The following is a 144,179-nucleotide window of genomic DNA, read 5'->3' on the forward strand; positions in this document are numbered from 1 at the left end:
TTTAAAAGTTGACCTAATGATGATAAGGGTTTTTTTTTAAATTTCCTTTCAATAAATGATCAAAAGACTTAAAGGCTTTTTTTTTTTCCAAGTTTCGTAGCACAAACGATTAAAATGATTCATTGAAGTACATTACCATCAGTTTTTCAGTTTGTATCTTGGGCATGCAGGATGACTAACTTGCAGGTTAGTACATCAAGTTAACACATGAGTAACTAATTATTAAATATACTGTTCATTTAAAGTAAAAAACTGAAAACAGCAATTTAGTTCCTAATTGTATTTGAAAGTAGATTGAATAAAGAGGACTTACCTTCTGGAAAAGGATGAGAATAACCCACAGGTTTGAGTATAGAGAAGAGCACGTGTCCATCTGAGACAGAGAATACGAAATGTCCCGCTCCATCTTCTACAACAAAAAACACAAATATCAGTGAGTTGACACTTAATATAATTTTGCGTAATGTAGTTCTGGCCATATGGAAAACTGTGACTAAAACAGTCAAACCACATTTAAGATCCTTATTTCAATTGTACAGAGTAAGAATAGGCATACTCTACACGTATCATATATGGAAAGATACAAATTGTAGTACATGTGCATTTCAAAATACAATATATGCATTTTAAATTACTTTCAATGTTAAGGCTGGAGGATGAGTGATTAAAAAACGGGTGAACAACTAGTACTCACATTTCGTCCTCACATTATTCTGCAATCAAAATGTCAAAAGACTGTCAGGATATTCTACCTCGACAACAGCGCCAACAGACCGCGAACACCTGATGGGATCCGTGAAGTTCCAGGCAGTGAGAATCAGCATGTCCACCAGGATCAACAGCGCCACCATGCCCATCAGCTGGATGTCTCGAATGATCTGAGGCAGAAAGTGAAGTCACCAATCCAATCAAAAACAGACTTTTTCCCTCCCACACAAAATCTCCTTCCATATGTTAAAACTGGTTATACGTATGTGATTCTCCCAGACAAAACACCATGGAAGGATAATTAATATGAAAACAGTACGGAAAGCACCAAAATATAATGAAAAATTTTTCATTGTTTCATTGTGTAAAATGTGTTTTGAACGGCATTAAAATATAAATTAAACATATAGAGAAAAGGTGAATACGCTCTCATCTTTGCCATATCTTGTCGTGTGCTGAGTTTGATAAAGACATAACCACTTCTTTTTACCCCTATTAAATAATGTCTGCCTTTGCTTTAAAATATATAATTTTATTAGTTATAGTTTATAAGTTATATTACATTTAAGTGTAGGGCATTTTTGGTTATGTGTTACAGACTACATTGAAAACGGAAGTACGACCTTAGTGTGGCAATAGTTAACCTGCAATCACAGCAACTAAAGTAATTACTGATGGAATTTGCATTTACAGCTAACTGCGTGTCATTAAAAGAAAAACCTGGAGACACTGGAGCGTCCTGAATTTTTTGGCCTGAGTTATACTTAAATGGTACTGCCTGAACAAGTACGTAAGAAACCTCACTGTGATAGGATGAGAACCGTCAGCTGAAACAAAGTTTCAGAGGCGTCGAGATGTTTATATTTATAAAAATGGAGCTATGGATGCAAGATTGCATACCTGAATAGCTGAATGAGAACATCGCTCCCAATGATGATCATAAAGAAGAGTTTTTAAGGGGGGAAATAAGCATAAACTACAATGTGGTAACTTTGTTCTAGTAACTTTGCACAGGATTGTTCTTATTCTTTGCACAGTGTTAAATGCATCCTTCAAGATGCAGTGTATTAGGTTTTATGATATTAGTCATTTTGCCTTAATTTTTGTGCTTTCATGCTTCCAATTTCTAGATTGTTGCCATCGGGTATGTTGTAATGTTAAAATAATGCAGTGAAATACATCCATTGTCCCATTTGATTATTGAAATATTAGAAAAATGCAGAGCATGAATGCGGTGCATGGAATCATAACTTATCACAGTTCAGTTTGCCATATGTATATTGCAAATGTTGATACTGTGATGACCATATCTTTGTGAAAACACTGTGCAGCCCTAAGTAATACTACTTTCATGCATTGGGTGGCAGTAATGAGTCGCCTTTTCCAAACTTGAATTTTAATTGTTGCAAAGAGCTTCTTACTCAAGCCCGAATCTGTAAGTGCTGCTGCTTCTTTTTGTTTGGCTTCATGCAGTAAAACCAGCCGAGTGACTTAATCCACCAATCTGTGGTACAAAGTGTAATTACTGTTCCAGTTAGCTGGGCGACTTCAGTCGAGTTTTCTTCAGGAAAGCCATAATGTCTGTTTGTTTTAAACAAATAAAATCTGACATACTGTACCTTTAAGTGACCATCGAACTAAAACCAAAACGCTGCACAAGTTGCTGATCTCTGCATGTGAATCAAAGATTCAACTACAAGAAGAGTAAAGCCTCCATACCACTCTTTTATCAGGCACTCGCTGGGTGAATACTCTGTACAGTCGCCATGTCTTTCCCAAAATTGGCCCAAACACCAAGGTGCTGCCCACACAGAGCATCCAAATCTGAGCCTGCAGTGAAGAGTAAAGTCTTATTTGTTTGCGAGTTGAAATGCGGATGCTTTAATAAAGAGCTGAAGGTGCCACTGATGCTCACTTGTGTCACAGCTGTCGATGTTCCACCTTGAGAGCGAGTCCGTTCATCAACAGCAAAGAGGAAGCCGCTGCCGTACGTGAGGACACTTCCCATGAGAGTCAAGATATTTAGGTTGGGGCTGGACATCTTCACTATCCTGATTATAAGACACACACAAACACACACACAATCACACACTCAAACACACACACAGTGAATTCTGCCGTGTATTTGATTGAATGTGCTTCCGTCTGCTCTCTACCTGTTGTTCTTGAAGCGCAGGGTGAAGAGGAGGAAGCAGAACGCCAGCAGGATGCCAGAGGAGAGGAGCGCCCACACCACCGCCGTCAGCACTGGGGAGAGGGAGCGCCTTGGGAGCTCCTCTGCCATCTACACATGAAAGGTGTGTGAAAATGTCAAGTGAAACGTGTCAGATGCACCTCATACGTGTGCATAACACCGCCGATGTGATTTATGTTTAAATACAAAAAAGCACAACCCACAATTCACTTCAGCAAAACAAAATTTTATTCAGACAAAAGCAACAAAACATTCACACCTTTATGACTGTATTCTAAAGAAAACTAATTAAGACATGAGTAAGTTCCAACTATACGTGTAGGAGACAGTAATCAAATGTTTTAAATGTCTATATGATGGGCATGAGGACAAGAGGTTCTGAGTTGACCCCGCCATGATTGCGACGGGGGTTAAAGTAGGGGAAGAGTCTTCCATTGAAAGAGTATCCAGTGAAGGTGTAGATGTGAGAATGAGAGTCTGAGTTATAAAAGGAAACCTGTCCACACTCCAGATCCGCATACACCCCGACTCTCTGAGGCTTCTCGACCAGCGGCACACAGATCGGTGGACTGCCGAGTGCCCAGTAGCTTCCATCTCTCCTCATTCCCAGGGTCCAGAAGCCTTTTTCGGGGTTTAGCATGCTGCCTCCTTTTCTGTTGACAGATTCCAGTCCGACTCCGATGTCCCACTCAGTTTTCCCTTTCACCTGGACATCGAAGTAAAACTTTCCAGTGGAGAAGCCCTCCTTCCCCATAACACTGACGCCAGGGTAAAACCTTTCTGGGTTGTCAGGGAGGGTCAGGGCTACATCACCATGATGGACTTGTTTATTACTTTCTGACAGCACCAGTTTGGGATGAGCCGTATTGGGATCAAAAGTCACATCCACAGAGTACCGCTGAGCCCTCTCAAACTCCGCCTCGCAAAGCCTCTTCGCCTCGGCTGTCGCCGTCTCCTCCAGCTGGCAGGCGACTCTTCTGACTGCTCTCCTCATCGTGCCCACGTGTTCAACACTCTCTGCACAGATGTCAGACCAGTCTTTGACGGTTGGCATCACGGAGAGAGCCAGCAGACGCCGGAGAAGGTAAAGATCATCTCTAGTGTGAGACAGCTGCTTTAGCTCATCGATGGTGTGGCCGAGCTGATCGACCTCCTCTTCCAGCTCCGCTATGAGTCTGCTGGCCTTTTTTTCAAATTGCCTCTGCTTGGCACTGAGCACATCAGCCACTTCCGTTTGGCCTCTCTGGACAACTTGGAGCAAATTGTTGAAGACTTCCAAGTTCTCTTCTAACTCTCTTTCTGTGTTTCTTTTGCTGAGCTCAACAGTTTGATTGATTGCACAGACTTTCTGCAGCCGGCTGTGGATCCTGTCTTCCACTTCTGCACTGATGCTCCCAATCTCGGCCCTCTTTTCTCGACTCTCCGCCTCTATGTGAATAGTGTGATGAGCCTTGTGATCGCTCTTGATGCAGGTCTGGCACACAAACATCTGGTCAGTCTTACAGAACAGAGCCAGAAGCTTCTCGTGCTTCTTACATACTCTGTCTTGCATGTTCATCATGGGACTTATCAGGCGGTGCTTCTTGAAGGTGCCCAGAACAACATGGGGTTCTAAGTGGGTCTCACAAAACGAAGCCAAACAGTCCAAGCAAGATTTAAGAGCCTTGCTTTTCTTCCCCACACACACGTCACATGAAGCATCTCCTTGATGGGCTGCCGATCGGTCAGGAGTGTCAGGTTCATCTTTCTTTTCCATCAGCTCCTTAAACTGAGAAACCACCTCTGATATGAAGGCATTCACTTTGAGGTCAGGCTTCTTGTACAGTTTGTGCTTACATACTGGACACTGCAGCAGATAAGCGGTCTGCCAGTATTTGTGAATGCATTCCCGACAAAAGTTGTGCCCACAAGGGGTGGAGACTGGTTGGTTGAACAAATCCAGGCAGATGGGGCAAAGAAGCTGCTCCTTGGATAGCATAGCGCCAGCAGTCGCCATATCTGGGAAAAACATTCAGAGAGAAAAACAAGTGGGGTTTTGATTGAATCTCAGCTCCTTGCATTTTTGTCTTACTGCTATACTATAGCTCATAGAAATACTTGTGCCCAGCTAATAGTCAACATCCACAAATAGTAACACGGTGTTACATTTCATCAAAGGGTATTTGAGGTAATCTGTTTTCACGCCATCCAAGTTCAACAAACAATACTAAAGAGGTTCAGCGACGACAAAAACTGAAACAGCACATTAAAACATTTTCCGGCCATTTAAAAACAACAACATTATCATAACAAAGCAAAGAGAGCAGAGCTCACAAGTCTAAATCTCCTCGGGTGAAGTTTTCAATTTTAGGCATAAAATTAGAATAATAAAGCATGAGATAAATCAGGGAGATAACTTACCTCGTTCATGTGCCGGTTGCTTGTGTTCCTTGACACTGTGTCCCTTCTAGTCTGCTTTGTGTTTGGACTTTCTCGTGTCCTCCTCACTGGGTTGGTCGCTGCTCGCCCTTCTCTTAAAGGCACCGCAGACCGGACGCTACTAAACATAGCTGCAGTTGTCCATCCCCATTACTATTCTGGACTGTCAATATTTCCCTGCAGTTGCAAGTGCAAATCTACAAAATCTCTCCGAGATATTAGGCTGATATGAGTGTAGGCTGGCCCCTCCCCCCTGGCGGAAGCAAGATAGAATTTTTTTTTTCTTATATTAAATATGCTAATACTGAGCTCCAGAGTGGCCATAGAGAAACAAAATAACACTTGGGAACCACATAATAAGTCGTTACCTCAAGTTATTAACTTGAGGTAACTGCGTCATAATGCAATACAAGACCAGGAAGTGAAGAAAGTGTGGAAAAATGACAAAAAAAAAACTGCTTCTAAATGCTATATTTGATGCAGCTGACTTTGTGTAACAGCACAGGTGCACTGCAGCACTACAGTCTAATTAGAGCCACCAGCTCCTCGATCGTCACAGTGTAACGCGAGGGAACGACATCAATTGATTTGTGGCCACGAATTAAATGATGCTGTTCCCTCATTTGAGGGAGTGACTTATTATCTTGTTCCCTCACAATATTGTTTTTTTTTTTCCCTCTATGGCCACTCATGGGCATAGGTATTCATATTAATAAACTGTAATACTGATGAAACTTGTTTCTGTCAACAAACTAACAATGAACTGTCTTCATGAAAGAGGGGGATTTCTTGATCTCGCTCTCAAGTAGTGTGTTTGTGAGCAGCAGCTTGGGGCGACGTGAAAGCTGGGTTAGTAGCGATCCCACCAATGACTGATTAACACCAGAGTGACTGACAAAATATTGATAAAACTGATCAAATGAAACCAATCAGCATAATTTCATGTCTGAAACGTGGGGCGCCTTTATAACCGCCCTGAGCTCAGTGACTGGCTTAAAGTTAGTTCTGGTTTGTTCTTGCATGTTTCTACGAGACGTTGAGATGAAGACAACAAGCGGTGATTTTCTAATTATCAGTCTAATTTACCCTTTGAAAGGAGAAATTTGGCTGAAAAGCTGCAGGTCAGGTTCAACTTTCTCCAGAATAATTATTTCAAAATGCACACAAACAGAAACGTGTTCAGATTTTTGCAAATGTGTCCAGGTTTGTCATTGTTTATAAATGTTTAGATATGATCATATTTATCAATTAAATGACACAGTTTATTGTGCAATTCATTTTTGGAGGTCTCTTACAGCGTTCTAAAATGCTTTGAAAGATGGGTTGATGTGTTGTTTGAAAATATACTTAATTTACCTCTTGTTTTCCCTAAACTCAGACTAACTGTCATTTCCAGTAAACCAGCCCCAAAACACATTCATTTTCTAAAAGGGACTAATCAAGCATCTGCTTGTATTTGTTTACAAGTATGTTAATAAAATAGTCTTTATGAGTGCTCTCTATTCACAAGCTGTTTAAAAGAACTATAATGTTTTATCACTCTCTATCTAAAAAAGGCAAGATTGTAGTAATGTGGTTTATAAACGCACTGTATTTAAATTAGATTAACATGAGTTGAAATCGAATAATAACGAAGAGCCCCACATAAGAAATTTATCACCAGCCGCCACTGGCTGGTATGAAGTACTGTATGTGGTGAGATGAATTAGAAGTTAGGAAGTATACAAACTTACTCAAACAATTAAAACATATAAAAAATAAGTAACTTTGAAAGCATTTCATATGTCCAAATGATCTTGTTAAACAATGTAAGCAATGATTGATGGGATAACTTTCTTACCAGCAGAATAAAAAATAGTGACAATATTCATTGCAGCCATTTTCTAATTATGGATTTTGCAGGATTAGTTTTAACAATACTACGGGAAAGAATACTGTTGTAGACTGCAGTGATGGAAAAAAAAAAACATGTGCATGTCAGTACTGTGTACCACTGTCCTTTGTGTGTACATATACACTGAATAAATGTATACAGAGGTGCCCATGATATTTATATACCAGACGTAAAATGTGCATGGGATTTGAATACTTTCCCTTATATGTACACGTCTATTAGCAGACACACTCATGTAGCTGCCATACCTTTTAGACTGGTGACTGTTCACTGTCCTGTTCATTTGTTTTCATTATATTTACCTCATTATCAATTCTATAATACGTATATAATTTACGGATTTTTTTTTTTTTTTTCGAACTCCAATTGAAAACACTCACTGTCTGATTTCTCCACAAACTGTATCCTGTCTTTTCATTGCCACTGATGTGGGTGAGAGAGAGAGACAGCGCTTACCGTACTGAGACCACATAGTCTCTGCAGAATGTCGAGGCCTTCCTGCCTGTTGACTCCCGACTGGATGAAGCAAAGTGGGGAATCACACTGGGAGCTGCAGTTCAGCTCAGGCTTCATGATTGGCCCCCGTCTGTCCACCATCACACACACATCCTGTGCAGCAATGAAACAACAAGCAACATGACAATTTGAATATCAAATAAACTCTTCTCAGTAAACTGACTTGCATCCCTTAAGAAGAATGAACAGGTGCACTTCACATAGCTAAATAATATGTAGACATACTTTAATCCAAAACAGCTTGAAACCAAAAGTCAGCTTATGTGAGTGCCTACTCCTATCTGCAGTTGTAGGACTTTTGGCCACCACAGTGTGGTGCTCTGACAGAAAGCTCTGAGGACTACTGATGATCACATTGGAGGGATTTTGCACTGCACTCAGAACAGACCATCAGTGGAAGAACTTTCAGTCAGAAGCACAAATAAGCTGCACATACACTAGGGTAAAAAGAAAAATACAATAAAAATAAGATGAGAATGAAGGTATTTGAAACACAAGATATATTCTTTATCAAAAAACAATAAAATGAGTCCCTCGAGTAGTCATCCTCACTACTGGAGGGACAAATTGTGACTAAGCCCAGCTACCATAAGTACAGATGAGAGTCATACAGAACTTGCTGCATGACTCTAAATGTGACTTATCAAAGTAAATTGCATGCCAGGTAGGTTTTCCAACATAAAATGAATTTAAAAATATCTTATGGTGCAAAAGTGGTTTCCTCTTCAGAGTACATGTGGAACTAATATTATTACATATTAATTCATATTGATTTATGGATTTATGTGAATTTGACTCAAATAATTGTAAAGAATATGGCTGCATGGCTCCACGGCCCCCATGCTGCCCGGACTTGTATTAAAATCAGTTTCTTGGTACAGGCATGGGCAGCCAGGGTACTATTGCATATCTGCATCCCCCCATCATCACAAATGTGAAACATGTTAATCTGGATCATGCTCTATTGTAATGTACATCTCGATGCACACAGAGAGAGAGACAAACTAAAAGGAGATGGAAAGAAATGTTGCACTGAAACATTCCAAAGGTCTCATTTAATTTACAAAGTTCCACATCAATCCGCAATCAGCCCAGGTTATGAAAGGCATCTGAGACTGAAGAGGTAAACTTTATCACCAAACAACAGTTTGTCACTCTTGCCAGAGGCATTTTTATGAGGCTACCCTGTGTTGCACTGACATGTTTGAGGTTTAATTATGCAGCATGGGATCGCCTGATACTGTGAGCTGTATAGACTGAGACTCCGATCACTGTAATCGCTGCAGTGACTCAGCAACGTGTTGTTGAGGAAATGGAAGACCTCTTGTATTGATAGAATCTGGTAGACAGGTGACTGTTGACTGGAAGCGTTGTTCAGTATTTTGTCATCGTCTGAAGAATGACTAAAATGACCAGAGACACTGCAGAAAACGCGGAAATCCATCAACACAGTGAATGCATGAACCAATAAAGGTCTTAGAAGAAAACATGATGCAGAAATTCACCCAAAGCAGTATAAAAGGTTTAACATGTCGAACTATTAGGTGAAACTCACACTGACCCAATTCAGAGAAATTAATGGTGTTAACAGAACAATGAAGCCCTCTGGGCAACATATCTGGGAAATGTCTGCAGTTCCTGTTCGTGTTCTTTCGTCACTTTCCAAGTTTAGATCGCAGTCCTGCTTCTTCCCGCAGGAAAAGCCGACAGAGAGAGGCATTTCCGCCAGTTTTTCAAACTCCTGCCTCTGTATGTCTCTGTTCAGGAACACACCCGCCACCCTGCAGAGGTCGGCAAAGGTCGACCAACATTCAGCTGCAGGGGTCAGTTTGTAAGCAGCCAAAACAAGGCTCGACTCCAAGCTGAGTTAGGGTTTATGGACATGTTTTGACAGTTCAAAATAGTCACGAGGAGTGTCTTTTGAAGTCTTCAAGGCTGAACCGCAAGTAATACCTGAGCTACCTGTGGCCTTAGAAGTCAAGCTTATATCTGGGCCGGGCTTAACATGCCGGCAGCTTCGCTTTCACTTGTTCACTTCCCTTTATGCCTCCTTACTTCAATCTATTGGCCCCTTGGGAATATTTTACTATTTCTAACAGGCCAAAGGCAGAAATAGCCTGTCCCTTAAAGCTCCTAACAGAAACGGAATAAAGTCCATTCATTGTCCTGTCAGTCAGTGTATCTTAAAAAAAATCGGAGTTGCAAAATTGAAACATTCCTTTTCCGTTAGTAATCCATTTAGAAGTTTATTCCTTAAGCTGCCTTAGAATGCAATTACTGGCACTGCAATCCCACCTCAAGCTGGGCGCACACCATATGAGAGCACATGGTGCACTTTGCAGCCTGGTTCAGATTAATCAACAATATTTATTCAAATTCAATCTATTTTTTATTAAAAAAAAATTTCGTGAATGTACAGTGAATGTGGACCTTGCATCAATCCAAAACCATGACACAATTTCTCTGAAATTCACCACAGGTGCACATAACTATTTGTCATCAGATCATTTATTATAATGACTTTATTTGATAGCGTCTGCATTTTACCGTTTCTTCAATATTCGGTTTGTAGTTTTGACAGTCCAAAGTTAAATGTTGTTAAACACTCAGATTGGTGTTGTTTGAATGCCATTTGTAGAAGTACAAAAAAAAGTAATGAAATGCACTGCTGACTACTCTATTTTAAAACTTTTAATGACCCCTTTATTCCTTTTCCTTGGTCCTTTATGCATCTTTTACTTCCAGCCAACGCACAAGTGCAGCTGATTGTAAAAAAAAAATGGAGAGAGAAAAAAGGAAACTGTGATACCATGCTTGTACTTGTGCACATCACACATAAAACTACTGCAGCAGAAACTGTAAACTTTAAAAGATAAACTCAATGCATCGAATTATATTGGGTACTTTTGGTACACATTTTATTGCAGGATAGATAGTTAAAAGCATCTAAGATGTGGTAACAGGGTTGTAAAACATGCAACAAAAATAAAGGGAGAACTGTACTAAATTTAGAGGACTTTTTTTTTTAAAGGTACAAATAGTAAAAAAACAAAAGTGAAACCAAATTACTTAAGTTAAAATAGCATTTAATAAAGGGTTCAAACGTAAACTTGATGTTGTTGAGTTCAATGAGTGTTACTCAAATGGTTAAAGGTTATTTAAACAAATCATAGGAATATAGGAAACCAATGACAGCAGCTCTGACTAATACGGACTTGTTACTGGCTAAATACCATTTAAATACAATTATTACTGCAACATGACGTAGCCTTGCGTTCAAATCCAGATTGTTTGTTAACACATGCTCACTCCTACATGCATCAGAGAATCTGCCTTGTCGTTATAAATTACAATTACAACCCGCTTGGGAGTGGTAGGTAGAAGGTGGGAACTCGGGAGAATGAGAGGAAATTATTATAAAGAAGTTTAAGGAGGCAAACCTCGGTCTTCAAAGCGCCCGCAGGTTCCCATCGCCGCGTCCCGCGTTAGACTCCATCGCGCAACGCTCCGAAAAGTTGGATTAAACACTGAGAATAAGGTAAAAGGTGGCTCATGGCCTGACATCGCTACATGATTTCCATGGCTTCCTCCTTGTAATGGGTTTCCATGACTTAATCTCGCCGTCAAAGTGTCAGTCCGGCAGGATAGTGTCACTCAGGAAAAGTTCAGCCGACTACTGGAGCTCAATTTGTGCGTAAAGACGCACTGGGAGGAGACATCTGCACGCTCTCTCTCTCTCTCTCTCTCTCTCTCTCTCTCTCTCTCTCTCTCTCTCTCTCTCTCTCTCTCTCTCTCTCTCTCTCTCTCTCTCTCTCTCTCTCTCTCTCTCTCTCCTCATTATAGTGATGTAACAACCCCTTGCGGCGCCCAGTGAAAGATATTTTTACGAGCTGGGGGTACCAAGAGGTCACCATTGTCATCTCACTTTAATATTTAGTTCAGAATTTGTCTTTGTAATTTCCCACTTAATTTCCCACAATCAACATCAATACCAGGGCAGACGTTTCCTTTTCAACATCTGACACATCTCATACTCTTAGAAAGCTAATCAGCATAATCACAGGCAGCTTGAATGAAGCAAAACGGCAAACTTAGTATTTTACCATTGTCATATAAAAACAAACTGGGTAATGCACATACAAACATGTGAAACCAAGTCTATTAGCTGAATAACACACACTGTCCATGCAGTGGATTTGCCCTAATGAGTACTGACTATTGAGTGCTTGTACCATCATGCAAAAATACTGGGAAGTGTTATGGTGATGGTTAATATCCACTATGGTTTATATCATTTGAAATCGTTTGGGTTTTTATGACTGTATCTGCTTTTACCACATTCGAAAAGGAGGTGCAAATTGCTAACCCTAACCAACCCTCGGTAGAGATGCTGCTGTTAGTGTGGTGAGAGCTATTTCCTCAATTGGTTCTCGATGACTTAAATTTGCAGATTTTATGATAAAAATCTTTTCTGTGTTGTACCGCTTAAGTCTCTCTTTTCTGAATCTTTGTGGTTCTGCTTTTTCCCATGTTTCCCGTGTCAATCAAAAAATCATCTCCAATGTTGTGTTGGTCATCATTTTTGTTGTTTTTACAAATTCACAATTATTTGTTTACATCCTCCACCAATAGGTCCAACTCCATGGTGTCGTTCCATTTTATGCTTTTGGGGGCTCAGCTTTTAACATAAGTAATAATAATAATAATAATAATAATAATAATAATAATAATAATAATAATAATAATAATAATAATAATAATAATAATAATAATAAGCATAATTAAATAAGTAGGAAAAACACTGTTGGTCATTTATTTATGCTGCCTGTTAAACAAAGCAAGCTAATCAAGAATGTAAGAGGCATTATAGTACCAATATTATTCAGGGAAAAAGTTCGATATAGCCATAGTAATATTAATTCTTTATTAACGAGCATTGGTGTCTACGGGGATGTGGTGGTATTTGTGTGCTGCTGAATCAACGCATGAGTACCTGGTCCAGCGTTATGACACGGCAGATTGTTTTGATGCAGCATTAGTGTCACTTCTTTTTCTGCCATATTTCTGTGGATTGTTAGTAGTAGCAGCTTGTGGCCGCAGACTCATCGCAGTGACATGTTGGTTGTGACATTTCCAACACTGTCAGAAGATTTAGACCAGGCTGTCATGTGGTTGTATAACCGGAGCAAGTGCCATCTGCAAACCCCTCTGACTGGATGACCTAAGACCACAGATTTAAAGACGTAATCAATTAAATCACTACAAATGGCAAAATTCACACAGTTTGCTGCTGCCTTAATCTTTCGATAATTTAGTTTTCTTGCAGTGAATACACGGAAATGTCCCAAAGGTTAAATGTAGGACATAATAAGGTGTCATTATGAAATTATGTTCAGGTTGACATCACTGTGAACCAATGGGAATACGGGATGCCCCTCCCCCTGTGCCACCATGGATGCTCCGCCCCTGGGCCTCGGGGGATTGGGTGGCACATGGGACAGGGCGGCGCGCTCCCAGTCCACAGTGCAAATAAATACACTGTTGTGATGGAAAGACAAACATACATCACCTGTTTTGATCTTCATTAGGAGACATATAGGAGATAGTGTCAAGATATTTGGAGGGTGAAAAGTTCTGCAACACGATAAATCACAACAAAAGACCAAACAAAAAAAAAAGAAAGCTTTCTCTCTGAGCACATCGAGCCAGAAAAAAATGTTTTAGCATTAGTTCCGCCAGCTATAAGAGGCATAAAGCTGTTATTAAGACGTCACAGAGATTTACAGTGTGAGCCTGCACACAGGGTCATTCCTGATGAGGGAGTGCCACCACTACTGGCAGCTGTGGGACGGTGGGGAAATGGAGACACTGAGAGGTTATCACATAGGAAGAATATTTGGATATCCATGCACTCATCAACCCCAACAGGTAATGAGTCACATGCCTCTTCCGCCCCGTATTGTCTTACTTTTCGGTTACATAAAAAGAAAAAAAGGTGATCTGCTGCAGAGTCTGTGGACCTATAAATGAATAAATATAAATGTAAAGCATTATATTTCAAAAAAGAAAAATAACATTGAATAATCAACCAAAACTTTCTTAGTCATTGTGCCTCAGAAGGGAAGGAGGGCCAGGCAGAGTACTTGGAAGAAGTGCTACTTTTTCATCATTCGTCATTATTAATAATGCATGTGATAGGTTTCCGATTTATTCTGCAACAAAGCACAATAACTCCAGCCAATGGTATCAGGAACTAATCTAGAATAAATAGGAGTCTTGGAAAGAATACTTCGGCTGCCACAGAGTATTGATCTTAACAATAGTCTGCAGCAAGTGGATTTATGACTTTCTATCAGGTCATGTGTTTGTTGTTTTCTCCTTCCGTCCTCTAACTTCAACCACGTCAGCAGAAACACTCCTCTGAGTCGGTTTCTTCCTGTTTAAAGGAAGTTTTTCCATTCCACTGGTATCTTGCTCATTTTATATTCACTGTAAAAGTGCCTTGAAATGACTGCACTGATTTTGGCACAAGGTAAATATGACTGAACTGAACATGTTGTTTGCCTGTGATCACATGAGAAGTGCTTTGTTGTTCTGAAAGACGAATCAAGACAACCTTCCTACTGAGCTTCTTCAAAACCAGTCAATGGATTTACACGATGTATTTGATTGTATTGTGTTAAGTGATGGAAATGAACACCTGCATTTTTCAGTGTGATCTTACATTGTAGCATTAAAACATGTTTTATACAGTCCAGCATAGACTCTCAACACGTTATACATCAGGACACCAGGCTATTGCCAGGTGATAATAATATTTATTTTGAAGTTTAACAGCAGTTAAGAAGTAAATAATATTTTGGTATTCACCCAGAAAGCAAATATTCAATAAACACAGTTTATTAGCTTTCTTTTTTAGCTACAACTTAATGGATTACTTAGATCAAGGTCTGAGTCGCACAAATGGTTCGCTCTTGCAGAATATGTGACACAAGCCTTTAAAGGGACTATTTTCACTTGCATGTCAATAGGTTGGACTATGGCTGTGAATGGACATTAATTAGCTTATCGATGTTTTCAGAGCAACACTGTGAAGACACACGCAAAGTTTCAGGCAGATCGCAGCATGTAGAGCAGCGTTACACATCACTTCCTGTTTCATGGCGAATCATCAGTTATTCACTGGAGCGCCATGGCCACGCCTATTTAGATTATACTTACATTTTGATTAATTTTCATCAGAAAGGCCTGTTGTATACACTGGCCAGATTTCAGGCCTTTGGGACTGACCCTATAGGAGGTAAAAGACTTCAGACTTTTTAAATATTTGAAAAATTCTACAAGAGATCAAAAAGTTACAACAGAGCAAGAATGTCTTAAAAAAAATAAAAATAAAAGCCGCACATTTTCATACAGGACTGGGTCCAATTAGTTAGACTGCAGGAGCCAAAGCGAGTCAAAAAATGCAAATAACCCTCAGATTTTTTTGACATATTTATGTGTCCTGATGTGTTTCCTATCCTGACCAGTCTCAACACTGACATCACAAAGTTTGGGGCCATGCTATCTGATAATGTAATTCCTCAAACTTCCTCTTACCAGCAAGAACGAATGACACCTTGTTAGTGGCCCACTGAAGGACTGAAACTCTGTCACCAGCTCTGTTACACCCAAAGCGTGGCAATCACTCTCAGGTTTCCCTTTAAGATCAGGTTCAAATGGTCTGTAATAGCAGCAGGTGGACTGCCGTGATACTCAGATTACTTGGGGCTTGAATATTTCATCCCGAGACATGAGGCTGTTACTCAAAAAGCAGGAGTCAAAGAGGAGAAGAGACGATGAACTGTATGAAACAGGACACGCGTTGTTCTACTAAGGTTACCGGGGATCAATTGTAGCATTAAAATGTTATAATTACCAAATACAGGTGTCAGTAACAGGCCTTTTTCTTTTTTTCTTTTCCTGGACTGCCATGTTGTTTGTGACATGTAGCGGGTGGAAGTCCACCTAACAAAACACATAACAAGCAAAGCTTTCAAGCCGGTGACAGGCTGTTTCCTGTTGAGCCACTGACCAGCCTTGCTGCCGTTTCCTGACAGGGAAGCATCTGTAGTTGTGATCGAACATCTGACCATATCGCCGGCGAGTCCCAGCACTCCGCAGGCCTGTGCGGATGAAACAGCATTGCTCTGCCAGAGTGAGGCATCGCAGGGCCTTTGCCAGCCTGCGCCGTCCCTGTTAGAGCCCGGACGCTCCCCTGTGGCATGCCCGGGTTTGCCCAATAATATACCCAGAGACAAATCCCTCTCTGGAACGCTTCAGCTCCTCCTGCACGGTTTCTATGGACCTGGATTAGCAGCAGTGGAGTTAAGCTCCCAAGCAAGTTTTAGTCATGGTGTCTCTAATGGCACGCGGTAATTACAACGATAAGTGAAGGGGAAAAAAACACCGAAATACACTCAATCATTACAGTTTTAGTGTGTTTGTCTGCTAATAGAAAACCAGCAGCTTGGAAACTGACGACCCCCCCCCCCCTCCAGCGTCAGCCAATGCCAACCTGAGAGTGAGCTGCAACACAGGCAACACAGGCTGGCAAAGCAGAAAGAAGCATTAATTCTTTCGACAATCCTTATCTCGCTTTGATTTCTTTCCCAACTTAATCATTTCACCAGGTCGTGACCGCGAAGACATATTTCAAGAATATGGTGTAACAGTTTATTAAAAACTCTTAAGTACAACTTAAGGGCTGTAACGTTTAAAACACTTTTGTCTAAGCTCAAGGACCACTGCAGGGCTGCCGGGTGTAAGATACAAAACCAGACCAACACGGAATTCAAAATAAACCATTTACCAGTGAATTGTATTTACAAAATAACACAATAATTATTCAGTGTAACAGTTTTAAAAGCTTTGTATTTCACCTCCAGCAACACAAGTGTCCGTCTGTTTGATGTAACCTCTGCATTGCCAATACAAATTAATCAATAGAGCAGAAAACCTGTTCATTATGTGTTTATCTCATTGCTCATTCCCTTCCTCTGTATATCGTGTTACAGACTCAGCACGAGACACATCAAACGTTTTCCAATGTTACACTAATAACATAGGAAACATCAACACATCATCAGGTACGGAACAAGTAAATTGCATTACACATTACTATAATTAAGTAGGGCTCTGTGGTACTTGGATTTATTTCTGAGTATGTTATTTTACTAATTCTTAAGTAGAGGATCACAAGTTTCTGGTGAGCATGACCACAAATTTGTATCTTTTGATCCCGACTTCATAGGCTTCTAATTTTATTATTCCATGTATAATTTTTTTTATATGCTTTATTGTTTGTCTGTTTCAAATGTAGGCATGTTAAACACATACACCGAAGACCTGCCAGTTGGAATCCAAATAAATGTGGTTAGAAAGTAACTGATACTTTGAGTAGTTTATGCGAAAAATACCTCAGTGATATAATGGCTAAAACTACATTTGTTATCAGAAACAATTTTAGTGAATCTGAAAACATACAGTTAGATTAAAGGCATTAATCACAACAACTAGAGTGAAATGGGTCTTTTTTTTTTTTCATCAGTGGGTGATTGTTTCTTCTTTCTCCCTCCACCACCTCGCTCTGAAGCTTCAACCAAAATTTCTCCCTGAAGGATTAGAAGTGGAAAAGACTGGGCTTGATTGTTGTCATGGTGTCCACCGTGTGTGGATGTCGCATGTAAAGGATCAACACGGTGTGAATTTGAAACGAGTCATGTGCGAGGTCTGGCATGCATGTTAAGGCTCACTGCCTGTACTGTGAAGGCCGGTGTGCCACTGACTGAGGGCGATAAGAAGATTAAAGTACCCCAACTCGCCCGGATGTTAAAGTAGCTTGCTCTTTGATCACCTGGAGAGCTGTATGTACTCTTACTGTAAACATCAACACAACTCTGCTTCAGGAATACAGCAAACAAAACCATTGGGGATGATGATAATCACCAGATACACTGGAGATAAGCACAGCATGTGAGCAGTGGGGCCACACACACATTATTACCTCACAGAGTTGTGGATGACTGATACACCTCCTCTCTTTGTCCCACTTCAGCGGTGATCACATGTTCCGAAGCATAAAATGCGTCTTTTATTCCTGCATGAATCCGTTCAGCCTCAGTCCAAGTTGACCGAGCTCCAGGGTGTTGGTGACGGCTGCCGTCTTCATTTGCCCGTCACAACTCTTCAGAGTTAATCATGACTTGCATCTCAGGTTGCGTTTGTGACAGCATAGATAGACAGTACGTGTGTGTGTGTTTGTGTGTGTGCATGTGCACACAAACCCGTAACACAACTCCATGTAATATACTGAAGTGTGTCCCGGGTGCCTGCTGTTGGCATCGAGGTCTTGTGTGCAAGTGTTGGGTGTAAAAGTGAGGGAGAGACGGGATGCAAAACACAGGAGCCCAGTCAAAAAGGAGGGAAAACTTCTTCTTTTCTTTTCTTTGCCAGCGGGGCTAAAAGAAAGTGTGATGTTGAAAGAAGCTGAAAGGGAACTAAATTATATGGAGGGAAAGTGTCGAAAAGAAAGAGGAGAAAAGTATGTAGTCAGTCGCTCTTGGCAGGTGACGATGTGAAGGATTAGCAGGTTGTGGGAGGCAGAACGCACTCGGCACAGTTTAAAGACGAGGACTGAAGAATGAATACACCTTCATATGCAAATGAAATCTGGACACATTCCAGTTGGAAAACGGACCGATTGTGTAGACACAGACAAAATAAACACTTTAAACTCTTGAACAGATGCAAACATGCAAAAACATCTTGTGTACAAATGGGCTGATTTTGAGTTTCTGGTAAACATGCTTTATATATTTACGTATATATATAACGTATGCTCTCTTTCAAGTTGTTAGATAGAGATATCAGAATGATCAAAAACATGACAATACAAACACAATCTAAAGATATTATAAGCAGTCTTTATTAATATTATTATACACTGTTCCATCTACTTACATTATCTCAGTAGGGAGAAAATACATATAATTATTATACATCAATACAATTTTCTGTTTAAGTGCCAGCTATTCTGCAGGTAATTTGAAATGTAGTGTTTAACATTTCAAAAGCAAAATTTATTATAAAAGCCATACATTTTTGTTAAAAATGTTACTTTTCCCATTAACTGTGGTTTAGCTGACGAGCACTAAATCAGTCTTACGGTGTCATTTGTCTGGTAAACGTTTCACATTTTAGGGTGCATACATCACTTTTTTTTTTTTAACACTCCGACATTTCCCTTAGTTCGCTCCTCTGTTTTAAGTCACCATTAGTAAGGCACTTCGCATTTGCTACAGTATCACAAAGAGTAAAGTTCTTTTTTCTAAACATCCATCGTATCATCTTCGTTATCAGAACAGGAATGGGGGGAGGGGCGTTTATCCCAGCCGACAATGAGCGAAGGTAGAGTACACCCTGGAAACCATCCCAGGGCAAACAGAGAGGGAGACACAAACACAAACACCCTTAGAGGCAATTTAGATTCATCAATTAATCTCAAATGAATGTTGTTTTTTTCTTCTCAGTCTGTCGGTGGAAGAAACCTGGAGAAAACTCACGCACACACATTGAGAACTTGCATACTTCAAACATAACCCCCGCCCCCAAACTAAACCCAGACTCGAACCAGGGACGCCCCAACTATGAGGCTATTGTGCTAACCACTACACCACCATTAAGCCCTCCTTTCTAAATATTAGAGAGAAAACAACCGTGTCCGACTGTGAGCTTTAGTCACATACGTCTGTTTATGCTCTGAACATAAACATGAAGGCTCCCACTGTGTGTGGTACCGAGTACCTATTGTTCCTGTGCTAACACAGCAAATGGTTTTCCCTGGTCCACCCCACTTCCACTTCCTGTGAGTAAGCCTGGACGAGATTTTCTCCACAAACAGAACCTCCTTTTTCTGAACGCTTTCAAAATACTACAACGTCTTAGCGCCATTTATTTCGGGGCTGTGTGCAACGACTGTGGTGCTGACAGAAACACTGATGAAGGATTATCAATGCGCCTTGTAAATAAGACACTCTTACACTTTATGATCAGAGATGCAGAATATGAAACGACTTTTAGTGTTTCACATGACATCTCCAACAACTTCACCTTGGCCCTGATTTTCCATTGGTCAGTCAGAAATAAAGAATATTGTATTCCCTGCATCAGGAATAACCAGAACAAAGCTGATTGTTCAAAGTGAAAGTTCAGGATTATGTACCGCAGCCAATAAAAAGTAGAATGTGTCACAATAATGAAGCGTGTTGCCCTGAAAACACAAGAGGAGCTTGTCTTTAAGTCAGTCTTCACAGTCCAAAGAGTTTGACTGCCCTCCTGTGGTCAGCCAGGAGACCGGCGGGTCTTTTTAGGTCAACAGATTAAAAACTGTGCCTATATAAGAAGTATGACCTTTCCTTCAGTTGTGTCAGGTAGAAACATGTGTAATGAAACCAAACAGACAATGTTTCCCCAAAATGAAACTGAAGAAATTGATTTAACGTGTTCCGTTTGTCATCTCACATTCTGAGTTAAAGTAAAAAAGTGTATGTGTGAGAATGTGTATGTGGAATATGTGGTGAAGTCCAAGGCGGGCGCCTCTCCGCAGGATTGCGAGCGACTGACGAGGGCCAGCTTGGCCGGAGGTTCCTCCATGCCCTATCCCAGCAGCACTCTCTGCAGGCGGTCGGCGGGCACGCTGTTCTCCTCCTCGGACTCTGCGTCGCTCTGCGGGTTGGAGCTGCAGGGGGAGGTGCACTCGGGGGAGCACAGGTAGTGCATGAGGGGCAGTCGGTACTTCCCACAGAAGTCCACGAATTTGATCTGGCGCACACACGAATCAAAGTACACACCTGGAGAAAACCAACGAGGACAGGTCAGAGACTATCGTTCAGAGCAAGCATGTCTTTCTTTCTTTCGATTTTCAATAATGTTTTGCAACCAGTTATAAAGGCTCAATTTAAACTGTTAAACTTTCTGTTTCAGATGCATATGTGTGGTATCTCTGCTCGAAGCGATCAGCTTCCACGGTGAAAAGAAGGAATCTCACCAGCACACTTGGGGTTGGGACATTTACTGGCCAGGTTGAGGTAGAGCAGCAGGTTAGAGGGCAGGTCGCTGGGGGAGTAAGGAACATTCCTGCTCTTCACGGTGCGCCCCGCCAGCTCCAGCAACGAGGGCGGGTCGTAGATCATCTCCTTGACGAAGCGGACCACCAGCGGGTTTCCTCGAAGACTGAGCTCCTGCAGGTGAACCAGGCTGAGGATCTCCCTCGGGAGGTAAGTGAGCAAGTTGTTGTGGAGACTCAAAGACCGCAGCGAGTGGAGCCTGTGAAAGGCAGAGGAACTTTAAATATGTTCAATTTCACCAATGGCGCCAACAGAACTGAGCAACCATCAACGCTCTGAAGTGGATTCACATATTCTCCATGTGGTTTGATGGTCTGATGGTCTGATGCGGCAGGTTAACGTGGTGAAGTGGTGGATGGGTGCTGATGTTACCTGGTGAGCTGTGGTGGGACACTTTGGATGCGGTTGTCACAGAGAACCAGGTAGCTGAGGTAGGGCAGGTTCGCTACTTCAGGAGGAATGGCTGAGATGAGATTCCCCCCCAGGTACAACATCTCCAAACTGTCAGAAAACAAGAAAACGTTTTGAATTATTATACATGGAGATAAACAGTGACCCAGTTTCTTGAATTGTCCCTTTTCTAGACAACATCCATTTCGGGCAGTTTCCTAATATCTAATAGCAAAAACATATAAACTGATTATTTCTCTCCTAAATGGAAACACATGAGAAAGAACATGCGTTGGTGGGATGAGCAGCAGTCGGTTCAGGATGGTTGAGGCGGTTGTTATACCGACGCAGGTTTACTGTAAAGTGACGTACTGATTCAAAGTTTATTCAAAAGTCAAATGAAATCTGAAGAAAGCCATTACACACATTTGGGTTGGAACTCAGAGGCGCTCTCAAGAGCCAAAACATGTACCACAAGGGGGCGCTAAAGATACGTTGTGTTTTGCACCAAGTTCATGTAAAGGTTTCTGCCTGAATCTGACTGTGAGGCCGCTGTACTAAACCTACTTACAAAAAGAAAACAACTAATAATATGAAAACCTTTTCGTATTGATGGATTTGGCTTCTTATACTAAAGTGTGCAAACAGCCCGCAAAATAAAAAATAATGTGAACAATAAAATCCATTTATGCTGCCATGAGTTTAGACCGGAGTCCTGGTTTCCTTTCCCTCGGGATATTGGTGCCGATACCTCGAGCCGTGGAGCTGAAAGACTGTCATGTGCCAGGGGCCTCAAACATGTTCCCTGCGGGCCACAACAATCCCGCTAAATTGCCCATTGCAGGAAGTGAGATGACATTTTAAAAACCATAAAGAAAAACCTAAGAGAAGCATGCATGCCACAAACCAGAGGTCAGAGGTCAGCGGCGCAGTGAAAGTGAGCCGCCGTATTGCTCGTGAAATAACATTATCTTTTAAGCCATCGCGTGATTATGACTTTGTGAAAACAGGCGCATCATATGTCCTGAGAAGCAGAAGGCCAGAAACCTCAAGTTTAGAGAATATTTATTTCAATGTGGACATATTCACAATTTTGTTAAAGAACAGTTTGGGGTTGTTAAATGTGAAGCTGTGCTGTAATTTGTAAGGTTCAGTCTATGGAGCTGAGCTGAAAGGAGCTGGGCTCCCCTGTGGTATGGAGTTCCTCCCCTCATCATTCTGCAGGGGGCTGAAGCAGCCTCTTGTTCACTTGTTCAGTCCTTCTCCGGCCTATTCTCTCTCTTCTATCCACCAACTCCAACTAGACGATGGCAGCCTCCTCTTGAGTCTCGGGGTTGGTTCTGTTCTGGAGATTTCTACCTTTACGGAGGTCTTCCTCTTTGGCGCCGTTTCCTATGCTGGCTCATGTTTTTCAAATACATATTTATTAGGGTATAAAGTGTAGTGTTGACTATGTTTTAATGTGTGCCATATAAATAAAACTGAATAAAAAAAATAAAAAAAAGAAGAAGTGTGAAAACAGAAAAGCACTAAGTAACGTTTTAGTTGGGAATACAACTGATATGTACATGTCTGTGCTATTAAGAGCACAAATGAGTGGCATGTTAATGGAGGAATGGAGTACACAAAGGAATAATGGGGAGTCAGAGAGAGACGGGGAGAGAGAGCCACGGATGGCTGGTCAGCGAAAGTAAGCTGTCAGGCCATCTGCCTGCTGGAACTGATGACACAGCGACTGTGAGACATGATGCCATTATACTGTCCTTGGTGGCTGAGCACCGAGCAAGCCCCCTGTGATAGGGACTGAGACATCCAGGATCTGCTCTCTGCCCACACTGACACAGTAACACAAATCAACCGGCAGACATGAACACTGGTTAGTAATGGGGTTAAGTCAAGGACGAAGCAGGAAGATAAGATTTTCACAGCGAAGCAAAACTGTAGCCTGTTTTATGGGAAATTACAGCCAGGAAACAGCTGGTGGAGCATTCTCCGCTTTACACACTTACACTTGGGCTGCACTACTATCACGGTTATGATAACAGAGGAACAGCACGGTTTTTACTTTTTCACGGAATTCAAAAAGCAGATGTTTCGCTTTCCAACAAAGTTGAAGGAAAAGGGGGGGAAAAAAAAGACACAAGAAGACGACACCTTAGAAAACCTTAATGAGGGATGTAACATGAAAATCTCATCCTCAAAACCAGGGAAAATACTTCCTACTATTATGAGAATAGTGACTCGGTTCCAAATGTGATACTGTAACTCCACAGCTTTTAGAAATGGTGTCAGGTTTAAAGGGGATTAAAGTGACCATCTTCCTCCAAAAACCTGTGAAGCCAATATGTAACACATTTTTGAATATTGGCTCATGGGCTCTGCAGAAACAATGGGTCCAATGGTTGCATATATACATTTGGTTCACAGAAAAGAATTTAACATTTGGGGAAACGGGAACATTTGAGTGTATCTCTAATTTTGAAAGTGTTATTTAAACTGCGGAAGCCACACTTCATCACTCGTATTTTGTGACGAACACAAACACCATTTAGGAGAAAACTATTTAGGAATATGAGACTCACTTTAGAAAATGCATTTGAGACGAGCAAAGTGTACCTCTATTAATGTAAACAGCACACTTCAGTGAGGCGAGACAGGCTCATACAGCCCCATCCACAAGACTCAATATGGAAATGTATTCACACAATACTTGAACGCTTCAAACCATCCAAAGCCATTTCTACCACACTCAAAATCTTCCTTTACCTGCAATAGTGTGTAAGTAAATAGACACAATGATTGCACTGTTTGTTCACTGGCCTGACACGAGGTCACTGAGACGTTCCAGCGGCATATAAACTCTGCATGCAACACATTTTTTGTTCTGCTCCCACAAAAACACTGAAAAGAGTTGGACGATCAAATCTAATGTTGCGACATGTTAGTCGGAGATTTGTGGCCTTTGTTTGGGATCTAATTTACTCTGCCATGTGTTATTTACTCTATTTAATACAATCCTTGTAACGGGCAAGTCCTGCAACAATTATTGTCTCTGTTTGATTAGCTTTGTTACATTTTCCTACAATATTTAACCAAACTCAAAGTGGACTCAAATGAACTTCGAGTAATGAGTGTATTTGGTGCAGCTCCAAACCCACAGCAGGATATTGACAGGAACAGGAACAGTTCATGTCCACAATTATCCTGCCAGATGATGACGCAAGATGCTTGTAGAATAAACTGGTAAGACGCAGGAAAGATGTTTGAAACACTATAAAACAGAGAATTTTCCACAACCTTTAGCACAGTTTGTTCAAATGGTGCATTTTGCCTTAGAGTGACTGCAACTGTAAAAAAAGTGGGTCAACCTTCGATGACAGTGGGTTTATAATACTTTATATGACAAGTGATAAATTAATAAAATAAAGTTAATGATTTCAACAGATGAAGCGAGGGATTTTTATGTTTTTATCTTATATCTGGCTGAAATCAGTACCACTATCATTGTTTATTCATTTTCATAGTATTATTACAGTCTGGTCAAAACCTTTACAAGAAATTGCCTTTTTAATTGTCTGACAAAATGTTTATCGTATTCTCAACACTAGGAAGATACATTCACGCATATATTTTTGGAAATGTTTTTTTTTTTTTTTTAGCTTACCAATTTATTTATTTCCAGATGTCCACTTCATTTTCCATGGAAGACAAATGAAAACATTAATAATGTCAAATACCATTTGAACAGAAGGATCACGTGCCATTTACCTGCAGAACATTTCATTGATCAATTCTTATCCGATTAGATTTTCGGCTTATAATTATTGACTGTTGCATACATCTGCTCCTTTACACAAGCTACACTCCATTTTGCTCGATTTATTGGAAAACATTTACATTGGATTTTGACGGTTGTTTTTTTCAATTAATGTATGTATTTTGTATTCACCTTATCAGTTAAAAATGCAACTAAATGATAGAGGGAAAATGCTCATGTGAAATGGGACATTCTGGAAGCTTTTTGTGACAGTTCAATTCTTTTTAAAGGTTTACTAATTGTATTTATATTTTGCATTTGTCTTGTCATTTATTATTGACTAACGCATCTCTTTCCATCAACATTGCTGATACTCAAAATTAAGTTAATTAAAAATATAAACCATTTTGTGCCGTTTCATCTATGCCGACTTTCATTGACCTTTCCATTTATCCTAACAGTGAGATGAACACGGTTATAATGATAATATCCACACTGAAATCATAAGTGATAACGATGGCAATAACAACAGAAATGAATAAACCCTGCCACCTGATAGGACAGTGGTTAGCGTTCTGGCCTCACAGCGAGGTCATGTGTTTAAAAACCAGCCAGGCCTTTCTGTGTGGAGTTTGCATGTTCGCCCCGTGTCTGTGTGTGTGTGTGAGTGCGTGCGTGTTTCCTACAAAAACATTCACCTGGGGTTCATTGGGAACTGTAAATTGTCCCAAGGTGTGAATGTGAGTGTGTGGTTGTTTGTCTCTGTTTGCCCTGTGATGGACTATGTTTTCTTTTGTTTTCTTTGTTTAAGATATGTGTGTACTGTGATGGACTGGAGACATGTCCAGGGTGCATCCTGCAGTAAACTGGGATTGGCCCCAGTGCCCAGCGATTAAGTCGTATAGAAGATGGATGGATGGATGAATAAACCTAAACTCTATCTTAGGAAGAAGGTAAAAGAAAGATGACCAACCCACTCAACTCTTACATTTATGTCTAAAAAGGCTTCAAGCATTTAAGCATGTTTTATTTACATAATCAACATTCAGGGTTAAGAAAAATAAGATCTGATCGAATGAGATCAGAATATTTTCAGATACAAAATTTTGGGATTCCCACGATTTACAAGCTAAACCTATAAAGGCTCCAAATAATGATGTTTGTAAGTTATGTGTAATATACCTATAATATGTCATTTGTTGTATTATACTATGGGGAGAAGTAACTGTTAGAAATGCATTATATTATGAATCAAATTAAAACGTAAGTGATATTTCTTACGTTTTATTTGTGTGTTACCACTTAATCCAGAACAATAAACCTTGTGTCAGTATTTCTGAGATCCATGTCAACACGGGTAACCATGGTAACGGCTCCAGGGTTCAACAAGTAAACTCCAGCTACGCTAATCAAACAAGCCAATCAAACGCATTTCAGTCTGAACACGTTTAAAACAACAATCTTCACAATATAAGACCAGTAAATACGAAAGTGGGGGCTGATTTCTTCGTCTCCATATGCTTATTTAGGGTGACAAATCTCTAAAACAATTGGGCAATATTGCCGTATCGGTCAACTATAAGCAGGTCACTAAAGCTCCATTTAACGGGGAGCCACGCCTGAATTAAACCAACCAATCACAGGTCCGTGGATTTCACCCACCTGACGAGGTTTTCTATCTCCGCAGGTATACTTTTCAGTCTGTTTCCGCCGAGCGACAGCGACTGCAGACGAGGCAGTTTGGTGCACTGCAGCGGGATCTCCTCGAAGCGGTTCCCGCTAAAGTTCAACACCTCCAGCGGCATGGAGCCGAACTCTTTGGGCAGCGAGAACTCGTCCAGGCGGTTGTTCTTGGCTATGAGGGTTTTCAGCCTGGTCAGCTTGCTCAGGTCCTCGCAGATGGCCGACAGTCGGTTGTTGCTGATGTCCAGACACTCGAGGTTGCAGAAAACAGCCACCGACGCGGGCAGCGAGGTCAGTCGGTTGTAGCTCAGGTAGAGCTGCCGGGTGTCCCGTCTCCTCTCGTCGCGGACACTGTCAACGCTCAAAACGTCCAGGCTCAGGCGCGAGAAGTCGAGCACGCAGTCGCCCGCCGCCCCTTCGTGAATCTCCATTTTGGTAACTTTAGCGTAACTTTCTACCTCAACGCGAAGTCCTGCCAAAAGTCCCCGCTTGTGCGTCAAACCTTCCCCGTGCGAGGCGAGTTAGTTCCAGCACCCTTTGCCCTTTTCTAACATGGACAAAGGATGGGTTTCTATACACCTGCCAGCGACATTAAACAGCATCTCTAGTAAAATCTAGGTCACTAACTTAGACTGTGACATCGGGCTGCTGTGGGCACATTTAACAGCAGAGCGCCGTGCTGCTCCGCAAGGGGAAATTCAGCCTACGTCTTCACCGATTGGCTGATAAGCGACCTAAGCCCCGCCCACATCAGCTCCGATTGGCTTCTCTCCCTGTCTGTCACATTGCGGAGGCACGTAATTAACGCGTGTAACAGGTTTAGAGTAGAAAGATTTATTGTCGTTTTACAGCCATAAAGTTTGCACGTCGGCCGTGTGAGACGAACGCGACCGAATTTTTTTTTTTTTTTTTTTTTTTTTTAACGCTCGCAGGTACAGTAGAGTGGCACATCATGTCAGCTGCCTTCTTCTCCAACTCTTATGCAACATCCTCTCTTCTGTTACATTATGCAACCCTCTGCTGACTTGGTGTGCGTGGAATAAGAAACAGCTTCAGAATATTCGGACCAATCCCATTGAATATAGAAGCAGCCACATTGCAATCACAGTCATTTTTTGATAGATTATGGTCCAGACAGCTGGTAATCCTTATTAAATCTACTCTTTCAACTTAAGTGGATGACACAGACTGAGAACTTTTATGTGGTCAACTTTGTGTTGCTTTATGTAGTTTTTTAGAATTTGAGAAAATTATGAATAAGAAAATATACTTTCACACTTCTCAAAGCGTGCACACACACTGTTTGTACTTTATCAGATATACTGCAAACAAAATTTGTGCTAAAGACAAAGGAGATAATATATTTTGTAGTCCACAGTATAGAAGAATTAGAAGAAACTAATTGATTGACTGAAGGTCTTGGTGCAGTCTGAAAGAAAGCCCACCAGCATATACAGCTTTATCAGTTTTAATGTTAATCAGGTTTTAAGTAATGTTTTATCTGCACTTTATTGGATCAGTTCTTAATTTTTCTTTTGTGTGCAGGTGTCATAAAGCAGTTTAGTTTTTAAAGGGAGAAGGTTTCAACAAAAAACGTGTTTTACATCAGTTAGATTTTTTTTTTAATTACATGTTTATTTTGACTGTTTAGTAAGTCATAAAAGTAAAAAGAAAAAAGGTCTTGAAAAGGCCTTTAATAACACCTATCAGATATTCCAAAAATGTCATACAATAACTCTAAAATACTGTAATGAGTAAATAAAAAGGCCACCTCAACAGGCGTGTCAAACTTTAGCTGATGAATCACATACAGCTCAGTTTAGTCTTAGTTTGGGGCAAAATACCTTATAAACAATGAAATTACAAATGTTTCTTAATATTTTAGTGCAAATAGGTATTGTTAAAACATCTATATTTGATCAAATATCTTTTTACATGTCTGAACAAGATGAAGGGAAATAATGATGAATACGTTAGGAAGAGTTACTCAAACTGAAAAATAAGGGGAAAGATGTTTTGTAATTTTGCTCTTTGCAAGGTGATGTATCCCTTGGGCCATATACCGTATATGTTTTGGGTGGGGTTACTATAAAGGGATGAAAATGGCTCTCACTGACATCTCATTTAAGTGGCATTGAACATGTGCAGTTAGTACACTGGTCAAAGCGTAAAATGAGAATTTCTGGACGCAAAAAAATCCTGCAGGGAGAAGGCGTCCTTCTGACCTTTTGATCTCTTCCTGAAGGTCTCCTGGTGTCCTTCATAGGGGCCCGCCCCAACTTTAGTAAACAGATACTGTATTTATGACTTTTTTTTGTTAACTAATACATTTGATTCTCTTTGTAAAAAGGCTTCAGATAACTTCTTCATTTCCTACTGTGCACATTAATATTATCATGTTGGACTTGACTCATTTACAGTGTTAGATAGTTTCCTTCAACATTTGGCTCTTCAAGTCCAGTTGTACCTCATTAAACAGAATCCCAAACTGAAGATAAGAACATTATTTTAGGAGTATCAATGATCATTTACATTTAGTTTTTTTACTGTGACAAACATACAGAAAAGTCCTGTTAAGTGAAATCAGGGATGTATAATAGGTCTAGCCTTGCACTTGTTGGGGTACTTTCCATTTTAATCTCTTTTTTATAATACAATTATGTGTAGCAACTTTAAAATGTGAACGCCCCCTTGCCCGCATTGAAGCTCCACCCCAAACGTAGAAAAAGTTTTACTCTAGAGAATTATTTTCAGCAAAGTTACAATTACCATGAAATTAATCAGAGACAACTTGCAGGTAAAAGCTGTTTCTTAAACAATTCAGTTCATTGACAAATTCATTGGGTTCCTCAATACATGTTTTTAATCTTCATTCTAAAGTGCACAGGCAGTCAGTCCAAAACTGCTAACAGGGGCTTCCTGAACTTTGTATGGAGAGAAAATATTGGTTTCTAATGTTAGTAATTATTCATTTCTGTATAAAAACAATGCATTTCCACATTAATTCCTATTAATCATGACCGACACAAGCAAAATGACACATCATTATAGTGGTGTATGGGCTTTATTTTCATACGTACATAATCCTTACAGTCGCTGCACTTTTAAGTATTTAGGTGGAGTATAAAGATTCAGCATGAACCTAGTAATGCAACTTTCACACAGACATTTATCAGGGATGGAGTCACAAAACACTAGACTACTGCTAAACTTTAGCAAAGCACGCTACGTGGCATTAACAGCCCACGTGCAGGCAAAGGGAGAGAGACCCACAGCATGTCGTTTGCAGGTTTAAGGCACTGAGTTTTATCCCAATTTAGATCAAAGTTTTTGACAAAATGAACACATTTAACAAACCCAACTACTCTCAGCATTGTATTCTATTAGCACACTCACACACAGACACGCACATTTTACTTGCACCCTGGTTATTGATGCGTCTAAGCTACGTTAGTGGACAGCGAGGCTAGTCCTTCTGTTAAAGAGTGATTTTGAAAGAACAGGTATAGTGTTGTTGCTGGGTCCAGAGTAATGCTTTACCTGGAGGAGTTTCGTACATCATTCAAACACTTCATCAAGACTTTGGTTTTAATTTCCGCCACGTTACAGTCAGATCAGGTCTCGCTCTGGTGCAGTTGTGCTGCTCCACACTGAAAGCGGGACCACTTACGTCTTCACCAGCTGGAAAAATGTCAAAACCAAAAAGCACCAGAGAGACTCGCCGAAGCATAACATGGGAGCAAAATTCATTTCAACTCAAGCCAAAAACATACTGTACACAGACATAAAATAATTACTTAGCAGTACAATACAAATACATTTAAGCCTGGTGATTATCTAAAACCTAATCAAGCTAAAGAGAAAGAAAGAGAAGTGCAATGGTCAAGTAGTGGCCAACTGTGGCCGGGCTAAACGGCAGGAAAACTATGAGCACGCGTAACTTTCCTCTCTTATCCCAACTTTTATTTCAACCGTCTGAAACCGTGGATGGTTGAAGAAACACGCTGCACCAGGTGTCAAGCAGTCGACTCAAGCAGTACTGAGCGTACGCCGCTTCCTCACTTCATCAGGTGGATACTCGAAGCACCAAACCACACAACTCTCTCAAACAGTGACTTCCATGTTCCAAAACAGTGACAACTCAAAACGTTTCTTTTCATAATTGTAAAAATATAACAATTGTAGTAAAAATAGCCCCAGCGCTAGTGTGGCGGCAAAGTAATACAATCGAACATGACAGTACTGAAAACAGGGGAATCCAAAATATACGTGTCGATTGCCCCCGGATCTAACAAACATCAACACAAAAACACTGTAAAAATTTATAATAATTAACATATTGGAGAAACATGAAAAAGTCAGTTTGATGACACTTGGCCAAAAAGGGAACTCAAGTATAGAGCAAGAGTGATGGCACGCATCCTCTCCTTCTCTGCATCCTCATTTAGGCCTCCTTTGTGCTGCTCTTCATCTTCTCCACTGTTTCCTGAAAAACAGTTTAAGGAAACATGAGATTTAGCGAGTCACTTAACATACTGCATAAATATTTACAAGGGATATATCAGCATCTCCAGGCCATACATTTCCTTCTTACTCTATTATGATGATATTCATATCAATGGGATTTTTTCCCTCCCTTGTTGTTATGGAAATTGTATTATGAAGGTGAAGTTGGTACACCCGAAGCCACAAGGGGACCATTTATTTACATCCTGCTGTTCTCCAGGGGATAGATTACATGACCTCGCTCACTCAGCCAAAACCTTCAGCGAGATCCCCCGAGCTGCCTTGTGAGCATCGCGCTGTTTCTCACACATATAGGAAAACACAGCGAGCTGGGTTCTCACTTACAAGGTCATTGAGGAGAAGTAATGGCAGGTGAGCTTCGAGAAAATGTGTTTTTTTTACATACTTAGTGTTGTGAATAATTTAAGAATGTAAGACATTTACACATGTTGGTGTTGTTAAGAATGGGAAAAATAATTGCTTTATAATAACTAAAAGTTAGAACTATGTAATTTAAGTTAGAAGAAAAGTGATGAAGCGGTTTTTTTTTTTTGGTTTTGCGACCCAGAAGCAGGTCCAACTTTAGTTGTGTTGGTTAAGTCAGAAAACGTTATCACATTTTTGCTCATAATCATGGGAATATGAGCAATGTCACAGAAGACTTCACATTAGAAGCTATAAAACTTTGGAAGGCTTGTTAGATATGCCTAACAATCAAAAACAAAGTCCATGAATGCAGTGTGAAAATAAACAGTCTCATTTCACCCCTGTTGATTTATGCAATATCATCTTGTCTGTTTCTTTCCGATACTCTGACAGCAGCAGTACGTTTGACAGCGATGAAGGTGTCTTTGCTCCCTGTTTGTTACCATCACGTGAATGCTGTGAACCGGGAAAATGGAGCCTTCCCAACTGTTAACCTTCCCAGTTCCCATCTGCATGAATGCAGAATAATTTCAGAAACAACCGTATGCACCTTTTATTTGAAGAATGTCCTGCTCTCCCTCTACTTACTTTGTCTAGTTCACCAATAATCAGTCCTCGGCGATTAGCTTTTAGGAGAATTCCAATAGGAGGTGATGATTAAATCCCTTTCGAGGGCATCGTGCCCTTTTCAAAATCTATATGACAATGAAAATGCTGGCAATCATTTGGCTCTTCTAATCTGCCACCTGCCCTGTAATTCATAGTCATAACATTGTTTTATTGATCTAATAAAGAAAAAGATTTTTCATTTCAGAGCTTTTGATTTACCGTGTCAGGTTTTATGTCAGGAGTAATAAAGCTGCTGATACCACGGCTCACCGAGCTGCATTAGGTTGGTACACAGTCACTTAAAAATTTACACCTACCAAGTCTTCTGCGAATTTTGTTGCGCTCGCGGAGCCGTTTCAAATGCTCTTTGTTCAAAAGTACACTGTAGGTAGTAAAAGTTACACGCTGAAAGAATCCTAAAAGAGACAATGGACCTTATGTTGGGAATATGTTATAAATTTTACAACCAAGTGTAATCCTAAGACTTGTATACAACAATTACACTTTGAAATACACTTTGACACATTTTGATTGTATCTATCTAAGATTTTCAAGCTTGATAATCACACATGAAAAACCTGTGTTGTTCAAGATCGGCTGTCATTAATATGACGCAGTATGTTGATGTTCGACGGCGGTACAAACACAAACCTGGTGCTTGTTGAGCTCGGCCACGCGGAGGTTCCACTCTTCCTCGGTCATCTCAGCTCCGGCATCTGCTGACTCATCTGCAGTCGCCTGTTTGTCTGCACAGATTGTACGACGGTCAGTGGGTATGTTTTTTTTTTCAAAAGCACTTGTCCAAGCTGTAAAGATGATGAGTGGTGACACCAGGATGAAAATATCCACAAGGACTTTGCCTCACCAGTGCAGGTCATGGCGGTGCAGACCCAGTTGCCGCACGCACACACGCAGCGGTTACACTCGACCTGGGTCTCTGCTCCATCCTCGTAGGTTTCATCCTCCAAGGCACATTCTGCAGGGCGCACATGACAAGCGATTCAGATAACAGAATGCAGACGAATGATAACAGAAACAGCGCGACCCTGATTTCCATGACCAAGACTTGTCAGCATTCCAAATACCACATCATTCATCCAGTAGTTTATTGGCCACGCTTACATGCCTCTGGCTACTTTTAGCTAAATCATGAAAAGAGTCAGCAAGTCTTCCAACGCCCACGCAGAGCAGAGAGTTGGAAAAACTATCAGTAGAAAAAAGACTTGTAATGTGTGCGTCATTACATCTGCCCATCAAGACCTGAAAAATGTTTCTCTTTGAAGCTGAATGTGATACCATATATATGATTTTTTAATATCTGTGACCCAAAAAAAAAGGACACATTTGCCAAAGGGTTAAAATCGCCCAAAATACATATTTTCTTATTAAATCACAGTAGTTCAGTAGAGTCATTTTAGCTTATCTTAAATGGCGTTATGGACCCTGTATGTGTATTAAACACAAAGTTTATCTGAAACAACTCTTGTGCAATTCTCTCTTCAAAGCTGCATGTGACTCGATTATCATCATTTTAAATACTTGTGAAGGGTGAAATGCTTCATGATTGGAATAACACAAGATTGCAAATCACAGTGCATCCAGCTGTTTTGGAATAACGTTAGATTAAGTGAATGTTCCTCGGTAAACTTAACTTCATTGTCCTAACGTTGCACAGGTACTACATATATAGATTTGAATTTAAACAGCTCGTGTGCCATTTTCTCCTAGAAGCTCTATGTGACACGATTCACGTAATCTAAACAACTGTGGTGACATGCTGACTCTTACTTTAACAGTGGGAAGGTGAACTCACAACGTGTCCACCTCTAAATATAGAAGCACCCAAACATTGCATCAGAAGTGGCCATAGATCTTAAAGGGTTAAATTCTCTTAAGCTTAACTAAAGTGTCCGTATGGAGTCTTTATGTGTAGTAAACATAAAGTTTGAAAATGAAATCCTAATCAGCGAGCCAAATTTGATTGTGTGTCTTTGAGTGCGGTCAGGCGCCGAGGTTTCGAGCTCTGCTCTGTCTGATGCAGCTATGCTTCTGTTTCCTGTGAACTTTACCCCAGATAGCTCGGCAGCAGTCGGCTGGGTTGGCTGAAGTGATTCCAGGAAAGAGTTTTGGGCTATATCTTCGGGAAAGTAAACAACTCCAGCCACTGCTGCACTGCTGAGCTTCTGTTTGTGCATTAATATTAATAAACAGCCTACTGGTGTGTATGATACGCTTCCATTATATCAAAATACACAAAGTTGTGCTTTTCAGCTCACTCTTCTCTGGTGGATTGAAGCCGGGCTTCAGGCAGTTGAGGAACTCGTCAAAGCTCAGCTTCCAGTCGGCGTTCTCATCAGAGAGCTCAATCAGGGCATCGACGCACAAGCTCCTGGGATGCACAGACATACATGCAAATGTTGAATTGAAAGTCGTACAGTCACATACAGTGACAGCAGGTACAAAAAAAAAAAAAGCTATGCGAAAATCACAATTAGTTTAGAGGAACACGGCACCGAGCCCAGATGGTTACAACATCACTGAGTCCCACAGGAGGCCTTCAGTAATGATTGCTCTGGCTGAGCTAAGGTTCAATGACAAGCTGTGGGGCTTATAATAGCACCCAGATATGAGTCTGTGTATACAAGCATTACCACTGAAGAAATGTTGTCGGGAGAGGGGGAAAATAAATGACTTCTTTTTTTTCCCTTCTACACTGTGCCCTGCAATAAATACTCATGTCAGTTTGCCAAACCACAAGAACAGACCTGAGCAACTTGTTGCTCTCCTGGTCCGCATAGGACTCCAACTCCACAACAGAGTCATTGTGCTGGATGAACTTGAGCAGCTCTGATGAGTCCAGCTGAGAGTCGCCGCTGTCATATGTCTGTGGAAACATACACAAAACCATGACAAACACAGAGAAATAATGCATAAGGTTAATATGCAAAAACAATTATTAATTTTTAAAATTCTAAAATTTCAGATTTAACATTTTTGTTATTGTCTCAACCACATCTAGTTACAGCTTATATTTCTATTATATCGTCAGCATAAGGCAACATGAAAAAGAACGAGTTTTTATGAAAGTATGTTATTATTTTTGATACGTGAATGTACTCATTACTCAAAACAACTTAACATTTGAGAAAAATGTTGCTTGTTTGTGAGCAGGCTTTACAAAGCTGTCTTCTTTGGACACCTTAACCAAGGAAATCGTGCAGCACCGTGTCAGATATCCATCATTTACACAATAATTTGAAGGGTTTTATGAGCGGCTAATGTACAGAGAGGAATTATAAAATGCTCCATAAAATAAGCTACAAGTACGCTTTCAAAATGTGCCTTACATTTCTGGGATGGGAACACCAAATTGTTACAAGCTGTTCACAAAAAGCGTTTGCTCCTCTGCTTCAATGCCATTCATGGTGCACTGCGAGAGATCCTCATTAAACTGAACTCCAACCATCAGCTGACACGCTTGAGAGGTCCGTCACATGAATAATTAGACACAGGCTGAAGCAGCTTCAAGGATCAAATCAGTTGGAGTGGGCCCTGAATAAACTGGGTTATTCTGTAAAAAGAACGGTGTCGAGAAATGATGGGCACTAATAATGACGAGGGTTCACTCTCGAGCTTCTGCACCCTCACAGATAAAGAAATCCCACCTTGAAGTATTTGAGAAGGATGTCAGAGAAGTTGGACCCCTTCACAAACCAGCCATCTGGGATGATCTCAGTCTGCAGCCACTGGATCACGCGACTCCGCAACTCATTGCGGTCAGCAGCGTAGCACACCACTGCAGGGTGGGAATATTCACAAAGGTCAGCCGCATTAATAATTCAACGATCCCAATCTATCAAGAAAACTAATTTACAAATGCGACATGACCTTTGTGTATACATTTCCCTATCTAGTTCCACAATGTCCGCTCCATCAGACCATAAACTAGTTATTACATATGCAACATAGAATTCCAATGAGAGTTCACAGACAAACTGAGTGCTACTGCTGTAAGGTGCAGACAATTAAAACAAACACATATTGGTAATTAAAACACACACCAATACAAACAAAGTAAAAGCAAACATAGAATAAGTCAAATTTATAGAAACCACATGAAGACTGGTTACAATAAGTAGTAATTACAATAACAGCTGTAACAGCATTGGGATATTTCTGGCAGATTGAATCCATAATCAAATGTGAAAATTAGCCCAAATCAAAATAATTCACAAATATTGCAAACACTGTCGATCCTCAGCACATGAATACATACAAATTGACAAGCAAGCACAGGCATAGAAAATCACAGACTCACCGGGGCTGGCAGCAGCCTGCTCTGTCTTCTTTTCTAAAGGCCATTAAAAAAATACAAAACAAGAGATGAATAACACAACACGTGAGGCAAAAGATCAATTGAATGGCCCGATCCAGATTAACGCAGATAAACGTGCCTGTCACAGAATAGTTGGCCAAAGGTCTGGAAGGAGGACAGTGTAACGTAATGATTTTCCCTTCTCACTGATAAATGTTCAGGGCAACAGGGACACAAAGAGAGTGACCTCGACACTGACAGGCAGAAGAAGTAAAAGTGCAGTCAAGATAAGATCTTGATATTAGATTCTTTTGAAGGTGAGTCAAGGCTGGAAGTATGGGTGTGACCACTGATGGGTTCATGCAATGTTGTGTGCCTTGCACACACAATGTACAGTAAACTCATAGACCTCAGATTATCAGTTCTTCAATCATACGTTAGTTCAGAGATCACGTACCAATCAGGCTAAATTAACTCTGCACAGTAGTGTCATCTTTTGCAGTCAACGCCAGGGCTGATATCAAACAACAATAAAACAGCTCACAGAGAAGAAAGTCAGCATATGGCAAGATGCTTTTCTGACAAATAACCTGGACAGGAACGCCACAAACACCAGAGAATCAATATCGGACTTCAGATGATTGAATCTGTTTTAGTATTAAAGTCTAGTATCTGAAGCCTTTAGCATACACGCCACACAACACCTGGACTACAAACATCTCCCGCGAGATAAAGGAGGCCCAGCAGAGGCTGTACTTCCTCAGGAAGCTGATACAAACTCGCCTCCCTCAACCCCTGCTGATTAATTTTTACTAATCAGCCAGCGAGGACGTTTTGACGCACTGCTGCACTGTGTAATCCTCCAGCTGTACAGAGGAAGGACCTGTGGTGAGGGCGGCAGAGCAAACCATAAACAGACTACCGTCTCTGAAAGAGAAGCCATATATACCAACAACTATGACAGAAGACCAGCTGTGTTTTAAAGCAGTGCTTCCCAACCTTTTTCTTGAGGGAACCAACTTTTTTACTATCGTTAATGTAACGTAAAGGACCACACCAACCCTAATCCCCACCTGATCTTCCTACTGCTGTCTACAGACTCTTAAAAAAATATAGAAATTGAATAGTATAGAGCTTCTCGCCCCAAACAGCCAGTTCAATTCAATTCAATTCAATTCAATTCAATTCTATTCTATTCTATTCCAGTGAGCCCCTATTCTGCCTCCAACTTAATATTGGTTCCTCTGTGGCATAAAAACAAAACAAAAAAAACAATATTTCCTTTATTTTCTCAATGTGTGATATTGGTTCACTCAACAAGTCTTCCATCTGGTTCTTATTACCAGAGCAGTTTTTGGTTTGAGGTCAACTCAGATCAAAAATGACTGTAGACTTCTATGCAGTCAGATGTTTTTAATAGAAAAAAAAATAACTGAGTGGTGTTTGATAATATCTAATCACAACCTGTTTTAAGATATGGCTGCGTCTCATCTTGGCATCTTTTAAATCCAACATTATATATGAATAAAATACTTTAGTGAGCTAGGAGTGAATCCAAACCCCCTCTGTAAACCAGAACTGGACAAATACTATGACAACATGGCAATTTAAAATGATTGTGTGTTCTGAACCACTTATTTTAATGGTCCTCCTGTATCATTGTGCTGCTGTTCGTACCGTGGCAGTGTCCGTCGTGGGCCACCTGGATCTTTAGGCCAGTCAGACAAGCATCTCTGTGGAGCTCACAGTGATTCCTGTAGGTTTTGCCATTGCTGCCACACACTGACCTCTTGTGGGGCTTGCAGCTCTGGTAAATGAGAAGGAGAACAAAAAGCAAAAGTGTAATTTGCCATTTACTCTGTTGGGCTGCAGAACCAGAGGAAGCACTTACCTCTATGCACAGACAGCTCGGCTCCCCCTTCTCGCTGACGGCGCATTCTCTCCCGGCCCCGCAGAACACATTGGCACACACTTTGCTCTTGCTCTGCGGCTCCTAACAGGCAAGGAAAACACAGCGTTGACTCCAGTTTTGCTGGTCTCACACACAGGGCGGCGCTGTTGCACCAGCAACAGGATCCGTTAGTATTACAGAAAATACGTTGGCCAACAACTCTGATTAAACATAAAGTGGTGGAAAAAACCCGACAAATGTTTTACTCTTAGATGAAAAATAAAACTAATTTATTCTGTATCAAAAATACAGAGCTCTTGAAGAATACTGAAAAGCTCCCTGTAGGTCCTCACTTAAACATGTTGAAGCACCAACACATCAGCTCTGAGCTCAGTTTGTCAACATTTCTCCTCCAGATGATCCTCAGAGCCATTTCCCTTGCTTTGTTTAAAGAAAGACATCGTCATCGCATTCCTCTTAACTCTCCATAATTTGTACTTTTAGCGTTTGCATATTTACTGAGGACACAGCGACCATTTCAATGAAAGCCAGACTTGAATCAAGAAGCAACTGTGACTTAAACAAGACAGTTCGGCAGATGAAAATCCAGCTATCATTATGAAGGATTGTAAACAGGTTGAGAATCATGTAGTCAAACACAATGAGTCCTAAATAGACAAAAAAAAAGTGTCTCCTCTGTTTAATGCAAATGTCTCACATGTGCCAGGCACTTTCTTTTCTATTAGCTTTTAACCTCCCGCTTGTTTTTATTCACTCCTTTTTTCTTTGTTTCTTCATCTTTTGTTCCTCCATTTCAGAACACTGCCAGTAGTCTCAAACAAATGAGTTCACCCAAGTCATGGAGCAGCCTATCACGAGACGCCAAGCGGAGCTCCGAGAGCTGTTTTACGGCCCTCATTACCTCCTCCTCTCTCTGTTTGTGTGTCTTTGTGTGTGCGTGTGTTTGAGTCTGCATGTATGTATGGGGTGTTTCCACATCTGGAGTCTGAGCTGTGTTTTCCTTTGGGCCCATTCCCATGCTCTGTAAAATCTTTTCTCCTCCCTGCTTATTGTAGACGCCCTCCCTCCTCCCTGAGTCCCGGTTTCCTGTATGAGCCAGACACAAAGTTGGCCTTCAGCGAGTGAGAGCACGAGAACTGGCTTCCAAGTTTCTGTGTGAGTGCAGGGGTCTGGTATGTAGGTTAAAACGAGGGTGGATTGTCGGCAGCGAACTATCATAAGCTCTAATGACGAAATATAGCAGGATGGGTCACGGAGCTTCGGGGGAGGGGGTCGGTGGTGGTGGAGGAATCACGTGAGAGCATCATGGTGTCGTTACTCTAACTCAAAACGAGTGTGAGGAGAGGAATTGTAGGCATTTGCTTCATTCCTATGCACGGGTTGAAGAGACTCGTGCACTGGCACTCAGAAGTTGAGGTCATGGAAAATCTTCAAAGCGAACCCTGTGGCCCTCAGCGTGTTGGACAATTCAGTTTGTTAGACACAGATGGGCTGGAGGCCTGTTGAAACCTGTAGAAACCTCCAACAAGAACATGAATAATGGATGGCCTCCTCAGATGAGCTGGGTGCAAAAGCGTGGAGTCGTGTCTGTTCATCCCTCAGCCAGCGGAATCAGCGGACGATCACTGACATTTAACTAATGAACACAGGAGCTACAAGGTCCTCTTTTCACAGCCGATTCGAGTGGATTGTTGCCATGGAGAGCGTCGCACAGAGTCTCCTGTTGTGGCAACATCTCAACGGTGTCAATCAAGCGAGGCAAAGTCCCGTAATGAGATCACAACACAGTATGCCGTTTGGAGTTTATAAATGACACCGACTCACGACATACGCCAGCAGAAAACAATGGACAAAACAACTGTGATGTCACCTTGCCCAAACAATGGGAGACTGCCTTATGTGGTCATAAATCATGCCAGTATGTGGCCCAGGGCCGTCACTGTTATGATTCACAGATATGAGCAGGAGTGGGCAGCCTTTTTCCATTACTGAGGGTGTTCAGATGCACAGAAGTGTCATAGATTTCTGTATTTAGAATATATATATATATATATATATATATATATATATATATGGAAACAAGTGAAATCAACCTAAAATTTGCTTTTAAACAGCTTTAACATTTTCCAGGTTTTATCATCAACTCGCTCAACTATATTCGGTTTACTGATTTTTAGAGTTAGACTAGGTTGAAGACAAAAGTTAGATTAAAAAAAAAAATCCTTTAGGTAATAATACACTGTAATGAAAGTATATTTAATTCACAGGATCACACTATATAATATTTTTTGGAGCCGCTAGGTGCCTACTTTACATCTTGTACAACTTAACGTCACTGTCATACCCCAAATACTTAGTTAATTTGTAGTTTCTCTTGAATACCAAAGTTGAATCGATATGGCTTCTTTAAAAAGTGTTTTACAAAAATATTCGCACTTAGTAAATTACCACCTCTACTAAGTGTGACCCTCGAAGCAATTGTCTTAATGAGGGCAACAGTAAGTCAAACCTTTAAAAAAATAAAAATAAAAATTCCTCTACCAAGGTACAACTAGTGTACTTGATTACAAGCAGAGGTGCTGCAGTTAAAAACTATAGTATAATCAAGCAAGTATTTGACTGACGTTACCTGTAGAAAACAGATCTGTAGGGTGATGAACAAAGGTCTTGTGTTGAAGTCTGTGGTCTTTCTGTGCAAGCTTGTATATTCTCTGTATGCGGCGCAGACTTTCTCCAGGTACTCTGATTGCCTCCCACATCCCAGAAACATGTGGCTCACGAGTTACTCTGTATTGCCCCTGGGTGTTAATGTGAGTGATCGTCTGTTTCTCTGCTTTTGCTTTGTGATGGACCGGTGACCTGTCCAAGGTGTATCCAGCTTTTATCCAGCTGGGACCCCATAACTATATAAATTGGATAAAGCAGTATATAAATGGAAAATATCAATGCTTGTATTTTCAGTAGTAATTTATGAATTTTATAAAAAAATTATAATATCAAAGTCAATCACAAATACTCAGAAGTACAAATAGCCCAAAAGACTACTTTATTTAGTACTTCCAGCCTGGTTGTAATATTTGCAGAGATTAATGGTTGACAGAGTCATGCTGGCTGTTTACAGCGTTGTCTCAATGCATCAACAAGCTGAGAGGTCTCCAAGCACAATACATGATTTACAGATGTGGGCGTAATATTAATGTTCTCTTTCAGCTCTGAGAAAATCAATGGATCTTCTTTTCTTACATCAAAAACAAGATTTAATATGCATACATGACGGAAATGTTGTACAAAGAGGCAATGAGTAGAGTGCATGTAAATACACTCGTTTACCTAATCACCCGCTAAAAAAAAGACGTTTAAAAATGTACAAACTCAGCACATGCACAACAAACGAGCCCACAGTGAGTGTCCTAGTTAAATGACATAAATCTTTCAGTGACAACAAATGGTGGCTTCTCCCCCATTTAAAACTAATCACAGAAGGCCGTGCTGCCATAAGTGACTGGTGAATCATGACAGAAAAAAAAAAAAACCAGAGTCCTTCGTATTAAACAGCTGCCTCGAGCCCATCACTGATTGTGTGAAGACACATTTCACAGCTCGCGCTCTTCAACCCTTGACCTTCTCTTCCATTTCTTTTCTCGTTGCAGCCTCTCTTTTTTCTCACGGGAATTGAATCGTTTAAATGTTTTAAGAAGATTAGTGGTTAAATGATCTTTTTTAGTGCGTCATTTTTGATCTTTCTTCTTATTTCAAGTTAAGTGTGCTTTAATTTGTGCTCTTTTGTGGTTCTCTTTGTCAGACTATCCAGATTACAGCTCTTTTACGGCTTTGTACAGTACATGTTCCGATGAACAAAAAAAAAATCCAGAACAGCTTTAGAAAACTGGAAGTCATAGGAGTGAAATAAATGTGCCGTGAGAGGAAGAATAATAGGAGGAAGCTGTGAAGAGCGTCTGAACATTAAGAGACAGGTAGATGGTGAAGACGATAAGGCGGGGCTGCGTGTGCTCTGAAGTCGATTTCTCCCCTGCTCCGTGTGCAATGGCTCCATGCTGAGTCCCACTTGAGTTAAAGGGCAATGTATTCTTCCATCACTAAAGGAAATAGTTTTTTTTTTATTTTGAATTGCTGGTAAGGACATATGCACCAAAGAGACAGAATTTGCACACAGTAACACATTAAAAAAAATCATCTATCTGGACACATAGGAAAAAGGACGGTGTGAGCAGCACATACTGTACATACATGTATGTTGTGTAGGCATTTTTGTTCTTGCATAATAATGTTATTGGTGAGTGTGCACATGCATGCATGCAGCATGTGTGCATACGTACTGGAGAGACGGCTCATCGATCTATAGCGAGCCAATCAATACTTATCTCCTGTGAGTGTCACTTCACAAGAACCATGAATCCATTCCCACCGTGCACACGGCTCCTTTTTAGCATAGAAGATGCATTGATTTATAGATTGTAAACACACAGTGAATATGCTTATTGTCGCATAAACCATAATGGGGGATGACTTTAAAGAATAAATGCACTTAATAGTTATGTAGCCTTTCCATTAAGTAAGGAATCATCACGATTATATAATTTGGCCCACCAGGCTGCACTTATAATGATCCGATACAACAAAGCTGCACAGTGATTCTTTTCTAGCTTTTATTCCAAGCTGTTGTGCTGGAGAGCTGTTGATTCAGTGTTATGCCGTATGGAGGTTGTACTTCCCACTGCTGGACAATTGCACTGCATTATAAAAAGGTGAACGGTAGTATACAGCTTGGGTTGCAGCAATATTACTATGATACAATTTGATCATTATCTGAATATAGAAAGCTATATAAAGTTGGACTGACTGCAGAGGTTTTGCATGTGTCAACTGTAACATGTTACTACAATTCTTTAACAATAACAAATCTGACAACCTGAGATATTAAAAAAGAAAGTCATAAAAATGCTTAATTCAGAGTCTCACTTTCAGCGAAAAGTGGATTAATATCCAATATTTTGTTCTGCTTGAGAGCAATTTTCTACATTCCACAGAGTTCTTTGGTTAATGCATGATGTCATTTTACAATAATATAGCAATTATTTAAAGAAAAGAGAAACTTCAATTAAAACATCATCATTTTTCTATTTTCATTCAAAATGCCGGAAACTTCTGGTGAAACCTTCCACATGGAAAAACAATAAAAAAGACATTTTAATTTGATTGGGAAACTACCTGGATGATTATGAGAATTCATCATCAAAACTCACAAAATAAATCCTATTTGAGACATCAGGGAGTTGTAATAGTAATTCTGAGGAGAAACGATGACGCATGGGCTCTTTGTTGCGCCCATCTGTGGCCTGATGGCATCAGTCTGTCTGAGTTGACATACTTTGAAGGTGTGTATTCAGAAAAAACACAACTCTAAAGCTCAACCAGTAAAACATTGAGCAACACGTATCCATGCAGTTCAACCTTTAGAGGGGGATGTAAAGCGAAGGTGATGACATTTTAAAAATCTGTGACCAATGAAAAGCGTCCTGATGTTATGCACGGAAAACGTCACGCACATGATTTCTAAGCTGTAAAAGGAAATGCATGGTGATACAAAACATTTTGCTCCATGCATGAAAGCTTGTGATACAGTTAAAATGTAGCACATTACATTTGAATGTCTGCATTGCTGTGAGATGATGTTAAAGCCAAAGATTTAGGATTTATTCAATAATCTGCATCCTTAGTGGATGAAATTTGTCTTTCATTCACGCTCACTTTGCACTCTTGAACAACAATCGCTTCATTTCCTGTCACTGAACTTTGGCAACAGTACATGAGGAGAATGAACAAAAACCACATAAAAATGGCAATGGCTATATGGGCATTACTTCTAACTGTGGGCGTCTGAGCCTCGCCACCACAACTGAATTTCTATTTGGTGCTTTTGGGGGGGGGGGTTGATTTTCAGCAGCTTTGCTGTCGGCTTTGCTGTAGCTTAATACTTTATCAAAAGGCATAAAAGAAAGCTCTTGTGTGTGTGGGTGTATGAAAGGTTTATTGTTATATACTTCACTGAGAATATTATGACAGTGCATCTCAGTTGTGGCATGGTCTTGCAAATAAACATGATCTAAAAAAAAACATAGCGTATATAAAGTCAGAGCTCTATAATGTAAACATGTCAGAACGGGAGCATTTTCTTAAGGTAATAACTAGGTCTTATACGGGGGGGGGAAGGGGGGGGGGGGGGGTTCAAATGGTGGGAGGATGAGCTCCCCATCAATCAGATTGCACATTCCACACAGCATGCTTTGACTTTCACATCAAGAATGTTCAATAGCATTCTGAACTTTGTAACATGTTGTACATAATAAGATTGTTGTTTGGATTTATAGGCAACAAAAAGCACAACTCTTCTTGTGCTACCTAGATGGTTTCAATCTGAAATATGAGCCATTATACTGTATCTAGCCTGCAACTACCACACTAAAGCTTATTGTATAATTTCGGTATATTTTCCTTGTGATGGACTGGTGATCCGTCCAGGATGTACCCTGCCTTCGCCTACAGTTATTGCCTACAGTAATTGGCTCCAGTTCTCCGCATTCCAGAGTCCCTATAGAAAATGGATAGACGGATGGTCAAAATAACATAAATCTGGGTCACTATGAAGGTACGCATACGAAAAACAAAACAAGAAAAACAAATGAAAGAATACTGAAAATGTCTCAGGCAGTTTGTTTTACATTTAGACCAAATATGGATAGTGATTGTCTCCTGTTTGCAGTTTTCAAGCTAATTCATGGCACTGGCTGGAGTTTCATATAGATGTAACAAGAGCAGTATTCATTTTTTTACACTTTTCAAGAGGGCACCTGTCGCTAAACAAGCGTTGATCTGAAGGATTTTTTCGTGTGTGTTATTGAAGCGAGGACACAGAAACACTGGGTGACAGATGGACGTACAACAAGCAACCTCAAAATGAGAACCCACCATTATACAATTGTGTTTTTAACGACAAGGGGGTGAATTGATGAAAGCAAACTCAGATAGAAAGGCGGTGGATAAAGGTGGGGGTGGGGTGGGGGGGTTGCATTCCTGAGCTCAGCCGGAGTTCAGGACAGTTCGTCTTGAGCCAAATTCTCCTCAGTATCTGGGTCATGGAGGTGCCCCTGCTCTCCGCCTCTCTAGCATTTCCTCTTTCTTTCCTGTGGCGTCTCTCCAACTCTAGATTGTCCAACACTCGCCGTCAGCTTCACGAGATGTGAGGTCATGCGCCGCGAGCAAAAAGGACAGGCAGAGCTCAAACCGACAAGCCTGCTTTCTTCAGCTCTCAACGATCTCCTTCTCACTCCTCGATTCTCTGCAAGCAGGGCCGTACCGGAGTGGAAGTGGAGCGTATCCAAAGAAGAATATGCACCTCTGATCCTCCACGCATTGTAAGCTAACTATGATCCAGATTCCGTCTTTAAGGAATTTATGCAAGCTTGTGGCTAAATCCATCACGCATTGGGAGAAACATCACAGACTATCACCGCCTCTAGTTTTGTGTCATTACAGAAAGCTGAAACATTTGCCCTCAATAATTTTAATGCGCTATTTCTCAAAACTCTTTGCATCGATGCAGCTGTATCTTCATTCATAACAAATCAGCTTGTGTCTAATTTCTTCGACTTGACAGCCTCTGGAGATCAGACGTACCGAAAGGCTTCTGTCCATAGATACACGATCAGCTCCTGCAACGACAGTTCCTTCCTCCTTTGAACTCAACCGTCTGTGTTTAATGGAATATTTGACAATTGATTGACAGTAGATATAGTGGAAAACGAAGGATCTGCCGTTGGAATAATGAGGCCAAAGCTGAGCTAATATGAGTCTACTCTAAAGACAGAGGGGCTTTTGTGAGAGCTTTGCGGGTGGTCCCAAACACTCATTAGAGGCCAGGATCTGAGATTAAACCTGTGGAAACAAGGGGACTCTGGGTAACGAACAGTTTACAAGAATATGCCTGTTATTCTTCTCCCTGTTTCTTATTCAGTGTGAAAGGAATGCGCCAACGGACGGGATGATGTCACCCCAGTCTGCAGCCGCTGATTTTTACCAGCTGAAATGAAGCAACTGCAGCCAGAGGGACACGAGAAGAAGACAACGGGAAAGAGCAGGACAACAGAAAGATAGGGAAGGTGAAGGAAGGGGAAGAGACGGGCACAGAATAGAAAGCAGAGGGACAGAGAGAGCGAGAGAGAAGGAGAAAGAGAAAAGCAGGAAGTAAGTCACGGTCTGAGCAGAAACACATCTGCTGGCAGTTAAAATGTCACCAGAGGACATAAAACGCCATGAACACAGCACCACCCCCCGGTCTCCCCTTCTCTGCTCGCCCTGTTGTCACACTACTGAGACAACAGTGTCCCATGTCTTCACCACCTGTCTTTGTCCCGCCTCCATTCAACCCTTTGTTCCACATTCCTCCGTGTCATCCATATTTCTCCCTTCTCCTCATCCTACACCAGATAACCTTGGTTCTTTTCCTCTAATCCTTTGTAACTTTCTCTCTCTGCCCACTTTATGTCACATTTCTCTCCCCTCTGACCCGCTCCCGCTCTGCTCTGGGCATTTTTCCACCGCCGTTAATAGGAAGTTGAGTGTGAGAAGGAGGGAGGGCCCAGACTCAGGCCAGAGGAATGAGGAGGTACTCTGCCCTTCTCCCTGCTCCCTCCATGAGGCCGGTATTGGGGCTGATGGCTGGAACGTGTTTGTACAAGGAAAAAGTCAATTTACAGACTGTGTTTACTGTGTGCAGCATTTTAAAATCGGTACCAACTCTATGTTATAGTGTGATGATGGACTAAAGTTACTACTTTAAAAAATACACTATTGGAAAATTAAGTTTTAACATCAAAAAAGAGGAAAGTCAGATGCAGATTTATTCTAATTCTTTATAAATGGAATTTACATATCTAGTGCAGTTTACCTTCACATTCACACACACACAAACAGCTTTGCTGACAGCTGCCATGCGAGCTCCTTATATAATAACTTTCAGTGTGAGATGTGGGATCAAACCGGTAACCCTCGGACTGGAAGACAGCCCTCCCTCGCCACTGATCCTCAGCTGCGCATCTTCTTTTTCTTCTAATTCACACAGTCAAAATCAAAGCAATCTGCAATATTTATTCTCACACTCGTACTAATTAAAGCTTGGAATAAAGCTCCACTTCAGACTGACCTTGTATTAAATCAAGACATTTAAGATGAAAACTTTGAAAGAGGGTCAAGGAGCTTTTTCAGCAGTATTTTCTCACCGCTCAAATAATAAAAGCACAATGCATTTCCCTCATTTATAGTCCCCTGGGGACACTTTTAAACATGGTTTTTACGAACACAAGGCAGACCTCTGCTGAACTCTTCTACAACAAACATGACAGCTGCAACATGGCCGGTGTACAGGCCTGTGTCATTACACAGCCAATGACTGGGTGAGCACGGTGGACAATAGGTGGGACACTTTTCTCAGAAACCATTAGAATGTTCTTGTCTGCTGTGGGAGGAAAATAATATCTCGGTGTACCTATGCGTGTATGAAAATGTGAGAGTTTGGTAGGCCTGTTACATATTATGAGACAGGAGGCAGGTAATCTGCCTATTTTGATCTTGAAGAGGAAAATTCTCTCAGTCGGCGTTGTTGAGTCGGAGATGTGGTACCTTCTTGAATCCGCTGCTCTTTTCCAACCACCACCAGGAAGCGTTCAAGATCTTCTAAACCTGCAGCAGTTCTTTCCTTTTTGTTGCAGCAAATTAGGGTCACTGCCTTACTGGATTACTTTGAACCTTCACTTTTCAAACACATTTCTCATTGGAATTCATTGATTTTATTGTGATTTCATCTTTCCTTCGATGCCTTCTGTGTCGCTTCACAGGTTGATTGAAGCGCTCTCATGTTTTACAGTGGCTCGGCTTCTACTTTGCTTCATGAGATGTCATTTTGTTGCCTTTAATCAAGCTAAAGTGCTCCGTTCTCCGAAAGCTCTAATTGGGTGTAACCTGTCCATCAAATTTTAACTCAGAAAGACTCCAGCTGATGAGGTTTAAATACCTGCTTTAGGTCCTCTCATAGGTTTCAAGTATACAACACACCAAAATGACTGAAACATTTCTTCTTTTTTTTCTATTGTGGCTTTTAATGGTTCAATATATATGAAAGAGCAGAATGGTAGTGTAATCTATATATATTTCTTATTTTGTATCTAAAGATTTGAAGTAAAATCCTCTAACTCGCACTTATGAAGAAATGTATCGCTTTGGGATTCCAATAGCTGTTGACAACCATACCTTTTATTGAGAATATAACTTGCATTCAACCAAAATGTACCACTTTGCATTAGACAAACCATGTGAGGGGGTGAGAACACGAGTTCTGAGGTCATTGTACGAGTTAGACAGGTGGGATTTATTGTCTTTACGCTTCTGGTTATTCACATGGAATTTGTAAAAACTGCATGGAGTTCCAACAGAGTGGCTGAAAGAGGGTACGAGAAGAGAACAACAACAGCCAGCTCCCTCTTTTCACCAAAGCAAACTGCGTCACATAAAGAACCTGATCCCACGAGCAAATTCAACTTTTCAATAACAAGTCATCTCATTGCAATATTCAACCCATTATAAGTTTTATCTTCTTTGTGCTTTTTTTCAATTATGTATGCACTCAATGGAATGAGCTTCATGAAATGTGTGGGGAAAAAATAGCATGATTGAAATAAATAAAAAGAGAGAATGGCTGTAACAACTAACAGTTAGTTTGACTGCTTTTGACTCTGAGCTCAAAAGAAAAAAAGAAAACGTGTCCTTCGTTGCTTCTGGTGGAATCACTGAATGAACACATTTTAAGCCTTGATACGAAAACACATGTTAAACTCTGTGTGTGTGTGTGTGTGTGTGTGTGTGTGTGTGTGTGTGTGTGTGTGTGTGTGCGTGTGTGTGTGTGTTTGCGTGCCTTTGAGTGCACAGTGCCCGTAATGATAAGACACAAGTACAGCTGGTAAGCTAAATGAGGACTCCTTTTAAGCCAAGCCAAGAGTGAAAAGAAAACACTGCAGGGACATGAAACGCAGCAACCCCCCACTTCTCTTTTTTTTTTTTTTCTCCTCCCTGCCCCCTCACCACACAGCCAAGTCTTACCTCACTACCGATCTCCTTTGCTATAATTGCATGGCGGTGGCTTCATCTCCTCTCAGTTTTACATCACTCCATCTCAACACCCTCCACAATCCCTGCGCAGGGTCCATGAGTGGAAGTTGAGCTCCAGTAATTAGAGCAGTCTGAAACAGACAGAGGACACAGCGTCCCCCTCATGCTCATGCTCCCTTCCACCTGGGCAGATATTTTTAGCCCACCTTGAATGAGAAAGAACAAGCATCAACATGGCAACATGGCAGTGTGCCTGAGAGGCCGTGACTCAATCTGAGCCTGCTACGCATCCAGGGCCACAATAACCGGGGCCAGCTTCTGCTGCTGCTATTCATCCTGTGTTTTTTTTCATCCCATCAACTGTTGGGCTGGAGGAGAGGAGAGCTTGTGTGGCTGCCCTGTTGGGCGTACTTCATCCTGACATCTGTTTTTTGTCACAATGCAGCCTGCTGATAACTAAATTAACCACTATGTCATTCCACCCTGCCTCGGTGGATGATGCAGGATAACACAATAACAGTGCATGTCATAAAAACGGAGAAAATAAACACTCCTCGCTCTCTCGCTCTCTGTTTATATGCTGGTGTGTGCACACGGGTCCCCCGAGGCCACAAACTCTTATGACTTTCACTATGCCTGCATCCCACCTCTTTTGCATATCAAGCTCCCGGTGTGTTTGAGTAAAACATCAACATTTTATCCAGAAGATGCATATCTCTTTCCCAGCTTAGCTTAAACACACACACACACACACACACACACACACACACACACACACACACACACACACACACACACACACACACACACACACACACACACACACACACACACACACACACACACACACACACACACACACACACAATTTTCCCCGAGCCTCGACCTCGGCCACCCTGCCACACTACATTTTTGAGCAGCTTATCTTCAAACACAGCAATTTCTCACTCCGGGAAGCACACAGGCATTCTCCTTCATAATAAATCGAGACTTAGTGTCCAATTTTTAATAGCCTGCTCTCATGACAGCAAATAAAAACATCCGTCCACACGCAGCGAATCACATTTTCACCCATCCGTCCCAACACTTCTCATGCTGTGTGTACAGCTAATTTACCACACCAGCAATTATTGAGACATAACCCAAATATGTACCCCCCCCCCCCCCCCCCCCCCCCCCCCCCCCCCCCCCCCCACACACACACACACACACTTGTTGATCTCTTTCAGACAGCACAATCACATGCCAGCTACGGTCCTTCCCACAGCCAGTCAACAACCCATATATTATCAAGGTAATTACCTTTGGAGACGGAAAGCCTTACCACAGTCTCCTCATTTTGTTATTTATTTTTTTGTTTGGTCAGCTCAACAGAGCGCTATGTGCTCTGCCTCCACCATGTCATACCTCACGGATCATGGTCACAGATTCAATAAAGATGAACACAGTGGCACATTTAGCAGGCAGCAGGCAAAGACGGAAACAGCAGTGGAAGGTCAGCAGGGAGGGCTGGCACGTCGGGCTATGAGCGATGTTGTTGCAGTGGAGACACTAATGGCCATCTGCGTTATGCTATAAAGATAGACCCAGCGGAAGACAATTGGTTTAGCCCGCGTTTCACATTTGCTGGAGCTGTTTCTAATTGAAAATTCGAGGCTGTGATTAGGGTCGAGTTATTCCCCTGTTTATTTTTTCAGTCTGTAATTGTCCAGTTGGTCAACGGTGGCGTCAGCACGAGGCCAGGTGTGCAACAGCTGTGTGTTTTTGAAGTGAGGTCATCACCGTACACCTGGGACGTGTGTGTGTGTGTGTGTGTGTGTGTGTGTGTGTGTGTGTGTGTGTGTGTGTGTGTGTGTGTGTGCGTGTGGGTCATTTTGAGACGTTCCATGAATCACTTTCAACAGGCTTTAAAAGCACATTGTTACAACTTCCATGTATTTTCGATAATTATCAAGCAAGGCTCTGGAGGTTCAGAAAGTGAGGACTATTTTTTTGCACAAAGGCAGGAAACCGGTGAATAATTTGTGATTTTATGGTAGAATATGAGATGGATTGAGGGAGTTGTGAGTCAACTCACTGAGCGCTTTCAAGCTTTGAAGACTCTGATTTTTATTACTGGTTGACCAAGTGTGCAGTCTGGTTTCTATTCTACAACTAGTCTGGTTCAAACTGCACTAACTAGTTGCTGGCTGTCAGTTCACTTTTAGCACAAAGACATTAGAGATGCTTCCTGTCCACTGACTCAGAGTGACTGAATGAATATATGGACATAACATGCCCAGCTCACTGTTGCAGCCAAAAACCAAACAAACATGTTTTTGAGATCAAATGAGGATGGCATGGGTGGATTAGAGGTTTGCAAATGTCACCTCTCATCAGGATTGTTCCTGGTTTGGAACTGTTGGCACACTCTATGAAGTTTGTATGCTGTGTGGTGAGTAAGGCTTCCTCTCACAATCCAAAAACATGCTTATTAGGTGGAGGAGTAGATAGAGTAGATAGATGAATAGACAGGCAGGCAGACACACAGGCTGGCAGATAGATAGTTAAGAAAATGTAAGGTTACATATCAATTATGTAAAGAATTTAAACAATGGTGAAATAGTACATTATCGAATAAAAGGTCAATAATGGCAAAATATAAAAATATGACACAGGTAAAGGTCTGCATCTGTCCATATTATCTGAAGGGATCCTCTTCACATGCCATCAGGCCACCTAATCTACCAGCACATTACCTCTGTGTTTACTCGGAGGCAGGTCTCCTTAGCGCTGCCATGTGAGACCCACACGGTGAGTATTCGCACAGCCCCAGAGCACACAGCCAAACACACAGGCTCTGTCTGACTGACCACCCAAACACTGTGTGTGCGTGTCTGTCATTAGAGCGGCTGCCACTTGGCAGAGCGTTTCGCTCCACAACATCCTACAATATTGATGAAGAGGTTCCATCAAGCCCGGCAGAGAGCAGAGGTTGTGAGATCTACACAAAACCCTGCAAGCACAGCCTCCATGTCCCTGCCACAGCCGTCTGTCACTCTGGTGTCACTAATGTCCTCTTCAGGCCAGCTTCGGCTGTGATGGTAACTTCACAGCTCCACAAGAAGACGACAGTGTGTGTGTGTGTGTGTGTGTGTGTGTGTGTGTGTGTGTGTGTGTGTGTGTGTGTGTGTGTGTGTGTGTGTGTGTGTGTGTGTGTGTGTGTGTGTGTGTGTGTGTGTGTGTGTGTGTGTGTGTGTGTGTGTGTGTGTGTGTGTGTGTGTGTGTGTTTGAATTAACAGGCAAACAAGCATACAGTCACTTTTCCTGTGCTTCATCTGTGGATGTTTGGATGAAGAATCCTCCACTCTAGGACTCTACCCAGCAGCAATTCTCTGTGTCACTGTTTTATCGCTATACTGGAGCTTATGATGCCAACAGTAAATGTCATATCTGATCCTAGACTGAAAACAGAGTTTGCGTTTTTTTTTTTTCTTCCCCTTTGTGGTTATGGGACAATAGGCTGATTCCCACCTTTACCAGTTGTGCTCAATCGGGTCGATCTTTGCGTACAAATCTGATCCTTTCAAAGTGCTTCGGTAGTGACATTAAACCACAAGCCTCACATGTATGTTGAAGTTATTTGGAGAAACTTACCTGCGCGTTACAGACAGCGGCGGCCAGCAGAAGGAGCACGGCGACACTTCGCAACATCTGGACGAGGGAGAAGAAGAAGAACAAAAAAAAAGAAAAACGGAGAAAGTCTTGGTTTAATGGAGGAAGAATGAACAAACGCGTCCCTCCTCTTTCGAACCTAACGAGAAAACTTATGAGGAGAGAATAAACATTTACCATTATCCCACAGGCGGCTGTTCGGAGAAGCGTCTGGACGGAGTGGAGGAGAAAAAGCTCCGCGATGTCAAGAAGAAATCTGAGGAGCGCTGAGGAATTCCTGCCAGCCCGTCAGTCTGTCTCTCCTCCTCCTCCTCCTTCTCCTCCTCCTCCTCTCTCCACTGCGGCCAATGAAAATGTCCAGAGTCCTCCGAGGACGTTTACAGAGGACTGGAGGAGGGGGAGGGACCAGAGAAAGTGAGTCTGTTTGATTTAAATAGGTTTTTTTTCCTTACACGTTTCATCTGGTCCGTGCGCGCTGCGATCAGTGCGTAATAGCGCGATCTAACTTCACGATCTTCAAACTATCATCGAATAGTTCTTTGTTTTTAATTGGGAAAAAACATCGAATCATTGTGTTTTTGTAACTGACTGGTGGCACCTGTTGGTTAAAGCTGTGTTTATTCATTTCTCGACACTAATGGGGAAAACAAATCCCAGAATCACGACCTTTTGCACATATCCCCTTAGATTGAAGTCACTTTAATTTAAAAACGTGTTGACAAAAAAAAAAAAACATTCATCATAAACAAAGCCAACATAATTTCCTGGAGGTTCTACGTTGTATCGGTGCTGTTTATACTGATCTGGTGCTCCATGTTGGTGGATGCAGGTGTACGGTGATCTGATGCTGGTTCATACTGGTCTGGTGGTTGTCTGAAGTCATTTATCAGTGTAACAGAAATAGCAGTAAGAAAAATAGGTTCATGAAAAGTGAATGTGCCACAAATAAACTAGCACAAACACGCATGTTGAAACGCCTGATTTAGAGTATGTCTTCTGTTTTCCCTCCATGCTGTCATTACCTGACACTGCACCGAATGAAGAAATCCTCAAAAAGCACGTTGTTTTATTACATGCAGTCGTTCTTCGTATTCTCTGCAGTCACTGTGGAAGTATGTCTTATTTTGGTGGATTAGAAGATATATGGCATGTATAGATGTGTATAAATACATTAAGTATAGTATGTCATACACAATGTGAATACTACTTTTCACTGTTTCAAATTTTGGTATACATCTTTAGCATGAGGGACGTTTTATATTAATATGTTGTTGCATGTGAACGGACATAGATAAGATGGGGGAAAGTACAGGTTCAGGAAAAGATCAGGAAGCTTGGGTTGGAATTGTAGAATTCTAAAGACACTGCAGGACTTGCATTCTTTACCAATCAAACAACTAACCAACCGACAAACCAACCCAAATATCCCCAAAGGCTTTGTCATTTTCAGCAACCCAAAACTCCATTTGTTGGTCTCTTCACTTCCCATCCAGAGTTTTTATACAAGAGGAGATGCTCAACAACAATAACATTGGTTCTGTCCCAACTTTTTGAGCTGTTACTGCAGTTAAATGGTAAAATTTCTTCATTCCAACATCTCACATTATGACTTCTATAAATATTGTTTTACAAGACTGCCAAGCGAATGCATTTTGTTTTTAATTAGGTTATATTTCACACTGTGTTGCTATGGTTTAGTGAACACCTCGCCTCGCCTCGCAGGGAATGTGACTCAGGTTTGATTCTGGGCTCTGAGCCTCGCTGTGTGTCCATATTCTCCCTTTGAGTGTTTTCTCCAGGTACTTCAGTCTGTCTGAGGTGTACCGTCAGTTTTACCTGCTGTGAGCTAGAACTGGCTCCCGCCCCCAAGATCCAAGTGGATAAAGTCTCTCCATAAGATGGAAGGAAAGACTCTATAACAATCTTTTTATAATTGAGTTTGTACTTATCAAATACTGTATGCAGACTGCAACAAAAATGTCCATTGGATTTGGCTTCTGGTTTCAGTTGAGGTGTAGCCCTTTCATGTTACCTATTATTTTTGTATGATATCCTGTCAAAGCTTTGTAAAAGCTGTCACGTCTTTGGCCTTCAAAGCAACTCAAGCTGCAGCAGAATCCCCCGGTCAGATCTTCTGCAGAACCGCTTGAATGCTCGCAGGTTGTTATGATTTCAGTATTTCAGAAGAGCAAACCAGTATTGGTGTGCATGCTCCAGCAAGGAGTAATTAAAGAGCGATTAAGGACGACAGGCTGCGACGCTAAATGCAGCAGCACTCTGAATTTTGAATAGAAAAGAGGAGGTCTCACTTCAGGCACTAAATTTTTTTATGTCACTTAATCCTGTTCAAGTAAATCTTCCTCTTTGAAAAGATTGTGTGATTATTTGGCACCTTGCAGCTTTTTGTATTAATGTGGGAACCGTTTTGAGTTTGCAGTTGACTTGATGTTGAATAAAGTAAAAATGTGCCCACAAGTATTATTTTGTTTGCTAAAGTTGGGTTCATCTTCTGTCTTCATTGAGATTTTAAATTGCCTGTAAAACACTAAATCAGATCATCTGGAACAAGTTTCGTGTTCCCACCATCAAAACGAAGCACGATGAAGCAGTGCCTTAAAGCTCTTCAGTGACCTCATGTGTTTGCTGTATACTTTTCGAAATGTCTCTCTGGTTCGCTGACCTATATAGGCCTTACTCTTCGCGGTTTTACACGAAGTAAAGTCAAAAGTGAAGAAAAGATTGTTTTTTAATTACATTTCACAATGGGGGTTGAGAAATTTGCTAAATTGAACGTTGCATACTGAATTTATTGTTCAGAATCTATTAATACAAGAACAATATTATACAGTGTGGCTCCCTGCTAAGAGATGATTTATTAATAGTTATAGGAGATCTCGGCTGATTTTACACATCAAAGTGTTCTCTGGCTTCTGAATGTGTGGGGGGATGTCCTTTGAGGCTTCACGGTGCTGTGTGACGTCTGATAAGGTGCCTGGGGGTGATTACCTGTGTCAGCATGGCCTGGGGTCAAACGCTTTGAGGATGAAAATTAAACATTTTATCTGGGGCTGTGCAGCTGGACTGTTAAGTCATGTTGCTCATTTCTGCTTAGGAGCTCGAAGCACAAAGCCAAAACCAAAATCTTCAACCGCTGTTGGTAGTGATTGTTCCATTGTGGGCAACAGTTTCAGTTGAGTTTCAGCTGAACCACAATGACTTGATTCTACACCTTCGCTCTCTGGTCTCGTTGCACGTCACACTGTGTATTTTTCCATTCCATTACTTTTCAGCGTGCAAGATGGATGTGCAGTTCGAAACAAAAGTTGGAAATCCACGTTGAAGAAATAAGATAGTTGGACAAACTTAACTGAATTGCTTCAATGTAATTCATTAACTTACGTTAATGAAGTTAATTAAGTTAATTAAGTTTGAAGAACTTGATTTATTTAGCTGTTAACAATTGAAGGAATCCAGTTAAGTTGGGCCAGCAATTTTCTTTTTCAGTGCATCAACCAAAAGCTTTCCAAAATGAGAAAAAAAAAGACTTTAAGTGCCTTTTAAAAAGTCTGCAGTTATGAGCGTGCCGAGGGACAGGGGCAAGTCATTCCATACTCTGGGGGCTACAGCCTGAAAGGACAAGTCCCCCCAGGTTTTAAAGGACTTCTTTGGGACCTGCAGGACACTCTGGCTTGAAGACTGGCTGGTGCGCCCTGAGGAGTTGGCCAATGTACTGAGGGGCCAATAGAGAATAAAAAACATAAAATATTCCCATAGACACTTTCAATTCAGATATGAAACAGGTTTATGTACATTATGTGTCAGCTACTCCAGCAGCTGCTACCTTTTAATCATGTCCTGAAAAGTAAGGGTTTTTTTTTGTCTTGATAACACTGATATTAGATTCAGTGGGAAAAACGTGTGTTTTAACAAAGGGATTAATAGTCAATCATGATAGGAGATGTTGTAATGTCGCCTGATCTGAGCCAGAGAGAGCTGGTAGATGTTCAACAAAAGAGGCTCAAGGATGAAACCTAGAGGAATCCATATGCTCAGATGAATAATTATTTAATTCCCTGTTTTGCAAGTAAGATTCAAACCAATTTAATGCCGTGTCAGAATTTCCAACCAGTCTTTGAGTCTGTCATGCAGTATGTTGTCGTCAACTGTCTCGAAAGCAGCACTAACATCTGGTAACATTAAAATAAAAGTGATCGACTCACATTAAGAGAGGATGAATGCCCAGACTTCATGTTCATATTTGAAAAATAAAACTTCAATTGCAGTTTAAAATGGGATATATTGCGCTTTATAAAATCTTTCTGCCTAATCGGCCTTTGCCTGGTGTATTTAGTAGTATCAAAACATAGTCCAGTCCAAACACATGCATAAGAGATTAATTGATGGCTGTAAATTGTCCATAGGTATGAATGAGACTGTGTAATTGTCTCTCTGTGTTTGCGGACACGGTGCTCCTCTGTCCATCGCCCAGAGTCACGATGTAGATGTAAAAATCCCACCACAGAAAAGTGTGTTTTCCCCATTTTCTCTGTTTATTGCCATCCCTCACAGTATATTGAAATATTGATGTGCATATATAATATGTATATAAAGATTAAAGGTGAAGCTTGATTGATGTGTTTTGTAAAGAGCTGACAGACAGTTGATCTGTTGTGTCATTCACACCAACACAGATCCACCAACGCACTGCGAATTCCGAAAATGACACACATGTGCTCATTATGTTCCGCAAAGCAGCTTGGAGAAGATGGACACACACGCAGAAAGACTGTTAAATGTATTTCCTCTCCGGGATGTAAAAAAAGAAAAAAAAAAAAAAAAGAAAAGAAAATCTCAGATACGGTTGCTGTTAGAGAGGCACTTGGGCTGAAACTGTGTTTCTCTTCCACTATTTTAAATTTATGGACTGTGCATGCCCATTTGTGAGTGAATCATGGAGTGTTCAAAACCGAGAACAAGAGGTATTAGCCCTTCTGATGTCTTTGTGTTCTACCAAAAGCTTTCTACATGGCATCTTAAATATTCACAAACATCCATCACGGCCTGAAAGGGTCACAGACTCGCTTGCACTCAAAAAGGAATCACATCCACTCTACCCTCGGCTCACAAACATGCCGTACGCATTCAATTCGATACTGTTTTGCTCCTGGGATGTATTTTAATCGCCCTACTTCCATCAGTCCTTTCTTTGAGGTCCACGTAACTTTGATGGTGATTCAGGGACAAGAAATGTGTTGTCCTTGTATCCTGCATAATGACATTTTAGGAGATTCAAGGAGGTAGTGTAATTTTTCACAACTTCAGAAGCCAAACCCTCATGTGATCTTCCACGCCCGCAGCGAGGTCGTCTCCAAATCCCGGTTTGGGAACCACTGACATGAGGAATAAAACAACAACGTGGTGAAATCTGACATCCTCCTCTGAAGCAAAGTCATATCATATGTGACGACATTTTTTATTGTTAGGAAGTGGTCACACAGTGTGAATGTGTGTGTGTGTGTGTGTGTGTGTGACAAGATGATATTGCTCTGCCCTGATTATTTCCCAGTTGCAATTATCAAAGGGAGGGACAGAGCGATAATGAAAACAAACAAAACTGTTCATCAGCGGTAATCTTGGTATAAGGCACTTTTTTTTCCGGCCCTAATGAAGGGAAATGAGATGAGGCTCGAGGGACACACAGACGGTTGGTGCTGTGGTGAAAAGCAACGGTATCTCCGCCCGTTATCTGGGACTCTTCTCACTCTGGTGAGCGGGGCTGACGGCGCTCAGCGCAACTGCCATTACCAAAGATCTCATTTATTAACCCAGCATTTGGACAAAACAGGACGCCAGTAGGCACACACTCATGCATAAATGTGTGCACACAAATCAGTCGCAACAAACGCACGCACAAATCATCATACTGAGTGGGAGGGAGCAGGCATTTGAACAAGCATGTGAATAAGAGAAGATACAGCGTCCATAAAGTACCGATGCTCCTCCACACAAATATATGAGACATACATTTCAAATGTGGTGCTCCCACATGTCAAATAAATTGAACGGGCTTGGTTTTTTTTTTTTTTTTTTCTTTGAATGCCTGGCAGTCTCATCCCTCCACAGACCGGTTGTCAACCTGAACCCTTTAAATAGATCCTCAGCATGTAATCAGATTCAGCAACAGCTCTGCATCAGGAGCGAGAGGGAGAGGGAGGAGAGAAGAAGAAAAGAGTGACAGCTTGAAAGCTTGTGTGGTAATATGTAAAAAAAAAAGAAGCCACAGAGGTTAAACCTGACAAGTATATTATATATATATATGGCTGCAGGACAGGATAAGAGTAAAAATAAGAGAAGTAGTAAAGCCTAAACAAACTGCTTCGATCAATTTAACTTCTTTATCAATGCAAATGTCTTCATGCCTCAAGCTGAAAAAAGCAAAGTGTCACACATAGATGCAGGCATGACTTCAGGGGCCTCTATAATGACCTAATCTAATCTTAACATAGTCCTGACCTGATTTGAATCTTGATTGAAATGTTTTTAAAAAAAAACAAAAAACTCAAAGCCTCCATCTTTAAAATGAATTACCTTTTTTATGTGCTTTTTTGTCACTTATCATCAGATGGCTTTGTCAAAGTTTGTCATATCTCCTTTCTTAATCTAAATACTTCATAGATAATAGTTATTTTCTGAAGATTTTGCCTCACATGTAGTTTTTCCACTCTGAAATCTGTTGATGTAGTTTTCATGATTCGGCTCTGCGGAAGTTCTTTGCCAGCCTGGCAATCTCAAGGGTTCTCCATGAATTGAGTTTCATTCCACTATGAAGATGAAACACTGCCATCACCTGCCTGTGTGAGCACGTTGAGGTGTCCAAAATATCAGTAAAACCTGGAACATACATTGCTTTTACAGTATATGTGCTGAGCTGCTGCTTTGTTCTTGTGAAGTGTAGTGTAATAGTAAGAACATAGGTGATGAGAGCACCCCCTGCTGGTCGGCAGTACAATTAAAGCACTTCCTCGCTGCATCACCCCGTTGAACCTTGATGTATAAACCCCTACTGCCATTTGATTCTCTCCATCCTTTGTGTGAGGATGCGCATACTCTGATTTTCTCACGCTCACAGTTGCTTTGACACGGTAGTGAATATTGTGGTTATAGACCAAACTGTACTTCCTCAATCAAAACCTCATTGGCTGAATCCAAAATGGGTCAAGAAACGTGTTGAGGAATGTTGATTTGCATGAGCGAGATCGCTGTCAAGGCCTTGTGAATCCACTTCAAGTGTGACATTCATCATTTTGACTCTGCGTTTGACTCCTTTGGTAAAGTGTGAGCTTCCTGTACTTGTTTTTCTTGACACATAAGAGTGTAAAGGCACGTGTGAGTGCAGATTTAGAGGAAATGAGACAGACTGTGGTTGGGCCTGAACTTAAGGCTGTGGTGGACATACAAATGTATATACGAACTACTATATGTCAATGAGGCTTTACAGTCCTGTTACTCACACCTTGGTTTTTGTTTGATATATTTTGATTGCGTGTACAGCCGAGGACTTTTTCGAATTTTCTGTGTTTTTTTTTTAGGGCGTCCATGCCTTTACTGTCTTTTTATTTACTTTTGCGATTAACCAAAGTTCCCCATGTCCTCTCATTCTCCGTGGGCAGGCTATATGAAAGAAAGGTATTTCATGTAATATTGTTTTTCCTTCATTTTTCCTTCATCGTCCTTTTCAGAGGTCATCTCGTGGCTCTCAAGCACATGATGCAATGGCAAAATAAAGGAATGAATAAATACAGACGTTTTAGTTGTGCTCTGAAGGTAAACTTAGAGAAAGACTGTCCATTAAACTGAGTCCTTCAAGTCGCACCATCGACCGCTTCAGTCCACTGTGTACATTGACAACATTACACAAGTTATTCAGTTACACTATGACACACTTATTTCTACCAAGACACTTCCTATGGATAATCTCTTTGTTTCCATTCTCAAGACATTAATGTCTGAATCATAACTAATGAAAAACTGCGACGGTTGTGAACTCTTAAATTTGCATGTGTTTCTGCAGAAATTGAAACTGTAAACTTGTACAGGTTCATCAGGTGTAATCATATAAGGACACATCTTTGGTGGCGACTCCTTGGAGAACGTCTGCTTGGTTCAGATGTTCTGTCTTCCTCTGTAGAAACATTTGCCTTTTCATTCGGGTGATCCAAGAGCGAACTAGCTGGGTACAGCTCTGTCTTCTATAAAGCTGAATATAATATTTGGTTTTAGACCAATAATTGGAAAGATGATAACAAAATTAATATGCATCGATCGAAACACCTATTTTAATGCAATTTTTTTTTTTTTTTAGCTCAATATAATTATGATGAATGAGCAACAAAAAACGTGCAAATACAAACGCTTAGGTACAGTTGTTGGGCACAAAATTTAAATTAGTGACTCTAAAAAAACCCTGATTTTGTTAATTTATAATCATTATTTTTTGTTTGTTTTACTATAAATTATGGCTTTTGTGCATTAAGATCATTTCTCAATTCTCAGAACTCAAGTACAGACAAGTAGGCATATTGAGAAACTGCCTTTGATGGCCCCAAGGTTGTCCAACATAGGTTTGTACATGTACTCTGGTGAAATTAACCCACGACAGGACACAAGACTGTACTTTTCAGGTCTTTTAAAGTTGATTTTACCAACTTAAAAACCAAACGCATGGCAACCAAACTAAAAAAAACAAAACACAACTTCCTGTCCAAAGAACTGACAGGGGTCACCAAAGCAACACTGCCCCCTGGTGGCATAAACACGAGTATTTTGATAGAACTGATGCCAACATGTCCCCCGGCTAGCTCAGTTGGTAGAGCATGAGACTCACAATCTCAGGGTAGTGGGTTTGTGTCCCTCGCCGGGCGCCACCTTCCCGTGGGCTCACCACCTGCAGGAAGGTTCTTAAATGGTGCATTGTGATCTGGGTGACAGTACTCAGACTGTCACCCCCGCGACCCGGAAATGGATAAGCGGAAGAAAATGAATGAATGAATGAATGAATGATGCCAACATATAGTAAAACCTATATTGTATTACTTGGACCACCAACTGTGAGGAACCTGGAAGTTACTTTTGACCAGGACTAATCCTTCAACTCCACATTAAACACGTCTGCAGGACTTTTCTATTTCACCAGGAATGTTTCCCAGACCAGGAACCATATCAAGGTGTCCAAGTGAGTCATCACATCACATATGACCTTCTCTTCATTGGCTTTAAATCTACAATAGAATTGAACATTCATTTTAACTCTTAAAGTTCTTAACAACAAGACTATAACAACATCATATCTTAAAGAGCTGTTAGTCCCACACTGTAGAGGAAATCTTATAGTATCAGGACGCCTGCTTTCCCACTTTTATGAGCGTCGCCCAGTGTTCAGTTTTATTCTTATTTCTTCACTAAACATGGATCCAAATGAAGACATTTGTGGTTCACCATTTTAAACTATCCATGAGCTTCGCCGTAAGAATTTTACTTTTTTTTCTCACTAACTGATTTTTAGATATAAATAGAGACCGTAACCGTGTGGGCACATACATTCAATTCAATTCAATTCAATTTTATTTGTAAAGCGCTAAATCACATCAACAAACATCTCAAAGCGCTCTTACAATGATAGAGTACAACAGGACCCAACTAAACCCTTCCAAAGCAAGCAGGTGTAACAAGCAACAGTGGCCAGGAAAAACTCCCTCGCATGGAGAGAAGTTCAAGAACTCCCTCTTCAGGAAGAAACCGTGGGGCGGACCCTAGACTCTGGAAGGACGGCCATCCGCCTTGACCGGTTGGGGGGAGAAGTACATGGGATAGGACAGGGAGAGAGAGGAAAAGAAGAGGGAGAGAGAGAGTGGCAGACAGGCCAGATAAGTACAAATACTAAGAAAAGTCTATGATGAGCGTTGGTCTGATGATGAGCCAATCTCAGTCTGGAGTTTAAGGGCCGTGCCGTTGCGGTGGGGTCCCGGTGCTGTGGTGGGGTCAGGTAGTAGGACCGTCGTAACTCCACTCTGTGAGTCTTGGGTCTGATCCCCTGGATCCTGCTCTCCTCCTGTCAGGGATAAAAAAGACGGCGGCAGTATCTGGTGGCTCCAGTAATGTTGTTACACAGAGAGAAAGAAAGAAAGACAAGAAACAGAACCTCCAAATGTAGAGTTCCTCCCATTAACGGGAGAGAAAAAATCCCCTCAGCAGTCTAGGCCTATAGCAGCTCAACTTAGTGGTCCTATTTTATTCCTATTTTATTCCTAAGGATAAGCTTTATCAAATAGGAATGTTTTTAGTCTACTCTTAAATAAACTAATGGTGTCGGCCTTTCGGACCGAGGCTGGTAGTTGATTCCAGAGTAAAGGAGCCATATGGCTGAAACTCCTGCCTCCTGTTTTACTTTTATGGACTTTAGGGATTACCAACAGTCCAGCATCCTCAGAGCGAAGGGCTCGTGGAGGGTGATAAACTTCTAGAAGTTTCTCGATATAGGACGGAGCCTTCTGATGAAGAGTTTTATATGTGATCAGAAGGATCTTGAATTCTATTCTAGATTTAATTGGAAGCCAGTGTAAGGATGCTAAGACTGGGGAGATGTGCTCTCTTCTTCCAGTTCTGGTTAGTAAACGTGCAGCAGCGTTCTGCACTAGCTGTAAGGTCCTAACAGAGGAGTTTGGACATCCTGACATTAGGGAGTTAACATCCTGACATTAGGGAGTTAACATCCTGACATTAGGGAGTTAAAGCAACACCTATCAAAAGTGGTACTTCCTCCAGCTTCTGGTACATGCCCAAGATGGCGACGTGCTCACATGCTCTTTTTTGGAAAAGAAAACTCAAGCGCAACATCCAAACTAAAAGCTTGCAAGCCGGAATCAAACTGGAGTTTCTCTCACAAGTGTATCTAAACTCACAAGCATTTTGTTGAATAGTTTAAGTGTAGACGTTCTCTTAAAGCTTCAACCCCCCCCCCCCCCCCCCCCCCCCCCCCCACACACACACACACTCCCCCCGAGCAGTGTTTGCACACCTACACATTCTGGAGAAGTCTGGTCTTCAGAAAGTTTTTTTTTAACTTTTTGAACACTGACATGAGGCTGATTTTTTTTCATAAAGGGGAGTTTGTTCCGTAGAGTTTTAGCATGCTGCTGATGGTATCGGTGATAAGAAAAGTGACCTGTCACGACAGAGCAGCCATGTAACCAATCAGAAGCGTTCGGTCCTTCGACAGGTATTAATACCTCCTTGAAGTCTTAGCCCTGCATCAGGTAAGGGAAAGCATTTGCATTTTCCTTGTTGTTTAAAACTAACAGTTTTAAGTAAATACAAGTTACAGAAAACATAAATTTCTAAATAATCACACCGTTTGCATTGCACCATTTATCCGGGTTTATCTCTAAAAGGACTGAGTTACAAAATTAAGAATGTCATAAAAGGGTGAACGTGCGATTTTCACTGAACATTACAGAGTCACAGTGTCTCAGTCTTAATCTGTTCTTTAATCAGTCGTCAAGCCACAAAGACTTTCTGGAGAGTTTGACTTTCCGAAGTGCTCAAGGAGTCTGCAGACAGACTTCCTGTGGTTAACAGCGTCCATCAGCTACTATTTCTTTTTCATATGTTGAAAGAGGTGACGGCTCAAATACACCAAGTCATGTATTGGTAATTATTTACGGTACACATTGCCAACACATGATTTACTATTTTATTCCTCAAAAAGCATTAATTCAGCTCTGAGCTGGGTGAAACAGCAACTAACCACTTCCTTTTTGTTGAACCTCCTCTGCATGTATACATGTAGGTGTTGATGAGAGGCTCCTCACTCTCCGTCTGAACGGCACAATGTTCAGCTCAACCCGAGCAGCTCTGCGCCTCCTGTTTTCTCTGCTGGGGATGCGGCAATTCTTTGCAGGTAGGATAAGGTTTACATTACTTACAAACAAGTTCAATTGAAGTTCAGATTATCTTCTGTACTGACTGGCTGCTTTCTTTAGGGAATCTTACAGGTGTTCAGAGGAGTGTGGCGGTGTTCAGAGGAGAAACAGCCGTGCTCAATTGCAGCAAATGGGCAATTAATACAACACAAATCACCTGGAAGAAAGACACACTTGTTATTTTTTCCTTCTCCAATAATATGTCTTTTTCTAACTTCTCCTCTCAAAGACAAGTCATAGATAAAGACTGTGTTACCAGGTTAAGTATTTTGAAAGCTCAGGCTGATGATGCAGGACTTTATTCATGCATATTAACCTCGAAGAAAGGCCTACAAGTCATTGAATGGAATGTAACTGTGACTGAGAATCCTGAGAAAGGTAGGTCAACCTTCTGACTGGCTCAGCATCTCCACAGCAGAAGAAACATCGTCTACATGTCACCTGAATCTAATTCTCTTCTGCTTTTTAATGCAGATTCATGGAGTACCCGTTGGTACCTTTGGACTACACCTGCCATAGGATCGTCTCTCTGCTTCATCATATTATCTGTCTGCCTCTACAGGTGAGTGAAAGTATAAGTTGATCTGTAATTTTAAAAAAGTCAGTTTACCTGAAACTACAAGCACTCATTTTTGGTCTTTCAATGTCAAAATGTGCTTGAGATAATCTAAAGAAACACACTGCAAAACATCTACAGTATGTTTTAATGACGAGGTCTCATGTCGTACATTAACTAGGTGAGCTATAAAGTGGCTTGTTGACGATGTTCTTTGCTCTACCTTTGCAGAAAATGTAAGATGGGAGCAACAAATCAGGATCCAGTCCAGGGCCAGTTTCAACCACAGTCAGCGGAAGAGGTGAACAAAACAACAATAACCTTGTCATGTTTAAGAGAGACCCCATCATTTTGACTCATTAGTCATGATTTTCTATTTTTATTTTCTGTCTTAATAGACAGACCTGACCCAACCACAGAGGAGACACAACAAGCGGCGGAGTGATTACATTGAACAATTAAATTCAATCTACGATCCCATCTGAGCTGGAGAGTCTTTCAAATGAACACACAAAAGCTGTTATGTTAGTCTTCGTCACACGTTTCAGCTTCAAGAAATGTCCTGAAAGAAGAGCCGTCATTGGAGGGACAAGTGACGAAGCCATGCATTAAAGCAGCTCTCGATAATTCATTATCTATTTTGTCTTGGTTGCTCACAGTAATTTGAACCCAATCTTGTACATTAGGATTTTACATTTGTGCTTGCATACCGCTTTATGCTCGAGAGTTTGTCCAAGTTCCTGAAAGTGCGTCCTTGGTTCAGTTACTCTTTGAAAAAAAACTTTACTTGCACCTAAAACGGTTGACCGTTTGTCAGCTTCGCCTGTATGGATTGTTCTATTGTGGTGTTGCTGAGCGGTTTGTGGGGCCTTTTCACTCATCAGGTTCAGCTCAAGTTAGTTTAGTTAGTTGGAGGAAGATGCTCAATCAACTGGTTGTTTGTGGAGCTTTGTGAACCAATGGACGAGAGCAGCAACATAACATCTGTTAAAAAGGTTACCCGATGTTTATTCAGCACCATTGGTGTGACATGATGTCTGGACTGTGTTGAGGATTAATAAGGCGTTCCTCCAGTAAAGGATAGTTTAATGAACACCACACACGCACACCGTTAACCTATCAAGCTCCACCTTTGACTCAATTAGAAGCTCCTGGCTTCCACTTTAATATTTATGCCATAAATCCCAAAGTAGGGGATTTGACTATTTGTTATATGGAATTATATATATATTTTTTTATTAATGGTGAAAGTTATAATAAAATTATTCCCTTAAAGTGTCATCCTGATCACATGCATGATTTGTATTATAGTGCATTTTATAGCTTTAAATTTGTCCTTGTTACTTTTATTATGTTCTTTTCTTCAAACATTCAGTTCCAAAATACTCCCTGTGATCAGGCCCTGTACTACTTACACTATAACGTTTCTTGACTTCCTTTTCTAGGACGAAGGCTTGACGGGGACAGTCGTCTGTTCCTCTAGTCGCTGTTTTATTTTTCCGGTGTTTGATCTCCTCCAAAGATACCTGGCACACACGACTCTAATGAATGTTTCCTGAAGATGTTTTTGTAAGATGTTTTCTTTTTTCAATAAACTTCAAACGCTACGAATAATACGTGTGTGTGTGTGTGTGTGTGTGTGTGTGTGTGTGTGTGTACACAGTTGCTTCATTTTAAGAACCACACTTCAGTTGAAAGTACAAGTTCAACTGAATCAGCGCTGAGGATTACCACATGATCTATATTTTTTCTGTTTCTGTTATTTGTGTACTCTATCGATTCCTCCTGAGGGAAATATTTAAATATTTAATGTTCTTATTTCCTGGTGCCGTGACATGTGAGCGTTGGGATTCGACCCTCTGGGCTTCAAATCATGGCGTTTTTTTTTAAACTTCTCAAATAGGTCAGCTCTAATTCGAGCGAACAGCAACTAGCCACTTCCTTTTTGTTGAACCTCCTCTGCATGTATACATGTAGGTGTTGATGAGAGGCTCCTCACTCTCCGTCTGAACGGCACAATGTTCAGCTCAAACCGAGCAGCTCTGCTCCTCCTGTTTTCTCTGCTGGGGATGCGGCAAGTCTTTGCAGGTAGGATAAGGTTTACATTACTTATAAACAAGTTCCATTCAAGTTCAGATTATCTTCAGTACTGACTGGCTGCTTTCTTTAGGGAATCTTACAGGTGTTCAGAGGAGTGTGGTGGTGTTCAGAGGAGAAACAGCCGTGCTCAATTGCAGCAAATGGGCAATTAATACAACACAAATCACCTGGAAGAAAGACACACTTGTTATTTTTTCCTTCTCCAATATGTCTTTTTCTAACTTCTCCTCTCAAAGACAAGTCATAGATAAAGACTGTGTTACCAGGTTAAGTATTTTGAAAGCTCAGGCTGATGATGCAGGACTTTATTCATGCATATTACCCTCGAAGAAAGGCCTACAAGTCATTGAATGGAATGTAACTGTGACTGAGAATCCTGAGAAAGGTAGGTCAACCTTCTGACTGGCTCAGCATCTCCACAGCAGAAGAAACATCGTCTACATGTCACCTGAATCTAATTCTCTTCTGCTTTTTAATGCAGATTCATGGAGTACCCGTTGGTACCTTTGGACTACACCTGCCATAGGATCGTCTCTCTGCTTCATCATATTATCTGTCTGCCTCTACAGGTGAGTGAAAGTATAAGTTGATCTGTAATTTTAAAAAAGTCAGTTTACCTGAAACTATTTTAATTAATTATTGGTCATATTACCATATTTGTATAAAAGGGCAAATCCAAAGACTAAGTTGTGAAAGTGATGCTAAACATAGTGGTAAAACGTCTGCAGTAATGCAGAACAATTAATAATGATAATAATCTTTTTTTATACTCACCCTATTTGTCCCAAATGTCAAAAAGGAAGAAAAATCTTGGCATAAAACCTACATGTTGGGTATTGTATGAGTATTTTGACTTTTGAGGTCATCGTGACCGACCTCTCTCCCAAAACACAAATATATTCATGTTCTTCAAATACTGGATTAGAAGTCCAAATGTAATAAAATGACATAACATGCAATTGGTGATTAGAAAAGAAAAAGGTCTTTTAAATTTACACATGTTCTTATGTACCAGAGCTGTCAAACCGGAAGTTAACAACCGGCTTGCAAGAGGTTCCAACCTGGCCCGACAAAAATTGTAAAAATATTAAAGAAAACATAGATTATTTCAAGACATTTCTGAAGAGTAGCGGAAACAGCACAACACTGAGACCTGAGCAGAGATCATGACAGACAGCTTCCTCATTAATCATAGCCAGGCTTTCTGTGTGTGTGTGTGTGTGTGTGTGTGTGTGTGTGTGTGTGTGTGTGTGTGTGTGTGTGTGTGTGTGTGTGTGTGTGTGTGTGTGTGTGTGTGTGTGTGCGTGTGTGTGTGCGTGTGTGCGTGTGTGTGTGCGTGCGTGCGTGCGTGCGTGCGCGCGCCGACTCATGACATCATTTTAGCCACTCGACTCTGGGTCTTATCTTGGTCTTGATCTGTGAACTTCTGTCTTCACCACCACTTCCTTTTCCACATTCCAAAAGTTTCAATAAACAAGTTAAAAAAATGATTTTCAAACAATTAAAATCAACTTTCTCATTTTTAAAATTGTTGCATGTTTTGTGTGATAGTATAAAGTCTGAAAAACAAAAGCTTTTATGATGCACATTTCACGTTTCATGAGCTAAACAAAGAATATTGCAAACATGAAAAGGACTGTTTGTAACTAACTAACTAACTGAGTGACTGACTTTACTTGATTACTTACTAGGATGCGAACCAAACATGAGACGGAGACGAGGACCCTGGTTAGTGCTGCTCTTTATCAGCAAAAGGAAAAGGTTAGAGGAACTTTAAGGTTACTTTTATTTCTACTACATCACGTTGCTCAACTGTATGTCGTTGGTAAACTATCCTTTACTATGCAGGGAAAAAAATTCTTCTTTTTTCTAAACAGATGGCCTTGACAGCTTCAGGCCCGTGCTGTCGGCAGGAACATTCCCGGGCTGTTTATTCGTCTGGGCAACCAAACATTTCAGAGGAAAACTGAAAGGGAGAAGAAAGTCGTTGGATGAAGAGTTCAACGAAAAGAAGACATGTGAACACGCATGAAAAGTAATAAAACTGAGAAAAATGATCTCAACATTTATCTAATGAACTATTCCTGTAACCTATTTATACTGTGTGTGTGTGTGTGTGTGTGTGTGTGTGTGTGTGTGTGTGTGTGGGGGTGGGGGTGGGGGTGGGGGTGTGTGTTCATTATGCACAGCAGTGATGAAGCCAACAACTGGTGTTGGGGTCAAACCTGCCCCCAGAGTACAACCAGGGCAATCAAAATATCTACTGCACTTTGTTAAATATCAGCTTCTTCATCTTATCAATAATAATGATCAGTTCAGGAAAGATCCTCTACATGTGCAGGCATGAGGTGGATTTTGTGAATTAAGACTATTTCAATAAGGAAGAGCTACCACATATGTTTTAAAAAGCAGGCTCGAGGCCTTATATTTTTTTTAATGAGGCTTTTAACTAATTGATCTCATTTATACTCGTAGGATTTTAGAAATTTTATTGATTCATTTACTTACCTTTGTTATGTATTGTATGTATTGTATTTTATTTTTGTTTTTAACCAGAAAAACACTTTGTACAGCATTTCATTGTACTAAAAGTGCTATATAAATAAAGTTTGATTTGATTAAAAAAAAAAAAACTCATAAAGACTTTGTGCAGTGTTTCAGAAGTCCTGTATTGTGAAAGAAGTGCACTAAATGGGAACATTTTCAAGATTATTTTTTCGCCTTTTCAAAAGGACATGAAGTATATTGTGGCTGCAGGAACGTCTCAATAGACGAGAGTCGTCTCGTCATCAGTTTGAAGAAGCAGGCTGGTCCAGCCACACAGAGGCTTCGTCTCAATGGGACTTTTCTACTCCCAACAACAACAACAATAATAACATTTCCTAGTGAAGTTCAATGTTAGAAATAAACACAGTACACGTTTCTCTTGGATAAGAATCTTTCCCTTCTTTTAATACAATGCTTTGTGGCTCTTTTCAGACAAACGCTGCGTGCTATGAATTAATGTTGCCAGCAGATGGCGACAACAAACATCTGAGCAGCCAAACTGTTTTCTGCTTATTTGAAGCTTTGTATTTCCGGGAGGGGGGGGGGGGGGGGGGGGCTTTGTACAGCTCACAGGGGGAATTCCTGCTGCAAAGAATGTCAGACCAGGAGACCACAGCAAATGGACCTGCACTGATAGGACTGCCATAGTAATGCACTTTTAAAGGGCAAACACACTGCATGCCTTATATGGCGCTACTTGGTCCGGCTGACCATCAAAAGTAAGGGTAAAGCATGTATTATTTTTAAATTGCACAGTGCCCTAATATCTTTTTTGAACTATTACTAATAGAAGGAGTTACCACCTGAAAACTCCCAGCGTTATTGAATGTACCTTTTTAAGTGTTAACAGTATTTCTGTCGACCCAGTTGAGATAAGGCTGTCTCCATTCTATTTCAGTGAAGTGGGGGAATTCTGTAGAAGGCTGGAATAAAAAGTTGAACTCAGAAGGAAGACAATTTAGTCGGTAGGTGGCGCTCACTTCAAAAGGGGTACATTGGCATGAAATTCTCAGAATTATGTGTATTTTACTGAAATAAAAAAAAAAAAGTGAAATTTATAGTTTATTGGATATAGCAATGCTATGTGTCATTTTATATGTTAATGTCTATCTCTGTGTCTTGTATGTTCTTCTATGAAATAAATATAAATTTGGCTCCCTACTTGTCCTTGTGTATTGCCTCGTACCAACATTTTAAACTGTACTGTTTGACGTCTAGAGACTACAACATATGATTCCATTAATATCTTACCTGGTACTAACGAAAGTACATAAATTACACAATTTGGTGGAATAACCCTAGAAAACCTTAACTTGTTTGTTAAATAATAGCTATTTGGATGAATTAAACCTTTAAAATCACAGGTAGGACATGAGGTAGTACTTTGGATGGAATACTCCCATCCTGCAGACGTACTTACTGGGATCGAAATAAAAGTGGAATACTGCTTAAATAAAGCTTTCAAATCATATATTAAGTGAAATCATCCTTTAAAAGAGTAACCTGTTAAATCTAAGGAATATTTTGAGTAAAATCATCCTTTAAAATGCTATATTTAATAGGGATGCACAATAACTATTGGTACCAATAATTATCAGCCATCGCTAGTATGGCGGTGTGTGCAGAGCAAATTTATTTATTTAACTGTTTTATGATAAGAGATGTTGTAATGTTACATGATCTGAGCCAGTGGGAGCATGTAGACGTTAAATAAAAGGGCCCCAATGATGGAGCCTTGAGGAACCCCACAAGTGATTTTCATTTGCTCAGATTCATAATCAGTAATCGACACAGAAAAGTCACAATTTTGAGAGTGAGATTTAAACTAACTTAGTGCAGTGCCAGAAATTCCCGATCATTTTTCCATTCGGTCCAGCAGTATGTTGTGGTCAACTGTGTCCAAAGCACCGCTAAGATCCAGTAACACTAAAACTGAGACTCTGGAAGTGCCACTGCTCATGTAGATGTCATTCAGCACTTTCATTAGAGCTGTTGTGGTGCTGTGGTTTGACCTAAATCCAGAATGGAAAACATTTAGGTCATTGTTTTGTGCCATAAAAGCATTAAGTTGTGTAAAAACTACCTTTTCAACAATCTTACTTATGAAAGGCATATTTGATATGGGCCTGTAATTACTAATTACTGAAGCATCCAGATTACTCTTTTTAAAGAGGTTTGATAACGGCTGTCTTCAGAGCTTTTAGAAAAACACCTGTCTGAAGAGAGCCGTTGACTGTCCGCAGTAGATCTGGAGATAAACAATTATAAACATCTTTTAAAATTCCTTTGTGGGTAGAGAGTGGGGGCTGCATGTTGTGGGTTTGAGGTGTTGAACAATGTCTAACAGGGGAAAATCTGCCAGATTAGAAATAGATTTTGGTGTGGAAATCATCACAAGCTACATCGGACTGCTTCAGCTCTGACTGGTGCTATGGTGTCAATGATGTTTATAACTTTAGAGCTGAAGTTACCGACAAGGTCGTTGTCAGGAGCTGGCATGCTAGGGAATGTCTGACTGAAACACTCAGAGTGTGTTTTCATCTGCAAAGAAATGAAGGAATTCTGATGTGTCATTTCAAAATAAAACAAGTTTGAAAATTCAATAGGACACCTGATTTCAAGGTGGAATAGCGCAGAAATTCCTTGTTGTCCCGGGGTCATTAAAACATCACAGTGATAATAGACCAAGATACATTAAGTCTAATGAAAAGGTTTGACCTGATGGTGGCACTAGAGGACAGGTGAACTCAATCATTTTCAAGGGTTATGTATGTATTCATCAAATAAACAAAGTGCCTGACAATAAAACTTGGTCAATAATTTGATGGAAATCCTTTTCTGAAGGCAAACATGCTTGAGGTCAAAGGTGTGCGTAAAATTTGAGGAGGGGGGGGGGGGGTTAGTGACATTGAACAATTTCCCACAATGCACCGGACGATTTCTCATGATACACTGCTATGCTGCGAAAACACTGACTGAAAAAAACGGTCTCGTTTGCGTGTACAAGCATCCATTCCCAGACACTGTTGATGGAACCACCTCTCACAAGTATCACAGTGGTTCAATAAAAATAAAAAGATTTAAAATGACTTGACAGATAACGTCATTACATTGTTGCGTAGAACAAACTATTCAAAGCAGCAATCAAACAACTTTTACAAAATAATTCTGAAATTATACATTTTTTGAGGATTTTTATTTATACTTGTTTTATGTATCTGTTAATGGTGTGTATGATTTTAAGCACTGAAAAAAATATGGTTTAAAATCATATAATGATGGAATATAACAGGCCCTTATCACGTTTTTTGTATTCCATCACAATCCACCGAACTCAAAAAAGTACTAACCACAGTGGCCTCTTAGTTCTGCCTCCAAAAACATAAAACTACCGACATGAATAACTAACCCAGTTGGTCATGGGAGGTCCACATCCAGGAGGTTTGGTCATTGTACACATTACACAGGTATTACCAAAGTCAAACATTGATATTTAATTGGAAAATTATATATTGCCAGTACATTGTTTTCATTCTGTCAGTAGTAATATCTACAGTCGTCCATTTATTTCATCTTTTGAGTAGTCTTCCATTGCTTTATGTACCTTTAACTCACTCACTCACTCGCTCACATATGTGCAGTAAACTAAAAGTGTGCATTCCCAGGGTGTCGCTACATTCATTCAGATTACTGGATTTTCAAATTGAGTTGACCTTCCAACCTGAAGCTCCACTTACAGCTTAATTTGGAAGCTCGGAGCAGATTGGATGGAGCTATAGGCACTGCTTGATGGAAACGGAGTAGTGAAAAATGCCAGCTTATGCACAGCCCAAGCTCACAGTTAAGAACTAAAATGCTCACTGGAGGCTACGCTTCCATTCCAGGCCACGACACAGTCTTGTGTATTTTACTCATTGATTTCTTTTTCAATAGGCTATTCTCCAGGGCTCAACATTTTTACAGGATAAGTGTATAAGGTTGTCAGAATGTTGTGGTAGTTAAAATTTTAAACACGCCCTTTTGTGTGGCATTCAGGGGTGTTTACCTCTACCATCACTGTGACGTGGAATGACCCCGGGACAACTAAGATTTATGGAGTTATTCCATCTTGAAATCAGGTGAAAAGATGTCATATACCAATTTTCAAAGTTGTTTTATTTTGAAATGACCCATCAGAATTACTTCATACTGACTGAGTGGTATCCTGGGATGGTCTACAATCACTATGATGTGGAATGACAACAGGACAACGAGGAAGTTTGGAGTTATTCCGCCTTGAAATTGAAAAGACTAATTGATATTCCACAGAAACATTAATTAAATTAGACTTTCGTCCTACTCCTTTTCTCATATGGTCGGACATTATTTATATAATTACTTATTTTTGACTTTGCCTTGCTCTGTTATGTTTATTTGCTTTATGTGTTTTTATCTAATTTAGTTGTTATTGTTTGTGCCGACTGGTCTGAAATAAACTTTCATTCTATTCAAATAATCAATTCAAAACCTTTTATAAGTCGGTTTTAGCTTGAATAAATAATTCTTTATTTAAAAAGAAAAAAATCCCAATCTTCCATCCATCCATTTTCTCCCGCTTATCCGTTTCCGGGTCGCGGTGGCGAGTCTGGACCATAGACATATATGGCCGTTTTCCAATTTCTCGAAAAAGTGGGCGGAGCGAGGATACATCCGGGTATTCCATGTGTACTCGGTGACGGAGTAGGCACCAGATCTGTCCGTGGCGGGGCTCGCGCATGCGCTCAGGCCACCAGATCGGCCCGGGTTCAAGCCCTGCCCAGGACCATAGACATAAATATGTATATGTCTATGATACACTGGACGCCTCAACGACTGGCATGAGCATACGTCAGTGCGTCCGCTATCTTGTGAGTGGCATTTGTCAGGACTTCAGAAACGGTAACGCATCACTGTTCTGCTTTTGGTTGTACAAACAGACAAAATAAGGACAATCGACTGCGTGTGATTACCTTCCACAAGTAGGAAAACACTATTTTTTGTTGTTGTCGTTGTGTTTAGCTCATATAACATTAACTTGGGACATAGATGAGCTCGAGCCGTGGGAAATGCTCTCAATTCCCTGGCTTAAGCTCACCCTCAAACAACAACAATATCAACGTCTATTCGGTTCATCTAACGGAGGCTATTTTAGTCGCAGTTTGTGGAATATTACATTTCAAAAGAAATCAGTTGCTCAGAACCAGTCAGTGTACTGTTCCCCGCCTGTTACAGCAGGATAACCTCAGCCTGATCCCAGACATACTGACATGTACACAAACATTATTATTATATATATTGATTAGGATAGCGGATCAATTGATTGCACGTTGCACAAGCAGTGAATTAATGTGATAACCCAGGACTCTGAACATGTAAATCCTTTTTTTTCTCCCACTAGGACCACTCCTATGCACATGTCCTGATGCTTTGAAAGCCAGACTCAGTGAAGCCATGGCCGAGGTGGAGAGTCTGAGAAGAGAGAAGAGGAATGCCAAAGATGGAGAACGGAGGGCAAAGAGCACAGTGTGCGGTCTTCTGGAGGAACTGAGAGCGAAAAATCTAATAAATGAAGAGCTGAAAGAGAATATGTCATATAATATGTAATCATAGATAAATGTGTCACAATAAATAAATATATAATAGATAAATATGAAACAATTATGTTCTATGTAATATTAAAGGTAACTATGTAAAAATAAATGAAAATATAATAGGTAATATGTTATTGTGTGTAAATATGTTAAAAGAAATCTAAATTTGTTACACAAACTAGTTATAACTTGTGCCCTAATGTACAGGTTCATTGTACATAAATGTCACATTGTGTGTAAATAAACGCTTTTGCATATTTTTGTCATGAGCTCCATCATGTTGCTGCTCTAAAAGGAGAGCACAAGCAGTCCCAATGTCCCATTTGCAAACGTCTTCCATTTCCTTTCAATACTTTCTATAAGTATGCAACATTGAATAAATAAAGGAATTAAATCATTTTTAATTTAATAAATTAAAAGTGGAAGCAATGATTCTTCACAGTCATGTAAATGTATATTTGCATGGTTTTCTTCAGAAAACACATCACTGTCGCATAGACTTGTTTAGGCTGACAAGTCAGACTTGCCCCTCACAAGATTGGCGGCCGCTCTGACGTATCGGAGCGGTGGTGTTCAGACACAGGATCCGCTGCGTCCAGTGTAGCTGTCTGGTTCCAACAAGATGTACTAAATGCCGTTAATTCTTTCCGTCGTCTATGGATCCTTTCATTATAATCCTCCTCGGTGTTTTGCGACGACATGCTGTCTGCTGGTGATGATGTTCGTCTTCTTTCGAGGCAGGAATACACAAGGTTTGGAGCTTATCGTTCTTCTAGTTTCTGCGCCACCATTGTTTTTGTTGGTTTTTTTTTTTTTTATACAAAGTCTTTGTTCTCCTGAAGGCGTTTGTGTGTGTGTGTGTGTGTGCGTGTTGTACCAAAAATTCATAAAACAAATTTAATTGCTTTCAGCAGCCTCCACCACATTCTTGTTCTATAGACTCCCAAGAACCCCTGATTCACTGTAGTATTTTCTCACAGTGAATTCACAAATGTACACGTTACTGTACACCCATGCATTCAGAGAAAATAGAATTGTTTTCAGCAAACTCCACCGCATTCCTATGACAATATAAACAGGCATTCTAGTTTAAACCTCGGGTGGCGTTACTCCAGTATTTCAACGTTTTTTCCTAAACTTTAAATGTCTCACATTGTTGTGTTTGTTTTTTCGTTTGTTTTTTTGCTCACGGATATAATATCTCTTCAGTTACAAATGAATAAAATCTTTCCGTGTCGTAGTTCATCTAGTAGACTCTGTTATTTCACTCCAACTGTACCAGTACAGTTTACAGTTTTGACAGTAAAATCTACAATGGCTTTATGCGAAATATAAGTTTCCAACTCAATATGCAACTTTAACAAACAAAGTAGAGTTTTTGTAGTTTGATTTTATGAATGAATCAGTTGTTGTTGTTGTGTTTTTTTGTTTTCTTTTGTTTGACAAAGTTTTACAAACTGCTCCTGTATGCTTTCTTTTTTTTTCCAAATGTATTGCAATTCATTTCGTAATCAGAAGTAAATCAAAAATTGTGAACACTGATATTTTAACTTATTGATAGCAGCAATAACATATAGGTGTTTTGTGTTTTTCAAAGTTACTCTTGCTAAAGAAAATCGAGGTCAGCAGGTTTTCTGGCTTTTTTAAACATTGAGTTAAGTGCATGGAAAACTTTGAACAATGAAAAGGTTTTCCTCCCATCTTAATTAGTTTTTACAAGGTAATCACCAAGATGAATGAAATACAAAACACAGGATTTGCGCTTGTGTTTTGGAAACACGTGAACTTTTCGTTTGCTCGCCATCTCATCGGACGGCTTTAGAGGTGCAGAAATGAAAAAATAGTGAAAATGTGTACTCGGTCACGACAACTGTCTGAACATGACCCAATGCAAGACATCACCACTCCGAAGATATGAGCTTCTCATAATGCCCCTCTGGGTCTTGTCCATGGCACATTCATTTAACTGTAAATGCAAATGTAATATATCCCCCATCATTTCTCAAACTTCAAGTATTAATGGTGAATAATTGATTCTGATTCTGAAAATGCTTGACAACTTTATGTGTGTGTGTCCATTTGAGCAAATTTTTTCACACTTTCAGCATTCCCTAATTGCCTTCACAGATCATCCCTATACTTACAAACTTGTCGTATTTGCTCTTTCTGCTGGTAAATTATTGCACAAAGAATTATTCCAGACTTCCGGAACAGTCGTCATTCCTATTCTTGTGCTATTCTACAATCTCTTCATGGCCACAATTAATGTTCCGGGCCACGATGACCGTACAATCATGTAGTTACTGGTCAACTCACAAAACTTGTTGCTCTTTTCAGCAATCCAGGTGACTGGTGGGAACCTGACGAAGGTGGTGGGAGACACTGCTATCTTACCTTGCAAGATGACCGAGGATGTGGAGTTGCTCACTCAGATATCTTGGAGGAGGATGACCAGAAAAATGCCTGAAAATACATTTTTTTTCACCATCTCAGAACAGAACGGACCAAGTTTTACCAATGGTCCCGATCCTCGAATCACATTCATTGGGAATCTTTCGGCGCGGGACGGAGCTCTACAAATATCCGATGTGTCGTTGAACGATGAAGGAAACTACACTTGTATTTTTACTTTGTTCCCCAGTGGAAATTACAAGACAGACATACCTCTACAAGTGCTAGGTATATGACAGTTTGTATGTGGAATCATTTATTTGTGGAGTGCATGAGAGAAAATTGTGGTTGTCGCCTTCTTGCTTGTGTTCTCGCTTACCACTCTTCTTTTAATTCCCCTATAGTCCCTCCATCGACAAGGCTGAGCTATAAACCTCATATTTTGGGAAATGAAGAAGTTCTTCTTGCCACCTGCACAGCTGCTGGCGCCCGGCCTCCTGCAGAGGTGAGCTGGCTCAATCTGGGGAAAGAGTTCATGACAAGGACCAACTCCACAAAGCACGCCAACGGAACGACGACCACAGTCTCGTCGCTGTTTGGAGTGCCTACAAGAGAAATCAGCGGTCAGGAGGCGCAGTGTGTTGTCAGCAGCCCGGCCTTGTCAGAAGACCAACGCCAGTCGCTCACCCTACACATTTTCTGTAGGTACACCAACACTTTCATTCTGTCTGTTGTTTATGTATGTTATCTTTTGTGTTCATTTGCATCACTGCCAACTGCAGGGTTTTGCTGTTATCTAATCGAGATTGTCAAGCTTGGACACTCGCGAATGCGCGCAGCAGGAAGATACCACTGCTGAAGTAAAACAAAATGGTCATGATCAGTCGGCGTATAGGCAAAGCACGGTTTGAACCATACATTTATCTGAACGTCAATTCAGTGATGGAAGTGTGTTGACCGTTGGATGCAGCGCGCGTCGTTGGAACTGAACTTTTTTTCTAAACGTCTGCGTGTGAGGTCACTGCTCCAGGTGAGGATCTGTGGGACTGTAACATTATTGCCCCTCCGCTATGATATTGTCTCCTGGTATTTCTGCATTCTGCTAATGCAAAAAGTGCAGCGAGGGGGCTTTTATTTCTTTGACAGTTTGGCAAAACAAATGTGAAAAGCGAATTGAGCCTGGATAAAAAGTCACAGCACAATTTGGCAGTTATAACAGCTAAAAATAGAGATGGGGAAGCAACCACTTCTGTGGACCACTAAACCCCCTATGTGGGCCTCTTGTCAATGTCAAGAGACTGCTTGTGTGCGAATCTCTCTTTCCAAATGTACTATTTGGCCGAACCTGCTGGTTGATTTCGATGTGGTAAGTCTGATTTCAATGCAACCTCAATGGGCTTTTCCACCAAAAGAACCAGGAGCTAGTTCGGGGCTGGTGCCAGAGCCAGTTCTTAAATGAGCACCACCAAAGAACCGGTTCTTTTTCCACCGTTAGCGGAGCCAAGTGGGAGCCACGTCATTGCGTCACTCCAAAACGTGATACGTCACTGATTTCACCAATTTGGCGCTGACAGCGCTCATCCAGGTACAAGGAGACGGACTGTATTCATCGGTTTAGTCCCGGTCGCTCCATCTAGTTTGGCCTGAACCTCAGACGCAGACCAAAGAGCCAGAAGACATTACGTCTCTTCTTGTCTCTATTGGTGTTTTTTCACGTCCGTCTTGTTTTAGTCGGGAGCCCGGGAGTGGACGTAGAGGGGGGAAAAAATAACGCCTGTATGTTTTTCAACATTTGGGCATTACATAGTGAATTTCTGCTCCTTTCACTTTATTTCTGGGTGTGTCTGAATGAAATGCTTCAACATTGGAGAAGAATTTGAGGTGTGCAATGATAGAACGAAGCTCTAAAAGCTGTTTCCAATGACAACCTCCGTAAACACACTGATTAAAGTTCTTTCACATGAGGCCTTAAAAGGCTTAAATTTTATGCCCATAAAATCCAAGCTTTCATTTACAGTGGTATGTAGTTTGTTTTTTAGTTGCTGATGAACCAAAAGTATTTATTATATAGAAGTTCTGTGGGTTAGAAAATAATATTGGAGCGTCTCGGAGCGGAGCGGAGCAGCCTCATACTGCATGGCGCACCGGCTGCAGCGCCTCAGCCTGCATGGCGCAGCGGCTGCAGCGCCTCAGCCTGCGGTCAGAACGCGAAACAAGACCTGGACGTGACGTTAGTTATAATAATGTTACCATGAAAAGTGTGAAAAATAAATGACAATGGAAAACTGCTTCTAAATTATAGCCGACGTAGCGGACTGACAGCGGAGGAGCGCGGCAGAGCCGCAGCTCCGCGAACGAGGATTAAATAATCCCGTTCCCTCGTATTATTAACTTCAAAGAATGACTTATTATATCGTTCCCACGCGTTATTTTTATTTTTTTCTCTATAACCACTCTGGGGCTCCGTGTTCGCTGGAGTTTTCAGAAAGCGGGTACAGCCCGCGTCCACCTTGTAGGTAGCGATAACTCCGCCCCCAGCTGATGATGCGTCGGGCTCCGCTCTGGCTCCTCTTTGGCCCAGCAACGAAGTGGGGCCAGCGTAAGACCAGTTTAGCCCCTGTTTGGCCGGGGCTTTGGCAGAGGAAAGACAAAGAACTGGTGCTAAGGCTGGCCCTGGCGCTGAACTAGCACCTGGTTCTTTCTGGTGGAAAAGCCCTCAATTTGGGGGAAACCACCTCGACTGTGATGTTTGTATGATCAAAAAGCAAATGTCCCAGTTCGGGTCCAGTTTACTTCCTGTTTGTTGGCACTAGCATTTTAACGTCTAACATGAAGCAAAAGATAAGAAAAGCACTTTACAATTGCATGGAAGTACACGTTTGAAACATATCCCCCACAATGGGCCATATGCTCCTGTGGATAGCGGTCTCGCCCCACAGTGTGTTGGTCCGGGTTCAAATACCAGCCAGGGGTGTGACTGTGAATGGACTGAGTGTGTGTGGTTGTCTGTCTCTGTGTGTTGGCTCTGTGGTTGGACTTGCAACCGGTACTGGGTGTGTCCTCACTGGGATCGGCCCGCCGACAGCGACCATGAGCAGGACGAGCAGTATAGAAGATGACTGGATTAATGGATGGATCTTCCACAACAACATTAGGTGCTGAAATTCAACACATTGTTCATATTGAATCATCCCAGCTGGATTCCACCCAGATAGGAACTAACCAGCATCCGTTCAGCAGTTCCGGTGTACGTTTATAAGCATTTCCAGCACCTGCTTCTCTCAATGCAGTCATTAGGTCACCACCAGGATGCAGAGAACAGATGGCTCATTCCTCATTCCATTATGACTAACAAGCACAGCAAATGCATGACTCCCACATGGAAGTTTTCTAGACATGTTGGATACTAGTGGAAGAGCTTTGGAGTTTGTGACTCACAACTTGAAACACTTGTTGGGGTTTATGGTTGGTTATTAGCATATAATTACTGTAAGTAATAGATTACTAAAAGTAATAAATCACTGGAAGTAATTTATGAAAAATTGAAATTATTAATGGAAGTAAACGGTCATTTACTCATTAACAACTCCTAAAGTAATTGAATAATTACTTTAAAAACAAAAAAATATGAAAAATGATCAAAAATAATTTTTAATAAAAAAATTATTAATTTGCATAAATTTCTTATTTATGTATTAATAATAAATCGGGGCACCACCAGATAAACTGGAAATAGCTAATACCAAAATATCAGTCTCGTTTGTAAAAAGTTTATTTAAGTTAGTTAATATTTCTGCATAAAATATAACCATCTTAAATAGATTGGAAGGTGTGAGAGCCGAGCACAGACTGTTACAAACCAGTGAATTGTCAACAATAAATACACAATAATCACCAAGAAGCGTACAATTCAGCTAACAGGCGTTTATTAATAAAATGTATTAATTCATAAATAATTCTGAAATCATCTCATAAATCAACACATTCAAATAGCAAACGACATCTAACACGGAGATCTAATCTATTAAACAGCAACACTATGTACAAAGAGTGTGTGTGTGTGTGTGTGTGTGTGTGCGTGCGTGAATAGCGGAAAACAGAAGATGTAGTCCAAACTGGGTCCTGCTCGTCCAGCGGGCTGGCGTTGGTTCTGTCTCTTTGTTCCTGCTTGGTGCTCTCTTTACCCTTCTGATGAGGGAGAAAGATGTCTCTCCCTCCATGGCTAGTTGAGAATGGCGGTTAGTGTTTTGATGGAACATGAGTCCCACCAACTTGGGCCTGGACCCCTGTGGTGATTCAAGCGTCCTCATTGGTCACTTCCGGGGTCTGGCTCGCTCCCCTGCTGTTTTATGGCCTATCCATTGTTGTGGTGTTTTCCTTCGGGGGAGCAAGTTGGAGAAACAGCTCACTAAAGCTACGGAGGAGATCATGGAATCCTCAGGCCCCAACACACTACTTTGTTTTTTTCCATCCGTCTGAACTCGATTTATCTTTGCCGTGGTTCTTCATCTCATCAGGAAGGGTTGGAAGTGTTTCATCCTTGCCCCGGCAGCTGTTTCCTTGTCCTGTCATTCCCACAATTTCCTTCAGCCTGTAATGGTGGAGGATGAAATTACCCAGCTGAATTGAAACACTACAAAGTTTGGTAGCGTGATTCTTACACATGGTGCCTTTAAATGTAATTCTTTTTCAGTCCCACCAGAAAAAAAGAAAAAAAGAAATCTTGTGGTCGTAGTTCTTATAAAACTATTTTAGTGAAGTTACTCTCAGAATAGAATAGATGCATAAGCTTCTTGGCGGTACTGTCAATCACTCACACACTCTTGCCCTTTTTGCAGTTACGCCCACGAACGTGGCCATCGTAGAAAGGCCAGACAACACCATTGAATGTGTTTCTGAAGGCAACCCGAAACCCAACTTCGCCTGGACCAGGTACAATAATCTGAATATCAATCTACACTTTTTTTCTTTTTTAAAAACGGAACTTTTTTGGTTTTGAGCTTTCGGCCGAAGTACTTCCTCTCTGTTTCTGAAACGCTGATAATGTATTTTTTTCCAGTTTTCGTTTTTTTGTTACGGTGACATTTCTGCACCTCACACATCAGCAGTGATGATCAAAGCATATTGTGAAAAATGTCCTTTTCAACTGGTCCTCCATTCAAAGTTCAGTGTGAGGACTTGTCACATCAGCAGCTCTCTGAACAGGTCAGTCAGGTCAAGAAGTGAGCGATTAGACTTTAGTCAACTCATCAGATATTATTAAGGTGCCCCGTCATTTGAAAGGTAAATAGATTTAATTTATGTAGCACTTTTCCACCGCGTGAGCTGTCCCCAAAGTGCTTTACATTGTTAATCACATTCCCCCTTTCATACAAACATTCACCCACCAATAGAATACTTTTTACTAGGGATGTCCCGATCCGATCGGTAGATATCGGATCGGGGCCGATATTAGTGATTTGTGAGTGATCGGGGATCGGCAAATCCAGCCGATCACCCCGCCGATCTAAAAAAAACAAAAAAAAACGCGGTCCGTAACGTCACCTAATAACCACAACAATCACGGACTACAAGCTCCGGTCCAGCTGCAGAAGCAGACGGAGCGGGGCCATAGACCTATAAAACTAGAGTTATATATAGTGGTTTATGTGTTTATGTGCAGAAATCTACTTCTAAATTTCTCTGTGGTCTGTCTTCTTCTGCCTTTTTATTGTGTTTGGTGATTCACAGCGCCCGTAAAGGCCTGGCATGTGTACTACATGCCCTGAAGCCTCGTGTTGAACCGTGTTCATAGTGAGGTGTGGACGGTTTTTTGGGAGGCCACGGAGAAAAAAGATTTTTTTCGTAGTGTGGATGTACCCTCAGTTTACAACAACAACTAAAGAGAAGAATTTTGATTCAATAAGTGAGTTTTACAATAATTTCTAGCTAAACAAAGCTTCTGCCAATAGTGCTTTTAGCTTCAGACGTCTTAGTTGCTCCAAAAATAGACTGAGTATATTTGCAATAGCAATGTGAGTATCAGATCGGGAAAGTATCGGTATCGGCCGATACTCAATTCTGAAAAATCGGATCGGTTTCGGGGGCAAAAAAGTGTGATCGGGACATCCCTACTTTTTACACACTCTGTGTTTGTCCATGTATGCTTTGCAAACTTCTTGACTACATGGTTATATAGTATTTAGTTACCCATGTAGTAAATGCACAGATGTCTGAAAATGTTTTAATGTCATTGAAATTTTACAAATGAAATAAGAAAAAACCTCAAAAGATTTAAGTTTGCACGACAAGCCTAAATTGTGAAGAATTTGCATGGTTTGTATTATATTCTGAGAATTTTATTTTACATAGAATAACCTTCATGGATGAATAACAATTACTACATGGGGAAGTTTTTTTTTCCCATTAACAAGAAGTGAGATAGTCATCTGACTGCGTCGAACGGTCATGTGAAAAATAGTGAACCCGAAATCTCGTGGGGGAAAAAAAAAGACGTTTTTATTGCCTCTGCTGCGTGACAAACACGAGGTTGTACTAACATCAGACCTACCTGTGGTGGTTTGAGGAGAACTTTTTGTCTTCACTTGAGAGTTTAGCCAACAACAGCACTTTTGTTTATAATTCCATGATGGCAGGTGAGAAACTGCATCACCTACCTCCCTCTAACTAAAATTTGATCCCTAAATGGCTGTTGGCAAACCGTCTAGTCAGACAGGCTCCAGGTGTGGCAATAAACATGTTGGATAAATACTGCTTAGTTCTTTTGAACAAAAACTGATGAAGCCGGTTTCGGCGGAAGGGGGAAAATTCTGACTCTGCGAGTTCGAGACAGAAAGTGAAGAACCAATCAACTGGATAATTAGTTTTGAATGAATCATTTGTGGAAGTTTATGTAGTAAAGCGAAGCGTCTAGGTGGAGGCAGACTGTCAAACAGTCAGTGGAATGTGACAAGACTGCACAAAAAAACCAGACCGCATCAGTCCTTTATGTATGTCTCTATAATAGACTGAAATATGTTTGCAGGATTTTGCCTTATTGATTAAATCAGTGTAAATTAACGTTAAAAAATAACCCCCAGAGGTTGTAATAGCATTTTTAAAAAAAAAAAGCACAGTTTGGAAAAAAAAACTACTTTATTTAGACTTGTCAAAAAATTGTTTTTGTTTGCACAACCCCAAAGTTTGCTTCACATGTCCTGCATCTCTGAAAGACTGAGCGGTTGCAACAGTCCTGAACCTTCAGTAAATAGCTTTGGGTAAAGCTGGGAAGCGTTGGGAAGCGTTTGAAGCAGCCCTAATTGTAAGCTTTAGTAAATAGAAAAGTCTTGAGTCTGGCCTTAGAAGTAGAGACTGTTTCAGCCTCCCTAACTGAAACTGGGATCGGGTTCCCCTGAAGAGGCTCCTGGGAGCTGAAAGCTCTGCCTCCTATTGTATTTTTAGAAAACCTAGGTTACAATAGTCTACTTTTGAAGTAACAAATGCGTTTAAGTTTTAATTTTCAAATTTGACATTTCAAAATGAATTTTGGTCACTATTTGCTTGGGTGTCTTTTGACAATTGAAACTTAAACCTCCCCTACCCGAACCCGGGTGTGTTTCCAAGGTTTGTATCCCCCCCCCTCAATCTATCGATCCGTCTATCCTATCATTTCCTCTCCTTTATCCTCTCACCCCAGCCGGTCAGCAGAAAAGCCGCCCCCTCTGACTCTGGTTTCTGCAAAGGTTTCTTCCTGTTAGAGGGAGTTTTTCTTTTCCACAGTCGCAAATAAATCTGCCTGCTCATGTGGATTTGTTGGGTTTTTCTCTTTTCTCAGTTAAAAGCGCAGAGAACTGACTGTGTTGTATTTGGTGCTGTATAAATAAAGTTGAATTGAATTGAATTTATGAGTCCAATAATGCAGCTATAACCTTGAAATAAAAAAAAGGATTTCTGCAAATGCATTTCAATTTTGAAATTTGACATTTCAAAATGAATTTTGGTCACTGTTTGCTGGAGTGTCTTTTGAAAATTTAAACTTAAACGTCTTTTTTTTTTTTTTTTTTTTTTTTTCATTTTAATTAAGTCACAGAATGAGCAGCCTTGTATAAGAAAATGAAAATGCAGTTTGGATGATTGATTATTAAGTATTTCTGTTGATACATTTCAAATAGATTTTTGAGCCACATTCAGCCGGCCGGAAGGACTTTGTTTATGGAAGACAGCCTTGTGTAAATATAAATAGCGTAAATTCCAAAAAGGAAAACAGAGAATTTGTTGTACCCCAGGGATCTATTCTGGGACCTCTTTTGTTTATTGTTTATGTTAATGACTTTGTACATTGTTCTAGTGATATTCATGAAATACTCTTTTTAGATGACACAACTTTGTTTATGTCACATAAGAACCTGGATCAGCTTGAAAAGCTCCTGAATGAGCAACTAGATAAGGTAAATACTTGGTTTAAATGGAATAAATTATCATTGAATATTAGCAAGACCTTCTGTATTATTTTCCGCTCAAACAGTCAAAAGCACAGTGGTCAGGTCATAAATATAAAAATTGATAGTTTAGATATTAAAAAAGTTGACTCCATAGAATTTTAAGAATCAATATAGATGAATTCATACATTTTAAAAAGCACAAATGCGAACTCATTCCATTATACTCACCAACATGATACTAGGAAAAAGCTGCTTCAAAAAGGGAAATATGCCATAGAGGTCTAAGCTTATGGAATGAGTCGGAAAGCAACTTAAGACGATCAGCCACATTATCCACATTTAAAAGGAAACTGAAGAATCGACTACTGGAGAGTTCTGCGCGAGGTTTACATGTGGCTTAGTACTCACAGGGTTAAACTGCTTTCCCTCTGAACATGGATCAATTCAAGAACAAGATATTAATGTTACATGCACGTAAATGTAGAGTCATTGTTGTTTTTAGTTTTTGTGTTTATGGCCACACTGCAGGGAAATGTGTGTGAATGTGTATACATTTGCACAAATTAGTCCGCCTGGATTCACTACTCGCTAAAGATGTCAGCGGTACCGAGTCATGGTGGAGCCATCCTCGGTTAAATGTGCAGCACAAGATGCACTGGGTGGTGGTGTGTTGGACCTCACCATGATGAGCTCCAAGCTTTTTTGGGTGTCCCTTTTTTCATAATTTTGCGTAATTCACGGACAAGTCAAAGTCTTTGTATGTGTGCAATTGTGGAAAATAAATGATTAAATGAATGAAATAAGATAGAGTTCAGACAAAGACAAATACCCAATGCTCCCCTTAGGAGCGACGGGGTTTGTCTTTTTTCTTTTTTTCTATCAGATTGGGAAAAACGGAAGATGATTATGTAGTTTAAATTCTCCTCTGCTCCAACTCGTTGTTGGTCTGATTCTTAACTTGTGCCTTACTCCTCATGCTGTGTCTCTCTTTCAGATCTGGCAAGATTTTACCCGACTCTGAAATCAAAGTTGACGGTGGAAACTTGACATTTGTAGCCTGCGCCTCTCACCTGAAAGGCCTCTACCAGTGTGAGGCTTCAAACCCATACGGGAAAAAAACCCATCAGGTCTACTTGGCTGCCTGTTCAGGTGAGGTCCAGGCACAGTTCTGCCTACATAGGGGGATGTTACTGAGGGAAATACTTCTGTTCATTCAGACAATTTTTTTCCTCTTATGCCAATGAATGCTTTAATGTTAAATAAGAGCTGAGGGAAGTGAAGTGGTGACTGTAGTCTGTCACCAAACAAGACAAATGGCTTAACGGATGAGCGCCCACCCCCACGCGGTGCACAACAGACATTCATTGGACCATTTAGAAACTTTACAGCAAGTCCTATCATGTTCATAATGCTCATGGTCTTGGTAATCCCGTTCTTTGATACGTTGGGCACTTCGGAACTTGTCACCATAAGATAAAATGTGTTGTATAGTCGAGTTGGCTGACATTTGGAGACAATGCCAGTAATCTAATGTCATGTGTAATCTAAAATGAAAGGCCACAAAAAAGCAAAAGCTAAATACGAAAGCACAATGAATAACTTGACATATCGTTATAAATGGCATATTTCCTGCTTCAAAGAGAGATACTTGTTTGAAGTCATTCTGTACTTTGTGTGTTTGTTCCCTCCAGGACCCAACCCTACTCCTTGGGTTTTATTTGGTCTGCTGTTTTCCCTGAATGTCATCGCTGCAGTGTTGTATTTATATAAAAATGGATATCTTAAAAGGTACTTAGCCCAGGATCCCTCAATATATGTGATTAAATATAAAAATACATGTACACTCATAAGCCTTTACTGTATGTATGTTGAGGAGCTTTTGCTGTGTAACTGTTGTTTTTTTTTTACAATCAGGACAAACAACGGGAATCACAGGGTCCCGAATGATTCCGACTCACCAGATATGGTTAAGTTTGGTTTTTTTTCCTGTATTTTCGTGTCTTAATGTTTGAGAACAACTTTGCAATATATATATCTCAAATAATTCTATCAGACATTGGACACCTGAAGCTTTCAATGTGTCGCATTGTCACACATTTTTTAGATGTTCTTTCAATAAATTAAAGTCTTTTGTTTGTTTATTTTTTATTTTCTTAGTTTTTTTTGTTTCAATACTCTTTCCCTTTTGAGTGTTTGTCTGAGATCTACAGATAATCTGAAGCCTTCCCGTTAAGTACAGCTGATAGATTTGTTTTTGAGATATATTGCATTTTACATGTGTAGCTTCACTTTGTGTGTTCCCAGGATCTGTGATGTCCTGACTGTGGAAGCTGAACACCGGTTAACCTGAAGATTCCATCTGTGGCTTTAAATTGATTTGAAACTTGAATTTTAGTTGTGGAGCTTGAAAACACTTAATACAAACCTTGCAAATTATTGACAGATTCAGATTCAAACAATAGTTATTCTCTTTTGAAACAATTAAACGATGATATGATATGATATATAATCAGTGATGCCGGTAACTCTCATACGACTACTTTCTTTAGTAACGAGTAATCTAATGTGTTACAATTACTAATCCAGCAGTCAGATTAAGAAGTTACTTCTCCAAGTCACTGTGCGATACTATTGTAGTGTCCAGCAGGACAAGAGTCTGGCCTCAAAGCTGCTTTATTATTAAACGGAACCGGACCGCTCCTCGGTTCTCCTCCAAACAGACACACGCAGTTTGTCTGCACGCTCACCTGAACCGCCCCCTTCTCCACTCTCAGCCAATCACAGACCAGCTCTCGCTAATGTTGTCGGCCGCTGCTGAAAGTAACTAAAAAGTTACTTGTATTTTAACTTAGTTTGACTTTTAGAAACAAGTAATCAGTAAAGTTACTAAAACAAGTTACTTTTTAAAGGCGTAACTAGTAATCGGATAACTTATTCAAGGTAACTGTGGCAACACTGAATATAACACAATATAAGAAGTAGTTGTTCACCCCACCCGAAAGAAATTATTAAAAATAACTGGAGTATTTGTAAATTTTTCTTCAAACTTAAGTTAATGATTTTTAGGGTTAGGGTTAGGAAAGTTAGTTAGTGTTAAACATATTTAATAGGATGATCACTCACTCAAAATTCACTCAATAATGCAACACTTGTTCTTTTTAGCTATAAATCATTTCTTTATTTGTGAGCAAAACCGTAAGACACGTTACATTTAGGGTCAATTATAGCGTTTGTATTATTTGTTAAGAAATATTGATTATTGTTTAAATAGTTATACACCATAAAATAACTTTCAGCTAAAGTCGAATTCACTATTAATTCACCAATTTCTTGAAGATGTTATTATAAGAGTCTGTCGTTGCTGTAGCCAAAAAACAGTCTAGACAGCAGTTGAATATACAGATGGTTGCTGGAGTTTCCGGGCAACCGAGGATTTACACAACCCAAAGCAAATGACGCAACACTAGTGGTCCCTTATTGCAAGATAGATCTAAACTGCTGCTACCACAGCTGTAACGGTACCACTTCTGCGGCGCATGTTTGGAAGAGATTGGAAAACGGTCACAGACAGTGTGGCTACTTCAAGTTAGAACTTACAGAGTTCGAATATACATACATTTCAGCTATTTATTTCTTGTTCCTCTTAGTTAAAAGTATATGCACGGGTCCAGAATACCTCAGTTATATTAGTCATGTTAAGATTTTCCATTTCAGTTTTCTGTACTTCTCAATTTTTCATTGCTATCTCCCAAGGTATCGTCAGTGGTCGGTTGTTCAGCCAGGGTTGCTGTTCTCCTGGTAAACTGGCAGCCCATCATGTTTTATCGCCCTGAAGTAATAAGAGTACAATAGATGCATTTAGCCATCACAGTTCACTGCACACATGCAAGTGATTCGGGCTTGTACCCACTGAAAATGGAAATTGTACAAATATTTATACATCTGTATATTGAGACTTAGGTGGCTTCTTTAGCTCAGTGAAGGTAGAAAACCGTGTTCCTCTAATAAATGTGTATGTTTCAGTGGATGTAATTATGAAGATAGTCATAATGATTAGTTTGAAACAACTTAAATGTTTTGATTGCAATTTTGGGCGGTAAATGTAGTCCACGTCCCTTTTTAAAGTCAAGGCAATGCAAATTGTAATAGATTTTTTCTATATCAGGAACATTAAAGTCCACTTATTTCTACAATGAAATAAATACAGCTCTGGAAAAAATTAAGAGACCACTGCAAAATGATCAGTTTCCCTAATTTTACTACTTATTGGTATGCGTTTGAGTAAAATGAACATTTTTGTTTCATTATATAAACTACTGGCAATCCATTTAGAGCATTTATTTGCAGAAAATGGTCAAAATAACGAAAAAAGATGCAATGTTTTCAGACCTCGAATAATGTGAAGAAAACAAGATCATATTCATTTTAAAACAACACACCACTAAAGGCCTCTTCATACTCCATAAGAACAATATGATGTCATTTCCTTCGGCCAGCTCCTTCTGGCCGAACAAATTTGTTTCGGCTGTGCCAACCGCCCTGGCCGAACTATGTAGGAGCCGCACTGCCGAAACTTCTGCACTGCCGTGTGCTGCGCATGCGTGTTCCAGTTCGCTCATGTCTATCGATAATATTTTAATCATATTTAGCTTGTAACAGCGCTACTGTACGAGCGCCGCAGCTCGTTAAAATGTCGGAGTGTAGGCTGACGTGATGCACCTGAACGCATCACGAACAGCTGTCAGCTCCTGTAGTTAAAACTGGACTAACATCGCGCTCGGACAAAAACTTTTTTATAACTGAAACAGTTCAGAGAAATGTATTTCTGAAAGCACTGGAGGCCAGAAATAAACTGTGCAGTTGAAAAGTTTAAACGCTGCTTCACAGACTTGTGCCTGCTGTGAGGGGGCGTGGCCTGCGAGTTCGGCAGCTTCTTATCGGAGTATGAACAGTCCTGCCGAAAAAGCTTTTTTTTTCTGCTGCTGGCTGACGTCACTGCCGAATTTAATTCTTGTTCTTATGGGTTCAAAAGGGAGTATGCAGGGGCCTTAATGTTTTAACTTAGGAAGAGTTCAGAAATCAATATTTGATGGAATAACCCTGATTTTTAATCCCAGCTGTCATGCGTCTTGGCATGCGCTCCACCAGTCTTTCACATTGTTCTTGGGTGATTTTATTCCACTCCTGGCGCAAGAATTCAAGTAGCTCAGCTTTGTTTGATGGCTTGTGACCCTCCATCTTCCTCTTGATCACAATATTTTTATTTGGAATTTGGGAGAAATGATGTCAGTAGTTTATAGACTGAAATAAATATGTTAATTTTACTCAAACGCATACCTATAAGTAGTAGAATCTGAGAAATTGATCATTTTGCAGTGGTCTCTAAATTTTTTCCAGAGTTGTAAATAAGAATGAAACAAACAAACAAAGAGTTTGGCACAAAAACTCGCAGACAAACCACAAATTTCATGCGGTTAATTGCATTTCTTTCACAAAGCTCTTAAAAGTCCCATATTATACAGTTTTTCAACAATTTCACATCAGTCCAATAGCTTTCTCCTCACATTGTAGTGTATTTCCCCAAATCTAACCTTGGTAACTGAATGGCAACCAGTCTAAAAGTTCCTCTAGCTCTACTGAGAACAGGCTTTTTCTGTGTCTGTGCCTGTAAATTCTAATGAGCAGTGTCTGTCCACGCCTGTCCCTCTCCGGTAGCATTTGCGAGGAGAACAAATTGCACCCGCTCATGTTTTTAAAACATTCCTTTCTCAACAAAAAGAAAAACCTTGCCGCAAGAGGTGTCGCGGATCCAGACTAAGAGGGCAGACTTACTCCTCCTTTTGTAAAAGATTCAGGGAGCCACTATAAAAGGGTTTGAGCCACATACTCCATGGATATGGAGTTCACACGAGGGCCATTCTGAGCAGACTTGTTCAATAAAAAAAGCAAAATTCTGGACCAACTAAATCATTTTAGGACTGCTGTAAAATATTGGAAATCACAATATTAGATTTTTTCTGATGTAACACATTTTACCACTTCAGCAGTCTCAACATGTTTTACATGAGCTATAAAATTCAAGCATCCACACAAACAAACTGTGCCCACGTATCACACAGAACCAAAGATGCTGGTCATTCAAAAGGCCACTAAAAACCCTATATTTCATCATCTGAGGGGATTGAATTTGTTCTAAAAATGTCCTTGATGTCAAATCCCAGAGTTGCTGATGAAGCAGTCCAGTGTTTCGTCCTTTTTTTAAATTTACTTTGAGTTTGAGTCTTTCTCTCTTTTTTTTTTAATAGCTTTTAGCTACGCTAAATATAAGTAGACAAATCAATCTTAGCTTTAGTTGCGCTTCTTTAGTTTCTTCCACCATCATATGCTTCATTGTATGAACACCCTCCATGAACATGTTCAGAAGATATTTTTGGAGTCCCTTGACAGTCCTGCACCTTAACCAGCCCAACTACTGACACCGTGTCATGCCTGAATGCAAATCTACTTTTTCTACTTTGATTCCCAAACCTAAAACTCCTACTAAATCGTTGCTGCGTGTCACAAAATCCTAAACAACAAATGCCCTCATTAATGCATGCGCACAGTGCAGATTTAATAACTAATGACTTGTTTTGAAGGAGAAAAGTATTTTTGTTATTTATTTAATATTACTGTGCATTTGATATAAATATTGACATAAATGTGCACTATAAAAGTTTACCTTAAACAGCTTTTGACATCACAAGTAGGCTGAAGGTATGTTGGTATATACACTGCTCAAAAAAATTAAAGGAACAGTTTTTTATCAGGGTATGGCATGAATTCAATTGTACTTTTCTGATAAGGTTTTGGTCAGGTACGTGGCAGAGGGGGTTGTTAATCAGTTTCAGCTGCATTGGTGTTGATGGAATTAACAACAGGTGCACTAGAGGGGCAACAACGAGATGGCCCCCAAAACAGGACTGGTTTTGCAGGTGGAGGCCATTTCAAGTTCCTCCCTCTTGATCTTTTTCAACTGTTTTTCCACAAGTGTTGGCTTTAGCTAGAGTCATTATCACGACTGGGAGCATGAGGCGATTTCTTAACCCTCCTGAAGTTGCGCAGATTGTCCAACTCCTCCAGGATGGCACATCCATGCGTGCTGTTGCAAGAAGATTTGATGTGTCTCCCAGTACAATCTCCAGAGCATGGAGGAGATTCCAGGAGACAGGCAGTTACTCTAGGAGAGCTGGACAGGGCCATAGACGGTCCTCATCCCATCAGCAGGACCAATATCTGCTGCTTTGTGCAAGGAGGAACAGGTCGAGCACTGCCCGAGCCCTACAGAATGACCTCCAGCAGGCTACTGGTGTGAATGTCTCTGCCCAAACAGTCAGAAACAGACTTCACGAGGGTGGCCTCAGGGCACGACGTCCTGTAGTGTGCCCTGTGCTCACTGCTCAGCACCGTGGAGCTCGATTGGCATTTGCCATAGAACACCAGAATTGGCAAGTCCGCCACTGGCGCCCTGTGCTTTTCACAGATGAGAGCAGGTTTACCCTGAGCACCTGTGATAGACGTGAAAGGGTCTGGAGAAGCCAAGGAGAGCGCTATGCTGCCTGCAACATCATTCAGCATGACCCGTTCGGTGGTGGGTCAGTGATGGTCTGCGGAGGCATTTCCATGGAGGGACGAACAGACCTCTACAGGCTAGAGAACGGCAGTCTGACATGGTGCAGTAGGTCCTGGGTTCCTCCTGGTCCACGACAATGCCCGGCCTCATGTGGCAAGTGCATGCAGACAGTATCTGGAGGATGAAGGAATTGACACAATTGAATGGCCCTCAGGATCACCTGATCTAAACCCGATAGAACACCTCTGCGACATAATGTTTCGGTCCATCAGACGCCGCCAGGTTGCTCCTCAGACTTTACAGGAGCTCACTGATGCCCGTAGACAGATCTGGGAGGACATCCCACAAGACACCATCCGTCGTCTCATTAGGAGCATGCCGCGACGTTGTCAAGCATGCATACAAGCACGTGGGGGCCACACAAGATATTGAAAAGAATTTTGAGTTGCAGAAATTGAATTTAGGCAAAATGGACGAGCCTGCCACATCATTTTTTCACTTTGATTTTTGGGGTGTCTATATACTGACCCCTCTGTAGACTGAAAACTTTTATTTCCATCAAAAGATGTGGCATCCTTTTGTTCCTGAGACATTAAACTGTCTATATCAGTATAGATATCCAACATTTTTTTTTCACCATTGAAATCTGATGTGTTTTCAAAGTGTTCCTTTAATTTTTTTGAGCAGTGTATATATTGGGATGTCCAGATCAGATCGGTAGATATCGGATCGGGGCCGATATTGGTGATTTGTGAGTGATCGGGAATCGGCAAATCCAGCTGATCACCCCGCCGATCTAAAAAAAATAAAATAGAATAAAACTTTTTCACGTCAGCTGTCGTAAAGCGAGCCCCGTTTGCGACCTCCCGTAAACTGACGTTTGCAACGTCACCTAATAACCACAACAATCACGGACTACAAGCTCCGGTCGAGCTGCAGAAGCTAGAAGCAGGCGGAGCGGGGCCATAGACCTTTAAAACTAGACTCATATATAGTGGTTTATGTGTTTTTGTGCAGGAGTCTACTTCTAAATTTCTATGTGGTTTGTTGTGTTTGTTGAGTCACAGCGCCCCTAAAGGCGTGGCATGTGTACTACATGCCCTGAAGCCTCGTGTTGTTCATAGTGAATTATTTGCCACAAAATCCATTTGAAGTTGTTTAAGTTAACATAAATAAGAGATACAAGACTGCAGAGTGTAATTGGGTTTTTGTTGTTATGACTGAATAAAGTTTAAATACGTTTTATTTTATTTTATTTTATTTTATTTTATTTTAATTTATTTTAATTTCATTTTAATTTATTTTTTGTGCCACCTGCCGTCATTGATCTGGATTTGTATGATGTTCAAAACGATACGCAATTATGTTGTGTTTTACATGAACTTAGTTTTTTGGGGGGGGGGGGGGGAAGCGTTTACTCCCCAGTGACTGCTGTATCGCCTGCTGATTTTATGTGTTTTGTCTTTTTTGCTACTTAAAATTTACTTATTGTGGTTACGCTTTCACTTGAATTTCTTATAAACATTTAACATTACCATATACAAAAACCATCTTATGTGTGTGACCTTCCATTTATGGCCAAATCACATGTAACACCCAAAAAGAAAAGAGCAGAGTTTCATAAAACACAAGATCTTTATGAAACTTGGCAAATAAGTGAATTTTTGAACGTTGCTTAAAAAAGTGCATGCGAAATTACACAACTGCAGGCAGGAAGAAAGGAAATCCTGTGAGATATGATCAAACGTTCATTTGTGTGTAAGTGCACATTTCTGTCTTTGCTATTAAACGGTGGTGTTAGCCTGTTCTGGTTTCGTGCAGAAAAGAATCCCAGAAGATGCTTTTTGGTCTCAGCTCATGTTTTATTGTCTGGTCAGGATGCATGCGTGTTCAAAACTTGGCTAAGGATCTAACTGTCAACACCATGCAGGATGAGAGCAGAAGAGCCTGGAGAATGGGTTCAATTTATTCATTTAACTTCTTGAGGCGAGGCCCCTTCTTTTTTTTTTTAAACTTAATTTTTATTGAAATTTTTTAAGTTTTCACAGTTACAGTGTCAGCGCAAAACAAATATACAAAATCTATCCATCTTTCATCAACCAAAGTCTCTATTGTCCAGTGGTGGCGGTGTCTTCTTCTGTCCTCCTGAAGTCAGTCCATTTTTCCCACTTTTCTTCGAAATGAGACTCCTGTAGTCTTAGTTTGTGAGTGAGTCTCTCCATTACAAATATTTCTTCAACAACACGTAACCACCGCTCCCGGGTCGGCGGCTCCACTTTGTACCACAATCTGGTAATCACTTTCTTGCTTGCTGTTAGTAATATCTTAAACAGATATACGTCTTCTCTTTGTATCACATGAGTTATGTTTCCCAAATACAGCATCTTACAAGTTTTGGGGAACTGATATCCGATTACTTTTTGTAAACTCTGCCATATTTGTTCCCAATACACCTGTAATTTGTGACAGGACCAAAATATGTGTGTGTGATCTGCATCAACGTGTCCGCACAATCTCCAACATGGCTGTTGTGCCGACACCACTTTTGTCCTTATTTTTGGAGTTATGAAAAATCTAACAATATTTTTCCAGCTAAATTCCCGCCAAACCCTGGAGCTCGTGGCCGTGCACTGTGATTTACACATAACAAACCATTCCTCTTCTGTTATTTGTTCATTTAGCTCTCTTTCCCATTTTTCTTTAATATATAGAGAGGAATTGTCCCTATTTGACACCAGGTTTTGGTATAAAGCTGAGATCACTCTACACTTTTTCCCTTCATAAGCTTTCTGGAATATCTCCACGATTCCATTATCTCTGTCAATCTTAATCTCCTTCTCGAAGAGGCGAGGCCCCTTCTAACATGGGAGTTATCTATTTGTTCTTGTTGATGCAGAGTTATCCATCTTTTTGCGTATCGATTAGATACAACAGAACCAAAAGAAGAAAGAAAATAAAGATCCCACAGAACCGATCCAATCCAGTGGGTCTGAGTACATGCTGTGGTTTCATCTGACTTTAGTGTATGATTGTGAGCGTGTGTGTCTTGACTTGTTCTATGAACCTTCTGACTGTGTGTCTTTCACTCTAATGCATTTCGGTCCATTATCTCTACTTACATATTTGCCCTTGAGCGCTACGCACCGGTGTGTCGAGAACCACCTCACATATCTCTGTGCTTTTGTGCTTATGAGTGATTTAATCTAAATGTTCTGTCATTGTTTAGTTAGTGAATTATATAGTATGGGCATATTAATGCTAAAAACACACTAACAGTGTGTTCCTAGAACATCAAGTCCTTGTGCTATTGTGTGACTAGTAGAACCGAGACGTGCAAACAAGAAGTCATGGTAACAATAACAATGTGACCTTTCTATGTTCTCTCGTGTTTGTGCGTGACTTTCTTCCCGGTTCTCCGGTTTCCTCCCACAGTCCAAAAACATGAATGTGAGGTCTCTAAGTTGCCCCTAGGTGAGAATGAGAGTGTTTGTGATTGCATGTCTCTGTGTTTGCCCTGTGATGGAATGATGACATGCCCTGGGTGGATCCTGCTTTCAGCCATATTCAGCAGGGCTCGGCTCTGGCATTACGTTACATTACATTATTCAGGTATCACCAACAAAGCTAAGAACAAGAAGGAAAGAAAAAGCATTGTGTCACAATGAAAAACTCACCAGGATACAATGAACTTACCAGTAAGACAGCTTTTAGAAATGTTCTAAAACTCACCTATGTAAACAGGACACAGAAGATTGTGTACCCTGCCCAGATGAGGGTCACCGGGACACACCACTGGAGCCAGGCCCGAGAGCCTGGTTACCGGGTAGCCCACGTGTCCCGGTCGAGCACGGCCCGAACAAGAGACGTGCAAAGGGGGTGATGCAGTAATGCAGTCACTGTACCGGACCGGACCGTTGTGGTGAGGCGGGAGCTGAGCTGAAAAGCAAAGCTCTCTGTTTAGCGGTCGATCCACATCTCCATACTGCCACCGTGACCTCAAACGGAGAAAGCAGGAAACAATATGGATGGATCGATGAACATTTTAAACAATTAAAAAAAAACTAAAAAACCCCATATTTTTCTTTCACAAAAATAATAAAAACTTTGCCGGAAAATATGTTAAAACTAGAATAAAATAGTCTAACTCTGCTGGGTGCCCCCACTTTGAGGACATGCAGACATGTTTGGAGTACATGCAGCCAACAATTCAACTGATGGCAGGTGTGTACACAAGATCTGTTTAGATAAAACCAGAGGATCAGGTAATTGACTGAGCCACACCAGACCAAACAAAGCTCCCATCCATTTTCTCCCGCTTATCCGTTTCTGTTTCGCGGGGGTGGCAGTCTGAGCAAAGACTGGGTGGCCAAAGAAAGGCTTCCTAACAATATAAAGTGTAAAACATAATAGTGTTTTCTGACATTATTAAAGACAACAAAATTAAAAGTGCACATGCAGTTCATGCAAGTGCAACATTATAATTATACAAGAGGCAGAACATTTTAATAAGAGCAATAAAATGCATTCATTTTATTTATTTTTTTTAATGCATGTGCGATAGTATATGAATATGTAAAAGGTTTTAGAAGGTTTAAAAGACCTGCTTGTCCTTCTCAAAACATTTCTGAACCTTTTCCACTTTTCGACAGGAAACGTGATCCTGCTGATTGAAGCCCCTGACGTCAGGGAATATTGTTTACATAAATGTACCAGTCCTTGGATAGGCGCTTCAAAGTCACATTGGCTGCACATTATCCCGTCGTCTGTTTTCTAGTCTGACCGTTTCTCTCAGATAATGACCTCTGCTGACAAGGACAAGTGTTCAGGTTTTGGGGACGCTTGCGGAGTCATGCAGCAAAAACTTATCCCCTATTCAGCCCTGGTAATCGTTGAGCGCAGCCATTCACTCGGAGACGCCCTCAGAGACTGAATGAATTCTGAGGAAATAACCCTACAGACAGCTGGAAGCCTAAGTCACAGTTTGACATTCTTCCTACACGTGCGCCACACCTTGAAACAACAAGAAAACAATGTGACTTTCACCAGATGCAGAGGCTCCCAAGCCTTTTCTCCCATACCAAAGTTCTATTTTGCTTACAAAATTAAAAAAAAAAAAAAAAAAGATTACAAATTTTTATTTTTTTATTTTTTATTTTTTTATTTTTTTCTGCCCTTGTCCTGTTCGGCAGCTTGGGCCAACAATATGATGTGATTGAGAGCCTTCGGAGTCAGAACAGTTTTTGGTCTTGCAACAGGGAGAGACCTGGAGTCTCCTCCTGTTGCCTTCTCCGTCAGAAGTTGGCATGGCTGCCGTACACGACCGGGGGGGAACGCACAAAGAGAGAGAGAAGAGAAGAGAGAGAAGAAAGTCGAGGGGTGAGGGGGGAGGGGGAAGGGGGGAAGGGGATAACATACAATGTCCTTGTTGTGCTACATATATTATTTGCAATATTCACACTCATCCAAATACTTTCCAACTGTTATTAGATTGAACCAGCCTGAGCAGCTCTATCTAGACAGTAAGATGATTTCCTAGATTTAACCAGCCTGAGCAGCTCTATCTAGACAGTAACGTGAAGCAGGAACATGAAATAACAAAGAGGCAACAACAAAAGAGGAACATGATTTTTAAAGTTTGAGCAAATGATGACAGACAACAAGCAACTTCAGAAGCACCTTTCGTGAGGAGTGAAAGTGTGTGTGTGTGTGTGTGTGTGCGTGTATGTGTGTGTGAGTGTGTGTGGCTTGTCCACTGGGTGTGGCCGGAACTGTTGTGGGGGGACCCGTGGTGACACCCCGGGGTCCGAGGCCACCGCGCCCGGACACCGCCACCCCGGCAGACAGAAGCCCCCCAGGCCCGGGGAGACCCCAGCGAACCACCCCAGAGAGCCCCGCCCCCGCCCAAAAAGCACCCGACGGAGAATGCAGAGAGGAATCCCCCCCAGGCAAGAGGGGCCCACAAGAGAAGGACAAAGGGCACAGGGCCCCAGGCCCCGACCCAAGCCGCCAAGCCGAGAAAAGGCCGGAGCAGGGCCCCCGGGCCGAGCGGGCCGAGAGCCCCCCCAACCCCGGCGGCGAGTCCCACCGCACCCCCGGGAACAGGCCCACCCACCGCCCCCCCCAACCCGGCAAGGCAGAGATGGCCCCAGCCGCCGCGCCCCGGACCAGCCCCGCCCCCAGACCCAGGAAAGCGAAGTCCGGCGCAGGCCCCGGTCGGAGAACAGTCAACTCTACACCCCCAGGAGCCTCATATTCCACCCGCCCCATAACCCCTCCCCCCGGGTCTTGATTGGGAAACCCAACCCATGACCCACCCCGCACACACACACGCACACACACACGGAACGGGGGGGGGGAGTGATGACTCTCGCACCCTCAGGCCGCCGGCCGGGCCCCCTCCCGGCCACCGCGGTATCCCAACCTCCACCAATCCAACAGCAAGTGGAGAAGGAGCACCGCACCCCAGCCCCCCCACAAGCGCCACGCCCGAGGGAGCGCGCCCCCCGCACTCCAGCCGCACTCACCCCGGGCCGGGGCGGGACCCCAGCGGGAGGTGCTGGGGGGAGCCACGTCCCCCGCCCTTCCCCTGCCCTATATGTATGTTGGATGTATGTAAGGGTGTGTTTTTGTGTTTTGAAAAGGTGGATGCGATGTGTGTGTCTATGGTGCGGTTTAAAATTGGGGGGTAGCGGGGCCCGGGCGTTCTACCGCTGACAAGCGGCAGAACCCCGAAAGCGGCTTACCCCCTCAAGACCCTGCATGACTAAGTGTGGTTAAAATTGTGGGTGGTGCAAAGTCGGGGGAGGACCCAGACCGCAATTAAGTAGCCTGGACCCCCCACCTAGGCACCGCCCCACTGTTCCCTATTGTGGGGTAATATAAGGTGAGGTAAGGCAGGGAGGGTTCTGAGGGAGGGGGTCCCCCCGTCGCTAGGACCTTGGCCCAGCTGGACCCCCCGCGCTGCCCCACCCCACCCCCCGAGCGGCCGGCCTAGGACCCGGGGGGCCACACCCCCCCAAACAAGGCGCCGCAAGGGGACCCAGGCAGGGAGCCCCCACCCCACCCAACGGCCAGACAGCAGAGTCCGAGACCCGCAGGGCCCAGAGCGAGCCCAGCCGGAGGCCAGTGGCCAGGGCACCCCCCCTCATTCGCCCACTCCACACAGCCCCACACCCCAACCCACACACCCCAACCCACACACACACGCACATGCACACGCACACGCACACCCCTATCAGGCCCTGGAGGTCACTCTCAGTTAACCGTCCATCCAGAACCCGGAGCCCCCCCCGTCCCCCGCTCCCCCCAATCCGGGAATGAGGCAGACCCGGAGCGCGGCAGCAGGGGCCAACCCGCCCCACCGGGGGAGGGGGCCAGAGGGAGGACCCACCCCCAGCGCCGCAGCGGGAACCCCCACCGGGAAGGGGGAGGCCCCGCACCCCCAGGGCCCGGACAACCCGCCCCCAACCCCCCCCCCCCCCCCCCCCCAGTCGACAGCCCAGCCGGGGCCCGACGCCCAGCCCCCCCATCCCACCCCAGCGGGCCCGACCCCGGCCCAGAGCAGAGCCCCCCCCACACCCCCGCCCAGGACTCCCCAGGCCAGGCCGTAGCCCCCCAGCATAGACGCCAGGACACCCCTGAGCCCACAGAGCCACCAACCACCAAAGCCACGACGCCCCAGCCACGGACGGTCCCCAGAGCCCCGGGGTGGAGCCACTACCCCCCCCCCCCCCCCCCCCCCCCCCCCCCACAGGGCTACATGGTGTATTTAATTATTGGGGACCATGTGGACTCAAATTGTGTCAAATGATTTTTCCTACAAGCAGACATTCTCTCCAATGTGATGTGGTCTAGAAGTAAGTTTTTAAATAACTTTATATTCAAATTACTTTTGGATTTCCAGTTCATGAGGATCGCAGATTACAAAAATTTAAATGCAACTCTTTTGTTTTTGTCCCATGTTTTATGAACTGAACTCAACGAGCTCAGCATTTCACAAAAGGCCTATTAGTGAGCGTTCCATCCACCTCGCAGGTGTGGCTTATCAAGATGCTGATTAGACAGCAGGTGTGTTTAGGCTGGCCACAATAAAACCCCCACTCCGTAAGGTTCGGTTTTGTCACACAGCACAAAGCCACAGACCTTGCAAGTTTGAGGGGGCATGCAATCAACATGCAGGAATGTCCACCAGAGCTGTTGCCCGTGAATTCAATGTCCATTTCTCTACCATGAGACGTCTCCAAAGACATTTCGGAGGATTTGGCAGTACATCCAACCGTGTTGCATTTATAGTTTTCTTCAGCGTATCCTTTTGGAATGTTTGTTTTTGTGCTTTGATATCTCTTGAGTTTTCCTTGACTGTAAAAGCAAGTGGCAGTGAATAACATAGTTTTTATTCACGTTGCAGCTCACATTTCGTCACACAATCTCTACAATATTTACAATTGAAAATGCTGTTGCAGTATGGTGTGGCGCTTGATGCAGCTCCGGTCTTGATGAAGCCAACACCTTTGGGGTTATAGGCATCCTGGAAAAAGATTGGAACATATTGGATCTGCAGAATGAAAACCTGTCTTTATCATTACGCCTACAAAGGCGATTTATCTAACCAACGGACACAATTGTCTTGATGACAATATAGTGGTCAGAGTGCGCCTCCTTTTGATGAATGCTGACACTCAATGTAATGCAGATATTGCAGGATATTTAATCCTGCTGTATGTAGAGTTCCTCCACCCGTTCGACTTCAAAATTCCCACATTTTTCAGACAAGTCAAAACATTTTTTCAGCTAAATGTGACAGCAATTACAACTAGGTCTCACGTTTTTGACGATCATCAGCAATATTAAAACCCAAATATTGCTGATGATCGTCAAAAAGTTCATGTGTCAATCAGTGTAAAGCCTGGCTTTCTCGTCACACTCAGTTTTTGATACTTTTGTAGACTTAAAAATAACTACTGCAAATTTAATTTATTTTACAAACTGTTTATATTAGGGAGGCACCGATACCACTTTTTCTCCAAAACGAGTAGTGTATGAGAACTTGCATTTGAGTACTCACCGATACAGATACAGAGTACTTGCAGTGACGTCAGCCAGCTGGCGAACAAAAAAGCTTTTTCAGCAGGACAGTTCATACTCCAATAAACTGTTGAACTCGCAGGCGACGCCCCTTGACAGCAGCAAGACTTCTGTGAAGCGGCGTTTAAACTTTTCAACTGCAGTTTAATTCTCGCCTCCAGAAATGCATTTCCCTGAACTGTTTCAGTAATAAAAGAGAGTTTTTGTCCGAGCGCGATGTTGGTCCGGTTTTAACTACAGGCGCTGGCAGCTTTTCGTGATGCGTTCAGGTGCATCGCGTAAGTCTGCCTTCCAACATTTTAACAAGCTGCGGCGCTCGTACAGTAGTGATGTTACGAGCTAAACATGACTAAAATATGACTGATAGTCATAAGCGAACTGGAACACGCATGCGCAGCACACGGCAGTGCAGAAGTTTCGGCAGTGCAGCACCCGCATAGTTCGGCCAGGATGGTTGACAGAGCCAAACAAATTTCTTCGGCCAGAGGGAGCTGGACGAAGGAAATTATGTCATTTTGTTTGTCAGGATCCTGCACTGCCGAACTTTGTGTGTGTGTGTGTGTGTGTGTGTGTGTGTGTGTGTGTGTGTGTGTGTGTGTGTGTGTGTGTGTGTGTGTGTGTGTGTGTGTGTGTGTGTGTGTGTGTGTGTGTGTGTGTGTGTGTGTGTGTGTGTGTGTGTGTGTGTGTGTGTGTGTGTGTGTGTGAGTGAGAGAGAGAGAATTGCATGAGAATTACTGGGTTTGTCACTGGGAAACACATTCAGTGTTGATTTTCAGCTTTGCCCTCTACATTCTGAGATTTCTCTGAATCCTTTAATGATACCAAGGGATGTAGATGCTGAAACTCCACAAAAGCTCAAATAATTTCAATCTTAGCAAAGGATGTGCAAGTCTCTTTCTTTCATTAGTTGTTTACAGGCTCTTTAAGTTTGAGTTTGTATTTACATTCTTTAACAACGTGTTGATTGTAAAAAGATTTAAGACGCCAGATTTAAGTGAACTGGCAACTTTCAAAAGACGATGATTTAACTCAAGAAACTAAAGCAAATACTTTTCTCTTGCAAGTCAATATGAATACAAGATTATGTTTTAAGATCCACCAGCGACTTCACGCGATATAAACAAACTGACGATCATGTTTTAAAACCCGCCGGCTACTTTATACTGCGTAAGATTTCCTGTATCGTGTCGAGAAATGGCGGCACGCCTCTTGTCTGTGGAAGAAGAAGACTCCTTCCTGTATCGTGGTCACTTCTGGTGTAGAGGGAGAAATGGAGGCTCTCTCTCTTGTTGGCAGTAAGGTGCCTCTCAGACAACGAGACAACAAAACAAAAGTAATGTATGTAGTTCAGAGAATGCAGAGAGGAGAAGAAGAAAGAAAACCCAATTTCAATGGACACGTCAGAAATCATCAGCTCCAAAACAAAGGTTTGTGACAGATGTCTCACAGGACACAAAACATTGAGACTGAAGACACATTTGGGTTGTTTGCATCTCTATGAGGTCATTTTGTATCTCTTCAACAATGTACACCATTTTTAATCTCTCAATGGCTGTTGTGTGGTCCAACTTTACATGTAACTACTAATTAATGTCACATTTCCCTCTGATGTCCATCGTGAGAAAGATTTACTCTACAGTGTCATTTTCTTTACTTTCCTCTTATAGTCCTGTGATTTCACTTTTAGTAATCCTTCAGTCTCATTTTGTACCTTTGCTAGTTTTAGAGGCCATTACAGGCACTTTTTAAATCTCTGAGAGGAAAATAATTTCGGGATTAATCCAATTATTTTTGCCTCATGAGAAATATGCACCTCATGTGCAATTTGTCCAAGTTGAGATAAGACCATTTAAATCACAAGCATGGGACTGACAGAAGTTGTGACATGCACACAAGCATCAGAGCGTTTTCACGGCTTCATGTGATTCTTCATACCGGTCACTTCAACCAACTTCTCTTGATCCAAATCACAAAAACCACCTCATGTTACCAGGCACTGATGTCACACATGAGACCAGAGAGAAGAAAAAAGTGTCCTTCAACCCTCTTCTCCACTGATCAAAAGAAAGAATCATGAGAATTATGACTTTTTTGCCCACAAACTTTAATCCAAAGTTCCAATCATGGACTTCAAACAGTAAAGAAGAAGAAACACTTCCAGCAGTAAAAGCCTTGTCCTGCTCACGCATCCATCGAGAAAGTTTGCTCTGCTGAAAGGATGCAGTCCAACTACGACACGTCTCCCGGGAGTCTCCCTCGTTAATTGTCCTCCGACTCCTCCTCGGCCTCCTGGGTTAGTCGCAGGGAGGGTTCCCCCCCCAAAAAGAACCAGGGCCTAGTTCAGGGCCGCTGCCAGAGCCAGTTCTTAAATGAGCACCGCCATAGAACCGGTTCTTTTTCCACCGTTAACGGAGCCAATTGAGAGCCACATCATTGTGTCACTGCAAAACGTCGTACATCACTGATTTCACCAACATAGCCCTGACAGCGCTCATATAAGAACCAGGAGACGGACTGTAACATCGGTTTAGTTCGGATTGCTCCATCTAGTTTGGTCTGCACCCGAGGCGCAGGCCAAACTAGATGGAGCAATCCGGACTAAACCAATGTTACAGTCCGTCTCCTGGTTCTTGTATGAGCGCTGTCAGGGCTATGTTGGTGAAATCAGTGATGTACGACGTTTTGCAGTGACACAATGATGTGGCTCTCAATTGGCTCCGTTAACGGTGGAAAAAGAACCGGTTCTATGGCGGTGCTCATTTAAGAACTAGCTCTGGCAGCGGCCATGAACTCGCTCCTGGTTCTTTTTGGTGGAAAAGCCCTTTGGGAGGAATTAGCACTGAGCTCTTCTCCGTCCCCTGCAGCCTTTCCTCTGTTTGGTCTTATTCTGAGGTGTCTCCTGGATGTTCTTCTTCTCTGTTTGAGGAGCTTCCTGCATGCTCTGCAGTGGCTGCTGTCGCTGCACTTGCGGACATAAGAGGATATCTGGAACACACCACCACACAATGAGAAATGTACTTTTTAAAGGTCAAATGTTAAACAGTTTTTCAACAATTTCACACAGGTGTGAGAAGTCCAACAACATTGTATTCAAAGTGTATTTCCCCAAACCCAGCCTTGGTCCTGAATTTCAGCCATGAGAACATGCTGTTTCTGTGTCGATTTCCGGCCAATGTCGGGGAGAAGATCAGTGCTGCCAGATTGGGCGGCTTTCTACCCAATTGACATTCCCATGTATTGAAGCTGCAGCTCAGGAGGAGATCTTACCTGAGTCACTGGATTTTCCCCATCCTCTACCGCCAAGCTTCCAGGCGTGGTGATCCGGCATATGCAGCTGGGTCTCCTCACCTACTGGAGCCTGTGTTAAAACAGCAGGAAGAAAAGTTTAGAGTTTCCATCCAGCTGCTGGTGATGTTACTGAGAGGTGAAGCTCAGCCCTGACTGTAGTGAGTCTCACCTTCAAGAACTTTAGGATCTTGATGGGGTCAATGAGATCTCTGTAGATTGTCTCAGGCACAGTTTCTTCTTGCTGATCCTCCAGCTCTCTCAGGCTGCGAAGATCTAGGAGGAAACACACAACCACAGAAGTGTACTTATCAAAGGTCCCATGTTATACAGTTTTTCAACAATTTCACGCAGGCGTCAGAGGTCCAGCAACATTGTATTTAAAGTGTATTTCCCCAAATCCAGGCTTGGTCCTGAATTTCAGCTTGTCTAAAAGTGTCTCTAGTTTAAAATATTGTGTGTCTGAATATTTTACTAAGTTTGGTTGTATGTCTTGTTACAGTTCCTACCAAGTAGCTACAGCTCCTGCTAACTGTAAGCGTAACTGTTAGTTTTTCATATTATATTGAATTATTCATGTTTCACTATTTCTGCTATACATGACGCCATATTATAAGTCAGCTACAAGACGGATGGAAGTAAGGACTCTTCCTGTCTGCTGTTGGACACAATAGCATCTCTGCAGGCCGAGGGACAGGAAGTCTGCCTGTATGCAGGCTTCCTGAGTCACTGGGGTTGTGCCGATGTCATTCTAAGACTTAAAGAGGATTTGGACCGTGGGTCTCACCAGTCTGTCTCGTGAAGTCCATATGCTTAAGAACTTTCCTCTGCTCTTCAACATGTTCCATTTCAGCCTCCATGTGGAGCTGACTGATGGTCTTTGGGCCCTGGATGGCTCTCCTTGGGACCCAGTTGTTCTGAGAAACACAAATGTATTTCATTATTCATTCTGCAATTTCATGACCAAAGCATATTCTTCAGTTTTTTTTGTTTCACTAATTCACAAACAGCACAGAGAATTAAAAACAAAACAAATGCTAGTTATCGATAAACATTCACTGTTGAGATGCACATGTGTTACCAGAAAATCACTTTCAATTTATAGGACAATCTATCAGTTGTACCAGGTCACAATGCTCAACATGGAGGTTTTGTTTGTCGCTCAGGTATTTGACAGCCAAATGTCTCTATTAAAATCACTTGTCCATGCAGTTGTATCAGTGTTTTGAGGGCTGAAAACCAAACAAACCTCTAAACCAAACACTCACCAGTCTCAAGTCCACCACGTCCTGAAGCATAAAGCGGATCCTGGATGACGTCTTGCGCTCCTTGATGACCGTTTCGATTTGGGTGAAATGTTGGTCCATTCGAGACTGATGGAAAAAACATGGAGAAGGTGACACAGTGTTATATTTGTGTTTCTCTGTTTCACAACAATAAATAGCAGTTTTGGAGGATTTACAACTTATTTCACTCGACTGGTTTGATTCATAGCAGTTTCCCTGTTTGTTGTTGTGAAAGCGACGGCAGTACAGTACAAATGTAGCCTGATGGTCTTTGGGTCATTTGTGTCTCTCCAAGCATCTCAGCAGTACAGTACAGCTGATTTAGGATAAATTCCCAACAGGAAACCTTCATGCATTTGGTTGTTTATGTATTCTCACTTTCTGCAGATAAGCTAAGTTACCCCCCTTGTTTGTGCTCTACCATCATTCACTCCATGCAAGTTTGAATCCAACATAAATATATTTTTTATAATTTTCAATAAGAGAACTAATAAGTGTATTTTTCTCAAATATCAAACCAGTAACTTCTGCTCAAACATTAACATAGAATCGATGAATCGGCTTCATCAGTCTCACCTTGGACCTCGTCAGGTCGAGAGTCTGGCCGGAGGTGGTGAGCAGCCTACATAAGCACTCCAGTGACTCTTCACTGTTGATCTTGAAAAGCTTCCCCACACACTCATGCATGATGGAGCCGGTCAGCATCTTCAAATTGTACAGCTCGCCAATGAATTTGATGTTTCCAATGGAGCGCCTTCGGGCCTTGCACTTGGCTTCTTCTAGCTCTTCCTGAAGCTGTCGGCGCTCCGTCGACTAGAGAAAACAAGACAAACAAAGATTAGCACTGTGCAAATAGCAAATATGAATATCAGCCTCGGTGAGGTATTCAGACATATTTTTGTGAGAATTGTAATCAATGCATACCGATGCAGCAGAGTCTACTTCCTTCTGCTTCCTCTCAAACGTTGCATCATCCACTCTGTCTTTGTCGAACTCTTTCTGGCAGCAGTTCAACAGCAGCTTCTGAAAGCTGACGGTGCTGTTGGGTTTGCCGGGCATCTGCACCTTCAACTGTGAACCACAGACAGGTTGAGGTTAGGAGAAGAAGCAAACCACTACAAACGCTCCACAATGTGGCACAAAGCAGACATTTCTACATCCATCCATCATTTCTAGGTACTCTTAAGACAACAGTTCTTCTGACAGGATCATTCACAGTGGTAGATCATTACTTCATGTTTCACTAACAGAAGTCTAATCCCAACAGTAACTATACATATTCCAACATTCATTACTAAATTAATGGGTTTCCAAAACAAAAGATGAAAACAAATCAGACCTTCATTATTTTCATCGTGGATTAATTTGGTTTATCCTCTCAGTTTAACAAATATCTTAAAGAACTATTTTTTTTCCAGCTTGCCCAAGGTGACGATTTCAGACAACTGGTTTAAAACAATTTCTTTCTTCCATATAAGACAAAAAAGTGAGCAGACCAACCATGTGCATTTCATCAATTAATTTTCTGTCACCTGAGCAGCTTAATCGAAAGCTGGAACTTTGTTAGCTAGTTCAGCAGTTTTTAGCTGCATATCCGATAGATTAAAGTCAAGAAAGACACACCGAAGGCAGATTGCATTCAGTTTGGATTCAGGAATTCCACCAACATCTTCCGAGCAAACAAATTAACAACTAGAAGCCAATGTCCTTTGTTTTAAAATGTCCACTCTGATGTTTCTCTATATTCTAATAAATAATAAAGCACACTTACAGTTGCCAGGCAGCAGCACATCTTCCCGTAAGTTGTGGCAAAGTTGAGCTCGTCGATAGCCTTCTCATAGATGAGCTCAACGACCCCTCTTAGCCGCTCCTCAGTGTCGATTGGCAGCTCAGTCACTTGCTTGATCAGCCGGTCGAACTTTTCCGGAGTCAGCTTGTTGAGGATACTCCGGAATTTCCTCAAGAGCTCCTGGGAGGAACCAATTAGAAGATGTGGTTAATCACTGAGATCATCAATCCATTGGCCCATTTACATGCACACATGCAAACAAATCCGATAATTAACTGAACTGAACTGAACTAATGACATTTCTGAAGTGCTTGTAAGCTTGTCAGAACCGATTATTACAATTATCTTGTTACTCCTGGTCATGTCATTTCTCTGAACAAGTAAACAGTCTCAGTCAATCTTTCTGGGTCATTGTTGATGAACCACTCAAAAATATCTTCAGGTCATTTTTTCATTCAGAGCGACTCGTTTTGCTCCTCTAATCTATGCAGAATTAAATTATGATGGATTCTGTTAGTTTATGTAAGCTTGAACCTCATCAACTAAACAGAGTTTATTCAGGAATATTAGCGTAGTGTAGGTAGTGTGTTAGTCTGTACCTCTGTTTCCTGTGCCTCAGGATCCTTCACAGTGCTCCTTCTCTGAAAGCCGGGCCTCCAAGCAGTCGCACATTTATTCAGCTGAACATCGCTGTTCGCTGACACGTTCAGGACGTTCAGTGGTTTCTTCTCAGGCTCCGGTTGACGTTCAGGCTGTGCTGATGTCTGTTGAGAATTCTCTCCCTGTTCTGGCTGGTCATGTTGCTCTCGGCTCTCACATTTCTGAGGCTCCTCATGCAGCTGTACCTCCTCATGCAGCTGTACCTCCTCATGCTGCTGTACCTCCTCATGCAGCTGTACCTCCTCATGCAGCTGTACCACCTCATGCAGCTGTACCTGTTCTGGTTGCTCATGGCTCTCTTCCAGTTCAGGCTCTTCACACTGGTGTACCTGTTCTGGTTGCTCATGGCTCTCTTCCAGTTCAGGCTCTTCACACTGGTGTACCTGTTCTGGTTGCTCATGGCTCTCTTCCAGTTCAGGTTCTTCACACTGCTGTACCTGTTCTGGCTGCTCATGGCTCTCTTCCTGTTCAGGCTCTTCACAATGGTGTACCTGTTCTGGTTGCTCATGGCTCTCTTCCAGTTCAGGCTCTTCACACTGCTGTACCTGTTGCTGTTCCTTCTCAGGCTGCTGTCCCTCCTCAGCCTCCTCAGACATCTCATGAGTCTGAGGCATCTCAGGCTGCTGTTGCTGTCCACTCTGTGGTGACTGCTACAAGATGGCACAAACAGGGAAAATACATGTTGAACATCCATAGAAAGACACAGGGAGGAAGACGTCACAATGCCCTTCTTCAGAAACCAGGAAAGGTCTACTTTGGGCGTCTTTGTTTCATTTTTTTAAAAGTTCGAGTTAGCACAGCAGATTTTGGCTTCAAATTCTTTGACAAAAACATGGTACTTCATTTCATAGATACAATGTCAGTGTTAGTTTTTGGACAAAAGTCTGGAGTGCACCAAATAAATCTAATTTCTTTTGTTCAGTCAAATCAGAGCAGCTGAATGGATTCTGTAGAAGGAGTAGAGGTAAACGTACTGTAAAAGCAGATGGCACTGTTGCAGCAGGAGTTAAGAAATACCCTGATTTATTTAAGGTTCTATAAAATGTTGACACTTGAAGTATGAGGGGATTCATAATACTGGTCTAGAGCCTGACTTGACCAGTACCAGTTGTACGTTGTATTTGTAGATGATTATTCAAATCTAATATTTTCTAAGTCTAACAACTGAAGACACTTACCTGTGGAGCCTGTGGGACACCGTACTGTTGGGGCCCTGGGACGCCATATTGTGGGACGCCGTACTGTTGGGGCCCTGGGAAGCCATATTGTGGGACACCATACTGTTGGGGCCCTGGGACGCCATATTGTGGGACACCGTACTGTTGGGGCCCTGGGATGCCATATTGTGGGACGCCGTACTGTTGGGGCCCTGGGACGCCATATTGTGGGACGCTGTACTGGTAAGGTTGTGGGATGCCGTACTGGTAAGGATGTGGGACCCCGTACTGTTGGGGTTGTGGGACACCATCTTGTGGGACACCGCACTGTTGGGGTTGTGGGATGCCGTCCTGGTGAGGCTGTGGTACATTGTTTTGTGGGACGTAGTACACCGGGACGTAGTACACCGGGACATAGTAAAGTGGGATGCAGTACTGCGCAGCCTGTGGGCCGTAGCAGTATGCAGGCTGTACGTAGGGGAAAGACATGGGTACCGTGGTTGTCATGGTTGTTGATTTGTCGACTGTGAGAATGTGAACTAGGCTCTATAGAGTGTCTGTTTGTTGTAATAGCTGTCCTCGCAGTGTTTACTTGTCTCCTCTGAAAAAAACTGAAGATAAACAAAAGACAAAAGACATTAGAAAAATGTGCATTTCCTGGAGCAAATACAATGCTGGAGCTGAAAATACAAAAATATAATGCTGAAAAAGTTAAGTAAGTAAGGAGATATAAGTGAATAATACAACATATTTAACTTTGTTCAAATTGAAAATATTCTTTGACAGCTTTTTTAAAACATATGGTAATGTGATTTCCATGTCAAATTGTCATCCAATATGATTCCCAGAACCCTAAACTCTGATACCTTCTCAATACTAACTCCATCAACAGATAATGCAACTTCATCTTTACCTATTCTAGCAAAAAACCATCAATATACTCACTTCTCCAGTTAAAGGACTGATAGAATGAAGTTAATGTACTGGTAGTTTGAAAATAGTTGAAGTTCTGGTGAAAAATGTTCACGGACTGGTCGCTTGTGAGAATAAGAGATATTTGACAAGCCACCCGGGTCTGTAAACTCTGTTTGGTGATGTCACAAAGGCTCAGTGTAACATAACACTGATAAAAGGACTTAAGCCCCGCTCCCTTGGGCCTTTCATGACTGCCATCACTTGTAATAATTAATTTGTAGTTCTATCATCTCTGTAAATTTAAATAACCCTGATTTATCAAATAAACTATTGGTATGTTCTTTAAACTGAAATCTGTGGAAGATTCAATTTGCTCTTTTCTGCACTAAAAACAAAGGCAATAAATTGCTCATTTATGCATAACCCCACACGTGTGGGCAATAACTCAAGTAAGGCGATATAAGTGAACAATACAACATTCAACAACATATTTACCTTTGTTCAAATTAAAAATGTTCTTTGACAGCTTTTTTAAAACATATGATAATGTGATTTCCATGTCAAATTGTCAGCCAATATGATTCCCAGAACCCTAAACTCTGATACCTTCTCAATACTAACTCCATCAACAGATAATGCAACTTCATCTTTACCTATTTTAGCAAAAAAAACAATCAATATACTCACTTCTCCAGTGAAAGGACTGATAGAATGAAGTTAATGTACTGGTAGTTTGAAAATAGTTGAAGTTCTGGTGAAAAATGTTCACGGACTGGTCGCTTGTGAGAATAAGAGATATTTGACAAGCTACCCGGGTCTGTAAACTCTGTTTGGTGATGTCACAAAGGCTCAGTGTAACAAAACACTGATAAAAGGACTTAAGCCCCGCCCCCTTGGGCCTTTCATGACTGCCATCACCTGTAATAATTAATTTGTAGTTCTATCATCTCTGTAAATTTAAATGACCCTGATTTATCAAATAAACTATTGGTATGTTCTTTAAACTGAAATCTGTGGAAGATTCAATTTTCTCTTTTGTGCACTAAAAACAAAGGCAATAAATTGCTCATATCTGTATAACCCCACACGTGTGGGCAATAACTCAAGTATGGCGATATAAGTGAACAATACAACATTCAACAACATATTTACCTTTGTTCAAATTGAAAATGTTCTTTGACAGCTTTTTTAAAACATATGATAATGTGATTTCCATGTCAAATTGTCATCCAATATGATTCCCAGAACCCTAAACTCTGATACCTTCTCAATACTAACTCCATCAACAGATAATGCAACTTCATCTTTACCTATTCTAGCAAAAAACAATCAACATACTCACTTCTCCAGTTAAAGGACTGATAGAATGAAGTTAATGTACTGGTAGTTTGAAAATAGTTGAAGTTCTGGTGAAAAATGTTCACGGACTGGTCGCTCGTGAGAATAAGAGATATTTGACAAGCCACCCGGGTCTGTAAACTCTGTTTGGTGATGTCACAAAGGCTCAGTGTGACATAACACTGATGAAAAGACTTAAGCCCCGCCCCCTTGGGCCTTTCATGACTGCCATCACCTGTAATAACTAATTTGTAGTTCTATCATCTCTGTAAATTTAAATAACCCTGATTTATCAAATAAACTATTGGTGATCTTTAGTCATCTTTTTCTGTGGTCTTTTCAGCTCTTCTAATTTGGGAAATCTAAGTCTTTCTCATTGATGCTCTGGCACTGATGCAACAACTCAGTGACATTAATGCTACATACATCCAGAAACACATCAGCCTCCATGCATGAAACTACAGGTGTTCATCTTTAGAACTCAGAACTACTCAGATACTCGCAGAAAACTAAACCCTCAAGTTAGAAGTGTTTGCATGTGCAGAACAGCAACATCCCAAAATCGTGTCAAATGTCAGCAAGCAAACCAACCTTTAAAAACTGGATTTGACCGTAAATACACAAACAGTAAACAGGACTATGTTTTAGTAGATTTGCATTGAGGAGACTTCAGATTAAAACCCAAGAACGTATTAATCCATTCTATTGATCACACAAGGTAAAATAACACAGGGGGCTTATTTGACCCTCCTCCAGTATTAATTTCATAAACAATAATAAATGATTGTTCCATTAAGAGTTGTTGACATGAAGCAGATTAAACAATAAGTGTGTCTCTTGATCACAGCCTTGTCACCAAGTGGGCCACTGATCCATTGATGCTCTATCCAATTTCTGATTCCTACCTGAGCAATCATTGTGTACCTGAATCAACTACTATTTTATAACCAGGGTTTAGGAAGAAACTAAACATGTAAGAAGCAAATCAAGGCTGAGCAAATCTCTGACGCTGCCATTGGAACCCTGATAATCACTAAAGGAGCAAACTAAGACCAAACAGGAGGTCTGAGCTCAGGTGAGCATCAATTTGAGGTCTGATTGGACCAAAGGCCTTTAAACTAAAGACATGAGGTTCATATCAAGATAAATACACAGAATTCTGTCTAAATAAAAGTTTAGTTTAAAAGCAAGATGTAAAAACATGTATAGCTTGAGGGAGCTGTTATTAGGAAACTCATTTTCTACTCCATGTAATAATCTCAACATTTGTTAGATTTTGGGATGTTGCTGCATCAAACAAGATTTCTGAACCTGCAAACATTTCTAACTTCAGCATTTTGTTTTCTGAGTATCTCAGTAGTTTTGAGTTCTGATTTAAAAAATAAAACACCTGTAGTTTCATGTACGGAGGCTGATGTGTTTCTGGATGTATGGAGCATTAATCTCACTGAGTTGTTGCATCAGCGCCAAACAATCAATAAGAAAAATTTTGACCTTTCTTTTTTAGAAGTGGAGCAGTGCCCCGGACCAATGTAAGGATTTGGGCAACATGACCCTAAATCTTCAGGTTTCATGTCAAAGTATTTTGGGAAACACTATATTAGACTGTAGAGTTGATCTGATGCACAATTGTTTCTAACTCAAGGCTGCACAGGGGAGTAGTGATTAGCGCACTCGCCTCAGACACATATTCCTCTTTTCTATCCTTTCTGTGTGGAATTTGTTCGTCTGCCTCGTGGCTGTGGGGGGTTTCTAATTTCTTCCCCAAAAACACAAGTTCAAGAACAACAGCTGACTCTAGAGTGGTGTATTGATGGTGATTACCCAGAGTGCACCCTGCCTTTAGCCCCCAGAAACCCTGAATTAAACAAATGTAGCAACACAAAAGATGAACGGATGGATGAAGGTTTCTGAATTATAAGTGAAGTGATCATCAGAAAAAGTGTGAAATCAATAGATGGACTGAATTGGATTAAACTGATTGAGTTGAATGAAGGAGGGACAGAATCTCTGGACCGGCTGAGTTGGTCCAGTGAAGTGTTGCCACTTACAGCAACAGTTTCAGAAAACAAAAATGACAAACTATGTGTAACTTCGGATGCCCGATATGGCCTCAGACTGGCCGGAGAGCGGCTTAAACAGTGAGTAAATAAGAGATGACAGAGTCCGCTTTTTGGGTGGTCCACATCTTTTTTTTTTTTTTTAATTTACAAAGGTGCACAACAAAAAGTGCATTGGAGGATTCAGGAGTGTGGCTTCTCCAGCAGCAGAACCATGAATGATGTTAAAAGGTGCCTTAAATACAGTCCACTCAACTGGATGAAACCATTTAAAACTCCATAGGTGATAAAAGTTAACATTAGTGTCTTAAAACTAAGTTAAAATTCTCCTAACCAAAACCCTAACTTTAAGTTATTGAAAGAAAACCCATATTAACAAATATATCTAAAAACCAAACACATAAATAATAAACTAAATCCTAAACCCTGCTAAGTGCAACACCCCCACTTGCTCCTCCTCTTGGTTCAGCCCGGAACTTTCCAGGGGGAATCTTTTACCCAGACACCGGCCTGAACACAAGAGAAGAAGGTAAGTCAAAACTCTCTTCTCACACACACCACACAACACTCTCACCCACATCTTCAAACATTCACAGCACACACATCAACTAGTTTTAAATACACATTTGCACAATTTTCAATTTATCAATTAATTGTCGTGTTGCCTCCACAGACGGCCGGATCGACGGACGACAACAGATGATTCAATAAACAAGTTAAAAACAACAATTTTATGCAAATTTCCTTTATATGTGCAAATAGCGTCATTTTAAAGTGCTGTGTGCTGCTCAAAGTGCTGGTGAGCATTTAAAGTGCTGGAATAAAGTGCTGTGAATGCTTAAATGAGGAACGAACTGCCTGTTCGTTACACTATGTATTTTGAACACAACATGATTTCCATCCATCTCAATAATAAATGAGGGCCAGAAACATTCCACAAAGCTGCCGTGAAGGTAAAGAGTGATGCAGGTGGGTGTCGGGGTTTAAACCCACTAAGACAGACTGGATTTCCAACCCGACATTGTCCAGTTGGATTTCAAAGACTTGTGTTATAATACCTCCTCCTACATGATTTGTTTGCCTCAGTCAGGAGTGTTAAAAGGAAAGGAGGTCTAAAGCTATGAGGAGGAACAGCTCAGGGGGAATTTCCAACTTTCCCTAACACAAACTTTCATTCTCATGGATTTCTCCTGAAAACAATTTCCTGAGGAAAAGATTCAAGCAGTGGATACTACTCTCTTGGGAGATTCAAAACCAGATTTAGGAGTAAAATGAATCATCAAATTTTAGCAATACCAAATTCCTCCCCTCCCAGCCTCCGTGACCGCGGGCTCATGGACTTACACATCTGTCTGATAACGATGACACGGGATGAATGTGGGTGTGACAGGTCAGATTGTTTGGCAAAGCAACGCTGCATCCATGAGAGGAGCAGCCTGCCGCCAACCAGCAGAGGTGAGGATCGTATGGGAAAGCTATTATAGAGTGAAATATCACCGTGTTTACACTGCAGAGCATCTCTCTGGTGACACTCACTTCTTCTCCACTCCATCACCTTCCATCTTCTCTCCTGCGGCTCCTTCGCTGGCGTTCTCCTCACTGTTCTCCTCAGCGTTCTGCGAGGGTTCAGTAGAGGCCTCGCTTTCGTCCATCGCAGCAGAAGATAGGGCCGGCTCCTCGTCAGCAGAGGGCAACTCTTCTGAGGAGCCCTCAGGGTCTGAGAAGCCAAGGAAAATAAAGAGGGAAAAATCATCTAACAAGTTCTATAAAGTTCATCCATTACTGTGCTGAGCCATATTCTAGAAATATGTGACATCGGCCTATATAGTTGCAGCAGCATCATGCCGTGGGGAGGCTTTTCTTCAGGAGGGACAGGGAGGCTGACCAGAGTTGATGGGAAGATGGATGGAGCCAAATACAGGACATTGTTGGAGGAAAACCTGTTAATCTTTCAGAAGACTTGAGACTGAGGTGGAGGTTCACCTTCCAACAGGAAAATGATGCTGAACATACATCCAGAGTTACAATGTAATGGTTTGTACACTGTGTTCAACAACGATTCAGTACGGTGATACCAAAACACAGCTTGAAACCACTTTAGACTGCAAAGAAACATCTGGGATCTCTCTGTAACCTTTCCTCAATGCAGTTACAGGTGATACACATCAGAGGGACTTTTCAAAGAGGAGGATAGGTGAAAAACCACAACGCCTGTTTAGATAAATAAGAACATATAGCCGGCATTTATTTAACAACAACAGCAACAGAGCACATAGTACACTTCTTATTCCTTTTGTCTATTTTGATTATTTTGTTTTTCCTTTCTATGCTGTCCTTTCAATTGTTTCTTCTTTACTCAGTTTCTTTCCCAAACAGAAATATAAAATAAACAAAGGAAATGTTGGGATCAGCACTCAGACTAAATAAACTAATTAAATAGAGACTAGAACGGGCACGCGGTAGCAGTGGCAGATTTTGCTATTGGCGAAGAGGGCAGCTGCCCAGGGCGCAAACTCAACAGGGGAGCACCGAGCACTGGCTCAGATACGTCTCGAGACTCCGCCCCCTGTCTGCACAGACAGCCGTCAGCTCCTGCAGTTAAAACCAAACTAACATCGTGGCTCGACACAAACTGTCTCTTTTATCACTGAAACAGTTCAGAGAAATGTATTTCTGAAAACAAATAAGCTGTGATTGCACACCCGATCACATATACACATGACGTCCAGGCGTGCATGGGTTCGTCCAGGCGTGCATGGGTTCGATAGTTAGTTTCTTTTATTCTGTAACAGAACACAGGACCACACTTTAGCCAATGTACATGCTCTCGCCTGAGGTCCACAGAATATTGTGCATCATTATACAAAACATTCAACGATCACATTTCTAAACACCATCTATTTGTTATTCTACACTCTTACACCCTTGGTTAAATAACACACACTTGCTAATGTTGGCTGCTCACAGCTACTCATTCCGGAAATCAACACGTGCCACACCATCGGGGGTCGTTTCTACACATTTATACAGGCTGGTTACTCTCGGCATTACACTAATTCCTTAAAGATAAACTCACAATTTTCCTTGAGCAGAATAAAGAGTAGACGCCTCATCGACTGCTGGCGCCAACTAGAGCGGTGCGTTTACAGGGCGGCCATCTTGGACCGTTGGCAATCGCGCAATACATCATACATCACGCAATTCTCAAGCAATTTTCTCTGAGTTTGGAAACCCAGAAAATGTTCAGATGTGATCAGGTTTTTATTTACATTATTGCTTAGGGCAATAGCTATACATTGGATTTGCCAATTATTATTGTATAATTGTACTACTACAGTATTATTGTTATTGCTATTTTTATAATTATTATATTGTCATATTATTATTTTATTTTATATTTACTGGTATTCTCATTGTACTATTATTATTGCTATAGTATATATTATATTACCTTATTCTAATTATCTAATGCTGTTTATTGATATTATAGTTTTATTATTGTATTATAGTTACTGGATTCTTATATTATTATTGAAATTATTATTTTAACCATTACTACGGCTGAGTATAGCCAGTAACCTATTTTCCCACGATAACAGTATTATCACAATAGAGCGATTCTGCTCGGTATATTGCTGGAAATTTCATCCACGATACATTACGATATCTGTCACGCTGAAGAAATTCAGAATTTATTGACTGCACCCACTTCACATGAATTACAAAACATCCATCCATCCATCCATCCATTTTCTTCCGCTTATCCGGGGCCGGGTCACGGGGGCAGCAGTGTAAGCAAGGAAGCCCAGACTTCCCTCGCCCCAGACACTTCCTCCAGCTCTTCCGGTGCGACCCCAAGGCGTTCCCAGGCCAGCCAAAAGACATAGTCTCTCCTAGGTCTGCCCGGAACACCTCCCGAGGGAGGCGTCCGGGGGGCATCCGAAACAGATGCCCGAGCCACCTCAGCTGGCTCCTCTCGATGCGGAGGAGCAGCGGCTCTACTCCGAGCTCCTCCCTGATGACTGAGCTCCTGACCCTATCTCTAAGGGTGCGCCCAGCCACCCTACAGAGGAAACTCATTTCAGCCGCTTGTATCCGGGATCTCGTTCTTTCGGTCATGACCCAAAGCTCATGACCATAGGTGAGGGTAGGAACAAAGATCGACTGGTAAATCGAGAGCCTTGCCTTTTGGCTTAGCTCCTTCTTCACCACGACGGACCGATACAGCAACCGCATAACTGCAGACGCTACACCGATCCGCCTGTCGATCTCACGCTCCATCTTCCCCCCACTCGTGAACAAGACCCCGAGATACTTGAACTCCTCCACTTGGGACAAGGGTTCTCCACTGACCTGAAGGGGGCAAGCCACCTTTTTCCGGTCGAGAACCATGGCCTCGGATTTAGAGGTGCTGATCCTCATCCCAGTTGCGTCACACTCGGCTGCGAACCGTGCCAGTGCACACTGAAGGTCCAGGTTTGATGAAGCCACCAGGACCACATCGTCTGCAAAAAGCAGAGACGAGATCCTGTGGTCCCCAAACCGGACCCCCTCCGGTCCCTGGCTGCACCTAGAAATTCTGTCCATAAAAGTTATGAACAGAACCGGTGACAAAGGACAGCCCTGCCGGAGGCCAATGTGCACTGAGAAAAGGTCTGAGTTACTGCCGGCAATGCGAACCAAACTCCTGCTCCGGGCGTACAAGGACCGGACAGCCCTTGGACTCCATACTCCCAGAGCACCCCCCACAGGAGGTCCCGAGGGACATGGTCGAACGCCTTCTCCAGGTCCACAAAACACATGTGGACTGATTGGGCGAACTCCCATGAACCCTTGAGCACCCAGTGGAGAGTATAGAGCTGGTCCAGTGTTCTGCGACCTGGACGAAAACTGCATTGTTCCTCTTGGATCCGAGGTTCAACTAACGGCCGGATCCTCCTCTCCAGTACCCTGGAATAAACTTTCCCAGGAGGCTGAGGAGTGTGATACCCCTGTAGTTGGAACACACCTTCCGATCCCCCTTCTTAAAAAGAGGGACCACCACCCCGGTCTGCCACTCCAGAGGCACTGTCCCCGACCGCCACGCGATGTTGCAGAGACGTGTCAGCCACGACAGTCCCTGCACATCCAGAGACTTAAGAAACTCAGGGCGAATCTCATCCACTCCCGGTACCTTGCCACCGAGGAGCTTAGCAACTACCTCGGTGACTTCAGCTTGGGTAATGGACGAGTCTACCTCTGAGAACCCAGCCTCTGCTTCCTCAGCGGAAGACGTGATGGTGGGATTGAGGAGGTCCTTGAAGTATTCCTTCCACCGCCCGACGACATCTCCAGTTGAGGTCAGCAGCTCCCCACCTCCACTGTAAACGGTGTTGGTGAAAAATTGCTTCCCCTTCCTGAGGCGCCGGACGGTTTGTCAGAATTTCCTCGGGGCCGACCGATAGTCCTCCTCCATGGCCTCCCCGAACTCCTCCCAGACCCGAGTTTTTGCCTCCACCACGGCCCGGGCTGTGGCGCGCCTGTCCACCACCGGGTTCGGGGGTTGCCGAAGAAGCAGACGCAGAAAGAAAAAGTTGGAAATTATGTCGCGTGCAGACGTGGGGTACATCCAAATAGTCTCTCCTTTCCTATCCACTTTTCCTTTCCCCCCCGTGGATGACATCACAGGATTAAAGAAAGGTATTTAGGAGGCTTCCTGAAGGCATTAGGGAAAGGTGATCATGTTGTTGTGACCATTGGACCACAACTCCTCTAACGGTGCGTTCAGGTAACACAAACTAATTTGAACCAACAAACATGATTTCTAAACCTTATCATTGCAACAATAACACAACTGCATAGATGTTACGCTAGTTTACATTTAGTCCACCGACAGTCCTGAACCTTTTAAATCATTTATTACATTTTAAATTCATTCCTCTTGTGCTTTTACTAGTCACTGTTTAGCCTTGCATATATTAATATTTAATATTACCTTCTTTTTTTTTTTGTTCTGTCCTATTGATAGTTCAACTTTCTATTCCATGCATTTTGCTGTCCGACCGTACTCTGCTGTGGTTTACTTAATACAGTCGACACCTGCAAAGTCCTTGAAGACTGTCAATGGATTGAAAGTATGCCAGTTGCGATATACACCTACCTGAAGTTTTAAGCGTACAAGTTTAAGAATAGAAGGTGGATGCCATGTGAGCAGTGGTGATTGTTCACCAGACCAGTCTCATGGAAACATGAAACAGGAAATATGACTCAGCTGTGGGTGTTATAAAGACAATAAACAAATACATATAAGCAAGTTAAAGAATTACTGCCAACATGCTACTGTGTCTTTTTCTTCCCAGTTGTTCTTTGGCAAAAGTCAGGGTAAACCCAGAATGAATCACCAAAGGCAAGAATGTTTTGGGATAAATTTTAGATTTTAGAAGGATATTGACTGTTATTGTAGTCATTGTAGTTTGCAGTAGTGTTAAAGTGGACAACAATGTATGATGTTTCAGATTTTCTCGTGATATTAGGTAAGTACTGTAAATGTACTGCAACACCAGACCATGAAATAATTTAATGAATAAAGAAATAATTAAATATGTTTTTTTAGACAAAACAAGTTGGTATTTTAATGAAACCTTTAATGGCACATTTCAATATTTAATTCCCATTTTAATTCATTAATGACACATTGAATTTCATTCATTCATTTTCTCCTGCTTATCTGTTGGTTGGGGGGTGGCAGTCTGAGCACTGTCACTCAGATCACATTGCACCGATTGTGAGCCTTCCTGTGGGTGGTGAGCCCACGGGGGGGTGGTGCCTGGCGTGGGACACGAGCCCACTACCCTGAGATTGTGAGGCTCATGCTCTACCAACTGAGCTAGCTGGAGCCCCCACAATGAATTTATTATTTATTACTTTTGGCAAATTTAGTCCTCCAACATTGTAGCTGCACTGCCATGAAAGAAGACAAGATTTGTGAAACTCTGAATTAAAAAAGAAATAGTTCAAACAGACACTCTGCTTTAGCGACCTTTATTTGATTTATCCTGTAACTTCATTCAATTCAACAAAGCAGCGAGGAATTGCTCTTGAAGTCCTGTCTTTCTTATCCATTCATCTTGTTTTGGCACACATCCCTGCGCTGCACCACCTCAACTGGCCCCTCAGTGTGGAGGAGTGGAGGCTTGACTTTCTGTCTCTCCATGATGCTTGAAACTAATGTGACCTATTTACCCGCCGGACATCAGCGCTTTGGTTCTGAATATGATTATCAGTGTAAAGCGCGCTGGGGAACCCTCAAGTGGTGGAATAGAGCTATAAAAGTTAAATACATTTATCATACTATCTCTGCACCGATCCAGCCAGAGTAGACTGCCACCCACCATGAGTTTGGTTTACTACCGTCAGTTTTTCCACCCAGACCGCTGGTACACAGTTCCTCACACGGTCTCTCTTTGTTAAGTGGTTTGCTCGTCCACATGAATTACCTCTACATAACAAAACTTGAAACTAAAATTTAAATAAAACTGCTCCTCCACATGAAATACCTCTACATAACAAAACTTGAAACTAAAATTGAAATAAAACTGCAGATGGATATGAAGAACCAAAAGAGAGAGTTCACTTAAAACGTATTTATTCAGCTTTTAAATAAGAATTTGCAGGTGTTCAGGTGGCCACAGAGAGAAAGAGGGAAATGAAATTAAAGAAGTATTGTGCTCTCCTTTATTTAAACTACAATGTTGGAAAAAAGCAGTTTAAAGATATCCAGGTGAGGTTTTCTTAGATGCAAGAATCACATCAGTGAACCTTGCAATAGAAAGATTGCATTCTATTTCGTTGTTCAATTTCCAAGCAGTTTTCATAAATGTCTTCTGCTCTCTGTTGAAAAAGAAAAAAAAAGACACATTGGGTAGTTCAGACATTCAGCATCAAGCTTTAAGTGACTGCAGCGCAGATTCATATTAGTCTCTTTGCAAAACAATTTACATGTGTAAAAGTCTGTGTCTTCTCAACAGAGAGTTTCGTGCTTAATATATTTACCATTTCCTGTCTGGAGCCAATCACACCTCTGTCATAGAGAAAATCAGATATTTCATTTTTCTCCCAGCGGTGTAAAGTCACTCATACATTCATACAGACTCACATGTTGAAGGAGGTAAAAGCTACCTACTCTTTGTGCTTCTTGCATCTTTTTCTCAGGCCAAGCCATATAAATATGATGACCAGAACACACACGCAGACAACAGCCGTTCCCACAAAAATCCAGAGTCGATCATCCTTCTTATCGTTTTCGTTCTCTGGGGAATAAACACAGACACGTCAGTGTTGCTTCTTTTCTCAAATACACTATAAAATGTGCGAGCAATAACCCTGGGAACATTTACATGAAGAAATGTGCAACAGAAAGAGGACACAGAATGGAAATAACTGGGCTATGACCGCATGGAGACCGTGGCGAGTGTGTTTGATCATTGTTTGGTACAGGAAGTGTGTGGGTTAGTTCTAGACGAGTTAGTTTTTCTATGCTGGTACAATATAGAAATTGTTTCAATAGCCACCATAGTTCTAAATGAGGCATGAACATCTTCGCACTTGCATCGACTTTTGCTTGTGGAGTGAACTTTGGTCCAATGCTCGACTTCCTGTTGGCTTTCACATCAAAATGTATTGTCACCACATATTTCTTTTTACGAGCACGAAGTTTTGAATTCAAACAGCGGGTGCAATTCTAATTTATCTCTGTTTTTCAACTCCAAATTTCGTGTTTTAGTGAAATAATTCCTGGTTTTACCCTCCACTTGTTTATTTTTTTTGTTTTGTTTTCATGATTTCCCCTCATAAATTTAACGGCGGAAAAAAACGACCCAATGATTCCAAAAACAAGTGTGGCCTGTTACAGTGATACATACCTGTTACAATTAGTTCCCATTTTTGATCGAAGACTCCTGTGATTGTGGTCGATACGCAGCTGTAGTTCCCAGTGTGGTTCTTCTGGGCCTCTTTGATGATGAGTGCATACAACTGGAGCTCTGATGTAGAAATGCTCACGTTTACGGCCGCAGCTTCTGCAGTGCGATGCAGCGACCCCTTAGAGCTGTAACTGAACAGGTTGACTCCATTCTTGGTCCACGTCAGCTGAGTGAAGTTACTGGTTGACTCATTGTGGCAGGGCAGGTTCACTGAGCTGCCGACAGTCTTTAAGATCCGGCTCGCTTCTGAGAAAGACGAAAAATAAAATTCCAATAAAGACTGTGAAAAGTAGGAAGTGGAACGCGAGCTCTGTTCAAAGCGCAAGCACACAACTTCTTTTCTAACTCACAACAAACAACAAATAAGTAACTATTATAACCTATTTAAAAAAAGATTTCCTACTTCATGCATACATATGAGAAAACATGTCATTAATAATTAACTTCACCTGCTGGCAAGAAAACGTTGAGTATGCAGAACATCAAGGTCCAGTTGATGCTCAAATACTGGAACACATCCTCCATTTCTATCCTGAAATAAAAAAGTATTTCATTGCAAATTATTCTAACGTGGCCAACAATTGATGTACAACCCAAAGAACCGGAAGTCCAGAAATGACGGTACCACAGTTTAAAGCATGGTAAATCTAAAGCAATAGAAATGCAAGCAAAATGTCATCATTAGGCCAACACATGCTTTCAGGAGTTGAAAGTACTCTTTCAAGTCTCCAGTAGATTTAAATATAGTAAGTACACGCTCACCGTGTGGTCGGCGTTATCTAAGCTCCTTAACTGCAAACCTCACAAGTGATGTTAAATCCAAATCAAGAGCGAGTAATGCCGACGAGAAGGATCGGTGAACATCAGGGGATTAGACCAACAAGTCAAAGCCCTCGCATGCACACAGGAAATGCTTGGTTTCCTTTGTGGCAGCAATAAACATACTGAGCACTCACTTTGGCTTTCATTGGCAGTGTAGAAACAAAATTCACCTTTGTAACACAACCATGTCATAAGCAGAAATGGAATAATGATTACGAATGTAATGCCTGCCGATAATTCAAGAATTTAGGGTATTTTAATTGTAATGAAGCCAATGACATAAGAGGATATTTTAGCAATTGCAATAATTTCAACATTCAATACTTGCAAGTAATGTAATAATCCATATGTAGGATGGCATTTCTTGGAAATAATAGCTTATGCTTGCAGGTTTTGTGCAAATAGGTGTAGTGGATGGTACAGTCATCATACTGATTCATTGAGAATACTTAATATGCAGCACTTTCTCTCAATGATAATTGTCAAAAATATTTTACCAATCTATTACGTTAGGCAAGGTTAGACAAATGTATTTATGTAGTGGTTAATCATTATGTTATTGGCTTCATTACATTTCACATGGTCAAAATTACATTACTGTCAGCTATTACATTATTCACCACCATTTTATCATTGATTGTTAGAAACCTGAGGAGTGTGAGATTCTTTTATTTTGTAGCGTCTTCACTTTCTTTTTCCCTTTTGAAAATACGCTGAGATTAATTGCACTCCGGTGGCTATCGAGAATCTTCTTGAAACTGAATATGAGGCCCTGGAGCAACACATCTGGCCCGTGGCATTCAGGTGTTCAACACGAAGCATTGCACGACCTCGCTGAATATGTGTTTTCGTCAAGGCATGTTGTCTTTCATTCAGACAGGATGAAGTCAGGTGAACTTGTTGATATGCCTGTGAGACTTTTCCTTTATCCAGGTGGTTTCATGTCCTTGTGTGAACTGAGCTGGATAAGAACTGAGGTTTTTAAACTGGTTTGTCAGTCAATGTTTTTCCTATCAATAGCCTCAAGTTTCAGGTGTTGTTGTTGTTGGATCAACCTATTAAAACTTTATGAACGTCATCCGAGGTTGGTGATGACAATTAGTGGGACAATGTAGTTGGTCAGCTTTTCTAAAGATTGCGGGTGCTGGATTTGCATGATCACATAACTTAACTGAAGCTGGATGAGAGAATTTGTTTGTCGGAAAAGAAAAAAATAAAGTTGTTGTCAGGTCTCCAGCTCTCTGACAGAAGTTAGAAAAGTTACCGCGGGGATAACTATTATAAAAGTCACTCTTTGATCCTTGTTGTCATCTCTTTCTATCAGTGCGAAGCAGAATTCACACTCAATAGGACATGTGCTGGGCTTAGACGGTCATGACAGAGGTTAGTTTGACCTCACTGGTGTTGAGTTGTGGCATTACTAGGTCTTCTCTGTAAAAGTGCCCTGAAATAACTGTGTTGTTTTTTTGGGATAAAATAAAGTTGAACTGGACTGAAATGAGACAGAAATCCTGACCGGTCATGCTGATTCAAGGGTCACGAGGAAGCGCAGCAGTCGGCTGATTCTCACGAGTTTGTTTCACTGAGTCATCGATTAAAATGAAATGTAACTCAAGCTGACAAAAAGTGAAGAAAGGCTCATTGTTGGGATCTCTGCACAAGTCGCTTTTAGATGGTTGGAGAATTCAAATCATTCAATGTGTTTAGGCGGGGCTGGGGCTGAAAAACATAAGACCTACTGTTCTCTGTTTTACATCACTACACACACACACACACACACACACACACACACACACACACACACACACACACACACACACACACACACACACACACACACAGAAGGTAGCCACAACATGCAACTCTGAGTCTCGTCAATCAAGTACACAGAGAAAATAAACAAAGCAGCTCAGTGTTTTAAAATGTTGCACAGTGATGAGGCCTATTTTCCGGCATAAATAGTCTTATTCTTCACTCAGCCATTTCACTTCCCCTCGGAGGCTGCGTTTACACTGCAAGTCTTGCTCGTATCAGATTTGCTGCCCAAAATCCCTGTAACCATCTGGTCACACACATTTGATCAAGTGACACATATCTGATTCTCGCAATTACACTTAGCGTTTACAAACTTCAGTCGACTTCTGAACCAAGCACTAACTGCGAAACCAAGGAGCTCGCCAAACATTGCCCTGATTTTTAGGCAGAGAAGGTGGTAAGAAATCATGGGGGGGGGGGTCCTTTTCAGCACTAGTATAGGGACCTAGAAGGATTGGTCAAGATACTGCATGAAACTCATTGGCAATATTTATTTTCTGGTTGCACATTTGCAGTCGTACGAAGCAGATTTGCACCAAGACAAGCAGTGATGCTGTAAATATTCTTTTTATTAAAATTATATCAATCGATTTTTTAGAATTCATCCAAGGGTATCTCGTCAATTAATTAAAACAATAATTGGTAGCGGTTATCAGATACCATATGGATCAGAATAATTCAAAATTACACATCCCACCAATGTGTACTCTGTCGGTGACAGAAACGTGACCCTCATCAGTGCTGGAGTCAGACCGTTCTTTTCTGAAATCTGAGGATATTACTGTTGGGTATTGACTTTTCATATGGTGGTGTTGACCTGGACTTGAAAGAGATATTTTTCTGACAAACATTGCGTTGTGCTCTACCTTCTGCCCGGTTCACACGGCAGGACAATTAGGCCTATTTTGGCCCCGTTTCTCCCCTTCCGACATCATAAGATAACCTTATCAGATATGTGTTAAGTGTGTTAGGATATGTGTTAAGACTGCTCTCGTCTGCTCGGGAGGATGTCGGGACCGCTCTGATCTCAAATCGGGGATATTTAACATGTTGGATTGTTTTGGCCCGAGTTCTCATCGTGTGTGGTGTCCCCCGAGGGGGAAAACGAGCACGAGCCTGTTGACTGTGACGCGTAGCCGAGGAAACGCCAGACCGGACCGACAACTACGCTCCCGTTGTTTCCACTCCTTCCACCTCTTCTTTTTAAAACGTGTTTTTTTCTGATAAAAACCACAAACGATCGCCTATGCCTCCTCTTCGTCCGCCATGTTTGTTGGCTCTGGAATAACGTCTGATCTCGAGAGGTTTCGTGAGATTTCCCATCTGATCTGGGGATGTCCACGAGTGAAATCGGTTCGTGTGCGGTGTGTTGATGTTGGCGAGTGGCTGCACACCACACACTGTACGGCCAAAACTGTTAAACCTGTGATTATTTATCGCTGTGTGTGGTCTCTTAGGTTTGGGAAGTCAGACGACAATTTTAAAATCCTGCCGTGTGAACCGGACATTACGTGTTGTCCTCGATGAAGTGCATCCGAATGCTGCTACATTTGAGAGTGGACACCTCAGACGCATCGGGCACACAGACGACACGCGAAGAGAGCGTGGGCAATTTGCACAAAAGGAATGACTCGCACCTGCAAACCATTCACCTAAAAGAGCCGTTCAAACGACTGATTCGTTCGCAAACGTCCCATCTCTAGAGCACAAAGGACACAGAGGGCGCAGGATAAAGCAACGACACAGAGAAAACCTGGAGCACAAGGAGAGCAGAGAACGAACCGGCAGGCAGATCACACAACAGAAGCCCCAAATCTACCGTTGCTTTATTACATTTACATGTGTAATCCGACAACGTAGGAAGGGAATGTGAGCCGATTGGCCTGCTGTGATTATTAGTATTTACTGCTAAATTCAAAGTGTATCTACAAGTTCCACTTCACGGAGCTTGTGTTGATTGAGTTTGATGTTTTTTAAGGTTTTTTTAATAGCTCGTCTAGAACTTAAAGGGTTACCAACTGAGAAGAGGGTTCATACCATGTACTTCAGGGCTGGCTGTTGTGACCGTATAAGTTGAAAAAGCAAATGCAAAAGAAGGTGATGACAGTCAGTGAAGCCTGCGACCCAAAGTTTTGTTTCCCATGGTGCCTCTTAATAAAAGTGGCTGGTGTGACTCAGAGTTTCTGTTTTGGTTTCTAGAATTTCTGTGACAGCTGTGGGGGTTAACTAAAGAGAGTACTCCATTACAAACGAAATGCCTAGGGCGTGACGGGCAGACTGCGATAAGTCAGTCTCCTGAATAGCATTTTTGGTTGCTGACAAGAGAAGCCTCTGTGACCATAAAACCTTCTCTCTGTTGACATAACGCTATCAGCTTTGCAAGAGGCAGTTTTTCATCATGATGTTTGCTGTTGCCATGACATGCCTCACCCAGGACAGGAGGGGCTTATTTATCCACCTGCAGGAGTACAAGCTGGGGGGTTTGGGGGGCGGAGCTATAAGTACTTCTGTGTTCAGGTAAATATTCCATTAAAACGATTATAGTTGAACACAACTGGATATAAGCCACTAATGATTGATATTACTGTAAAGTCTCATAAAGATACTCCACAGGCATATATTATAAGCTGTCACAATACTTTAAATTTGTGTCATATTTTCTCATTACAACTAAAGGACCCTTTGACCGAAGAAGATGCATTATTGTCATTACAAAGGATGTTTGGGTTGCAGTAGCTGCATTATTTATGTCTAAATTAATATAACCATACACAAAATCTTGTGAAGATACAATGTGATGAAGTAAGAATATAAAGTAGCATATATCAACAAATATGGACAAAACCTGTAGGCTTCCAGAAGATTTGCCTTGTATGACACTGCCACTCAGTGGCGACCATCCTCATTACAAGCTTTTATTACATTTAGTTTTACTGAGAATAAAAGCTTGTCCAAGAATCAAAATTATGTTAATATAGACCGTTTCCTTTTTTAAACTAATTAAATGTTTTTGAAGTGAAATAAATGTGCTGAATAATTTGACGGTGACAGATTATGGCAGCCAGAAATGAATGGAACTGTCACTCTAAACTCTTGTTTCAACACACAATTCCACAACTTGAAGGTAAATGTGTTTTTCTTCCACTTTTGACCTGAAACCTTTTTGTGAGTGGGGTTTTCAGAACGAGAGGGGGAATTTGCCGTCTCTTCAACCTCCAGCATGGATCCAAAAATATTAACACCGTGCTGTGTTTCCTGCAGAACAATAAGATATCAGACACCTACTCAAAAAATGGCTATGTGACGTAAATATGCTCTACATAAAGTATTACCTGTATGTGATCTGATAATGTAAATCACATGTAAATTTGAACTTTTTTCTTTTTTTTTAGTCTTAAACCATTACTGAATACAGCTGAAGACCATTTCTGTGAAGTTCTTTATATTTCATTGTTCTCATTTTAATGATTTCAAACTGAATATTGTGTTTTATTTCAATCAAAATAAAGTTACAATTAAAGTACTTTGAATGGGCTACTATCCTATTAGATGCAAATGAACTTGCCTTGCATCTAAATGAAATTGATGCCTTTTCTTTTGGGATCTTCCATACAAATATTATTATTATTATTATTATTATTATTATTATTATTATTATTATTATTATTATTATTATTATTATTATTATTATTATTATTATTATAACAATTACTAAATAACAAAATGCACAATGGTGACTGTATTGTCTGTGATACAGTGACTGTCTAATAACCTTATTTTATGAGTGAAATGTGAAACTTCATTTATTTATGTCACTATAATGAAGGTCTAGCTTCAGTTTTTGAACTGTGAAAAATCCAGCTCGAGGTCACTCAAGCTGACTATGGGCGAGGACCGGGTACACCCCAGTCCATCAACGGGCAAACGCAGAAAGACCAGCAGTAACACTCGATAACATTCACACCTAGGGGAGAATTAGCATTACCAAATGGCCTTATAAGCATGTTTTTGGACTGTGGGATGAAAATCTGCACACACATGGGGACACCATGCAAAGTCAACACAGAAATACCTCCAATGTCGGGACCTTCTTGCTTTGAGTGTAAAGAACTACACCTCTGTGCAGGATGCAGGTGTGGGATGTTTATACATTACACTTGCATGCGTGCATGATTAATTCGCTGATGAGCCGTTGGAGTCTGAGTGACTTGAGTGTTTTTTGCTTGCAGAAGGATACTGACGCAACACCTCTTGACCACGTATGACTTTTTATTGCGCTGGTTCACATTTCAAAGGAAGACACTGCCACACATCTATCAGCAAAGAAGACTACAAGTTAGTAAAAAGGATTTTTTTTTTCTTTCCAAATATTAATCATGTCTTCTTACAAACAAACAAGCAGTTCAACAATCTCAAAATACAAAACCCATACATTACCAGTCATATTGATGTACAAAAGGACCAGCGTCATGCTTTTGATCTTAACATTGCTGTTTTCTCATGAATGAACAATAATGTTGTGATTCACTGAAGGCTCAGGCTGCATTGGATCATGTGAGGTGAACAGATTATGGGTGTCACAAAAGTTTTTAAAGTTGCTTTCTCTCTCAGTATTTCCAAGAGCTGTTTGATCATACCCCCAAAACCAACACTGAGGTGTGTGTGTGTGTGTGTGTGTGTGTGTGTGTGTGTGTGTGTGTGTGTGTGTGTGTGTGTGTGTGCGTGTGTGTGTGTGTGCGTGCGTGCGTGCGTGCGTGCGTGCGTGCGTGCGTGCGTGCGTGCGTGCGTGCGTGTGGCTACAGCCACATGTTTGAGTGAAAGTCTACATCATCTCAGTACGCTAACATCTACAAACGCACGACTCCATGCATTAACATCTTCACTTAATTGATTTATTGTATTAATGCTCAATATTTAACCATCGCAGTTACATCGTGCATGCGTGAGTGCCAGCATAGGGGTCATATACAGAATTGAAATTAATAAATAAGAAGAAGAAGAAAAAAAAAAGCTAACAAAACATCAAGTTCATAAAGGTCCCAGAGCAATATAACCACTTGCTACAATCTTATATTTGAGAATTTACATTTACAGTTAAGGCACAGAAAAGCATACAATGGCAACAGTTGACTGAACAAAGCTGGAGTAGAAAGATATGTGATCAAATTATTGCTTTAAGGCTCAGTAAACTTTGCATTAAGATACTTTATGCAGAGAGTTCTGTCTAATTTACTCTGACAGTTAATGCTGTCGCCCGGCCATCTTCTGTCCGTCTTCACTGCATCGGGTTTGTCAGATAAAAATCGATCTTTTATTGACACTTCAAATGTGTGTTTCAGTAGACAGTGAAATAGGTAACAACGGCTGTTCTGGAAATTATGTACACTATTAGACATGAAGTCAGACTTTATGTACAGTGGAACTCGTCCCCAGTTGTTTGTTTCTCTCTGAATTTGAAAGCATGTCAAATCTATTGTGTTTCCTTGTGGGCTGAGGATCTACTATGATCACATGCGATCAAGTTAAAAGATTTCTTTTCTTTTTTTCTTTTTTTTTCACTGCCAGTTCAAGGATGCTTGTTTTCATTGATGAGCATGGTTTCTTTTATTGTCTCGCCTCCAACAATACTTTGTGCTGATGGTGCGCGATCTTTATCGCCCGGACGCCTGTTTGTACAGCACGAAAAGAGAGGATTTGGCCTGAGGTCACTACTATAGTTTATTCTCTGATAGGGCAAAATGAGCCCTGTGCTTTTTTTCAACAGACAGCTGATATCACGGTACACAATTTTCTTAAAGACTACAAAACTTAAGCAAATCTAAAATTGGAGAGATGCTAAATCACATTGAAAAAGACATTTAACGTGTGGCCATTTTTTTTTTTTTTTTTTTTTTAATGGATTTATTTTGGTTGCTTGTTTCTTTTTCCACACCACATCAGCTGTGGCTGTGCTACTTGGTATAGAAATATGAAAAAGAGAGAGATGCCCTGCAAATTGATGCACATCTCTCTTCACTTGGAAAGTGTCCAGTAGAAACAGATGCAGAAATGAGGTGTCGGGAGGGTTGAGGGCCTTGCACAGAGTTGAAACCTCTAATTGTGCAAAAGAGGTATGCTCTTCTCAACCTGAAAATGGACTCTCCCTCCTCTTTCCAAAGAGCTGTGTACCTGTAACTGTACCGGCACTGAGGTGTGTGTTCTCTATGCAAGGGCCCTCTCATCCGCAGTGCTTTGCAGCCGCATGCTGCGTTTGCACTAAGTCACTGTCTGAGTGGAAAATGGAAGTCAGTGGCTAACTACAGCGCAAGTACTGATTTTCAGACACACAATTATATTATAACTCTCTTTCCCCTATCTACTCAAACCCCATGTAAAAATGTCTATCCCCCGATTGTTTATTATCATAACTCTTTTTTTTTTATAGAAAAGGATGTTTTTAAAAATTGAACATAGATTTTCATCAAGTAAAAACATTTCACCTCTTGCACGTGTCCTTTACATGTTTCTTTTAAATGTAAGAACACACTCGGTTTAAAAAATGAAAAATACTCCTCTCCTCTTTCACTTCTACTTTTGCTGATGTTTCAATTTTATCACAAACACTCAGATACTCAGATTATTTTGGTGGATTTTTTTTTTTTTTTTTTTTTGGTTTGTTTTTGTCTGTGTATTAAATGTTTTATTTTTTTTCTGTTCTCCCTGTTGATCTTTGCTCCACTTTGTTTTTGACCTGCCTGTTCGAGAGTGTGCTTCGTGCGTGCTCTCTCTTATAAGCCGAACATTTTGTGTGTGCAGGTGTGCATGTGCTTCCTCTCACAGGTTCATACGGTGAGATCATCTGACCTGGCCCTGCTGCTTGCTTTGCTCAGTCGGCTCAGCGGTCTGGTGTCTTCTATCGTATCCGCGGCCTCCATCCCTGCCTCCGCCGGAGTCACCGCTTCTCTGCTGACTGCCTGCTCTACCTCCACATCCTCATCCACAACCTCCTCCACCCTCTCCGCTTCTGCCTCCGGTGGCTGCACCTCCTCGGGCTCCTCCTCGTGTAAAGTCACCCCTCCTGTCTCAGTCGTCTGGGCGTAGGAGGGAAGAGTCTCGTCATACACCTTAGAGATGTCCTCCATGGGCATCACCTCCTCCGCTTTCTCCTCCAGCCCCTGGAAGGGTGGGGTCCCTCTGCCGGCCTCCATGCCCACCTCCGCCAGGGGGTAGAGGTGGGTTACAGGGGGAGCTTTCTCCTCCTCCAGCAGCCTGTAACCTTTGGCTCTCTGCAATGAGGAAACAGCCAGTGGGGGCAGGCCCTTCCCCGCTGGGGGCAGAGGGGCCGGGCCCTCACCTTGGCTCGGGGCTGGAGCCGGGGTTGGCTTTCTGAAGACAAAGCGAATCTTCTTCAGGCCCAAGTGGCTGATCTCCACAAAGTTGAGGAACAGAGAGACACAGGCCACAGCCAACATGAAGATGATGAAGACAGTCTTCTCCGTGGGGCGAGACACAAAGCAGTCCACCGTGTTCGGGCAGGGCCAGCGGCTGCATTTATATAGCGGCAGGATGCGGAAGCCATAGAGGAAGTACTGGCCCACCACAAAGCCCACCTCAAACAGTGTCTTGAAGATAATGTGGCAGATGTAGGTCCTCAGCAGAGTGCCCTCCAGCCGGAACTTCTTGCTTCCTTTCGTGCTCGTCTCCTTAGTGGTGCGAACACTCCCCTGGTCGGGTGCCAGAGGGAGACGCTCCTCACTCAGCTCCTGCTGCCGGCTGAGTTCTGCCTCCTCGCGCTCTTTGCGTTTCTCCTCCATGTGAACGTGGTGCACGGCATGACCCACGTACACCAGAGACGGCGTGGACACAAAAATGATCTGCAACACCCACAGGCGAATGTGGGAGATGGGGAAGGCCTCGTCGTAACACACGTTCTCACATCCGGGCTGCTGCGTGTTGCAGACATAGTCAGACTGCTCATCGCCCCACACAAACTCGGCCGCGGTTCCCAGGATGAGAATGCGAAAGATGAAGAGCACCGTGAGCCACACCCGGCCGATCACCGTAGAGTGCTCGTTAACTTCCTCTAAAATATTACCCAGAAAGCTCCAGTCACCCATGATCGGTCCGTAGCACTGCGGAATGAAAGGTGGGGTAGGGAGGGACACCAAGGGTGCAGTCGGGCAGGGAGGGTGGGGTCGGGAGGATCAACAGGGGGGAGGGAAAGGGAGAGAGTGCCAAAAGTAAGCCATACTGGGGAGCAAAATTCAAACTTTAAAATCTTTGAAAATCTAACCTGTAGATAATACTTTTACACAACGACACATCTTTCTGCTAGAAAGCACGAGAAAAGTGTAACCTCAAAAATGCACAAATCTTTTGTTTCCATGTTGTTTCCATCACATGCAAAAATTAGAAATCAAGCAAAAGTTCATCAACTAAATCTATCGATTATTGAATTAAAACCTCTCACGAAGGGTTTTAACTGTACTGATGGCTGCTTTTCCACAATGTAAAGTATGATTATTTGCGAAAATATAAAATAAATTTTGCTTTTCCCCTCCAGTAGTCACACAGCACAGCTCCTATCAAACCAGCCAAATAGAGATCAATAAATAACATAAAATCCACGTCTCCTTTTAAATCTTGATAAAGGATAAAATGTAATCAAATGGGCAACTTGCCACAGCTGCGGCTCCGGTGAAGTTGAGTCCTGTCCCGTTCTCTTGGCACCCGGCAGGGAAAAGTGAACTTTTTTCTGCCCTCTTTCCCACCTAAAGCCCTGTCCTTGTCGCCCCACTGAGCAGATGTGAATGAATCGGCTCTGATGGTTGGTTTTTAGTTAGCTGCAATATTTAAGCTTGGAGCCAGACGGCCTTTATTTGCCGGGCGACGTGTGGTGACGCAGGAGACAATAGGATCAACAAAGCCAGAGCGGGGATGTATGGGAGCAGGCCTCCGGCTCCCACACCAACATGGACACTGTGCGGCCGGGGCACCGGGTCCACAGCACAGCAGCACAGCAGCACAGCTCCATGCCTGAAATCTTACATACTGTATATAGAAGCACAGATACAGTAGATGAAACAACGGCAGCAGAATGTGCCTCCAGCTGTGCTGCCATGACCAGCGTTACAGCAGGTCAGCAGCGGACCATCGACTCACGCAGGGATGAAGGAGAGCTGATGTCCTTATGCAGTCGTAGTTGACATTGTTGTTCATACGATCCAACATAGGAGGCATGAGGTCAAATCCAGCTGGTTTAAATTCACTACATGCACACAATTGCTTGTAATAGAAACTTCAGAAATCATTGTTTTATGGTAGAAAAGAGCGTAGCTGGATCTTTCTCTCTCTCTTTTTTTTTTTTTTTGATTGCCTGAATGAATGACCTTTCAATACTATGTCAGGCAGTTTCTCTCATTCTGTACAGGCTTTACAGGAAACAACAAATTCAGAATCATAGTGACACCAATGCATATACAGACTATGAACATAGCAAATTATTTAAACAGTAACACTTCAACATTTATAATTGTTAACAAATTGTGGCATATGCTGACAACAACAGTGACTACAAAAGCAGGGAGAGATATAGTATAGAATATATTAAGAAATAAGGTCGTCGTTCAAACAGCTCCGCAAACAAATGGTGTTCCCCGAGTACAGGGAAAAAGAAGATTATCATTGCAACAACACATCATCAGTAGGGTAAAGCTAACTGTCTTACGATAGTCTAATCCCAGCTCACATTCTCTATTAGTGGGTAAAAAGTCAAACGTTTTGTGAATTCTGCTTCACAGTGATAGGAAGTGCAGACATCGAATTATCAAAAAGAGAAGACGCTTTGAACGCTTGGGTTACTGACGTTTATGAGCGTCTGAGTCTGTGTTTGGTTGAGGGTTGAGGGTAGGATTTAATAAGCTTGTGCTTCTTCCTGCCACTTTTCTATCAAGTAAAATGTCCTTTGTATTCATTCTTTTGTTTTTATTTATTATATTTTAAATGAAATGAAATGAGCAAACAAACAAAATCAAAGATTTTTTGAAAAGATGTAGGAGTTTATAGTGACCCTATTATTTGATTGGAGCGATTTATTATGCAGGAGAGTTTTGTCTGATGCTCTTTAGTGAGAAGGTTACAGCAAGATCGAATAATAAGTCTTTTAATTGACCCGATAGATGATTGGTGCTCCAAAAAACATTCTAGTTCCCTCAGCAGGTGGATGTTTTCCCCACTATTATGTTCTCCTCCACAGATCTAACATTAGTTTGTCATTCCAAAACTCAATATCATTAACTTGGTTAATTCTGAATTCAACCGTGTGTTTTCATATTTTCCTTTTTTCGTTTTGATCATCATCTCACCATGATATAAATCTTGTTAATACAATTTGTCAGAAGTTCTACATCAGTCTTCCCTTCATGATCAAATACTGTTCTGAAACGTGTGTTTTCACATAGCGGAGTGTGTCTGCCTCTGTGTGGACTTATATCATCATATCTGTGTCACTTAGCTGGAATGTGGAGAATGTGAGTGCACTGGCAGCACACACTGAAATGTCTCTATTGGAGAGCGTTAGTCAAACTTTACCCGACCAGAGGAGAAAAACAATCATCAAAAATCGCAAAGTTTTTCCACAGATGTCTGAACAGAGAAAAGCAGCAGCACTGGACCAAAGAGAGTTGTGTCCAAATCTCACACGTTGCATCTTTTTTAAAGTCTATAAATAACATGTTTTAAACTGAAATAAATTAGTAAACTTGTCCCAGAGCCATGTTTGGATCGTTTTCAATTTTCCAAACTTCATCACTGAGTTTAATAGTGTCTGTTTCTTCCTTGAGTGAAATCTGTCATCAGACAACACAAAACCAAATATTTGGAAAATTACAAAGATAACAGTAAAAGTGTACAGCAGTGAAATAAAGATGCAACACAAGACCTTAAACCAAAACGTGCGTGGATGTGCTCATCAGGTTAAGACCAGTGAAGCAAATTGAATGTGCATAAACAGCTTTACAAATCAATATATGTCCTCACCAGGTCAGGTCTACAGTCCAGGGGGCTCTGCTGTGGGACTGCTCCTCCTATCATTTGGTTGTTTATCAATTTATTGCAGAAGTTCCACAATCTTTTCAGCTCCTGACCCAAAATATATGGTGATTTGTCTGGACCTTAGAAGTTACTTAAATAAGTTCATTATTGAAGTGTGGAAAATATTATGTACTCACCCTATTTATTTAAACGTGTTTGTTAAGACCCTCGTGAAGTAAAATGGTAAATCCAGTTGTATTAATTTGTTTAGGACAGGATGGTTTGATAGACCATGACTCCAGTAGCGGAGCAGATTGTCTTCTGGTGACAGTTTTAGCAGTTTGATCTCCATCAATAGATCTTCTGAATCCTTGTCGCTCCCAGTGGTGGGTGAGGACCTTGCCGGGCAGCTTTCACCATTAATTAATTAAATGTTTTGTGACAATGTGCATGATTATATTCCTGCGTTACAAAAATCAATTCAGTTGGATTTCGCTCCCACTGCCTTTCTGTGTGGATTTTTTTAAGGCTTCCTTCCATAACCCTAAAAATTATGGGTTTCATTTATTTTATTCAACCTCCGGTGACACTGAAGGACTCGTGCTATCTAAAGATGATAGACTGAAATTCACTCACATTAGCTATAGTACCTTTTAGAGAAAAGCCCTACAAATTTTTAATTTGACTGATCTGTTCTACATTTAATATAAAATTTTAGCAGTATATGCTGGTCAATTCAAATACATTTTTTTTTATTATAAAATGATTTATGACTTATCATGTTAACCTTTTTTCCTGTCCAGTCTTGCAATATCAACTTCTTTTTGCACAGAGCAACGTCACATCATTAATATGACGGTAAAACAAACAAAAAATCAAACCCTTCATTAAATACGTTTGTTTTTCGAATTTGTCTAATTATATCAACAACCTGCGATTGCCTGGGAAAAGCCACGCTGGAGGATTCAATTTCAGACTCAGCTTTTAAGTTATCGTTTTTTGAAGTTTGTAAAATGTGACTAATGGTTTTAACATGAATATGTGGCTCCATGAACTTTTAACACAGATTTTCCTCCAACGCCAGTCCTCCAGAACAGCTTATCAGCAACCCGCAACCGGATGCTCTACATACTATATACATTGTGTGCTGATACAGAAGTTTTCCATCATCAAAAAGGACCTGCTGCGTATCAACAATAAGATCCCGTTGTGCCAACATTTAATACATTTGTTATAAAACCGCACAGTGACCCAGGAAAGGTTTATTTGAAAAACGCTCTTGTTTGTCTGCCATGTAAACTGTTGAAAACTCGCCCTCCTGTAAATCACTGATGCACCAAATTAAAGGAAGGAACCAAACAATTACATGGCAGCCTGAAACGGTCCGTTTATTTCCAGTTTGCCAACTCATTTCCCTCCATGCAGACAAATGTCCAGCTTCAGCAGCTTGATTCCCAAGAATACAAGTTTGGTTGTTCAACAATCCCTCTAAAAAAAGAATTACACCTGCTGATACTACTGATACTTTCATACCTTCTTATTCTTTTTTCTTGATACATATTTTGTTTTTCGTGTCATTTTGTGATTCTAATTGTTCTAACTGGTTTCAGGTTCTCTTCGAGTCTGATGTCTGCCCTGATGTGTTTCACCTGCTGACCGTGTGATTGTCTTCACCTGGAGGACTGAGACTATATCTTCTGCCTGTTCTGGTTGTTGGTTCGTCTGTGTTTCTGTGTTGGGAGCTCTCCAGTGTCTCATTCTGTGTTCTGCGTATTCAGACTTCCCAGTGTCTCTTTATTATCTCCTACCGTCTTGAGGACTTTGTTATTTTGGTTATTTGGATTTTTTTGCCGTTGGAATAAAAATTTGCTCCTGTCCCACCAAAGACGGCATCTTGAGTCCTCCTCTGAACCAAATACAAGAACCTTGAAAAACAATCTTATATTCAGTATATTTTGTGACAACCTCAAAACAAACACCTCCCAACACCACCCCCACCGCACCCCCCCGCCCCCCATCACTGCCCACCCTACGTGCTTCTCAACCAATGACATTAACAATCTTGGCTGATATCACTGAGCTGGTGAACTAGAAACGGTGATATTTCTCTAGGTTTGGGCTGCACATTTTCACATAAACGTAACCTCGAGTCACCACAAACGACAATTCCTGAAAACTCCGACCACAGTGGAGATCTGGATAAACTCAGTTTCTCCGGTTGCATCTAATGGGGGGTCGGCGGATATTTACCTCACAATCTGTGACTTGGTGTTTTTGTTCCAGGATTCTGATTGGCTATCATGGCTTCATGCCTCTCGTTGCACTGCCCCCTACAGCTTTGGCATGCTCATAGTAGCTCTGAATCAGGTGTATATGCGGGTCTGTGCCAATGAGGATTGTTTTAATAAACGTAGAGGGGGACATTTCTGTTTTTGTAAAAACCCAGGTACGATTAAACGTGGCCTGATCGTTCAGCTTCTCTCAAATAAGGAATGTAATATGTGACATGTGAGCCATCATATAATTGTTCTATGTCCTAAATCATCTGCTCTAGTTTCTTTAACTGACTTGATGTCCAGGAGCATCACAGGAGAAAATTAAAAGATTGGATTGATACAATTAGCCTTCATTTATCCAGGCACCATGATATTTTCTCCTATTCAGACATCCCTAATAAAAAAAAAAAAGCCCAAATATTCTCGCTCTCGTCTGTTGTATGGGAGAGGATAGAAGCCATGTTCAGAGCTCTGTGGAGGCATCAGGGTGTATCCAGTGAGCCGGGGGACCAGGGGACTCCCTTTAAAGAGCTGTGTGTTGGTATAGTGGTCGCTTGCATGCTAAGCCCTACCGTGGGCCCGTGAATGGCACCAGGGATTTTACACAAAGACATGATGTCATGATGCAGGGTGCGGACCCTATTGAGCACACGCAGTGAGGCGTGAGGCCAGATTAGACCTCTGAAGCAGGGCACCAACTGCCCGTTAATCAGAATGCTAACACGCTAACAAACATATCGTACCCCAATCTGCCTACAGAGCGATGGTGCCATGAGCTTCCTGCTCGCGGGGCCTTTGAGAGACAGGAAGTAACAGAAATCTTACTTTTGTAATGACCCTATCCATCTCATGCAGTTTAAGACACCTGTTAACAATATTCATTATATGATTCAAATGAGTTGGCACAAGGCTGGTTTGGTTTGGCTTCTTTTTTTACCTCTGGCACAATGAAGATCTCCAACCACTCCCCGAAGAAAAACACACAAGCACTTCAGAGTGCTAAAAATGCCTTTTAGCAAAATTCATGTAACATATTACCATACATCTTAACCCTGAGGCACCATAAAGGGCCGACGGTAATTTCTCCACCAGTGATTTGTTGCAGCAACTGAAAGGTCTCGACTCACTATTTAAAGACGCTGCCATCAAATTTTGAAACTAAAGGCTAAGCGGCAGACTTCATTTATAAAACACACTTCAGTTGAATAGATTTAAAAGACAAAGATAAATAAGAGATGACGTGACTCCTTGCAAACTACCATGAAAAGCACTTTAAACTAGCAGCGAAGTGATTAGAACTCTTCCCTCAGAGCGAGAATGTCCCTGGTTCTGGTCCAGGTTGTGTTTGGGGTCTTTTCCGTGCAGAGCTCACATGTTTACCCTACAAGGATTATACAAGTTGCCTGTGTGTGTGTGTGTGTGTGTGTGTGTGTGTGTGTGTGTGTGTGTGTGTGTGTGTGTGTGTGTGTGTGTGTGTGTGTGTGTGTGTGTGTGTGTGTGTGTGTGTGTGTGTGTGTGTGTTGGTGAGACTGTTTCTCTTCTTTGTGTTTTGTCCTGGAGTGGACCTATGACCTGCCCGGGGTGTATCCTGCCCTAGCTCTAAGTCAACAGGGATCTGCTCCAGCCTCCGCATCCCTCAACTGGATAAAACAGCGTAGAAGACAGACGGACGGAGATTTGTTCACACGATACGTTTAACGTATGGACCTCGTGAATATCAGGCATGTTTAAAGATTAAAGCACCTTTGAGAACTGTTTTTACCATGGGAGAAAAATTGATGCAAACTGGAAAATATGCTCTTGTGATTGTGGTGAAAGACATTTCTTCAGCTGCCTCACCTCCACTGTTGTTTTCACACTTTATTATGACATAATTTCTGTGTTGAATCTTAAGCGTTGCCTTTGTGACAGGGTCAGAGGTTTGATCATCTCCCATATTGCACTTGTTTGTTCCAAATGCAGATTATCTGCTGTAATGTTTTCATACCAGAATGTCCCAATTCCACTTTATTGTACCGGCGGGGTCTGAACACTCCATTGAAAGCAGGCGATGCAGTTTCCAGTGAATCAATCTGCATGGAAAACATTCATTTGAATACACTTTTTTGCTCAAGAGGTCACTCATGGTGTTTATATCGGTTGATCACATACACAACATATGCAAACTGATCTCTTTGCACATGCATGCATTGAAGCCCGTTTCATCCAGGATCTCAGTGAACCTTAGTATCAAGGTACCACATGAGAAAAAAACTGACAATTAAATAATTTCTTTCTCAAGAATTCCTAATAATGTCAAACATATTGAGAAACTGCATTCTCAGTTTATAATATAGGCTCCTGCTGCAGTTCTGCTCCTCCACTAAATCCTCTGGGCCTTACAGACGGGGAAAATTCCTCTCTTATTATGTATTGCATTCTTGATACTTGAAACTTGATTTGAATGGTCTATTGAAGCTGATAGGGGGCATCCTTGACTCAGCAGAGAGCTTTCAATCCTCTGCATGCATGTGAACCAGTGCAAACGTTCTTCAGTCACTGTGAGGTACTGTTTAAATCCCTCTCACAATTACAGGTGATATGAGGTGAATGATGACGATTACTAAAGTTAGAAGTATTCCTCGTCTTTTTATTGAAGTTCATATTTACTTTAATCCCCCGAGCAGAGGGCAGAGCTTAAATGAGCTCCTACCCTATCAGCTACACGACTGCAACATAATGCAACGCCTAGTGGAGAGGATCATTATTGCTTTTTGACTTTTCTAAGTCTTATTTCAAAATTTACAGACACAACATGTCAATTGTTTTTTTTTTTTTTCTGGAGTCACAGTGTGGGAGAAGCCACAGTAATGTCTGTGTTGAACATTAGATATCCCCCTCACTTTATATCATTTAATGTGTTAATACTTTAATTATTCATTGTTCATTTATAATCTTCACACTTTGTTGTAACAACCTCTACTATATGTATGGGCACTGTGGTTGTGTTGGGCAAATAAAGTACACTTTGGGCCACTAAAGGCACCTTGGAATCTTGCGAGTGTCTGCAGGATGCACATTATTCAATAGATTTCAGGTAATGCACGCGTGTTAGCGGCTTAGGAGTGTTCCTGTGTTTTGTGTTACCAAACCCATGCACGCCTGGTGTGAAACAATAACTCAACTAAATAAAAATGCTTCAAG

General features: G+C 41.5%; 6 protein-coding genes and 3 long non-coding RNA genes across 9 annotated transcripts in view; 4 read left to right on the forward strand and 5 right to left on the reverse strand.

Annotated features, from left to right (window-relative positions):
- Window positions 1–11,426, reverse strand: part of gpr156 (G protein-coupled receptor 156) — a 15,363-nt gene extending 3,937 nt beyond the window's left edge. Inside the window, exons 1-7 of the mRNA XM_080478002.1 lie at window positions 11,171–11,426; window positions 7,671–7,823; window positions 2,865–2,992; window positions 2,624–2,759; window positions 2,428–2,538; window positions 753–878; window positions 314–409 (exon numbers count right to left, since the gene is read on the reverse strand). Of these exons, the coding sequence (XP_080334128.1) occupies window positions 314–409; window positions 753–878; window positions 2,428–2,538; window positions 2,624–2,759; window positions 2,865–2,992; window positions 7,671–7,811 (738 nt within the window). The 5' untranslated portion in view covers window positions 7,812–7,823; window positions 11,171–11,426. The remainder of the gene's footprint in view (window positions 1–313; window positions 410–752; window positions 879–2,427; window positions 2,539–2,623; window positions 2,760–2,864; window positions 2,993–7,670; window positions 7,824–11,170) is intronic.
- Window positions 11,427–18,926: 7,500 nt separating this feature from the next.
- Window positions 18,927–27,394, reverse strand: lrrc58b (leucine rich repeat containing 58b). Its single transcript, XM_080478693.1, has 4 exons — window positions 26,706–27,394; window positions 21,269–21,397; window positions 20,818–21,095; window positions 18,927–20,620 (listed from the first exon to the last, which is right to left on the reverse strand). The coding sequence occupies exons 1-4, from the start codon at window positions 27,155–27,157 to the stop codon at window positions 20,427–20,429; spliced, it is 1,053 nt and encodes a 350-aa protein (XP_080334819.1). The 5' UTR covers window positions 27,158–27,394; the 3' UTR covers window positions 18,927–20,426.
- A 2,368-nt stretch (window positions 27,395–29,762) lies between these two features.
- On the reverse strand, window positions 29,763–53,675 carry LOC308118869 (follistatin-related protein 1-like). The gene is made up of 11 exons (XM_080478525.1): window positions 53,504–53,675; window positions 53,309–53,365; window positions 38,474–38,575; window positions 38,260–38,389; window positions 36,586–36,618; window positions 35,933–36,063; window positions 35,033–35,151; window positions 34,544–34,656; window positions 33,133–33,243; window positions 32,919–33,013; window positions 29,763–31,212 (listed from the first exon to the last, which is right to left on the reverse strand). The coding sequence occupies exons 1-11, from the start codon at window positions 53,504–53,506 to the stop codon at window positions 31,171–31,173; spliced, it is 936 nt and encodes a 311-aa protein (XP_080334651.1). The 5' UTR covers window positions 53,507–53,675; the 3' UTR covers window positions 29,763–31,170.
- An 11,495-nt stretch (window positions 53,676–65,170) lies between these two features.
- Window positions 65,171–67,469, forward strand: LOC308118536. The gene is made up of 5 exons (XR_013935891.1): window positions 65,171–65,282; window positions 65,365–65,682; window positions 65,779–65,866; window positions 66,092–66,161; window positions 66,259–67,469. It is a non-coding gene; the product is annotated as an uncharacterized lncRNA (long non-coding RNA).
- A 388-nt stretch (window positions 67,470–67,857) lies between these two features.
- On the forward strand, window positions 67,858–70,580 carry LOC308119082. The gene is made up of 5 exons (XR_013935916.1): window positions 67,858–67,948; window positions 68,031–68,345; window positions 68,442–68,529; window positions 69,652–69,721; window positions 69,838–70,580. It is a non-coding gene; the product is annotated as an uncharacterized lncRNA (long non-coding RNA).
- Window positions 70,581–76,599: 6,019 nt separating this feature from the next.
- On the forward strand, window positions 76,600–90,957 carry LOC308118913 (nectin-4). The gene is made up of 8 exons (XM_080478615.1): window positions 76,600–76,868; window positions 78,454–78,795; window positions 78,912–79,208; window positions 83,346–83,439; window positions 87,922–88,076; window positions 88,619–88,715; window positions 88,842–88,893; window positions 89,232–90,957. The coding sequence occupies exons 1-8, from the start codon at window positions 76,748–76,750 to the stop codon at window positions 89,238–89,240; spliced, it is 1,167 nt and encodes a 388-aa protein (XP_080334741.1). The 5' UTR covers window positions 76,600–76,747; the 3' UTR covers window positions 89,241–90,957.
- Window positions 90,958–93,437: 2,480 nt separating this feature from the next.
- Window positions 93,438–96,360, forward strand: LOC308118914. Its single transcript, XR_013935909.1, has 3 exons — window positions 93,438–93,683; window positions 95,224–95,752; window positions 95,927–96,360. It is a non-coding gene; the product is annotated as an uncharacterized lncRNA (long non-coding RNA).
- Window positions 96,361–123,722: 27,362 nt separating this feature from the next.
- LOC308119251 (uncharacterized protein) lies at window positions 123,723–125,981 on the reverse strand. Its single transcript, XM_080479130.1, has 6 exons — window positions 125,836–125,981; window positions 125,523–125,605; window positions 125,014–125,319; window positions 124,275–124,401; window positions 124,145–124,172; window positions 123,723–123,982 (listed from the first exon to the last, which is right to left on the reverse strand). Exons 2-6 carry the CDS (start codon window positions 125,596–125,598, stop codon window positions 123,902–123,904), a joined length of 618 nt encoding a protein of 205 aa, XP_080335256.1. The 5' UTR covers window positions 125,599–125,605; window positions 125,836–125,981; the 3' UTR covers window positions 123,723–123,901.
- An 8,550-nt stretch (window positions 125,982–134,531) lies between these two features.
- Window positions 134,532–135,815, reverse strand: LOC308119189 (gap junction alpha-8 protein-like; the record flags this gene model as incomplete). Its single annotated transcript, XM_080479045.1, has 1 exon — window positions 134,532–135,815. Exon 1 carries the CDS (start codon window positions 135,804–135,806, stop codon window positions 134,532–134,534), a length of 1,275 nt encoding a protein of 424 aa, XP_080335171.1. The 5' UTR covers window positions 135,807–135,815.
- Between the last annotated feature and the right edge of the window lie 8,364 nt (window positions 135,816–144,179).

This window comes from Lipophrys pholis (genome assembly GCF_963383615.2).
Source record: "Lipophrys pholis genome assembly, chromosome: 13".
NCBI lineage: Eukaryota > Metazoa > Chordata > Actinopteri > Blenniiformes > Blenniidae > Lipophrys > Lipophrys pholis.

Coding starts and splice junctions, on each gene's coding strand:
- lrrc58b (XM_080478693.1), bottom strand. CDS start 27,157: ATGGAGATTCACGAAGGGGCGGCGGGCGACTGCGTGCTCGACTTCTCG. Junction 21,096..21,268: donor GTCCCACCACAGCTCACCAG/GTAACATCAGCA, acceptor TGCCTTTCACAG/GCTCCACTCGCTGCGGTCTT. Junction 20,621..20,817: donor TCCCAACCCCAAGTGTGCTG/GTGAGATTCCTT, acceptor GGTTTTCTCCAG/GTGTGTACTTTGATTCGTGT.
- LOC308119251 (XM_080479130.1), bottom strand. CDS start 125,598: ATGGAGGATGTGTTCCAGTATTTGAGCATCAACTGGACCTTGATGTTC. Junction 125,320..125,522: donor CAACGTTTTCTTGCCAGCAG/GTGAAGTTAATT, acceptor CGTCTTTCTCAG/AAGCGAGCCGGATCTTAAAG. Junction 123,983..124,144: donor TTGGCTCCAGACAGGAAATG/GTAAATATATTA, acceptor CTTTTTCAACAG/AGAGCAGAAGACATTTATGA.
- LOC308118869 (XM_080478525.1), bottom strand. Junction 36,064..36,585: donor GCAGGCTGCTGCCAGCCCCG/GTGAGTCTGTGA, acceptor CCCACCCTGCAG/TGGTGTGCTACGCTGCTGAC. Junction 33,244..34,543: donor CTTCAATCCACCAGAGAAGA/GTGAGCTGAAAA, acceptor TGCGCCCTGCAG/AATGTGCCTTGGAGGATGAA.
- LOC308118913 (XM_080478615.1), top strand. CDS start 76,748: ATGCCGTTAATTCTTTCCGTCGTCTATGGATCCTTTCATTATAATCCT. Junction 78,796..78,911: donor CATACCTCTACAAGTGCTAG/GTATATGACAGT, acceptor ATTCCCCTATAG/TCCCTCCATCGACAAGGCTG. Junction 79,209..83,345: donor GCTCACCCTACACATTTTCT/GTAGGTACACCA, acceptor CCCTTTTTGCAG/TTACGCCCACGAACGTGGCC.